The following is a 144,179-nucleotide window of genomic DNA, read 5'->3' on the forward strand; positions in this document are numbered from 1 at the left end:
AAAGTTAGTATATCAACTCATAATTATTATACAACTGTGTCTTACAACCATTCTATTTTGAAAGAGAAACTTTAGAATAATTAATATTGGATTTTAAAACAAAATCCTATCAATAATAATATTAAATTCAAATACTTGGTTTATTTCCGAAAGAATGTCTGATTAATTATTTGAAATGATTATTATTATTATTATGTAGTTATATCGTGACATCATTGAATTAAAAAATCAGTTCTAGATTCTTTTTTCAAAACATAGTATGAAATTCTTTAATTCAATGATTTTAAAAGTATAAATCATAAAACATTTATTAGGAAATGGAAGAAAATAAGAAATAAGTAATTTGTTTTCAAAGAGAAAATAGAAGAATACAAAGTTTTTATTGATGATAATAATATTAACACAAGAGAAAAGATGGTTAGTACATCTTTTTTTTTAAAAAAAGTATGTTTAAGCTCTTCCTTCTTCATGTTCACTGTGCGAATTATTTAAAAAAGAAACCTTTACACATACACACAGTTCTTTAATAGTCTTTAAATGGCAACTTGATAATGACTCCACAGATGACGTATATGACGATGATGGTGATAATGATGATCATGAAACGTAGATAAAAGCCATACTGTACAATGATGCTGTCCATACACACGCTGACGAAATTTTTTAAAGAAAAACATTGAAAAACATAAAATTTATTTTGTCTATAATGATGAGCAAATAAAACAGTAAACGAAGAAATTATACGTATACAAAACAGGATATAATAAAGAAGGAGAAATGACTACGTGCAGTAATAGATAGAATTTAATGTTTGTTTTATCTATAACAAAAAGTATCCAGAAGAAACGAAAAAGAAATCACTATTAATAATAGTGAAGACATTATATGTATAGAGGAGAAATTACTACCTGTAATAATAATCGATCATTTTTTCCGGAGTTGATGACAAGGTATAATGAAAATAATTTAACGACTTTCCTTTAGGTTTGAGGCAAAGGAATAGATATGAATAATGTCCTAATAGGGACAATTTCACACTTTGAATTTGTTTATTATTAATTGTGCAAGAAAGAGAAATCCTATGTAGAAATTGAATATGTTGCATATGGTGGAAATCCAAATGTATCGAAGTAGTGAACACGTCCATCAGTAATATATACGGATACACAATGGGTACTGGATTTATTAGCTGGATCTGTATTTATGATGACAGCTGCAGGTTGTGGAATATGCGTTGGTAATTCGTTCGCTGCATATACGTCAACGGAATAATTGTGAAATAAGTAATTCGTTTGAAGTGCATTCAATAAATCTATTTTAGAAGACATCATGTATAAAAATTCAGACATGTACATATATGTTGCGGTATTTAAATAATAATAACGTACATTTAAAAATTCATAATGATTTTCCTATGATGATTCACTTCTAAGAGAGATCAGAACTCACCATATGTGATGCATGAGACAGGTGCTGGTAGAGGATTCTTAAAATGAACTTTGAGACGAACACATGCATGCTGTGTAACGTTCCAATGCTGCACAGCGCTGGCTTCTCCATCTTGCGTAATGTCGAAAACAAAGACAGTGTATCCTTGAAAAAATTCAAGGCGAGGAAGGTTGTCACCATGATTGGAATAGTGAATACCTGATTGACAGAATAAGGTGTGATATGAAGAAACTTAGAGGTTGTTTTCGAAATTTGGTTGTAAATATTTTGAAGGTACAGATTTTCCGTCAATGTATAATGAGAAGAAATTGATGCCAAAATGTTTGAAATGAAATGGATTTGAAGTTATTGTTCCTGTATAAGCATAATTTTTGTAAACGCCACAATCACTGGAGTTGGTAATACTCCCATAAATAAATTATCGATTGTTTTTGATTGAAGATTTTTTGGAATGGCGAACGACTTCATTTGAACTCTTGTGAGAGGATATTTGGCGGTTGTTGATTGTAGAAGTATGTTATGTGCTAGTTTTATTGTAGGATTATCTTCAATCTTACTAATATCTAAAGCAGCGTCTAAAATATTCACTTTGGCCTCAACAAATGAATCACTAGCGATGAGACAAAAGTTTGACTTTGCAGGAATTAACTAGATGCGTATTTCTACTCCTTGGATTAAATATTTATCCTGATTAAAAATATCACAACGAAGATGTCCAAGCATGTCGAATTTTGCACTGTTTTTGCTAATTCATAACGTTGTTGAAATCCTCTATTACCACTAGACGTTGCATCCATATGTCTAGGAGTATCTTAAAACCAGAATGTACATTAAAGATGAATATTTTTAGCACAATCATGATAATTTAACAGTTTTTCGATATATGATCGATATGGATGATTATGAGATAGAAATGATATCAGTTTTGTTATTTAAATACACTTCCAATTCACTGAACGTAGAATTTAAAAGAATTTAATAGGACCCACAGTTCTGTCACTTTCAAATACTGATCCGTCAGGGTTAACGATTTCAACTTTAATGTAAAGAAGTGTAGTGGTAGATCTATATATTCATCACTTGTCCCTGGGATGACAAATTCTATAGGTGCATTATCAGCTAGTGAACTGATTAGTTTATATTAACAACATGGTTATACAATGTACTGGTTTGCATTGGTTTTGTAGGAAAAATACCTAGTTCACTATTTATACACTCGCAGTATTGATGATGTAAGAAAACCATGCTGCTGATTTAATCAAAGATATCGTGTTACAATTTCTTCTTCTTATAAGACTGATTTTTCTTTGTTTTCTGCGTACGCCTCCACTTGCCCTTCTTCTTGCGCTTGATGATGTGTAATGATGAAGGGTTAAAGATGGAATGATATATAACTCTTCCTTCGCTGATATCCAGATCCTAGCAGTTCAGTTCCTATTCAGTTTATTTTTAGCTTTTTCTTGCAAGATGGACCTCGCTTCACCCATTCGTTGATGAAAGGGATCGTTAATATGTTGTTTATCGATGTTGACACCATTAGTAATGTTTGCTGCAGATTTTAATAATTCCTTTCCTATTGTTTAAGCTCCTTGTTTTACTAATGGCATGAAAGAACGAAATGATCCTCCAAGGAAACTTCCATTACCATGTCCAACTTAATAAGGTGATCCTACATAAAAAAATGAATTTTTTGAGTTTTACGTCCCACAGTTATGCCGGTTAGGCTAAAGGAGACGGTGATGATGAGTAATGAATGAAATGGTGGAATGAAGAAAGTGGGAGGAAACGGGAGAACCCCGAAAAAAACCACGCACACGGTGTTTGTCCACGACAAAGTTCACTTGGCGGGAGCAGGATTTGAACCCGAGACCCCTAGCACCAGAGATGAACGCTCTACCACTGAGCCACCGCAGCCCCGATCCTACATAGACGTTTCGAGTTCCAGAAAGAGCTTGTTGTTGATAATATTGTAAATATGGATTATTGATATTTGTTGATGTTGGCGCTCTGATCGAAAATATAGTTTAACGCAAACAGTTCCAAAGTGAATACCAGTGGAGAGCCTGTACTATCTCTTATATATATTTTGATGTGTTCAAAATATATCTTCTCTGTAGGCACATAATTCAGAAGATTAAAAATTTCTATAACACTATTTCGAAATGTATGATTCACAGGATTTATATTTATGGTACGTAATAATTGTGCTACTATATCTCCAACAAATACTGATTGAATTATATCACAATATACATACATTTTAGATGGAAGTCCTAAACGTAAATTTGGAATTCTTTGGCCTTGTTGCATATCCTTTAAACCAATGTTTGGATCAAATCCCAACATCACACTAACACTTGGTGATAATGCAACGTCTGGATCTATGTCTTTATGAATACGTCGTATAAAACAGGTATTACTTTCACAAGCGTAGGAAATATGAAAATTTGTGAACCTGTTGTGCGTAATAGTTATCTTTATCAATTCTTAAATGTCAGTATAATAACATACAGGAATAGTAACAAACTTTTATTCGCCACTTTTTACAAGTTTGTAAGAAATTATTATTTTCTTCATTAATTTTTAAAATTGAATGAGGATAATGAATCTCGCCTTAGCCACTTCCAACTTTTCACGAAATTCCATTTTTTGATTAAGTTTGGTAGTGTATGATTTTAAGGTGTAGTTAGGAAAATATTCCATAGAACTATTATTGGGAAGCGTAACGTAAAAATCTCCATCAGGATCCATTGTACTTCTCGATCTTTTTTACGAATGATGCAGGATATCCAGGAATCGAAAGTAGAAGGATATCCTTTCCAATGAAAAAGATATTTTTTTCTGCTACCTTTTCTTCTTGTACGTATGATTTTACCTATGTAAAACGTTTTTCATCACGTCACAGATTGAAAGTCCTCTCTATATAATAATCCATCCTTTGGTTCCTTGTCTAAATCTTCTATTTCGTAAACAGGTGGATGTCTTGATATTATCTTTTTCACTTTAAATATTTCTCAAGTCCAGTTTTGCATGTACCTTTTATCAAATGTACGTTTAGTTTTACTAATTCGTACCATGTCACCAATCTTTTATTATCATACTGATTATGCCATCCTTGTAATTGGTTATTAGTAAAACCACTTCCTTTATCTGTTCGGAATGTAATTCGATTTGTGTCTTTGAGAACTATTTTTAATGCTTCTAAGAGATCATTTGTACTTTTAGATTTTAATAACAGATCCCAGGCTCACCGACTGAACACATCTATCACTGTAAGAATATAACGATATCCATCATTAAATTTATGAAGAGACTGAAGATCATAATCACTTTCCCACTCATTATCAATGATATTCACTACATAGGCATCTGTTTTAAAACGACGACGTGCTGGTTTGTGTAACGTATATGTTTGCTTCAGTAACCACTTTCTTATACAGTGTATAGAAATTTTCTTCTTTGTAGCTATCCACAACATTTATGCAGTTGAAAACGAAGAAGGATGTGAAGGGTTATAGTAAATGTTGCTTAACTGTTTATTTATAGTTTCCATCTTGACCATACTGTTTAATTTAAAGATGATTTTTCTAATTTTATGAACTTAATTAAATACTAATTAGTTTTAGACATAAATGCGTATAGTGGTTAGTATCCTATTACTCAAGATAACAGTTAAATGATAAATTGGTAGTATTTGAAAGAAAAGAAATTCAATGTATATGTTTATTACAAAGATCTCTATATCATTATTACATATGTGCAGACATGATATTATCAAATATCTAATATTGAGTGAGCTCAAAAAAGTCTGCAAAGTTACAATATTAATTTATTAATAAATGATAAATTTAGTTTTAAGAGCTGTTATACTTGAGGCCTTAGCAGGAGACTGCCAGAAGAAATTACTTCTTCAAGGAGACTTGATTATTCAAAAGGTATAGAACTTACATTTGACGTTAGGAGGTCTCTCTCTCAGCTCGATGTTGACCATCATCGTCGAAGCTTCAAAGTCCAAGTGCAAGTCGCAAGATGACGGAGTAGCGAAGACAAAAGAATGATAGAGATTCAGATAAATAGTTCCAAATTTTCAAGCTTTTATACTAGTTTGAGAGAGTGAAAACAACTTGTACGTAATCAGTTCTTGTAACTTATTTTCGTTGTGGGTTTTCTCTTTGAAAGTTGTTTGTCTTTTGACGTCTAACGTTATTTTCTTCAGTACAACACTAATGAAATGTTTTTATTGTACACTCATATACAGAAGTTTTGCTTTTATTATTTCTATAAATGAATTAAAGATGACATAGCCTGTTCTGCTATGATTGTTCTCTTGTTTGTATGCAGAGGCATCAAATTTAAAACGAGAGCAATAAATTTTAATATTTCAATAAATAGTACGAAGTAGCGAGTGTTCATTGTATATAGTTAATGTAACTTGAAACAGTGACACTGAAATTGGGTGTATTTAGTATTACTTTCACTTTTGTGAGTCACTACACAAGTGTTTGTAAACATAGTAGCGTGGTGGTTTACTGTGTCATTAAGCCAAGTTCATTGTCATAGAGAAAGTTAAAATTGACAATGTAGATACAGCAAGTAGGTTATAGAAGGAATGTCTCCTTTGTATGATGAACTGCGATGAGCGATGACTTGAGAAGATGGAGCATCTAGTGAGGAGGCAGGACATAGGCAGGAGTGTACTGATTCATATGCGGTGCACCTTCCACAGAATCACACTGATTTGGATCAGGTAGGGGCGACGTAACGTGGTACATCCTTGAAAGCTGGTCCTCTGGGGTGATCAGTCCCAAAAGCTCGGCGAGGGATGACATGACAGAACATTATGTCGGCGTTGACTAAAGATGACTGGAAACCCTGGCTGCAAACTCATGTCAAAGCGATGACAAGATGTTAGCACTGCCGCCGGTCATCTGCAAGGCTGGTGTGGGTGTATGTTGACCCAAACAGAGATGCTGTAGAGCGAAGATGAACACAAGAGGTAACACAAACGATAGTCGAAGACGATAGTTTGTGATATCTTTGTGTGACTGATTAACATGAGTGGTGGGGAGGGAATAAACTGGAGACCATCAAGTGAGACTGGATCACTGGAAGTAACTGGGTAGCGTCCATGCTGGAGTACAAGTCGATGAATCGAACTTTGGAGAAGCCACTGGAATCGCCTGCTGCAACTAGAGCTGCTGCTGGACTGCTGGTAAAGATGTATGTATCTTGGATGCTGTGTTGACTGCTGTCTGCGGTTAGACTTGACTGAATGTCCATGTGGTGAAGACATCTGTGATCTCTGAAGACGAGATCATCCAGGAGGCTGAAGTTAGCTGAATGCCGCTGGTGACGACATGATAGCGTGGTACTGTGTAGGATGAGGAGAGATGAGAGATTAATATCTAATATCGAAGTTATATACATAAACGGGAAGGAAATGGTATATAGGATGGGAAGAAAACGCGACTTTAATGGGATAATGGGAAAATGGGTTTGTTTTGTATTACACATATATTCAGCATATCCCATAGTGGCTGGCTTGAAAATTATAAACTACGTACACTTCTTAGAAATATGTTGATAGAAGTATGCAAATAACGGGAAATGCTTTCTTAAAGTCGAAATATAGAAGTCATAGAATTGAAGTGACGTGTGAAGGAGAGTGTATGACTAGTTGGAAAACTTATTTTGTCGGTTATAAAGAAAAGAGAAGGAAGAAGAAATTTGTGGATAATGGAATTCTGAAATTTTGAAATATGGGCTGTTGAAAATCTTAAGATTTAATGAAAATTCATAGTAGATTTGGATTATGCAAAGAACATAATTGAACACGATTATTAATGTATTTCGAAGTGAGCACTGAAATATTGTAAGAAAAGTAATACCTTTCAAAATTCCTTGTGTTAAGAATATTTTATAAATCCTTGAGCTAAATTCGTTTTCGACTTAACACCCATAAACTTGCCAGTCAAGCTCTGTTGCCTAGTCATAGTACACATTGTTTTAGAATCTAGCGAGTGTGAATCAGACGCAGAGAGGGAGTGAGTACTATATCTATATTCGGGTGGTATTATTGATAGAATGAAGAGGGGAAGGGAAAGAATAGGTGGGTGGGTGACATATATATTAACTTAATCCAAAGTAATATTGAAATTTAGATAATTATAGTTATCTATTTACACACATATATATATATATATATATATATATATATATATATATATATATATATATATATATATATATATACTATCTATATACAAATATAATGCATATTCTAATAAGTATACACTAAATATCAAAGAAATTATGGTTAACTATCATGCTTGAAAGAAAGTATGCTAAATATTGAAGCAAGTACTATATATATTTTTTTCATTCTCTCATCTCTACCTGAAGGAAATGTAAAACATTTCTATGCTAAAGAGATCAATTATTTTGTATATATATAAGAGCTATTCGTAATAAATGAGAAATATCTATATATTGATATGATATTATTTTGGAGCATTGATAGCCATATATTTACGATATTTGGCCTGAAAGGCAGCATCCGGTGATGTGTCTGGGATGTAGATCTTTAAACGATCTATTGCTACGGGCTGTAATGTGCCATTGATGTCTATGATATATTCATTATTGTGATATGATTTGGCTTCAACTGTATGTGGTCCAGTATATAACTCAGACATTGATGGCGATTCACCCTTTTTCGCGTATAGTTTGTTTACCATTACCTAACTACCTAAAGGATAATCTCTGGGCTTAGTTTGCGCTTTTGATTTCGATTGTTGAAATACTCTATTCCTATGAAATTGGACCAAGGATCTAAGTTCATCTATTTGCAACAATCTATTATCTTGATCCATTTTCTCTTAAGGAATTTGTAATATATTGTCTATTGGAAACCTAAACTGTTGCCCATAAAGTAACGTAAATGGAGCTGTATCTGATTGTGTCAGGGGCGTATTATTACAGACGCTTACTGCTTGTGTTACGTATTGGGACCAGGATGAATGATTTAATTTTGAAAGAAAGCGAATACCCGATTGAACTTTTGAAATTGTTGCTTCAACAGAGCCTATTGAGCGATGTGATGCTGGTAATACATATTTTGCTTGAATATTGAGGGATTTGAAAAATTCTTGTACTTTGATAACAGTGTGGTTTGGAGCCTTATCCATATGGCACACCAAATTTTTGGTGTGCCATAGCGCAAAATGATATTCTCATAAATATATTGTAGAAATGTATTTGTGGTCATGACAGGTTGTGCCACCGCAAAGGAGGTTACTGCCTCTGTCGCAACGTAAATATAATTGTAACCATTGGAAGTGGGTAGCTTGCCTATGGCATCTACAAACCAAGTGTCAAAAAGTGCCGATGATGGGTGTATCTGTATATGAATTTCATTCGAGCGGTAATTACGTTTAAACTTATTGCATTTAATGCATCCATTTATCTTTGTCCTTAGCCAATTTTGAAGAATAGGAATATAATATCTATCTTTAATGAGAAATTTGATTTTATGAAAGCCAGGATGGGTGTCTGAGTGAAACTCTTGAAGTACTGTATCCTTCAATGAATCGGGAATGCATAAGCGTAATTTGTTTTCTGCTGGTGTATAAATTATCCTATATAACTTATGATTTTGTACTACATATTGTTTGGACCAAAATGCATACTTGGGATGATTAGTGTCCTGATTTTGTAACACCCTGTATATCTTAGAAAATCTGGGATCTAAATGTTGTAATTCCGCCTTGTCTGTGTTGATATCTAAAACCAAAAAAGCATACGGATGTTCTTCCGGTTCTATCTCTTCATATTCTTCCGGAGATAATTCCAGAGGATATCTCGAGAGATAGTCACAAAGAGAATTTTGTTTTGATTTGATGTGCCTAATAGTAAAATCAAAGATTTGAATATAACTTAGCCATCGGACCATTTGTGCAGTAAGATTAGTGATTTTCTTAACAGCTATTAATGCTAAATTGTCTGTGAAGATGGTAAAATGTCCTCCTATTAAGTACCTGCAAAATTTACGGAGCGGAAAGAAAACAGCAAACAATTCTGCAAAATATATAGGGTATGCTTTTACTCTAGGTGGGAGAATAGCACTAGCAAATTGAACAATAGACCAATATTTTTCATTTGGTAATTTTTGTAGGAGCGCAGCCGCACAGCCGACAGAACTAGCATCTGTGACTAACATGTGTTCAGCTGAGGGATTATAAATTTGTAATATTGGAGCAGATGTTACCATTTGCTTTAATTTCTCAAAAGTTTCAGTTAGTTCAGGAGTCCACTTTAAACTTTTGTATTTCGATGCAGCAAATTTATGTAAAGGAGCAGCAACTATTGATAGTTTGTTATAAAACATTCTGTTCTATTGTAATGCTGCTAAGAATCCTTTTAATTGTTTTGCGTGGTTGTTCGAGGGAAGTTAACGCTTTAACTTTGTCAGGGTCCTGTGTGATGTGGTCCTGATCTACTATATAACCTAAAAATTTACATTTTTTATAATAAAATTTAAATTTTTAAAATAATTTAATAATAAAAATTTAAATTAAAAACACCAAATTGTGCTTTATTATGACTAAATAAAAGACCAAATTTTTCTTCTGTTTGTAATGCTTTCTCTAGAACTCGAAGCATTCTTTCAAATGTGCTATTGAAAAATATTAAGTCATCTACATACGAGAGAAATTCCTTGGGGAAAAAGTCTCGAAACATATCTTTGACAATTCTATGTAGAATTAGTGTGGATGTACGAAAGCCTTGTGGTAACGTATTCATTTTGAAAAGATTATGTGGAAATCCTAATTGATGAACACTGAAGCTAGTTAGTTCTTGAGATCTGCTTCATCTAACTTTATCTGGTGAAAGCTTTGCTCCATGTCCGTTTTTATACTATACTTATCCTGTGCTAATTGGTCTAATTTATCTTGTACACCTGGAGATAATTCAATTACAGGTTTGGAACGAGACGAAAGTTCTTTAAGATCTAGAACCAATCGGACTTGGTTCGAGTCCCATTTGGGAATAGCAATGAGATTGTTTCTATGAAAGCTATCCGATTTTGAGATGATACCATTATCAATCATCTCTTGTATTTTTTCTTTGACTTTGGTACACAGTCTAAACGGTATTTTGTAGGTGGGAACCGTCTATGATTCTCTATCAACCACATTGAGTGTAGCTGAATAATAATCTATTATCTGAAAATCTTTGTTGTACCAAAAAAAAAAAAAACATGATGGGTGGCGTTTCAATACTGCCAGTAATCTGTCTTTCTGTTCCTGTGTTAAATCTGGGTTTATATTAAATTTACTGTAATCAATATATGGTTTAATTTTCTCTAGGCGTTTGGCAACCTTATATCGTGTTTGCTTCTTTGTTGGCTCATAAATTGTACGGATAAGATACATATGAGCAGTTTGTGTATCTTTTGGTAATAAAGCGCCCTGAGCAATGTGAGTACCTTTCTGCAAATAACGTTTAGAATTTCCGGGATTCACTATTGGTAAATACATATTATTCGAGTTTACTGCAGTTTGCATGAAAACACATCCTTGCATATTCTTTATTATAGGATTTTGAATGACAAATTCCGTGTTGGAAACTGGAGTGTCAGGAGTGAGGGGTACATATCTTATTGAATTAGGGGTTATCGCTGTGCCTTTTCTAACATAAAAGTTAAATCTACAATTTCTACTGACTTTAGCTGACAATGAGGTTCTTTATCACTTTCCCGGGGAAATCTGTGTGTGTCCCCATAATGAGTAAGAGTGATTGTGTTAGCTTGATATGAGATGTTAACCTCATGATTAGTTAAGAATTTATTGGAAAGTGGAATGAGAATGTTGGCTATAGGTGAAATACGGAATAAAACCTGAAAAGTTTTACCAGATATAACTATGGGAATACAGGCTGCTTTTGTCAAGTGTAAAGGTGTCGAACTTATGCCATAAACTTTAGTGGCTAATTGAAACATCTTGCAATTTCGCGGTACCAAAGAGTAATGGATTAGTGACGTCATAGCACCTGTGTCGAGTAAGAAGTTATATTGCTGGTTTAAAATGGAACCAGTCACATAAGGAAGTTGATTCTTAAATATCAAAGGCACTGTTACTTTAGTATTTGTTTGAGTAGGCGGAACTATATGGTGAGGAACGGCATGTGACTCATATTGAGTAGCAATTGTACGCTTTACATTTTCACAGGTGGTACTACCATGAGCAAAATAAATGACGCGTCTCTTTATTTTGAAGTTTTTTGAAAATATCTCCGTTTTTTTATATGTTCGAAATTTCGGAAGGTTTCCCCAGCAGGACAGGTTAATAACAAACCCGTTTTTAATATTTGTGTTAGATATTAGCTTAAAATCAAGAAATTAGAAGCAAAAAACATTAAATCGACAGAAATCTCGAGAATTACCAACTCTGCTAAAGTGGGAAATTTTCAAGAACGCGAGGGAATTCTGCAGTTCAACACGAAGCAGCGACATCTATGTCATTGAGAGAAGCGTGGATTAGATCTACAAACGAAAATTTTAACGAAATATTTCTAGTACGGTATGTCTTATTATATGCATTATCAGCGAACTCCAAATATATGAATCTATGCTAAGTATTAACGTATAGATAGAGCAAATAGTGGAAATTATCTATGGAAAAGGACGAATTGGTAGGACGATCGTAATGAAATATGGTCTTTACCGGAACAAGCTCAGTTCACGTAAAAAAACAAATAGCTCAGTTAGTTAAAGCAACGAGTTTGTATGCTGAAGGTAGCGGGTTCGATCCCGTGGAAGTGCCGTTATCATTTTTATCACTACACTACGGTTATTTTTTTATTTTTTTATTTGGGAAAGAATCAAATTGTAACGTATGTGTAAAACTCATGACGATACCAAAAAAAAGAGAGAAAATATCGTCGCATTTGCATTAGTGTCTCTAATTTTTGTTTGCAAACAGATTCGTAATCATTTCCCCTGTGCTCACTGATGCATAACGAATGTTTTCCAGTAAATGTTAATTCTAATTTGGAGAATTTTATAGTTTCACAATGTTTCTCACTACATAATCTTCTATCTACGTGTTTGGATATTTTGATAACAGATTTCCCTATTAAATGTTTAATTTTCTCTATAAATATTTGTCTTAAATTGAAATTGTTTTGAATTTACTACATAAGCAAAGTTGCCCGAAGGAGGGGAGCTCAAGTAATAGATATTCTACGTAAAAGCAACCTATTGTAGAATGATGATGCTTCTTACCTTCAGCACATAATCTTAACGTTAGAAAGTCAGAGAGAGAAAAATCCTGATTTTTCCTCCTCTATGACCACCCATGTTAAACCTCTACATATCATTGTTCGTCTCACATAATTTCGGCTCTCCAAAGACATTCATATTTATTATTATTATTATTATTATTATTATTATTATTATTATTATTATTATTATTATTATTTAACACTCTTTATTCTACATGCCATCTCTCAATTTTTCGATACAGCCCCCTTAGTACTATGAAACTCTCTTCTTCCATAGTGAAATGGAAAAAGATCATATAATTGCCACTACTTTACAAGAATATAAACCAAAAACGTCAGTAGAAAGCACGTTATAAAATTTACTTTTTGAGGCTCGTTTTGGTGCCCCTCTTTCTCTGGCGCCCCGGGCAGTCGTCCGGCCCTTAGTCCGCCCTTGAAAGTACGGACGCATAACTAAGGACTGCGGAGGAGAGGTTAACCTTCATGTTATGCCACTGGTTTGACGTGTTTGAAATGTTCAGTAAGTGATCAGTTGGTGAAATAATTTCGACGGTTACTGATGTTTAAAGTTTAGCTAAGACAAAGCTACCTAATCAAATACATTTGATATCGCGATGTCACAATTTGATTTTTCCTCACATAAAAAAGATAAAAACAATAGTAATAAAAACCCTTACTCGTACTGGGCTCCTAACTAACTAACAACCTAATTCTTACAGACTAGTTGCTCTGACCAACTGAGTTTCGATTTCTTACGCGAAAGAAGTGTGTTATATTAAGAGGCATGCTTTTCATTATCAAAACTGTTCGAAGTAATACGAACATGGCTTAAGAACAGAGACGGAACTGAATTACCACTCGATTGACCTTGAGGGCAAATCACCAAAGCGTAGCTATAAACGTAAGTTCAGCATGCATTTCTCTGGAGTTGTGTTCAGTATTCCTATCTGCCAGTCATGCTTGTTCGTAGGAGTAATATGTTACAAACCTAACCTTTCGATAGAGCACAATGACAGAGAATCAAAATTAATGAATTCTTGCCCTTGTGAACTTGGGATACCAAGATGTGCAATAAAACTGTCGCGTCTTCTGAAGTGATATTTTATCGAAAATAACTCGTTTTCCTTTATATATCCGACGTTTTTGAGGGTCTCAAAATGAGGAAACGTTACTGACAAACAAGGACGCATTTAGGGGTGGGTCCAGGTGGTCCGGACTCCCCTCTGAAATCCCAACTTCTCTGTAAATTTAGCCTAAATTTAAGTATTATCTTTTAAATTTTATTATAATTTATCCTAATATTCAAGTCGGACTTCTCCCGAAATAAATTACTGCATACGTGCCTGCTGACAATTTTCAATATATTCCTTAAATAAGTAAAATAACTAAATTAGGAGCAAAAAGCTTCAACACGGGCTAACTTTTGTCCACTGCCAATATTGTTAGAAGGGATATTAATAGCAAAAACTGCTAGGCAATGCTGAACCTTGGAACTTCACTCCGAACAGCAAGCTTATTATTAAGAACTACATATGAAACATTTTATCAAAACTTATCTAGCTTTTACCTCGCATGAAATTATTATATACACCAAAATTCACTCTCCTAAAATGTGTATCTAAACATTGCTCTATGTATCTACGAAGCAATGAAAATTATTTATCGAAATATGTGAGCAGGGAATTCTAACAACCAGCCATTTTATTTAAATCGTAGTAAACCCTGTAACCGGCGTTAACGTGAAGACAAAGCTTGGTCCATTGGTAAAGTGTTGGAAGAATATAAACTCAATGTTCGTAGGTTCGAATCTATCCACTCACCATAACATTTTGTTCTTATGTGTAACGATGAAATAAGAAAGAAAAAATGTGTAATCGTTAAGACAAAACTTCAACCAAGTCTGAAGAGAACAATACTAAAATAGTAATATAATGACGTCAACCAAAAATTATTTCATGTAGCGTTTGGATGAAATTACAGCTGTTAACAATTGCAGAAATAAAAACAGGCTGTAATGCAGTCTAGACTTCTGAATGCATTTACTTCCTGAAAACTTCCGTCTCGTCATTGGTATGCCGTTAATCATTGTAAAACCTTTCAATTGGAAGTGAAATAACACAAACTAAAACAGTTTTAAATCAATAAATGTCTATGTGTAAAAGTAGGTGTCTTTTATCTGTAGTTCTGAGTTCCTTTTACTTTGAAGTGACAAATGAGAGAAGAAAGTATGGTGTTCGAAAAAAAAATCAAATTTGAGATTTCAACGAATTTACACGTATTATAGCCCCTAACACCGAAAAAGTTATTTTTCGATACATGTCCATCAGTTCGTCCGTCCGTTCGCTACACTTTTCTGTGCACTCGCCTAGAAGCCATACCGTTCAACTTATCTGCACCAAATTTTAGTTTAAGATTTTCATAGTATTTCCTATAGTTTTTTTTATTTCCCTCCTACTCCCAAAACAAGGGTAGTTTCCTGTACGAGGAAAATAAAAAAAAGATATTTTCTCATAACTGGCTCTAACGATCTTGTTTTCTTTCTTTTTTTATAAATCAATATTTAATTAGCAACCCTATTTTGTGGTATAAGGCATTTATCTGAGTAAAATCTACAAGGGATAGTTTATACTAAGGGGGTGACTTTTTTCTCAGTGATTTTCTCAAAATGGACTCAAATGTTTTCGTTCATATTTCATAAATAAAGATTTCATTAATAACTTATCAATATGGCATAACTTGTTTGTCCTAAAAAAATGCGAGGGGTAGTTTATTCTTGGTGGAGTGTTGTCTGGGCGATTTTCTCAAAAACGACTCAAAAGAGTTTATTCATATTTCAAAAATAAATATTTCGTTAATAACCGAACAATATGGCAAAACTCGTTTGTCCTGAAAAAATATGCGAGGGGTAGTTTACTCTTGTGGGTGTTTTTCCTCCACGGTTTTCTCAAAAATGAGTCAAGCAATTTTGTTCGTACTCAGAAATAAATATTTCATTAAAAACCTAGTAATATGGAATAACTCGCTTACCCTGAAAGAATCCTCAAGAGATAGTTTATTCGGGGAGTTATTTTTCCCTCACGATTTTCTCAAAAATTACTCGGACAATTTTATTGATAATTCATAAATAAGTATTTCATTAATAACCCTATATTTTGTCATTTCTATGAAAAACAATTACAATGGATAGTTTATTTTTGGGGTCAAGGTTTTTTCCCCGACAATTTTCTTGAACGACAGGCGATTTTGTTCAAATTTCGCAAATAAATATTTCATTAATAACCAAAAGTATATCTTAACTCATTGTTCGAAACAATTCACAAGAGGTAGGTTACTCCTGACGTGTTCTTTTTGAACGACTTTCCCAAAGTGACTCATTTAATTTTTTTCATATTTCATAAACAATGATTACATTAATTGGTCTATTATATGTCTAATGAAAATGTGCTCAAAGTGTGAGTTAGTTTTGTAGTATGGATTTTCTTCAATCGAAGTTTTTTATTCGATAGTCTGACATTCGATGTATTTGAATAATACGATAATTTTATTCGTATTATCCAAATACACACTTCAGTAACAACTGCGGCCTAACACAGTTAAGAAATTGAATTGAAAAAGTTTAGTGCGGTGGCCCTGTAATTGAATATTTTTTGAGAAACTCCCTAGCTTTTTGTGGTAAACTCAGGCTTTTCTTTTTCGAGCGACAAAATAGAGAAGAAAATATAGTGATTGTGAAAATAATATCAAATTCAGATTTCAACGGATTTACATGTTTCATGGCGTCTACATACCGAAAATGTGACTTTTCGACACCCGTCCTTCCGGTCCGTCCGTTCGGCACACTTTTATATGCACTCGCCTAGAGGCCATACCGTTCAACTTATCTACACCAAATTTTAAACTTAGGGTTTACTTAGTATTCTTACAGGAGCTTTTCCATTTTTTCCTACCACCTAAAATAAGTGTGGTTTACAAACAGCCGAAAATCGAAAAACGCTATTTTCTCAAAAATGGTTTTAACAATTTTGTTTATTTTTCATTAATCAATATTTAATTAACAACCCTATATTGCAGTATCAGATATTTCTCTTAGAAAAATTTACGAGGGGTAGTTTATTCTTGGAGGTGACTTTTTCTCGACGATTTTCTCAGAAAAGACCCTGGCGAATTTTGTACACACTTCATAAATAAATATTTGACCTTACAACATGGTATAAGTCAATTGACCTGAAAAATATATGAGTAGTAGTTTATTCTTGGACTTGAATTTATTCCCAGTGAGTTTCTCAAACACGACCAGTTGGCAACCCTGTATCTCGACAACGAAGCTGAATTCGAAAACTGCAAGAGGACCATTTGTCTCTTTTTGATGTCACGAATCACCTCCCGAAGTTTGTGGACATCTTTCAGGTTCACCCTTAATGAAGCTGTAATATGCCATTACAGTCTAATGATATTATGTCCTTAATAGGAGGGTGCCCGAAATTTTTTACATCGACTGTACTTGACGGTTAACAAAAAATTTCTGGCTGTTCATATAATTCGTAATATTGTTCATTATTCTATTTCAAATTAACATGGAAAAACTGTAAAAAATTCATTACGGATTATAGTTTTGGGAATCAATATCTTTATTTATATTTTAAATTAGTTATAAGTCTTGTATATGGATGTGTAAATGGATTATTACAATTCTTACGGTGTCAGTGCTATCCGAAAATATAGATCCACTATTGGACGGAACTTTTCAGATCAAATAACCAATCTAAAATTCGACAGAATTTGCAGGACCACCCTTCACCTCTCTTTTAGATACCTAGGTCCTTCTAAAATCTAGTTTAATCCAGATTTTACCAAATTTTATTCGTTTCAAAGCCCCACCGCCAAAATGCTTAGTTTTGATTGGCTGATAAACCCACGCTATGATATTAGGGCGCAATTATTCCATTCCATGCCGGAACGTCTCGCTGAAGACACTAGATTTGGATCGTCTAGCTCAAAAAGTTGAAAAAGGAGTAGAACAGCTGCAAACAAGGTAATATTTGGGAGTTTTTTAACCTCTAAATCTCTGGAAGTCTCGAGGAGCCAAAAACTGTTAAATTTCATAGTCAAAACTGGACTAAAAAAGGCTGAAATAGTAAGGGCAATATACTGACGCCATGATTTCATCTGCCGATCGATATGGACAGGATTCAGAAGTGGTGTGATTTCTGTTTTCTTTTCTAAAACCGGTTCTGAAGATCAGTGTTTCCCATCATATTTCCACCTTCCAATTTTCCTGCTAATTGAGGGTTACAAGACCTGTCCATATAGAGATTTCTTTATGTAGGTAGCGAGTGATTTTTTTAGCATACATGGCGGTATTTAATTTTGTTGTAGTTAGAATAGTAATCACAATGTACGTGTAAATTTACAGTAAGGGCTCCTATCTGACTCCCAAATTGGGAGTACGGCTTCCAGCGGGATGAGTTGAACATTTAGTTTGTTTCCGGGTTCCTGCCCCTTCAGGGCAGGGGTCCTATTGTTAGCTAATACTCCGATATGGATACTCCAGTGTTGGATAAATAACTTGAAATTATTCGATTAATAAGTTTGGAAATAGACCGTCTAAGAGGAGAAACTTCCTCTAGTGAAAGTGATTTTCTCGAAATCCCTAGATGGGTATAAACGTAGCAGTGTGCGATTGCAGATACAATCTGTTAAGAGTTATAAACCAAATATAGTCGATGAATGGTTTTTTTTTGTAAACCACTAGATATATATATACATATAGAGATATATATAAACACGAACGAAGTTAAATGGAGCGAAATGTTCTGGACACTACGAGTAGTGCGTGATTTGTGATTTGAACGCTCAAAATCATTAATATTTTATTACCCGATGTGAGGTAGAGACTCATATAAGTTCTGATACACCAAAAAGTTCTTTTTTTTCTCTCTCTTTTCTTTCCTCTTTGTCAATTTTTCTAAAAAGTGAAATAAGTGTCTCCTTTGCGTATGTCGCAAATCATAATTTTGATTTAGCATGCCTAAGATACAATATATGTAATTATTTTTATTTGTCAAGATGATTGAATATATAAAAATTTACTAGAATATAACACTATGTACTCTATTAATATATAACCAATAGCTTGTGCTTTTAATATTTTCTTCATAATTATTTGTTTGTCTTTTCTTTTCACTATGGATGTAATAAACTATTTGTACCTTTGTAGTTAGTTGGTTTCTTTTAAACATATATACACTGTCCTGAGTGAGTGAGCGAGTGAATGCATGATAGATTTAATATAAGCAATTTTAGTGATATCATCTGTTGTGTTAACATCTATAATATATGTGTCATGTTTTAACATATGTGTTAAGGTAAATAACCTAGGTCATGAAGGACCGCTACTAATGGTTTAAATCGGCTCTAGGAGTGAAACAAAAATAGCAGGATGAGCCTAAATCCAACATCTTTCTTCTAGGAAGTCGAACCTTTTATTGATACGATACATAAATTTATATTGAGTTAATAAGTTTTTTTTTCCTCTTGGCTAATTCATATGTGTGGTCGATCCTAGAGAACAGAGTTCAGATGCTGGATGGTTATCAATCACCGGTTAGAGTAACAGTACAAAGAATTAAATTTCACTTTTCTCATTTCCAGGTCTAGGTCTGGGCAACCCCACGATCGTGGTGCCTGGAGCTAGGTCTGGGTGGTATGAGGGAACATGTGTCTATTCCGAAGCATTCCAAAATTGATTAGTTGTTAATAACATTTAGAATGATTCATCTTTCAACGACTTTCCCGACCTTTTACTATATTTCCGGAATTATCCAGTAATCTGTTTCTTATTAAAATACCCGATTTCTTTTCTTTCTTCTTTACCTACCTCCTTCTTTTACCCTTCTACTTTCTTCTCTTTCTTTCCTATTTCTAAATGAAAGAAAACGGAGTCATGATTGAGAGTAGTCGCTATTGGCACGGTCAATAAGTTGTTTCGATGAGTTTTCTTCGGGAGTCCGATATGGAGTAATTAACGATAACAAGAAAGTTTATTGAAATTTACTGTATTGGAAAATAATCATGACTTCAATTAGTAGATGATGTTTCGTAAATCGTTCTCATTCAAAGAAAGTTAATTTTTAGCGACTCCAGTACATTGCACTTTGCATTTATTTATCTCTTTGTTTACATATATATACATGAGCTCTTTTATCTTCGTTTAAGTTTTCTTTCAATATTGGCTAACCGTGACAGGACCTGTTGCCCTGGAAACGGCAGTTTCTATGGCAACGGACTATCGTTTTCTTTCAATTTTGGCGACCGTTGACATCGGATAGTTACCATGGAAACAATTGTTTTCCCTGGTAACGAATCTGAAATTATTTATTAAACACTGTTTAGGATCGAGCACATATTGACTTGGCCACAAAAGGTGCATAATTAAAAAGTTACAGTGAGATTAAATAATTATAGTCATTGGCTGTTCTGCTATCTTTGTCTCTCTCTGTAGAAAGGGGGAAATGAAGGAATTTGCTAAAGTGACTTCTAAAATTTGAAAATGCTGGAAGTTGACCCAAGGAGGGAATTAGATAGGAGTCCCTTAATTTATGAATAGTACCTGATTAATAAGTATTGTTAGTTTATAAGGATATAATTGCACGTGTTTATATTGTGTCTTTTTATATGGAAACTATGGCAACTAATAGGGAAGTAGTATCACACGAGAACGCGGAAGTCTCATGTACACAATGTACTTTAGAAAGTAGTGAGAAAAGAGCTCGCGTCTCTCGTAGGCTAGTGAGGTGTCACGAATGTGGGCTGAAATGGATCCATTTCAGTTGTATTAATTTAGAGGATACTGCTGAAAATGCAGAAAAGGTCCGGGCTGGTGAAATAGTTAAATACTACAAAGAATGTGAGGGGAAGCTCCACCAGTCGCGTGAACCCATGAGTTTATCCTCTGAAAAAGAAAATGAACATCCCGATTCGGACGGTGAGCGAGGGTATAGTACCCCGAAGAACCGAGGCCAAATATCTCCAGTGGAGATATCTGACCTCGATGATGATGAAAAAGATGGGGATCCAATTGGTGATAAACCCAAAGAAAAGCAAAGGAAGACTGTGTCATCTAACAATGACGCTCTCCTCCTTTCATTGCAACAAATGCTACAAAAAATAGATGAGAAAATAGATAATAATAGCCTGGAGATGAGACGTGAAATGAATGAAAATAGCCGCGAAATAAATGAAAAAATAGACAAGAATAGTCGGGAGATGAGACGCGAAATAAATGAGAAATTTGACACCTCGAAACGAGAAACCGAATCTCGATTTGAGGTACTAACCCAGGAAATCGACAACATACGCTCGGACTTTGCTTCCTCAATAACTACATTGAGAGAGCAAATGTCTACTGAAATTGATTTGGTCAGATGCGAGGCTCAACAGTCCCTAAAGCAATTTCAGCAGGAGACTGAGGGTAAATTAGAGCATGTAAATTCTGAAATTGAAGAAATGGATACCAAATTGCATAAAATCAACAATAAATTAGAAACACAGCAGGCCGAAATTGATAGTTTAAAGTCAACCTTGTCAGACTTATCATTGGAAACCAAACTGGAAGTAACTGACCAGAAAATTTCGAAAATTCAGAACGACATAGTAAATATTCGAAAAGAAATGACAAAATCTAGTCGCGAAAAATCAGAGGTAACCTATCCTTTCCCCGGTAGCGATTCCTCAGAAATATTACCCGCTATAACAACTACCCGTGGCGCAGGAAAAGAAAATTTAACGTCAGTTGATGCACGGGATATTGCGACTCACTACCCCATGTATCAGTCAGAACCAAAGTCGTGGTTCAATTCCAATAGTGTGCCGAATCAGTCGAGTGTTGTGACGACTACGGTCACTAGCGTGAGTGCTCCCTCCTTACATGGAGGTATACAATCACATAGCGTGTTGCCGGGAAGAGGAGATGGGTGCCATTCTGAGTCGTTGTTCATGGGTGCGATTGGTCCGGGGATGGAGCCCAACATATTCAATACGACCAACAAAATCCCTTTCACTTACATGGGTAATTACAACACCGCTACGACGTCGTCGGTGGTAAATCCGGTGACGACTCCGATTGTGCAGGATAATATGTTAATTCCCAGTAACTATTCCCCTGCTTAAGTTAGTATGAGCTCTAAAGTGTCCCTCCGGGATATTGAACATTTTCCCACTTTCGATGGGAACATTGCGAACTGGTTACCTCGTGTTTTCCTGCTACCTAAAAGGTGAACTCACAATTTCCAAAATCTTAAGATTTTCAACTGTACCGAGGACAAAAAACGGGAACTTCTATCTCAATACCCAAAGTGAATGTTACACTGTCTCATTTGAGTGCATGAGAGTATGAGTGGGTAGTTAGTTTATTAGTATTAATACATGTTAATTCTATTCAACAAAATTTTGTTATTCAAACAAAATTTTTTTTAACGACGCCGGGGAACTGTAATATGCCATTACAGTCTAATGATATTATGTCCTTAATAGGAGGGTGCCCGAAATTTTTTGCATCGACTGTACTTGACGGTTAACAAAAAATTTCTGGCTGTTCATATAATTCGTAATATTGTTCATTATTCTATTTCAAATTAACATGGAAAAACTGTAAAAAATTCATTACGGATTATAGTTTTGGGAATCAATATCTTTATTTATATTTTAAATTAATTATAAGTCTTGTATATGGATGTGTAAATGGATTATTACAATTCTTACGGTGTCAGTGCTATCCGAAAATATAGATCCACTATTGGACGGAACTTTTCAGATCAAATAACCAATCTAAAATTCGACAGAATTTGCAGGACCACCCTTCACCTCTCTTTTAGATACCTAGGTCCTTCTAAAATCTAGTTTAATCCAGATTTTACCAAATTTTATTAGTTTCAAAGCCCCACCGCCAAAATGCTTAGTTTTGATTGGCTGATAAACCCACGCTATATTAGGGCGCAATTATTCCATTCCATGCCGGAACGTCTCGCTGAAGACACTAGATTTGGATCGTCTAGCTCAAAAAGTTGAAAAAGGAGTAGAACAGCTGCAAACAAGGTAATATTTGGGAGTTTTTTAACCTCTAAATCTCTGGAAGTCTCGAGGAGCCAAAAACTGTTAAATTTCATAGTCAAAACTGGACTAAAAAAGGCTGAAATAGTAAGGGCAATATACTGACGCCAAGATTTCATCTGCCGATCGATATGGACAGGATTCAGAAGTGGTGTGATTTCTGTTTTCTTTTCTAAAACCGGTTCTGAAGATCAGTGTTTCCCATCATATTTCCACCTTCCAATTTTCCTGCTAATTGAGGGTTACAAGACCTGTCCATATAGAGATTTCTTTATGTAGGTAGCGAGTGATTTTTTTTTAGCATACATGGCGGTATTTAATTTTGTTGTAGTTAGAATAGTAATCACAATGTACGTGTAAATTTACAGTAAGGGCTCCTATCTGACTCCCAAATTGGGAGTACGGCTTCCAGCGGGATGAGTTGAACATTTAGTTTGTTTCCGGGTTCCTGCCCCTTCAGGGCAGGGGTCCTATTGTTAGCTAATACTCCGATATGTCCCCTCAGGGCATTAATTAAACACTCAAGAATGTGATTTAGTGAATACAGGGCCAGTTGGCCCTGTTTCCTTTCTTCCCCTTTCCTTTCATAGAGCCGATTTAAAATGGTAAAATATGAATGTTGTCTGTGTATATTTATTAGTATAACATGTATTAATGTAGTGTGTAGTATGAATGTGTCATGTATGTGTTCGTAATGTAGAAACATGTTCTAGTAGTAGTAATTGTGGTAGTTAAGTGATGAAAGAGTGTGTGAGATAATTAAATATGGACAGTGTAGTATTTACTATGCGATAAATTCTTTATTATTCCGTCATTAAGTGAACTCATACACAATATTTAATAGTGAACTTAATATAGTATAATAATTCCGTGTACAAGGTCACATTCAGTTGTTCAAGGGTTGATTATATCGTCGCTAGCCCTAGTGTCAAAAGTCAGTACTAACCGCCATTCTTCTGTCGAGGTGCTTAGTGATTTAGATTTCATGAAATTGACCTTTCTTTCCGAAATAAAACCTAGAAGGTATAATTCACAGCCCATATGAATGTACAGTTAGGTCAAGTGACCCAAAATTAATATATTCTGAAAATTTCAACATTCTGCCTAGTCTAGAAATCGAGATATTTAAATAAATAAACAATACGTAAATTTTTAACAGAAGTCGGGCGATATGATGCTAGTTCTTCGCTTTGAAATTATAATAAATGTCCATTTTTTCTTCGTGGCTGCAGAAGCTCATTGTTGCTGCAGAATTTTATAAACATTAAATATTATCGCGGATAATTCTATTTTCAGTGAACATACGTAGGATTTTTTTTTGTTCTTAATAAAGCTACCAGGTATTACATAGTATTGTGTGTGTGTGAAAGAGTCTTGAGTTCGAGTGAGGTTGTCGTGCGGTGATCGGAATGGGAAATGTTTGTAGTGACTATAGATTTTAAAGTATTATGATGAAATGTGTAAATAGGCTGGGCGTAGATAGAGGAAACAGGGTGTTTGTAGAATATAGCGTCGTGGCAAATGAATATTAATGTGAATATGAATATAAAGTGTATGAATATTGTAGTAAATGAATATAGAAGATAGAACGCCCATATAGTTAAATATATAGTAGCCCAGTGAATATTTCGCCGTGTGTTGATATATAGATATTGAATAGATACGTGTAGCTACAAACATCTCAAGTTCTGACCCCTGCACCATGATATCACGCGGACTGGAGGGCAATATATAGTCGGACTGTGGTAATACTTTGTAGTTTAATGTGTTATAGTAATAATCAACCATAGTAATACCATCTGATAGAATAGGTAGCATCATATAATCGCTGACTAGACATATTGAATAATAAATTATGAAAAGACAGTAGCAGTTATACAACAGGGCTGTAGTGAATTATATTTTCTGGTCGGTTTTTAAAATAGAATATCCTGCTCCGTGAGATTTTTTTTTCCTTCACGTTACCTACTCGGGCTAGCTTACAATGTTCATGGAGGCGACAGCTCTGATAGGGTTACAGAATCAAAACAATTAATTATTGAAATTTATTCGCGTACCCGGATGTCGATTCTAGTCCCTTTAAGTATTTTCATTTCTTTTCTTAGTTTAATTAGACGAGGGAAATTAACGACATCCCAGACTGTGGCGTGTCTGCGCAGGGTAGCTATCGGTGAGGTTTGGCATAGAAATCACCGATCCAAAATTCAGTTTATTTAATTTTTTTTATTTCGGCAAAATCATTAGTTAGGGATATCTTAGATAATACTTTTATTCTAGTTTCATTACTGTCCTCGAACCTTCTTAGTATTTCTAAGGGGTCGAATATTTTTTTTACTTAGAGATTTCAAAATTGGGGACGCAGTTACCTGGTCCCTTTCCCCCTCTCCTTTTATCCTGCTGGTCTGGGCCGGATACGGGGATCGGATTTCAATCTTACAAGCAAACTCTTGTGGGTTTGGGATCTGATGGACACAGAACTTGCATCCTTGGCAGCAGGGCGCCCCTTGAGTCTACGTATTTGAGTAGACCACCCTTTTTGGCATATTAAGAATATTTTGGCTATGGATTTTGTTGAGAGCGAAATTCGACTTCTATCTTTGTAGCGTTAGTTATTTCTCACTTAAGTCTTTGGCGCCCCTATTCTTCGTCTTCCTTCTTCTCTATCTCTCTCTCTCTGTCTTCATTACTTCGAGATTTTTTTTTCAAATTTTCAACCTTCACCCCCCACGATTTTGAACTTGTCGCTTACGATTTATTTAACGTACAACTCTGATCTGAAATTACCAGCTGAGACGTTGCAAGACACGATTCATGGATAGAGTAGATAATGATTGGGTCCTTCATCACATTTTGACCTATCGCCGAAATGAACAAAGACTTAGTATTTGACGACACTTCAATTACGTTCTTTCACCGTCGTCCCTTTAAGTTATTTTTAATCCGTTGGTCACTTTCCTTTCTGTTTTGGTTTTCGATTACTTTGTAGTTAACCTGGGCCCAGAAATTGTATTTTAGGTTATCTAGTTATATCTTTAGCAATGCTCTGTGTTACGTAACCTGCCGCACAAAGTTTTTTTTTCATGATTTAAGCACGAACTGATTATATAAAAGTGAAAATTTATAGATGCGCGGTATCAGGTAGAAAAGCGATTTTCTTTTTTCATATGTAATGTCGGAAGTCATTTGTTTTGGGACAATGTTTGCAACCTTGTAAAAATTTTATTGTTGGGGGTGATTAATTTAAATGTGTGCGCATTTATTATAAATATATATATATAGAGAGAGAGAAATAAATACTTCGAAATGTATGTGTAATTAGTATGTGAATATGATTTTAAAGTAAAAGTATGATATTAAATGTATTATGAATATATGTAAGAGCGCTCGTGTCTGTCCCCCTAGACGTGTATTGGTTGCTACAGTTTACCAGAAGTCTTCCGACGAATTTAAGAATGTAGATTTTGTTAAGAATACCGCCGTACACTTAAGTAATTTTCCTTTTCTTCTGAATCAATGTAAGTGATAACCTCTGTAATTATATAATGGCATGCATTGAAAAAATATCGGCAGGTTTAAACGTAACCCACATCATAACAAATATTATCCCTGAACAATTAACCTAAAACCATTGTGGAAAGTGCACCTTGAATCCTTCTCACCTACATGTGTATCCTATGACTTGACCAGTTTATTTTTCTTCTATCCTCAATTTGAACCATCATACTCCGTACACCTGTGGAAGATTTTTTTTCTTAAATCCGAACCATGCATATAAACAGATACGAAAGTGATCCTAATGAAAGGTCTCGTGAAGTGTCCCAGTGTTGGATAAATAACTTGAAATTATTCGATTAATAAGTTTGGAAATAGACCGTCTAAGAGGAGAAACTTCCTCTAGTGAAAGTGATTTTCTCGAAATCCCTAGATGGGTATAAACGTAGCAGTGTGCGATTGCAGATACAATCTGTTAAGAGTTATAAACCAAATATAGTCGATGAATGGGTTTTTTTTGGAAACCACTAGATATATATATACATATAGAGATATATATAAACACGAACGAAGTTAAATGGAGCGAAATGTTCTGGACACTACGAGTAGTGCGTGATTTGTGATTTGAACGCTCAAAATCATTAATATTTTATTACCCGATGTGAGGTAGAGACTCATATAAGTTCTGATACACCAAAAAGTTCTTTTTTTTCTCTCTCTTTTCTTTCCTCTTTGTCAATTTTTTTTAAAAGTGAAATAAGTGTCTCCTTTGCGTATGTCGCAAATCATAATTTTGATTTAGCATGCCTAAGATACAATATATGTAATTATTTTTATTTGTCAAGATGATTGAATATATAAAAATTTACTAGAATATAACACTATGTACTCTATTAATATATAACCAATAGCTTGTGCTTTTAATATTTTCTTCATAATTATTTGTTTGTCTTTTCTTTTCACTATGGATGTAATAAACTATTTGTACCTTTGTAGTTAGTTGGTTTCCTTTAAACATATATACACTGTCCTGAGTGAGTGAGCGAGTGAATGCATGATAGATTTAATATAAGCAATTTTAGTGATATCATCTGTTGTGTTAACATCTATAATATATGTGTCATGTTTTAACATATGTGTTAAGGTAAATAACCTAGGTCATGAAGGACCGCTACTAATGGTTTAAATCGGCTCTAGGAGTGAAACAAAAATAGCAGGTAGAGCCTAAATCCGACATCTTTCTTCTAGGAAGTCGAACCTTTTATTGATACGATACATAAATTTATATTGAGTTAATAAGTTTTTTTTTCCTCTTGGCTAATTCATATGTGTGGTCGATCCTAGAGAACAGAGTTCAGATGCTGAATGGTTATCAATCACCGGTTAGAGTAACAGTACAAAGAATTAAATTTCACTTTTCTCATTTCCAGGTCTAGGTCTGGGCAACCCCACGATCGTGGTGCCTGGAGCTAGGTCTGGGTGGTATGAGGGAACATGTGTCTATTCCGAAGCATTCCAAAATTGATTAGTTGTTAATAACATTTAGAATGATTCATCTTTCAACGACTTTCCCGACCTTTTACTATATTTCCGGAATTATCCAGTAATCTGTTTCTTATTAAAATACCCGATTTCTTTTCTTTCTTCTTTACCTACCTCCTTCTTTTACCCTTCTACTTTCTTCTCTTTCTTTCCTATTTCTAAATGAAAGAGAACGGAGTCATGATTGAGAGTAGTCGCTATTGGCACGGTCAATAAGTTGTTTCGATGAGTTTTCTTCTGGAGTCCGATATGGAGTAATTATCGATAACAAGAAAGTTTATTGAAATTTACTGTATTGGAAAATAATCATGACTTCAATTAGTAGATGATGTTTCGTAAATCGTTCTCATTCAAAGAAAGTTAATTTTTAGCGACTCCAGTACATTGCACTTTGCATTTATTTATCTCTTTGTTTACATATATATACATGAGCTCTTTTATCTTCGTTTAAGTTTTCTTTCAATATTGGCTAACCGTGACAGGACCTGTTGCCCTGGAAACGGCGGTTTCTATGGCAACGGACTATCGTTTTCTTTCAAAGCTTCTTTTCGAAAAGTTAGCTATTAACTTTAGGCATTGTTTATCTTTTTTTAAATCACAAATGTCGTTATTAATTTTAAGGCAGAGAACTACTTCTGAGAGAATAGATCTTGAAAAATAATTTTAAAACTTAGACTTTTGTTTTCGAGACATTCCAGACAAGACGAGACATTTTACAAGCTATCTCGTGTCCAAAACATTTGCCTCGTATTATCTTGGATGTCACAAAGCGCGTCTTGTCTCTTTCTCGAGACATGTCTTATCTCGTGCGCATTCGTTAACACTTGGGAAGGATTATCTTTCTACTCAAAGCATTGTTTTTATAATGGTTGCATATTTATGATAATTGCTGTCCACATAAATTACAGTCCTTTCAGTTGAATTAATTATTATTATTATTATTATTATTGAAATTGCAATATCTAGTTTAACGTTGGACGATTATGCACCTACGCTAAGGGAGAATGATGATGAATGAAATGGTGAAATGAAGAAAGTGGGAGGAAAATGGAAAATCTCAAGAAAACACATACCCATGCACACGGTATTTGTCCACCTCAAATTTCACTTGGCACGAAGTGGAATCGAGCCACGGACCCACTGCACCAAAGGTCCCTGTAATGCTTTATTATTATTATTATTATTATTAATAATAATAATAATAATAATAATAATAATAATAATAATAATAATAATAATAATAATAATAATAATAATAATAATTGAAGCGAGCTTAACGAGTTTCAACCGTACGACTCAACCAACGTTTGGGTGCCTGTTCGTTCGTCTGCTTCTCTCATAAAAGACATTTCATTTTAATGAAACTAGTAAGTGCCTTCTTTTAGCTCTGCGAAGTAACTATTGCTTGGAATATGAATCTGCAAAACATAAGAGGTAAAATTAACCAAATGGTGCAAGTTTCCACTTATATATACAAAACAATTTTGCAATATCAACTACGTGAATCTTGTCCCATAAAGAAGCCGAAACCCCTACACCGAAGAGCCCTCCGAGATTTGATCATTGTCCACACGGACTGAAATTGTCATTTGAAGCCAAGACTTTAATATGAAGCCAATAATTTCTTTAAAATAGACGGAAAATTCGGAAGTTATAAGCATTTTCATATTTTTGCCTTTTCCCATAAGGGAACCGTAGCCCCCTATACTGAAGACCCCCCGGAGATTTGATCATTGTCCACTCGGACTGAATTTGTCATTTGGAACCAACACTTTAATACGAAGCAAAATATTTCTTTAAAATAGACGAAAAATTCGAAAGTTATAAACATGTTAATAATTTTGCCTTTTCTCATAAGGGGGCCGTATTAGCCTACACTGAAGAGCCCCACGAGATTTGATCATTGACCACTTGGACTGAAATTCTCATTTGAAACCAAAACTTTAATATGAAGCCAAAAATTAAACTTTTACATCAATTTAAACTGACTGGGTTCCGGTTCCCCCCACTATTGTTTAGTTTAGTTAAGTGGTAATTTGTGACAGCTTCACATCATCAAAAGAATGTTTCACTTCCCCTCCCCTCCCCCAGAAGTTCGTGCTGGATCCACCACTGGAATCAATAGACACTCTTCCTATTCTTTTTGTCACCCTTGATTGTGTAGGGGCTCCCTCGTACAAATAAAGAAGCGGTAATATTACAATCAAGGGGCGCTATATATTAGGTATTTTTTTAGTTACCTACCCCTAACCGCACAGGGCCATCTTTCGTAGAATAAAAAATATTACGTGATATTCCAATCATGAAAGGGGAGAGGATGCTGTAAATATATTTCTTATTCATTTTGTCTGTCCTGCTTATCAAAAATTACTTTCTGTTGGAAGGCTACTGAAATGAGAGGGGCAAAATAAAAAGTCGTACCCCCTCCTACATGGTTGCTCAAATAAGTACTAAAGAAAGCATTTTAAACTAAGATATTTAAGATTTAAACTAGGAAACTAAGATATCCTACATTATGTAAGGATGGCATATTCAGGATTATTATTATTATTATTATTATTATTATTATTATTATTATTATTATTATTATTATTATTATTATTATTATTTGAATGTTTTTGGAGCACCGAAATTTTGTGAGACGAACAATGATATGTAGAGGTTTAAGATGGGTGGTCATAGAGGAGGAAAAACCAGGATTTTTCTCTGTCTGACTCTCTAACGTAAAGATTATGTGCTGAAGGTAAGAAGCATCATCATTCTACAATAGGTTGCTTTTACGTAGAATATCAATTACTTGAGTTCTCCTCCTTCGGTCTACTTACCTTATGTAGTAAATTCAAAACAATTTCAATTCAATACAAATACATTGTGAAACTTTTCCGTAATTAAACATCTAGGGAAAATTAAACATTTAATAGGGAAATCTGTTATCAAAATATCCAAACACGTAGATAGAAGACTATCTAGTGAGAAATATTGTGAAACTTTATAAAATTCTCCAAACTAGAATTAACATTTACTGGGAAACATTCGTTATGCGCCAGCGAGCATATGGTGAGCAGTGAGCACAGGGGAAATAATTACGAAACTGTTTGCAAACAAAATTAGGGACGCTAATACAAGTGCGACAACAGCATTTTTTCTTTTTTTGGTATCGTCATGAGTTTTACACATACGTTACAATTTGATTCTTTCCCAAATAAAAAAATAAAAAAAATAACCGTAGTGTAGTGATAAAAATGATAACGGCACTTCCACGGGATCGAACCCGCTACCTTCAGCATACAGACTCGTTACTTTAACTAACTGAGCTATTTGTTTTTTTACGTGAACTGAGCCTGTTCCGGTAAAGGCGATATTTCATTACGATCGTCCTACCAATTCGTCCTTTTCCATAGATAATTTCCACTATTTGCTCTATCTTTATGTTAATACTTAGCATATATTCATATATTTGGAGTTTGCAGATAATGCATATAATAAGACATACTAGAAATATTCGTTAAAAGTTTAGTTTGTAGATTTAATCCACATTTCTCTCAATGACATAGATGTCGCTGCTTCGTGTTGAAATGCAGAATTCCCTCGTGTTCTTGAAAATTTCCCACTTTAGCAGAGTTGGTAATTCTCGAGATTTCTGTCGATTTAATGTTTTTTGCTTATAATTTCTTTATTTTAAGCTAATATCTTACACAAATATTAAAAACGGGTTTGTTATTAACCTGTCCTGCTGGGGAAACCTTCCGAAATTTCGAACATATAAAGAAAACGGAGATATTTTCAAAAAAACTTCAAAATAAAGAGACGCGTCATTTATTTTGCTCATGGTAGTACAACTGGTAAAAGAATGGATCTGTAACGGAGAAATGTCATGAAGCCCTTGACTGGAATTCGACTTGAACGGCAAGTCAAATGAATGCTTAACTTGAGGAGTGTTTGCACTCTGAGAAGAAATTTGCAAGTGTGTATGTGCAGATGGTATAAAGGATGGAGCTTCCGGATTTAATTTTGAAGTTTCATGCAAGAAATTATTCGGCCTAGAATTCTGAGGTGAATATATTGGTATAGTTTGATTTGATTGCGGGGTTGGAAACCAAAAAGATGCACTGTGCCCAGCCCCTCTTGATCCCCGTTTTTGGCATTGGTGCATATTCTAAAGCAGGAAAGGCATTGTGGGGAAAGAAAGAGCCATAAGGCTGCCCAAATCGTGGCATGTGATACGGAAAAGGGGGAACAGCATAATATTGTTGATAAAATCGTTTAGAATTTTGCTTGCCATTTGAAAACTTATTTTTCTTCTTATTATTACCTTGAGAAGTAGCTTGTCTAGTTTCACCGTTTTGTTTATTAATATACCTGTGAGGAGAAGCACGTCTAGATTTCTTCTGATACTGATTTTGCTTACTTTCCTCAAGTTATAGTTTTGAAACAGTTGCAATGACCTGTGTTGCTTCAGCTCGCGTTGCTAAACTTACTTGTAACGCCTCGAGCTGTTTAGAAATCTTGTCTAGCTGTTCTTCTGACGAAAGAGAAGGGGTGGGAGTGGAGGTAGCAGAATCATGGAATTTTACTTGTTTATTTTCTTGCTCAGTTCTATATCTTATTAATGCAGCAGAATTTTCTGATTTGTGCTTTTGCTATTAATTGCGAAAAGTTATCAAATTGATGTTGAGCAAATAGCCGTACAAGACGTGGTTGAAGGGATATGATCGTTTGCAACAAAAACGATTTGAAAAGCATGGGGGGAGAAATGCGCTGAGACAGATCATACTTCTCATATAGAAACGAAAGGAGCTTTTCATCTTTGTTTGATTGTCGTTTCTGAAACAAGAGTGTAGCCTCTAGGGAAGAGGAGGAGGAAGAAAACTGTTCCAAGAACTTTTCCTTCAGTGCGGACCACGACAAACTTAAATACTGTTCATTTCTATTAAGCCAAAGCGCTGGAAACTAGGTCAACGAAATTTTAAGGACCTGTTCCTGGGTGTCTTCATTCAATTTATGTAATAAGGAAAATCTTTCAAAATTCTGTATTAATGTTTTCGCGTCTTGACCATCGGAATTTGAAAAGGTATCTATAAACGTACGGAAAGTAACAGAAGGAGTACTAGACGATGCATTATTGTTGTGCTGTCTACGAGCCATTTTGTAAATAATTCTTGTCCTAAGTTTTAAAACCCAAAATAGAAATGTAAGCCAGAAACCATTAAGACATGCAGAGATACGTACACATGTAGTATTTTAATGCTCATGAAGAAGTATTTTCATAATGTAGGCCTCTTATTATCGGCATAGCAAATGCTAATATGCCTTTTGAATGATTGGTCTCTATTGTTTGCTAGGGAAAGCCATGTTTAATTTAATGATGATTTTACTAATTTTATGAACTTGATTAAATGCTAATTAGTCTTAGACATAAATGCGTATAATGGTTAGTATACTATTACTCAAGATAACAGTTAAATGATAAATTGGTAGTATTTGAAAGAAAAGAAATTCAATGTATATGTTTATTACAAAGATCTCTATATCATTATTACATATGTGCAGACATGATATTATCAAATATCTAATATTAAGTGAGCTCAAAAAAGTCTGCAAAGTGTTACAATATTAATTCATTAATAAATGATAAATTTTGCTTTAAGAGCTGTTATGCTTGAGACCTTTGCAGGAGACTGCCAGAAGAAATTACTTCTTCAAACAGACTTGATTATTCAAAAGGTATAGAACTTACATTTGACGTTAGGAGATCTCTCTCTCTCGATATTGACGATCATTGTCGAAGCTTCAAAGTCCAAGTGCAAGAAGCAAGATGACGGAGTAGCGAAGACAAGAGAGTGATTGAGATTCAGATAAATAGTTCCAAATTTTTCAAGCTTTTAAGGTAGTTTGAGAGAGTGAAAACAACTTGTACGTAATCAGTTCTTGTAACTTATTTTCGTTGTGGGTTTTCTCTTTGAAAGTTGTTTGTCTTGTGACGTCTAACGTTATTTTCTTCAGTACAACACTAATGAAATGTTTTTATTGTACTCTCATATACAGAGTTTTTTTTTAAATATTTCAATAAATTAATTAAATATGACAATACTGGACGTTTACACGCACGTTCATTTTCCCTATGGGAGATACTACTTTTCCTTTTCTACTTCACACTAATATTGATCATTTTAAATTATTTTTACATGTTTTGATAACCCACTTTTATAAGTGAGGTGTTCTTTACATCATGAGGATTAAGATAACTGAAAGTAACGTAAACTCTAGTTTAAAAAGCTCAAAAGGCTTCGTCTTTGTGTAACGCTATGACCAAATTTTGATAACTTTTCAGTTTCCTTGTCTTTCCCTCCAGATGAGAGACAGACAGACACACAGACTGATATAAACTTTTATTTAAAACTATATGATATGATACTATCAATGCCTAAAACACACACATTATTGCTTCGTCTTGGTCTGAGACATGACCAAATTTTGATCACCTTTCGCATTCGAACAGACCAGATACATACAGACAGACAGATATCCACTTTTATTTATATTTCATAGGTATATTGACGAATGTTCATTGCATGTGTGCTGTGGTTTGACCTCTCTTTTGTTCTACATTTTATTCTGTTAACATTCACTTAGGAAACGGTGACGTAATGCTTGGGGTGTTCTGGTTCGATTCCAGCTCGCGTTAATTTTTGCTGGTCCCCGAGCACATACTACAGACAGACTGGTGGACATGATATTATCAAAATTAAAATACATAATATATTTCTTATTTCGTAAAATTTGTTAAAATCATTCAACTACAAGTGATTTGTGTTTATCGTTCATCGTTCAGTATCTGCTGTATGCAAGATTCCAGACATCTATCACGCCAGCTGTGAACGATTTGAAATACGAATAATCAAAACACATACACTGGCATCTTATCTTTTTCTCTTGAAACTGAATACATTTTAACACTGAATTGAATGTCCAAGGAAGAGAAAAAATTTTCTTAACTCATTCACATTCGCTTATATATATATATATATATATATATATATATATATATATATATATATATATATATGTGTGTGTGTGTGTGTGTGTGTGTTTTAACGTTAGGTTTCATTCTCATTATCAAATACGAAACGACTTTGAGTAAATACATATTATTCTTCGTCTCGAGTGCCTTTATAGCTAAATGAACACATAACAAACTGTTTTATTCTTCAGGGATAACCATGGGCCCTAACATTTTTTGTAATATATTATTATTTCTAGCTTATTTTTTACTTACCTATTTTAATTAAAACGTCCGGTGATCACACTTATTGACAGCTATCGAAATCTAGCAGAACACGAAGCACCAAATACAATCACGCTATTACAACATTCAAGCGGAAGACGATGTACTGAACACAGCTTCACTCTGTCAAATCTCAATTTCAAGTATTCTTTTACCGTCCTACACACATACAAACACACACACACGTGATTACCTTCGACAAAAATGTCACAAGTTAAATCAAGTCTTCAATAATCGGTGTCGCATTAACCACTTCTAATTTCTCGTGTGACTTCTAGGCTATACTAATTTCAAAGTCGTTCGCATAATTTTATCTTTGGGTTCTCTGGATAAGTGATTTTGATTACTAGTCAACATTTTCTATGGGAATATGTTTCGAAACTAACCACTCAGCGCCCAGTCTATGAGGGTATCTGCATTTACGGTTTTCCATCCCAGGTTTTCAAAAAAATCATTAAATACGATATTCACCTTAGCAACTAAGACCAATTCGCTCAAAGGACAAATTTCATACAATCTGCTGGGAAGCATCGATCATTGAATATTACAGCTTCAGTTCAAAACCTACAGGCATTTCAGTGGGAATAGGAACAAGGGTAAATCAGTTTCGCTCTTCGCAGGAGGGGCTGGGGCAGGGATTCCAAAATATCAACCGAATGCTATGAGAAGTTTTTGTTCTTAGCTCCGCAGGATGGGCAAGGATTGGGGTCTCCAAAATAGCTACCAATGCTACGACAAGCTTCTGTTCTTAGCTTCGCAGGATGGGTGGGTCGGGGGTCCAAAATAACTAGCCAATATACGACAAGAAGACGAAGAGGAAAACGCGTTTCATCTTGTTTCTATAGCTGGTAGCTGTCCAAGAGCATGAACATACGTATACCAGTGCAGTAACTAATCAACCAGCGCCCAGGGCACGTTCTCATGTGAATTTTCCAACGCTCGTCTTAAGTGAATCTTAACTATGTGTTCCCAGAGAAGAAAAAGAAATGTTCAGTGCCAGCTTCTGATATTGTCTGCAGACTTCCTAATCTCACAACTTCTCGAGTGATGAAGCGTACTGCAAGAATTCTATCATTTTATTTGATTTTCAGAAATGTAGGGTACGATAAATTTCATGCGCAGTACCCGGTTAGTAGTGGAAAAAATATAATTTTAACAGGATAATCATATTTTCACACATAGGCTACGTTGATCATATTTTTTTGAAAACTTTTCTTCAGAGCATACCTACGCTTATAGATATATTTCACATATATCCTATTTAGTTTTTTGTCTAGCATATAAATTACAGCATATATATTTTAGCTCTTATTACTATTATTATTTCTTTGCCATGTACGATTTTGTAATTCGAGGATGCACTTCTCAGTCTATTACATATCTTAAAATATCTTACGCCCCAAAATTACAATAAAATAAGGATTTACAAGTAAAAATATACAACGTACTATTGTATATTATGGCGCTCGACAGACTTTTCTTTTTATTTATTTCAGGGTTGATATGTTTAAAACAAAATGTTTAAAACAAGTGTTTAAAACATGTTTAAAACGAGGGCTGTTCTTTTATTCAGTTTGTTTTAAACGTTTTAAACAAATTGTTTGAAACGTGTTTTTTTTCGATGCTGGTTGGACATGTTTAAAACAACTAAAATATCAGATTGAAGAAGCTAATTTCATTTGCTAGCAAACAACCCATCCTCCGCAGGATTTGTGCATTAAGTAAATTACAAGCAGAGTTATATTCTTATTATAACAGCAAATTACTGAACGAAATTCTGCACATCAATCTGCGTATAGCTAAACCAACAGAAATTCAAGTGAAGTATTTGAATATTTCTTAATTTCCAAGAATAATAAAGGTTAAATACACTATACACTATTCTAAGATCCAAATTCACAAATTCAAAACTTGGGTATTTTTGATCACTATTATTTCCATAATAATGAACAGTTCTCACATCATAAGTTAGAAGAAATATTCTGCCAAATACAATACAACTCATAGAAAAGAGCAGTGACTAGCCTACAACGAGCAAATGACATTTAAACTAAACAGTTTTCAACATGGGTAGCTAATAATGATTAGTGTCTACGGCATAACAACACAATTAACTCTAAACATCCGCCAGGGATTTTAACAAAACGGTAGACTCTCATGTTCGGGGCTCTGCTGATCCCCCTAATTATCACAGAGTCATGAGTTATACACCATTGGAAAGCTTATAGACCACAAATTCCAACGAGGTAACATTCGTGAAATTCCCGCTGTATTCGTAGAAAAAGAACAGACATAAAAATCATTAAAAATATGAAAATATTGACTTTGCGGGGGCCCTGGCAACCCTTGCAGTCTCCCTACGCTGACAAAATGATGCTAATGTGTAGACCACATCCTTGTGACAATAATATAAGAAATGGTAGCCATTGCATAATGAATTCGTTTATGTAGGAAATATTTTTTTTTAAAAAATATGGTATACGCAGAAAAACATTCGTTGAATTAGACATTCTCTCCCCTCCTCCACTATAGTACCACGTCCATATGCAAGTCATTTTTGCTGCACACATCATGTATACAAACAAGAATTATGCTTCTAGACCACTTCAGTGAAATATGTCTTTTGTTATATGGGACCGTCCCGAAAATAAATGTAAATTAACCAAATTTGACCCCCTCTTCCTCTATAAACAACAAATACACATACAGGTTACTATCGTAGGGGATAGATTATTGTAGATTACTGTAGGGGACTACTTCATTGCTTCACATACCAATTTTTAGGGATGTACCACAAAGGGATGAGGAATACCCGCCAAAACCTGATGAAAAAAATTTGATGAAAAATTAAAAAAAAAACTTTATCCTCCCTCTCTCAGCCGTACATACGTACCCCCTGTATACATAAAATGCAACTGACGGAAAGCTTGATCCCTCAAAAATACTTTGGTACCAAATAATCTTTCTAGCTTAATTAAGGACTGAGCTATTGATGTTTGTTGTAAAAATAAATGTAATTTACGTAAAAAAAACTCCAAAAATTGGCTAACTTTGACCCCTTCCTGCTACCCCATATAAGCAAGAAGTACAAATACACGATATTACCATGTAGTGGCCTACTTTATTGCTTCACGTAACAATTTTTATGAATCTATCCCCCAAGAGGGGGAATGGCCCCCAAAAAACTGTTGAAAAAAATACGATATTTACCCTCCTCCCACATACATAAAATGCACATCAGCAAAGCTGCATCTTTCAGGAATAAATTAGTACCAAAACCATCTTCCAGCCTTAATTTGAGGTTTAAAAACTGAGCCATTGAGGTTTAAAGCCCTGATAGAACGTAACACAAAAAAAAACTAAACTACATATTCTGTGAACGGAGATCGGGAAATTTCCGATTTCTTTCTCCGGAATTGAATATTTGGGCGGATCGAGATTAGGGAAGTTCCCGAAATTTGATCTAGCGGTTGAATATAGATGACAAGCAATACCTAAGAGTGTAAAAATGTAATAAATATGCCTATTTAGATTATTGTTTTAAACAAAATAAACATTTTAAACATGTTTTTTTGTTTAAAACAAAGTACTTTGTTTTAAACGTTTAAAACGTTTTATACAAAAAAACATGTTTTAAACATAAAAAACATTGTTTTTTTAAAAAAAAATCATGTTTTTTTTTCAACCCTGATTTATTTACTCAGTAAAAAGAAAAGGAACTCTGGACCGTTTACCTTTACATGTTAATCATTCGAGTTTTTGAATGCACCTCGTATACTTGAAAATTACAATTCATATAAATATACATACATATCATATTTAATTTTATAACAATATTATTATCGTATTTATTTTAAATTTTATCATCGTCTTCATTCATTTATACGTTTCAACGACGATAAGGCACATTCGAAATTTGATTTACAAGTTATTTGATTTTAAGTTCTTTTTTTCTTTTTCGGGTCCGTTAAATGCTTGTTACTATTTAATAATTATTTAGTGGGCATCATGAAGAAAAGTTTGGAAAAGATGTTTGTGATATCCATACAGTTGTCCTTTGAATGTAAAATGATCGGATATAAGATATAGTAGAACAAAATATAGATTAAGATTGAAATATGATAATAATCAGAATATAACATAATAATTAATGTCTTATTAACATCATAAAAATACGAATTGTTCTATTCGTCGATTCATTAAATTATCTTTATAGACCTCAAGTAAGGTACGAATAACAAACGTAATCATAATAATATTTCAAGTGAAATAAAGCAAAAACCAATTGAGTACGGCTTGCTCTGACGCCGTAACTTTAGCTTAAGTTACATGACCAACGAATTCATTTAGATTACATTGAAAGTCATAAACGAAAACACAGTATTTTGCGTTATTTACTTCTACAGTTCTTCGTTTCTTACTTCTATGAATTTTCGCCATCTATGAAATTTCTACGAAGTCCCCATCGAACGAAATTAGATCTAATGCTTACATGCTTCTTAGGTGTACGTAATCCTACTACACTAGGAATAGGTTGAGAAACACAATCACTATTGCCGTTACTACTAAGGTTAGGTTCGGTTATTTTACCGGTAAAATCAGGTTGTTCTCATTCGTTTTACTGGTGGCGAGATGTCGTGTCTGTACCTATTCTTTCTACAATATTCACGGTAATCTGTCCTACCACAGTTTCTATTCCTATTGTAATTAGGTTCGGTTACATTACCGATACTCGTGAATTTAACATCATCTTGCACATTGGGATCACACTTTAATCTCACATGAATGTATGGAATTTGGTTTCGATTAAGGTTATCGTGTTGCACGATCGATAGATTTTCAAAATTTTGCAATATCACACTTGGATTATGGAAACCAACGCACTGCATCACGTTCTGTGAAAGCACCATCGGATTGTCTACTAACATCATTTTGGTCTTTTCGTTGAATGTACAATTCGACAGATTGAACTCAATCGGCCAATCACTACAAACATTGGTGGGAACACACGTTCTCTTTCTGAATTTCACGAATACTGGAATCAACTTTCTTCCTGCTGCATGAACCAAAGTCGTGTACATATCATTATATGATTCTGTTACCATTACTTCATCTTCAGGATTAATATCATGTTGAATATATCGTGAATACAACCAGTCAATAGCCTCCACGAGATGAAAATGATCATAACTTTTCGCACATTGATACATACCAAAATTTTCGTTACACACATCATCAGTAGGACAATTGAAAACATTTGAACGAAGGGAGAAGTCGGGATAATCCGATCCAATCAATACCGCAGTATGTTTTTCGAACATTCAGCTTATTCCAACCGTATATTTAAATCAATAATGTCATATTTCTTTGTCAATGAAAATTTAGGATCTAATTTCTCTTCAGTTTCTATAGAAGGTTCAGGTTCACTTAACTTATTCATGTTTGTGTGAAACTTCGGGAACTGACATATCTTTCTGTAACTCCTTAATCTGATTGGTACCCTAGTAGCACAAACCATGGGGCCGATGTACTTTTATGGTCGGCATCGTCCATTTATCTTCCGGTCTTTTTCAGGACAATGTAGCACGTAGGCCCTATGTTCGAAATTGTCGGGAAAAAAGCATCCTTATTGGGACGATTAACCGATATCGGCCCGATAATCAAAGTCGTCCAGAAAAGGACTGCCAATATTTGTCGGCATTTTTTCCTCCCCTACATCGGGAGTTTGTCGCCAATTCTGAAATTAAGAAATTGAACGGAGAGATCTAAAATTATATATTTCGTTTAAATATTGTCAATTCCATTTGTTGTGCATCCAGATAATGGACTTGTGTGATATTGAATTTGTGTCACTAACAGACGTGTCTCGCGATTCGTTGCGTCGTTGTTAGCTGAAGTTTAGGAATGAGAACAGTGTTGCCAACAAGTTGATACAAAAAGTCGCTAAATAGGAGACGAAATGACTCCACTTTTGGGTGAAAAGTCGCTAAATAAATTTTTCGTCGAATTTAGCCTCTTTTATCCATATATATATATATATATATATATATATATATATATATATATATATATATATATATATATATATATATATATATATGTATATATATATGTATATATATATATATACATACATACATATATATATATATATATATATATATATATATATATATATATATATATATATATATATAAAAGATACGTGATCAATTCAAGCCATAGTACTAGCTACGCTACAAGAACGTATATGAAATTCTCAAAGACCCATTGTATAACTTACAAAAATTTCACTTTTATATATTTTTAACTTTATGATAAATTTTGCTTCAACGAAATCAAAAGTGAGTTTAGAGAAACGAACAAAATTAAAGGTCTAGAAAAAAATCTTACATAGGCCTACTTCACTTCTACTCACGCTTCTACAGATAATCTGTTTGCTATCGGTAATGTATTATTTGTGTCTCTAAACGAAAGCTCTGTAAACTAGAGGACATTAAAAGCTGGAGTTGGTTCCCGTTAAAAGGTAAGAGATAACAGCAATAAAGCGGGAATATATAGATAAATGTTACGTAGCCTACTTTCCCAGCTCGTCAACACCTGCATTGATTCAAATAAGCAAAAGAAATATAAACATATATCTAAACTGATTCGAGTTAATAGTACTTATTTTAGGACAAGTTGTTCGCAGCTCAAAAGTCGCTAGATTTGTAAGTAAGTCGCCAAATCGTCATTCCAAAATCACCAAAAAAGTCGCTAATCGGAAAAATTATTTTTTGTCGCTAGCCTGGAAGGCGAATCCCCTAGATTTAGCGACTTTTCCCCCAAATTGGCAACACTGAATGAGAATTCTGGGAGTAAGGCAAAGAAGTTGAATGTTGAAGTAGAGCGGGGGAAGGTGAGTTGTGTTTCTTTATTACTTATAAATTAAATCTATGTATTTTCAGTAAATAATTATTATGTAGAAGTGCATATATGTGTTCCCTAAAGTTGGTGAAGAAATATCAACTTTCATCCTTAATGTAATTTGTAGGTATCAAGCTGATTGTTTTGTTTACAGAACGAGGCCATCAGCTTATATTATGCATACTCAACAAAAGTACATGAGAACATGCCCCTGTCTTGTCCAAAATTAAATCCCTGGTATTTGTTCATTATATGTATGGTGCATGGTTTGAGCCATAGATACTAAAGGGCTTTAAAATAACACTCAAATGTACGGTTCGCTTGAGAAGTGGTAGAAAAAGAGCAGACACAACAGCAGGCCTGCATATATGTATAAATTAACATTTTCAGGCATAATTCTTTTTGATAATTGTAAACCAAGGGTCACACATAAAAGAATGCCCCTATCAACACAAGTAACTGAAGGTAATGGGTTCACTCGAGCAGACGGTTCTGCCAAATAGAAAATTTATAGCTAAAATATACGGGTTAACTTTACAACGCCCACTCCAGCAGATATACTCACTCAGAAACGAGAAATTACACTCGAATAATTTTATGAAAATGGATCAAAACTTACCTAACCTTAAGCTAACCCGTTCCTAACCCCTACCCTACTTATTTCTATCTTACTTTACTCTACCCTACCCTACTCTACTATACTTTTTAAAAGGGCTCTACTTATCGATGCGCAGCTGGAGCGCAAAGCACATTCATGTAAAGTTTACCCAAATATACTATGTGAACCTTTTTTCGTGAAGGATGAGAGTCTGAATATGAGTAATTACTGTCAATGGACAGTCTTTGAAATGAATTTTGGGCATTACTCGAGCAGAAGGTTCAACCAAATTTTCACACAATTAGTGCATTTTAAGGTTTCTTTTAAATGAGGAGCTAGTGCATAAACCATGAACCAACTTGTGCTAGGTAGCCACTAAAAAGCACGAATGCTATCTAACCGAGCCAGACAGGAGCGCAGCAAGGGGACCCGAGCGAGGGGGTGCGTCTATAGGGAGCAGGCGCGTCAGCGATAGAGGGCATACGCACCAGCGAGAACAGTGGACAAATACATAAAATATCCGCAATAATTTTTAGCTTCAAAAGAACTTAAATAATTGTAATAATTCCTATCTTCAGAATGACATCATTGCTTTCCCGGGTACAAATGGCCCGCTGCGAGAAGAAATTCATCTGTTCTTAGTTTTTACTTTTTTTCCACACTTCGCACAGTAGATTTTACGTTTCAACATACAATGACGCTGCAAAAACTTTCTGACATAACGCGTTTTATCACAATTCTTTGTAATAAAATTGTATGTTTGCATTACTTCCATCGCAAACGTCCAATGCTAACACGAACAGAATGTTCCCGCCGTTTATTTCCACCTTTGCATTTTTGTATTCTTCCGCTCCAGTAAATAGTTACACTTAGAATACGTTGACTGCCATTCAAAATGTATTTCAATATGATATCCAATAACAGTAATTACTCATATTCACAATCTTCTACTTTTATGAAAAGTGTTTTACACCGTATTTTACTTATAAATTTTGTTTTCAGTAGAACCGTTTGCTCGAGTGAACCCGAATTTTGAGTAATGGTGAAAGTATTGTATGCGTGTCTTCTTCCATTATACTCGTTCATGCGTGTACTTCCCATCGCTGACGCGCCTGCTCTCTACGGACGCACCTCCTCGTTACCTCTGGTTCCCACTGTTGCACTCCTGCCCTAATTCGGTTAGATATCATTCGTGCTTTCTAATGGCCACCTAGTACAAGTTGGTTCATATTTTATGCACTGTAGTGTTTATGCCATATGTCACATTATATTTACTGAGCCCTCCTGAATTCAATCTGCAAGTAGTAACGGAGCTTCTTTTTTAGTGCATGTTCTGTTAAAAGAAATACAAAGCTCTAATCTAACCCGAAAATGTAAGAGATGAGTCAGAATTTGATAGAACCTTCTGCTCGAGTAATTCCAAGGTAATTTTCGTCATTCTTTATAACAATTTTAAATAATAATAATGACTTGGTGTTCCTTTACAGGAGTGACTTCGTGGATTCAATAGCGAAACCAACAAAATTGTAAATTGTGATCACTAGGAAATCTTAATTTATGGTCTTTGTATCTCGAACGAGAAAGGAAGCAGGTAGGCCTATGCGTCCAACAGAATGAATACGATTTTGGGTTCGGATCAGTTTATCTACACCAAGTAAAGTCAAATTTATATGAGAAACGTGATGTTAAGGAAAGTGTGTTGGAGTGGGTAAACGCAAAGAGAATAACTTTCGGAGTCTCGAGCCATTGTATTTAGGATGAAATACGTAAATATACGTAGGACTATATGTTCTTCCACCATAGTGGTGGTGAGAAACCTATGGAGGATAGTAAGTGAAGTTAGGCCTAATTGCTATCCATCTGTAACGACATTTATTCTGAAGTTGACCGTCCACCTGATTTGCCTGATTTTCGACCGAAAGTATAATAAAAGCTCCTAGTAATAGCAGTAATAGGCAGTAGTATTGATAGTGATAGTTATATGCCGAATTTTGCATATTTATGTATGAATGATTTTTTTATTATTATTATTTATTAAGAAGGATTGGTGTATAGCGTAGGGTAATATCTATTGCTATATTGGTGAGTAGGGTAATATCTATTGCTTTGCACCTGCCGCCTACTCACGGGTTCAAGTCTCGACGGTGTCCATCGAACGCAATGGTTTATTTCCAGTGCCCGTTAACAAATACTGTAGACTCCGTCCTCCCTTAGTAGTTCATCTGCTTGTTTAGGATGCTAATATCAATTCAAAGAAACAGACATGTTATGTAAAGAGGCACAGGGAAGCCGTAAGATGAAGGATAAAGAAAATGAACACTATAATTTAGTAGTCTGTTGTGCTCTGGCGAACGACGAAGTGCAGAGGGAATGTTGTACTGCAATTACACAGCTATCACATGTTTTGTTAAGAACTCGGTAAAGCCCGATTGAATGTTCTTTTTTTAACCTTGACGAAAATAGCTCTTGTGGTAAGACAGTTGTATATGTTCACTATAAATAGTTTTGTACATGTTCAACACCCGGTTTCCTTTCTCACTCGAGGAATGAGCACTGTAAATGTAAATTTGTAGAGAGAACATTTTCGTTGGCTTCGCTGTTATAATCCACGAAATTGTTCTCGTTAAATATTATCAGAATGTAAATGAATAAAAACCTAACTTACTTAAACCGTACTCTTACTTGCTTATCCCTGTTAGTTTATGGACTACAAACTCCAAGTGTTCGCCACTGAAATTAGTAAAAAATGCTCGCCACGTATTTGCAACACCTTCTGTTTTCATTTGTGGTTTAGGAATTGCGAGTGTATTACAATTACATACCCATTCTGTATGTAAAAGGGCAACTCCATGGAGCTTTGACCTACAGTGTTACTATCGAAATAAAAAAAAAGTTTCGTAATCTGTTCGTGAAATAACCATGGTGCATAATGCTGCACCACAGAAATCATTCTGTACTCATTCTTTCCAAGGGCCTCGCGCATTCTTTCCAAGTTAGTCTGTATTTTTCAATTGCATTCCGACCATTATTTTTTATCCCATTTTAATTTTAGGTGAAGGAAGTTCATTAGCTGTTGATCATAACTCAAATGAAAGGCATTTCGAATTGGACGAAAACTATTTGGCAGTGATTTCCCGCCACCTTGGAGAAATTGAAAGAAAGCTGGAAGAAGTGAGGGAGCAGCAAAAAACTATTATAGAAAATTTTGCTCCCAAACCAGAGGCTACTAGATCTTTCCCTGAATACATAAAACTACCTTGTAAAACTGTGGAGGACATTAATAGAGTGGAAGAGTGGTTACTATCTTCACCGGACAATTAGCAGATTCTGGTAAGTTTACAATTTTTTTCATACAGAAAACATCACATAATTGTAAATACAATTAATTTTACGTAATCCTTATTCTTTCTTTGTAAACTTCTCAGGTGAGCTATTAGTAGTAGTACTAGTAACAACATTACATAACGACCGCAGCAAGCTCAGTCGTAAACTTTACTCCACTTTACTATTATAACAACTACTAATACTATTACTAATAATACTATTGTGCTGCCAAAATGTCTTGAGCCGTGGCAAAAATGCGAACTAAAGCTCACACCCACGCGTTGAGCCAATAAGGGTTCAGCAGCTGCTAAGCGAGAAAGCCTTAGCGAAAGAGAGTGGAATTCCTTCAGCCGATAGCAGCGCCTAAAACGGAAGACTAGGTGTCAAGTCAATGTGGTATATTTATACCATCATTATTATTAGTAGTAATAGCAGCAGTATTAGTAGTAGTAATAGCAATAGTTGTAGTAGTAGTATAGCAAGAAGAAGAAGAACGATACATCTCAGGATAAACACCAGATCCATTTCTTTGTGAACTAAGCGACTGCAAAAAACTACGCAGTGTGGAAGCGACTTTCGCAAGAAAACTACACAGTGTAAAGTAGCATCCGTTATGGAGTATATATACGCCATAAACAGTTAAGGGGTTAACAGTGCTCTTTGTTGCTCTATATTAAGCTGAAATGAAGTTTATTGTACATGAAATCTTGCGAGCTTTCGATGATATGAAACACGCTCATGTTTGAGGAAAAGTTGTCATTTACACCTCGAATACCTCAAAACATGTCTCTAATAATTGGGAAGAAAATATCTGTGGTACTAATTAATGTATGGCCACTCACTTCTGCTGCGTCAAGCCCCGGCTCAATTCTAGCTCGTGTCATGTTGACTTTCATGGACAGACGCCGTGCGCGTGGGTTTTCTCGGGTTCTCTCGTTTCATTCCACCAAACATCCCATCAACATTCATCGGTTTTAACCAATGTTGCTGAGAGACCTTAAATAAATTAAGCTCGTAATAGTACATACTAAAGTATATTGAAAAGTTCAAAATCGCGCTACAATACTATGTATAGCTATGGTCTACAGCTTTTTCATCTACACAATTACTGGAAAGCTCGGACCCACCCATTTAATTTCTTTAAAACAAGTGAGGCCATGAATGCGACCAAAGAACTACATACATGACAGGGTGTCTATCGGTCACGAAATCCGAAAACGTTTATGACAGTCGCGAAAGTTAGCTTTTGGGTCACGATTTTTTTATCTGCACAAATAAGTACAGGTTTAAAAATTTTGTTCTATAAAATGTCCAAATTCACCACCAAAAATGTATATGGTCTGCTTTAGACACTATCAAATCTCAAGAAAAACGCGCTTCTATCGCATGCATGAAAATTCGGCCTAATTTGCACCCAAATACACTCTTGAGAATGTTACGAAATGTTATGGTTTGGTAAAGAAAAGGTCACAAAGAGTCACGATACTTCATTTTGGATTTTTAGTAGACACCCTGCATGAGCTCAAGTAGTACATCTGTATAGCATATTAGACATAACGTCTCTCATATTGGATTTCACTTTATTTCCCCAAAGTGCAATAAGTTATGGAGACATACCAATTTCATGTAAAGTTTTCTCAGAAATTCACTGATGATGTTTTACCGTTGAGAAGTTTTTGCATTGGACATGTAAGTGATAGTTGGTTCTTCGGAGAAGTAGGTATGTCCTTGAGGAAACTTTCGAGCAGCGCATTGGAACACATATTAAGTGCATGCATTAAATGCGTAAGTAGGTTATGCACTCAGTTAAGTGTGTTAAAGTAGGTTATGAAGTTGCATTTTGCAAAGCATTAAACAGAATTTAAGCATCTTGTACCTGCATTACCTGCTGAAGGTCAAGAGAACGAACATATTTATCTTCATGTCATGCGAGGCATCTTTGTTCGAAATTGGGTGTGCCTTCATCTCTTGATTGTGTCCTGTACATAGACAATTAATATGTACGATTTGAATTGTTCCTGGCAGCGAATATTACGCAATTTTACTCGGGTTTTTCATATATTTCAAATGATATGCTTCTGCATGTGATCTACGTCAAATTTCGCTCTAAATGTCTAAGTGTTTTTATTGCAGGAGCTAGAACTGAGTCTTGTAGGAGGAAGAAAGATACAACACATCGTACGAAGAATATTGGAAAAACTATTCTGCAATAATTTGGCACTTCAATTTAACTGGACAGGCAAGCACAACAAGAAACCTCTCAGGCACCTGAAATTGATGGATATTCTACTAGGTGAGTATTCGGGATGCTTTCAGTTGTAGGCTTCTAATACTCTGTAAGGAAGGCCTCACCGGTGGTTTGTCAGTGTGTAGCGAGTTTCAAATCAGGGTTCCCCTATAAGTATCATGAAATTTTAACATTTTTAAAGCTGTAGGATACATACTTCAAATGGCTCACCTCTGGTGCGTGGAGACCCCGGATTGGACCCAGTTCATGCCATGTGGGTTTGTGGACACTATGTGCGTGGGGTTTCTAGGAGTTCTCCGTTTTCTTCCCCCCATCTTCCATTCCATCAATCACCATCCATCCATCCAGTCTGAACCAAAGTTGCAGAAGGACCCTAAAATATATTCAAACTCTCGACTGTTAAATCTTGCTGTTGTTTCAGATTCTTTGGACAGTTCCTGTTCCATTCCTGTCAAGGTGCATTTTTCTCGTGCGATTTAAATGCATTTTTGGTTCCGTATATCCCCCATAGCTAGGTAGAAGGAAATTCATTCAGCTTTAATGTTTGGACTGTAATTTAATAGGTAACATTAATAATACCAATAATGTGTTTTCTGCATACTGTAACGAAAGAAAAGAAAAGAATATTTTGACTGTCAGGTCCCCAGATAGTCCCGCCTTCCAACCGTTGAGGAGCGACCGCTCTCCAACTTCTACTAGTGAACTCCGCATGCATGCATGCAACAAAAGCATCTGTCGCGGGTGTGGATGCTACGATTTCTGTCAGTAAACTATGCATGCGAGTAGTTACTGTTGTGACTGGATCCAGTTGAATTAGTTTGCATAATTTAGGTGGTTTGATTGACTGGCTGCGTTTAATTAGCGTCATCAGATTTTTATGATTTTACTGGAACTGTAAATTGCTGAACATACATTTTTTCGTTTTGCTGTTGTTCAGGTGGAATAGGATAATAAAGTAATTTTCTTACAACATTAACGACTATTTTAGGGTAAGTTAATGTCATGTACTGCATTTTAGAAGTTTTTTCTCTATACGTTATACTTCATGTTGGAATGTTACTTGTCAGGTTGAATGTTATGTATTCATTTTTTATTCCTTTTGCTTGTTCCTAAATATGTTTATGACAAATATGTTACCTTTACCGTCTGTACTCTAGAGGCTGTAGTTGTTTTTATGGTAGCATTCTTACTAGTACATTTACTGGAGCCGCGTTGGCTCATTGGTAGAGCGCTCGCCTCTGGTGCATAGAGTCCTTGGTTTGATCCCGGCCCGTGCCATGTAGGTTTTGTGTTGAAGAACCACCGTGTGCGTGGGTTTCATCGGTGTGAGTCAAAGCTACTTAAAGCCTTTTAAAAAATTAAAAATTCAATATACCTATTACTGCTATTATTCTCTATTCCTCCATACATGTGCATTTTGTATATAAAGGATGCCGCCTTCTATGTGTGGGGGCTAGTGCCATAAATAAGTCATCGTCCGCGAGAACTTGTGGAAAACACCCCCGATAACTAAATGGCCAACCAGAACCCTCATTTCTAGCATTTGACAACCGCTCGTCAAGTCCAAGTGGAGTACTTAGTTGCCACAGTTCCAAACGCTGTCCTTTCAGTCAGGGATTAGAAGATTGTTGTTCAACATATATAGTTTTCTTATACATATATATTATGCTCGATTATAGCGAAATGTGGAGGCCTGTCATCTGTTTCACATTAGTGATAGTATTGGGAGTGAGAGTAAGAGAGACGAGACACAGTGGGTGCTGCGACATTGCAACCCCGTAAATGCGGTCAAAAGAGGGATAGGGGGAGGAAGAGATACTGCTGTAAAATCCAGCAGGGGAAGTTCAAACAATTAGCCGAACTGCACATCTATAGATGGAATACACAATAATGCAACTGACGTCTTTCGGAACATCATTTTCCATAAATTCGACATACCTGCAAGACAGAAATAAGCATCAAAAGGATAAGATTATCTTAGCTGAGATTTTCCAGCATTTTCCTCAGCAGCACCAAGCATATGTCCCAATCTTACCGTATTAATAGGGCGTTCTTGTCACCTTCTTCTATTCCAAATCTCGGTAATTAAAAATTAATTGAATCCTGTGAAATTAATCTTGAGTCAAAACAAAAATAACTACCGGTGATTGATAACATCACGTAAGAACACGTTGCTTTATATTAGTCAACAATTTCCTATAATAAGGTAGTGTTATTTAAAAATAACTAGACCAAAGCCCACCCGTGAATGGACAACTATAGTTACATAAATAACCCTCCCAGAGTAGACGGCGTTAACGTTTCAACGAGGTTAGTCCAGTGAATCAGATGCATTTGTCCCAGTCTCCCGAAAAGTATGTGAGGTAGTAGATAGAAGCTAGGCAAAAAAAAAAATAATAATAATAATAAAAAAATAAAAAATAAAAAAAATAAAAAAATAAAAAAAAAATAAAAAATCCATCAGCATAGAATTTAATTCCTGATTGTAGTATGCCGATCAAATTTAAAAGTCATTGCTCCACAGATTTCCTGAAGAGTGTATCAATTTCTTCACATTGTATTTCACAATGTATTTTACATTTTAGGATATGTTAACAGAATCGCAACACTAATTTCTTTGTAATTGTTTTCAGGTGCAGTTTGTAGAAGCCCATACGCATTGAATGCTTCTGAATGTGAAGTGCATTCCGTAATACAGAACTGGTTTCGCCACGTTAAAGACAGGGATGGTGGACGTGAAGCACGTAGACAGAAAACTGGTCGTGGTCGAGATGCGCCACAACACCCTGAAACGGAACGCGTTGTTATTGTGTAAGAGAAATAACATGGTTGTCTATCTTCAGAGTGGAAAAGAGAAAGAGGACAGGTACTACTTTGTCTTCAGATTGTTTACATAAAAAGTGCCTTCTTATTCCAGACTTTTCGGCATATGTTTGCATTCCTTTCTGTAACATGGAACATTTTTACTAATGCGTATATGTCATGTATGAAGACTTCTCATCATAGATTTTTCCAGGACACACATGATTTTCCAGTATGTTACAAAAAATGAAAAATCAACGTTCCAAATGAAAAATTTGAAATGTACGAGTTACAGTACAGACAAAAATCTGTAAAATATGGTATTACGGGTGCTAGGAAAATTTGTTGATAGAATGGACATTTCGAGTATCCCTGATGACAAGGATATCCAAAATGTATGTTCTGTTACATATTTTTCCAGTGTAGTTATAGAGGGTTTTGCCAGGACTAACTCTTACTTTTCACATTTTTCATATTGAACGTTGATTTTTCATTATTCACAAGAAATGAAAAATCAAAGATTCCTTGGTAGAATCTGCACAACAAGTTCGTTAAATTCTACTTGCTTTCCCAGGATGTTTTTAGTTTTTACGTAACAATAGTCTAGTAATGATTAAAATAGTCTTCTTGTAACTTAATTACAAACTGGTTTACTTGAAGTTTCAGTTTTGTTAAGAGCTTTTATTAACTCTCACATTTAAATGCGGAAGGAGGACTTGAAAGCAGGGATACTTAGTGCTTGCATTTCAACTGAAGTTGAGTTTTGTGCGATTTTTTTTTCATAGAAGGCTAGGTAGTGAGATATTTTCGGTAAAGGAGCTTTTATTTTTAAGAACATCTAATGTTTAGTTTTATGCGTTGTCAATTCTTCAGTTAATCTATGCTATGTAAACTTCTATAAATAGATGTAACAGGTATGCTTCTGATTTTTACTTGTACACACATTACTGAACATGATCAGTCTGTTCAGTAGAATATCTTACACGTACAACTCGAGCTTCAACTGAAACTGGAATTCTACTAATATGTTTAATAATTGTTTCGAAAAAGGAAATATGCATACTAAACAGACACGTTTCGTTGTTTCTATTTACAATTTGTATGTTTTGTATTTTTATATGACTTCTTGAGCCGTTTTGTTTTGTAAAAAATCTGCTGAAATATATAGTATGTACATCACGATAATATAATGCGGCTTCTGCACATAAATGTGTTTCATTTCTTTTAACCAATTTTATTATTATTATTATTATTTCTGTGAAAATGAAGAATAAAAGTTCATGTATATTTCTTTCCAAATGTATTTTCTCATTGCTTTGTAAGACCTTATAAAAATCAACGTATATCCTATAATTACGACATTAGAAAATTATAATTACTCCGTATCCGCACATGAACGCAGCCGGAACATAGGCGTCGGAATTTAGAGAAAGATTAATGTTAAATGTAATGTAAACGTACACTCATATCCAAAATAATTATCACATATCTATAACTGTCTTCTTGTAAGAATATAACTTGATAGTGATCTTGCAGGGTACTTTTATTACTGATACTATGTGTATAATCGAGAAATGTATATTTGTGGTAAATTTAATAGGAAAAGAATTATAATTACGAAAATTAGAATGAGTAAAACAAAATGTTGCTAAATGGACAAGAAAGTTTTATTTTCGTTTTATTGTTCTTATTTATTGCTCTTTTGACATGAAATTTGACACATACACGTCTTTGCCGAATACACACCTACTAACATTATAAGAAATACCGGGCGCATTCGTTATCAAATTATATTCTTATATTTGTACACATGGGACAATAACTTGGAATGAGTGACATATTAATTCAAGTAAATTGTTAAAGATTTTTTTGGCAAACTTTCTTTTGAATGGCGGTGTAGCTAAACTGCATGTAAGTATCAAATATGTATTGTGTGATAACAACTAGTCCTCTATACAGCATTTACTATTATCAGATGTAGATGTTTAGGAACGCAACTCCCGCGGATATAGGGAATCTACACCCCTGGATATCTGCGGGAGGTACGTTTCAGCATCCACAGCTGATATTAGTAAGCACTCACGCATACCGTCGGCAGGTTATTCCTATCTGATCGGGATATGGTCCAAAAATTGTCGTCTATCGCCGGTGAACTCTCCATTTTTGGTCGGCAAGCCGTCAGTAATTGGTCGGTATTATCGGGATTTGCTCGGGAGATTGTCCAAAAATAGTCACGTTTATAGTCGGTGAGCTGTTCATATTTGGTCGGCAAGTCGTCGGTAGTCAGTCGCGATAATGTCCTTATTGTCCTAATATGATCGGGAAATCGTCGGGAATTGGTTCGTCGGGAAGTTGTCGAAAAAGCGGACATAACGACCTTTTCCCGATTGTCGGGGCCAACTTCAACTGACCATTTATGGATGTCAGGCCGATCATTTTGTCAGGCTACTAGGGTATGTTCATTTACCGTTCTCTCTATAGTATTTACAGAGTCTTGAACCTCGGTGCAACTCTGTACAATCTTTTCCATATCTTCATCATAGCGTTCAAATTTGGCTACAATTTGCTGATTCATCTGATGTAATTGCTGTTGTATGCCATCATTACGTTGCTGCAATTGCTCTAATCTTTCGTCAAAATGTTGAGCTTGTAGATTCATCTTTTGGTCTAACTGTTCAAACTGTTGAGCTTGTAGACTCATTTTTTTTGGTCTAACTGTTCAAACTGTTGAGCTTGATCCTTAATTTGATGTGATATCTCATCACTTCTTCGAGCTTGTTCCTTAATTTGTTCCCATATTCCCTTTAAAACATCCATCATTTTTTCTGGAAAATTCATATCAGTGTGAATATTTTGTTTATCCGTAGCACTCATATTATTTCGAGATATTATCTTGCCACTTCTTAAGATAGTACAATTAATATCAGGCTCAATGTTGCTCGTTTTTGCTTTACTTCTAAACGATACAACCTATTCCCGTCGTTTCGGCACTAATTTAAAACGGTTCCCTTTTTTTAATAATAATAATAAATTACTGAGCCATTAAAATGCAAACTTCGTTGAATAAAAATCCATTTTATTTTATTTCTGATGTCCTGACAACGACATTCCAAAATCCTATTATTTTAAAACATATGAATATCTTTTTATATCGATCTTATAATTAACAAATTTCTTTTTCTTTTCTTCTTCGAATTACATAATCAGCCTAGTACATATTTTAAAATATCTTATGTCCCTAAATTACAATAAAATAAGGCTTTACAAGTAAAAATATGCAACGTACTGATGTACATCATTATGTATCTTACAAGTTTTTGAGTATGGATAGAATTCCTCGTTCGATTCTTCTTCTTTCGCGCGCTTTCTCTATTTCTTCCAGAACACAACCGAATTCAACTGCACTTATTAACTAGAATATTTGAATTAATTAAACTAACTATTAATATACTTTTAATCAAATGATTACAATATAATTTTAATAGCGGTTAATATAGTTAATTGTTATTGACACAGAATTTTTAAACAAGAAAAGAACATGAACGACTAAAATTATCAACTTGTAGAATGTTCTAGAAGTTTATTTGACGAAAATATATTGTTTCTTGTATTCGTTTCACGTTTACATCTACACAGACTGTTGCAAAAGTAGAATATACAACCTTTACATTAGAAAAAATAAATTTATTTTGCGATAACGAAACGCAAAAAGGGCGATTATATAAAATCTCATAAACTAATAAACTTGCGGATAAAATAGCAAAATATACAAAAGAACTATGAGAAGGGGAAACAATTAAAATTAAACTTTTATTGAGAAGAGCTAAATAATATTGAGGAGCAATCAGACTCGTGTCAGGAGTGGTGGAAGAAATAGATTATTTAGAATTCGGTGGTTAACAAGGACCTTTTGGTTTTCGGTGGTTAACAAGAATCAATCGAAACGGCTAGCAGTGGCGTTCTCTGAGGTGAATAAAAATGCAAATGTTACTAGTTTCTCCAGTCCTCATGTTGAAACGACCATTGCAAATTAGGATACTATCTTTTCATCCCTGAACACCAGAAAAGGTTTTTTCCAAATGAATATCTTGAGGAATACAAAAAATATAAAACTATATGCACTACAACTAGGTTATTAGTTCATCGAAAATTACCAATGAGGTCTAGGTGTTTAACCTTTGAACTCACCAGCTTTATGCATTGGCGATATGATTGGTAAAAACGAAATATTCTGCGATAACTTTTTGATGTATTGGAGACATAAGAGGAAGTTTTGAATAGGCTCCGGCATCATGGGAGTTTGCCATGAGAAAGCCCTTTTGTTTCAAACTAAAATTAAGTTCTTAGGTTATGAATTTGAAGGGGAATATTCCACGATAGGTCCTGACCGAGTAAGTGCCGTGTTATCCCTTCGGAAGCCAAAAAACGCCGAGGGGTTAAGTGTATCTGTGGATATTTCAAATACTACAAAAATTTTCTATAATTATTCCGAAGTAATGGCTTAACTCCAGAAACGTTGTATTAAACCTAGTATATTTAAATGGGGCAATGTAGAGGAAGAATCCTTCCAGAAAATCAAACAGGCCTTCGTGGATCATGTGATATTGCGTGTTCACGACATGGATCGGCTGTTGATCATACAGTGAGATAGTTCTTTCAAAAATTTTTCTGCCATCTTGCCTCAATGCGATAGTGGCCAAAACCGTCGTACTGTGTCACCATTTTCTCAATATGTTCCGGAGTTTGATTGATCGAAGAACATTTTCAAACTGGAATTGAAGTCACTTTGTGTTGCACTTCAGAACTTCGAAATCTACTTGATTGAGCCTGTATAATTTTTTTCAATAATTTTTCTCTGACTTGGTTGCTTGGCAACCATAAGGAGGAGCGTAAATATGGAGCGTTGATCAAAAAGATATCTTGTTTCCAGTTTGAAATTATTCATTTGCGCAGTGCCCATAATTTCCTGTCCGAATTCTTGTGAAGAGTGATCAATGGGGTTGAGTTCCACAATAAAAATGAAGAATATCCAAAAAGGCAAGAAGCAGATAGTAAGACTGTCAATCTCACATTAGCAGATTTCAGGAGGGCCCTTTTTAATCGTCTTTAAATTAGATTCAGGCTGAAGATAACGGAGTAAAAAGAATAAAGGAACAAATGAGTGCTGGCCAACTTCTACAGATACAACATAATTGAAGGAATTCTTTTTACGGAAATCAGATTTCATGGGAATCAGGGTTGGAGAATCGTGGTACTTGAAATTATGAAGTTAGCCATTATCAAGTTCTTCCACCAAGATGAAACTGCGGGTGGACATTCTGGCTACCATAGGACCTCAGCCAAAATAGCCATGAGATGATCATGGTGTAATATGTTTAAAGATGTGAGAAAGTTTGTCCAGGAACGCAGTAAGTGCCAAACCTGGAACAGTAATAGAAAGAAACATGGTGTATTTTATTCAAGCAAAAAGGTAAGACCAAACCATTGCTGGTACTTGGACGCAGTTGTACCTTTCCAAACTCTGGTCCGTTTCGTCATTTACTTATTATTTGATATGCGGCATCTAAGTTCTAATCATTGAACCATTAACAAATTTGAACTCGAAGACCATCTGTACCAAGCTCGTAAACCTTAATTTTTACTGGGGATTCCGAACAAAATTATTCACGACCGTGCACAGGCCTTGATCAGCAATTATAAGAAGCAACATCTGTTCAGCCTTGAAATTCAAGATGTTACAAGTGCTCAATTGTCACCTAGAAGCAACCAAGCGGAGAGACAAATGAGGTCTATTAAAAGCGTTCTGAGGACATATTTGAATGAGCATCAGAACGATTGGGCCCAATATATCACGTAAATGCAATGTAATCTTAACCTGTGTGTCTCGAATGCTACTAGTGATAAGCCGGCGGACTTATATCTTGGCTCTAAACTAGAGTCATCCTTGGGTATTCTGTACGAACTTGATATGAAAGTGTTGCAGAATATTGCTGCGAATGAAGACAAACTTGTTAAATTGGACGGGAACATCGTGCTTCGAGGAGGAAGGAGAAGTATTACTCCAAGAACATGAAATCCATTAATTACGAGAAGGATCAAATGGTATCAGTAAACATTATTCAGATGGCATCAATTCTTAAGCACTATAACCCCACATTAACTCCACTTTTTTACGGGCCGTTTAAGGTTTTAAGTAAGGGTAATTTGAACACACACAGATTGGACGATGTTTCAAATTTCTAAATAATAATTATAAGAAATATAAATCACGTAATTTAGAAATACGTAATAATTAAGAAATTTTATTTTCGTAATTATCTCGAAAATTGATAATAATTCAACATTTTAGCAAGGCACACAAAAAGGCAGAATTTAATAAGCTTTAAAACGGTATACAACATGTTACATTTAGTTTAAATGTAGGCTATATATTAAACGAAAACTAAGAGTAAGTATGATTTTACTTGTTACGAAAATAGCTTTATCCGCTGTTTTTACATTATCGCAATGTTTCTGTATTGTAGGCGCTAGCCCATCTCACGTGGGAATTTTTATGTCCCCTTAAGTGTTGTTGTGGTGTTTGTTAAACAGCTATACTAGTACTAAAACGGTCACATGATCCAGATCATAGTTTTTTCGTTGTCATATTTAAAACAGCGCGCCGAATTACTAGATTTCTTGCCTCTCTCCGTACCCACTGATCCGAATTTACAGCCTTGTTGCTCATTTTACTCCTTTGTATAGTAAATCACATAGTTCTAAATTATAGTGTAATTTGAGAAAATGGAATAATTGCGTATTTTCGGTACAACTTTAAAAAAAGTGGATTAAAAAAACGAAATTACAAATAGAAGTAATACATAATTTTGAACAAGTACGTCGTAGCGGATAATGTTGCTACAAATTATTAACATAGTGCCAATAATTAAAATGAATATTGCAAATCATTCAGAGTCCAGATAAAGACTTAAAACTTATATATAAGGGTTTCTGCGTCGGCCCAGACTAGTACAATAACATTAACAATGCTCATAGCACAATATTTCAATTTTCTATAGGGACATACAATTTCTTTGAAGCACATCACGCCATTACATTGCTTAGGAAAATCAGGCTCCGATGAGTCATCTGTCACCTGTTCAGTTAAAATACAATCTTACTTCCATCCATCGGATTGAGCTTCTCAGATGGGTCCAAAGCATGAATCCATTTATAGCATTGCAATAGCTTCCTTTTATGTGAAGACTGATAGACCTTAAAGTAGGGGCCAAATCTTGAAAGTTTCGATTCTTTTTGATGGAACTGATGGAAATGTAATTGATCCATTGTATCTAAGCTTGAAACGAGTGCACGAAGCAAAACTTCTTATGCTTTTTGTCGTGTCGTCATTTAGTGGTGCTTAGCCAAATTTTAACAAGAGGTATTCCGCACATGAATATGCTGCTTTGAAAGCTGCTGCTTGTAGTTTACAAGCCGGTTAAAGAATAAATAGCTGATAGAGCTGTTAAAACAGCAAGCGGTACTCTGCTTTTAAAAGAGTAAAGTGGAATATACCACGATGATTTCCTTGCTCCAAAGGAAATCCAAAGTACTTGCAGTCCTGAACTTTTCCATTTCTGTAGGTAGTGATAGACGGCATCATGAAAAGCATCGTGTAAGTAGAACAAACAACCACGTTGCTTAACTCCGAAGGCAATGTCATGTGCGAAATATGAGCTAGGATCCTCTCATCTGCTTCTTCATAATCATATTCCAAACTAAGTTCGCTCTCATCAATCCTATTGTTTAGAGAAACACATCTTGGCTGATGATGTTTTACTATACCACCAAGAGAAATTGGAACATATTAAGTAACAGAATCTTTTTCGAGGTACCGGTATATCAAATCAGAAAAGTATGACTGCATCTATTCTTTGTTTCTAGATGAGGCCCAGTAAACGTCAGTATCTATAGCAAGTGATGCTGTCGTTTGGAGTTCCGTTTTTTACAGGTTGTTTCCGTGACCGCTTGGACCTTTCAAACGCTTTTGAAGCTTGGTGGCATTATAATGAGACCTTTACACATATGGCCTGAGAGAGTCAGATGTATAACGCTTGAAGCCAAAAGCTGACTGTGAATAAATCCTAATGAACATACTCAGAGGCCCAAGGCTAAGCTTAATCACTTTACTCTCTCAAAGAAAGTGTAAATTACAGTGATCAAATTGCCGTCGACATTGGATTCAATATTCAATCGCGACTACACAGAATCTTATTGTCGACTGCACATTTATAAGCTGGATCAGCCGTAAAGAGAAAAATGTAATATGCACTATTGAAACGCCCATATGGAAGGTTTTAGCACTCAGTGTTAATATATTGTGTAATATCTAAATATGCAAATCAAATATGTGACCTTGGCTACAGAACATTAGGACCATTGCAGGTTTTGCCAGAGGCAGCAAGATTGTCCACTGACGTATATTCCATATATTTTTAGTAATATTCAAAAAATTTGATACTACTCTCCACGCGGTCTTGTTCCTGCCTACTCGGTACGGAGAAATTATAAAATTTGGTAATAGATACAGGGAAGTACTATAGGCTCTTTCTCAGTTCATGCACTTCTATGGTGTGTAAAATGCTGCTTGTTCAACTTGGAGATTCGTAGTCAGTTTATTGCCTCAGGCGCCAATATGTCTGGCTTTCTGGACAGTAATGCGTGAAAACGAAAGAAGCGGCCTGGAGTCATTATGTTAAGAGCTACCCCAGCAATTGCCTGGTGTGTACGAGAGAAACTCAGGAAAACCCTTACGCAGGATGAGTGCCCTAAAAATCAGTTCGACCAAGTGTCGTCACCGGGTCCAAACGCACCAAAGGCAATATATGCCAAGTTGTATGCATTAATAATTCAGCTAATTAAGAACTAGTATTATGTTTGAATATCCTTTTTCTTTCTTAGTAATCTTTATTTGCAAATACAACTAGTAAATTTAGACAGTTACAGAAAGAAATCGAAAATAAATAATACTGCATATAGTTAAATGCAGACTTTGTGAAAAGTATTTCTAGCATGACTATACATCGTTTCTTGCGCATGACATTGATACATTCCACTTCGAATACATTCCACTCTATATCTTGGTAATAATATGATTTACTTCATCTGCACATGTTATGATCGTTGCAAAGGTTGCACATTGAGTAAAATGAGCTTTTATGATGTTACTGACATATATATATTGAAAGTTGTAAATCTTGCTTTTCAACTAAATTTTATGCCGACATTTTTGGCACCTGTGATGGTACCCTCTTGCTTGCGTGTTTTTCTTTTATGAACTTTTTAGACATCAATTTGTAGTTTTAGCGCATCTGATATTTTTCACCTGTATGTGTTTACCCCTTCTTGATCAACTTCCACTAAATTTCCCCCCGCATTATTGGCAAGGGCGAAGTTTCTGCGTGTGTGATAAATGTATTGCAAAACATGAACTTTGCATTTGGATACTTCGTTTGATATTTGAATAAACACTCTTCCAGATTTTGGCAGTTATGATCATTGTCACCTCTGTGCACTAATGTGTGTTTCAGAAATTAAATTTGAATTTTTAGTAATTCCTTTATCTATATACATTCTCAGCCCACATGAGTCTCTTTTAGCTGTGTCTGTTGAGATGTGCCATCCTAAAGCTGAATGTTTGTTAAATCTCTGTTCGCTCACGCGTGTAGGGTATATACAGCATGTATTATCATTTGCCTTGCTAAAGTGTAACTTAAACAAGGTGATTTCCCAATTTTCGCATGTATGAAGTTAGTAACATGTGTACGTTAGCATCTGCCTTGCCGTAGTTGAACATTGGTTAAATGTTTTTCCAGACGTTTGGCAAGCTTGACTTTTTTTTTCTCCAGTATGTATTTGAGGAGACACATGTCTTTTCAAATTTGAATTTTGAATGAATGCTTTTCTACTATCTTGGCACGCGTGAAATTTTCCACAGTGTGTATTAACATATGTTTTGCCGAGCTTGAATTTTAAGTAAATCTATTCGCACACACGTCAGGTATGGGGTTTTTCACCTTTGTGTTTTAACATGTGCGTTGCCAAAGTAGAACGTACGATAAATCGACTTCCACACTCAGAACATATACGAAGTTTTTCACTAGTATATATTAGCATTTCATTTGTTGAAGTTCAACATATTCCAAATTCCTTTGCACACTTTTGTCACATATGAAGTTTCCCCCCGGTATGTATTAACATGTGGAGTGTCAATTTTGAACGTCTGATAAATCCTTTTCCACACTGTTCGCACGTATGTTTCTCTCACCGGTGTGTATTAGCACGTGTTTTAACAAACTTGAACGACCATTAAATCCTTTTCCACACGCTTGGCATGCGTGAGGTTTTACGCCAGTATGAGTTAACAAGTGTCTTTTCATACTCGTATTTTGAGAAAATGCCTTTCGACACACCTTGCATGTATGAGGCTTTTCACCAGTATGAATTAACTTGTGTATTGCTAAAGTAGAATTGCAAGTAAATCTCTTCTCACAAATCTGGCACGTATGAGGTTTCTCACCTGTATGTGTTAACATGTGCTTAGCCAACTTACCACGTTCGCTAAATCGCTTTCCACACTGATGACACATATAATGTTTTTCACCAGTATGTATTAATATGTGTGTTATCAAATATGAACGTTTATTAAATCCCTTTCCACACTGTTCGCACGTATACCCTCTCTCATCATTGTGTATTAACATGTGCTGTGCCAAAGCTGAACGTCGGTTAAATTTTTTAGCGCATTCCAGGCAAGCATAAGGTTTTTCACCAGTATGTATTAACATGTGGTTTGTCAAATGTGATTTTTGAGTAAATCCCTTTCCACACACTTGGCACGTATACCCTCTCTCATCATTGTGTATTAACATGTGCTGTGCCAAATTTGAACGGCGGTTAAATTTTTTTGCGCATTGCAGGCAAGCATAAGGTTTCTCACCAGTATGTATTAACATGTGCTCTGTCAGATGTGATTTGTGAGTAAATCCCTTTCCACACACTTGGCACGTATGAGGCTTAATCCTAGTATGAATTAACGTGTGTGTTGCCAAAGTTGACTCTTGAGTAAATGCTTCTCCACACTGCTGACGCGTATCAGCCTCTGCACCGCTATGTGTTAACATGTGACTTCTCAAATATGAACTTTGCTTAAATCCCTTAGCGCACTCTTGGGATGAGAGATATTTTTCACCTTTATGTTTTAACATGTGTGTTGACATATGTGATCGAGTATATCCTCTGACTAACCCCTCAGAAGTAGGTGTTTTCACTTCTGAATAAGAAACTATTTCCTTTGGTTTAGTAAAAGGATTCTCTTTTCTGGAAAACGTACTTTCATGGGGCCTGTAAAAAATTCAATACAGAGAGGTGAGTTGATTTTGAGTTTTACGTCCCATTCAGTAGAGAGGCTATACGAGATGTGGCCCTACTGATTAGCGTTGAATCCAAACCACATGAGCTCCCGCCGGGAATCGAACACGGGTCTCCAACGCCATAGGCGCGTACTGAACAAACAGAGCAGCGGATATTGAGATAATGTGAAAAGCGAATCAAATTCCAAGGCTTGCATGCAAAATAATGAAACAAGAGGAAGGTAATTGTTTTCTATTATATTCCTTACTGGATATTGAGACATTCTTATAAAATCATGATAAACTGAAGACTGGCATAATTGTTCTATTACAATATATCTCCCAGAAAAGTGCAACCGAGAATTATCGAAATGTTTTCATATTTCTAATCTTCAAAAGAGTGTCCTTTCTTTTAGTGTCAAATTATATTTACATTTATATATTCGAAATGAGGCTTAACTCTAGTTAGTTATATACAAGGAAACATCTAACACCACGCAGCGAATACTGAGTAATACAAGTGGTAACACTTCACATTGTTTTTCCGGTACATCGATCATCCATTTCGTCGACCGAAGGCGATGTTATGACAACTGAACCGTTTGGCCTTTGCATGTAGACTGAGTCGCCACCACGAATGAAAACCGTGGAATGATTTTGTATTTTAGATCCAAGTTCAGTGATTAGGATGTAAATGCAGTCATGAAGATTTCTCAATCACACCAGACGCGACTAGATAACTACCGTGACTGACGATACGAATGAATACAGTAATTGGAAGAACATTCAAATTCTCTGAAATTAAATATAGGTAAAAACACAAAATCTTGTTTTAGCTTGTTTATAAAGATGAGTGATTAGACATCATACATTGAATTAACTGTAGACAGGAGAATATAGTTGAGTAACGAGTACCAATATTACATATACATGAATTTCCTTATACATATTTTACAGAAAGATTAATTGGTAAGTATTTATTTATTTCATGTTTCCATATGAAATCGCAGACCAGATGAATTAACCTACATGTAGTTTAAACTGCGTAGTATGTATTTTAAATATTGTGTTTATGAATAGTGTTTATTTAATGATGCAGTACATATATTGGTCTTGTTCCGACATTTTATGATATCTACATATAGATGGATTACCAAGCGGTAGAAACAAGTACCATGTTTTTTATAATGATATTGAAATTCTTCTTTCAGCTTCCGTACATGTCCTGTTTCAGTAAGCATCTCGGGTTACAACAGTTATGCAAAAGACAATATTTCCACACGGGACATATTTATTCACTACATAATAATAGCATCATTTTATTTACTCTTTAATACATATATATTTAAATTATTATCAGAATCTCGTATATTAAATCAAGCCTTCCGCCTATGCTGTAAATATCCTTACCTCGTTTCCAAATAGACAGGACATGACTTCAAAACTGCACAGAGAAGAAACGTTCGGGTGGTCTGGATTTAGAACTTAAATACAAATAAGCAGCGCTGTGTTGCTATGCGCTATGAATATCATCTCACTAATCCGAAATACTATGCCGATAAATTGTCATAGATCTTTCTGACAGTAAATATTACACCACTAAATATATGGTAGAGGTTGAATATCATCCGGACTATCTTCCATATTAACCAAATTATTATTATATAATACTAGAATTTGGATAATGATTATTTCTTAATTCATGAAGTTAAATATGGTGTCTAGCAAATTTCTCTCAGCAATTTCCCAACTTTTTCCAGATTTTTCCCGACCATTTTGTAAATTTTTTCCGACTCATTCTAAAAATAAAAAAAAATATTTTCGTAAAATTAGGAAAGGTTGAATGTAATGAAAAAGTGTACAAGTTCTTACCTGATCATAGAATGTCTTCTTCTTATATGCAATGAAACAATCTAATGCAATTTATTGATCTCCTCCTCTATGGTAGCAACCTGTTCTGACAACTGATTTACGATTTTCTGTTTCTTTACTTCAAGTTCCTTTCGTCTCTGTTCTGCTCTTCTTTTTTCAGCGGCCCTGTGATCTTTTTCTGACATCACTTTCCTGCGGTATTCTTCGGCTTCCATGAATCTCGCGTATGCGTTTCTCATTGATAGAATCATCTGCTTTGGGATAGGAAGGGCTTGTATGCCCCCAGCCTCATTGACAGCATCATACACTACACGCTGTGCCACTAAAGAATCCTCTGACAAATTTTCAACTACTATTTCCCTGTTTACCGAAAAAAAAACTATCTAATGTTGCATTAACATGGGAAAGAATTAGGCATATCTTTACTATTTTGCATAGATATACATCATTTGGTGGTAACACACTCATCCAGAAGTCATCAAGTCTGTGTTCATTTCTTTTGTACGACTCCTTTTTCTCCCGCACATATGTCTGATCTACTAGAGCATTGTATTCTCTGTCTGTCTTTTCTGCATCAGACCATGAGACAATATTACTCTGCACTAAAATTTCGAACGTTGCTCTCATTTGTTTAACAGCTTCTTCCTGTGAGTGACCAACGGTTAAGGTGTTGAGAAACGTCAGCGCTTTTGTAAGGGAATATTTTAGCGGGGACCTCTCCTGCAGCTTGGACACGAAATGTTGATAACATTCAGGTACTTGCTTTCGGAAACACAACATTTCGTTTTACTAACTTCTGTACATCTCCTCAGTGCTGACCTAGTTGCATACCCAAGGTCAATTTCCTTGATACGAATTAAATTAATATAATTTTTTAATTAATTAATTTTCACTTTTCTCCATAACATCAAGACCATTGATACTCTTCCTGTCCATTATTATTATTATTATTATTATTATTATTATTATTATTATTATTATTTAACGAAGCGAGGCATCAATACTTTCAATAACTGAGTAAGGATACCATGCAAAAATGGCGTCATAGGAGTGTCTGACTGATATTCAGTCAGGAAAGGCTCACAGTCATCAGGAAGAGATTGAAAAAACGCTAATTTTTTATAGAGCAACTTCTCGTTCAAATTTCTAGCTACTATTCTCAAACTGCTACAATTGGGTTCTTTGTCTGATCTTAGGTTAGGAAAACTGTCTTTAGGTTAGGAAAACTTTGCTTAGGTCTTTTGTTGTTGTTGTTGTTGTTGTTGTTGTTGTAACAGTTGGTAAAATAAACTTATTTATGACGGCAGGAATGTTGAATACTCAAAACTGACACGCCTGTAATTCATGGCAAAGTAAGAAATGGCATGTGGTTTGCCGTGACACTGAAACAACTAGCCTTTAAAGTGTTGAATTATTTACGAAATCGTTGCCCAGGTAAACTTACCTGTACATGAAAAACAATCCAACATTTAATTTATACTAAATATTATATACGCATAGTAAGAAGCAACGCCCAATTAACCACCCGTTACTCTTGAAATGCAAAAATTTTCTGCTGTCAGCAAACACTGTTGCCAACCACTCACTCACTACTCTTCTTCCCCCAGCACCACAGCAGGAGACAAACCGCGCGCCTCACATAAATCGCAGAAAATCCACGGTGTACGAGATGCAACGCGTACCACGTAACCGCTTGTACGTAGAAGATAGAAAAACGGTTGAGGTGGATCGCGATGTATTTAGGAACACTTTTAAAAAATACGATGTAGCTAAACGTACTACATCGCGATACATTTAGAAACGCGAGGTTTATCGGAGTCGCTCCGACAAGCGACTTGCTTGGTGCAGGTCTAGAACAGATTAACATTTTAATAAAACATAAATTCCAACTTTGTAGAAAATTTAACTTGTACGAAATGTCATCACAAACAACAAATAACGAACAAGTAAACAAAATATCAACAGACCTGTTATGGCCAAATAACGAACAAGTAAACAAATATCAACAGAGCTGTTATGGCCAGTTGCGGGGTATAACAAGGTAGAAACAAAAGTACGAAGATGTTTATATATTTTGTCATTGACTTTATAAAAGAAAATTAGGAATTGCGAGAATATGCTGCAATTATTGCTATCAGACACTGTTACTGTAATGACAAAGGAAGGCTATACCAATTGTTACAATTTTGCACAAAGTATGTCATTTCTGTCAGTATACCATCTCTACTAGTGTTTCGCAATGCTATGAGATAATAAATTTTAATCTACGTTACGACCTTTACGTCTATTCAAATATACCTGTGTCGTTAAACGTGATGCATATTTAAAACACTTTAAAGAAACGCTGAGTTTTCTGAAGCCTATTAGAAACGCTGAGTTTTCAATTCCATGTAGTTTTTAGCCGATATGTAAGAAATAACTAATATTATGATTGTAAAATTCAAGGCTAAAGTCATTGCCCTATTCGTCTCGTGGATTGTAACAGTTAGAGGCATCCAGGAGTTCCAAGGCTCTCATTTTCTAATGTCATTCTGGAATATTCAGAAATAAGCGTTGTGTTGAGTGTTTTAGCATTATATGTGGGATTAAATTTGTAATAACTTGATACAATGCCACTCGAAGAAAAAACTTTTTTTACTGGGTTTGCAACATTACTATTGCAGGCTATCTCTGTCAGACTGTCTCCTAGGTGTTATTTGCATATTGAAAATCTTCAGTGTGTATTCATTACTTCAAAACGTAAAAGGGATTGTTAAGAAAATGATACTCTGTATATTAAAAATGAAGGAAATATATATTAAATCATAAAATTAGGACAGTGAACAGTTCAAAAAAGATGCTCCTAAAGGCCTAGTGCAAAAACTTCAACTGAGTTTTTATCATGTTACCTTCACTGAAATGGGTATCATAAAAAGAAGAGGATGAGTAAAAATGTATGTCTAAAGTTATCTCCTCACAAGTCCCTCTTGTTACAGACAGAAAACTTAGCACATAAGCTTATCCTTTAAAACAAACTCTTGCCTGCACCAACGTTTTAGTAAATGAAGTAGTAAAGAGGGAGAAGAAGAAAAATCTGCATATTATTTCTCTGTATGTAAACTTGCCATCCAGTTTGTCTGTTACTAGCTCAGGAAAGGGTTACTTGCTACTAAATTTTATACTGCAGTTATGATTGTCTCTCAACCGGCCTTGTTTTTAATTTATTATTATCAGTAGAATGAGGACAGTATAAGTAACAGAACGGATTGAAATTTTACGCCAGGTAAAGGTATCTGACTAGTGGAGATGAAAATTGCTACATAAAATATTTACTATGAACAGTGGGGAAGTATCTACGCTTTAAAGGATGGGGGTAATTTCCATAGTTTTCTTAATATATAGAAATATCATATGCATAATACTAATATATAATATACAGGCATCCACCACACATCAAATGATGTAGTACGGTCATTACAGTTTTCCTATCAGACCAGAAATATTACGAAATCTAGATTTTCTTACGGACGTGATGAAACGTTATTCAGTGTGAACGCATAGACATGTTCACAACATATAGACATGTTTAAATATTTTAAAATACGAACGCCTAAAAGAGCTGGTCTTGTGGCATAGGACTTTTGAAATCTTTTCAGGCAAACAAACGCCATTTTCCGGTTCCTTAAGTGTCCCTTTATTAAATCTTTTGATTTACGTTCCACGGTTATGCCGGTTAGGCTAAAGGAGACGGTGATGATAAAATGAAGAAAATGGTGGAATGATGAAAGGAGAACCCCGAGAAAACCCACGAGCACGGTGTTTGTCCACCACAAAGTTCACTTGGTGGGGGCTGGGATCGAACCCGGGACCCCAAACACCAGAGTTGAACGCTCTACCACTGAGCCACCGCGCCCCCAGTGTCCCTTTACTAATGTAGAGTATTCTACTTAGAAAAATAAGTCAAAGAATCAAACTTTCTTCCTGCGTTATTCATCTTCTTATTACGTATTTCATTTCCGAGTTATAACACAATAATTTTCACGGGACAGGACTTTCTTGACACCCCTTACTAAGTATACCTAAGTAGTTTTAAGGGCTAGATACACATTATTTAAAAAAAAACATCCTTTAAGGGGTGAAAATTATATGATATTATATGCCTAATATTGTGATGAACACTAAACACTTACAAACCGGTATAACGTTGAAACTAGAAAAGGACTTCACATTTAAAATAAAACCTTTGGGAATTCATTCTTTCTCTGCCTTTACCAACCCGTTCTGAAAAGACGAGACATTTCATTAATATTATATGAAGTAAAGTTCTTTTTGTTTGTAAAAAAACAATTCATAATGAAATTGATGAATATTTCATTTCATTAATTAGTCACATCGAAAACCTGAACAGATAATGAACTGAAAACAATACGCACTAAATTACTCCCGTTGTATTTACTCTACCAATTGAGAAAATTCAAAAGTTGAAGTTATGCATTGATTTTCTTGATATTCTCTTTCAGTGATCACAGCCTGATGAGAGTTGTGGGTTTGCTGGCTACCAGTAGATGAAGAACTTATTGTGCATACGTTTCCGAAAGTATGAAAAAAGGTCAAATAGAGCTAAATGTTTGGGACAGCCCTGACTTTGATTTGAAGCTTTGATAGTAATTTACAGCGTGTAATATTAACACAAATGTTAAGCACTGAAAAAATATAATATAAACTTAATACTTAAATATTAGTAAACATTGGGAAATATACGAAACTAATTGACCCTGTAATTAACCTGACCCGAAGGCTCATAGAATCGGAAATAAAACTTTTCCATTTTATGTTACTTAGAGTGAACCAAGTCACCCTGAATTCCTATCAACCACTTTTAAAGAATCCCGTTCCATATTTTCTTATTATTTTCACCTACCAAACCGCAATTTACCTTTGGTAGGATCCACTCTAAGTACTATGATGGTTACGCGTGAAGTGAGAAAACTTGGATTTCATGATCGAGCGGCTGCTTATAAGCCACACATCACGCAAGTAAATGCCAAACGACGCTTCGTTTGGTGAAAGGAGCGTAAATATTGGACGATTGAATAGTGGAAAAACGATGTGTGGAGTGACAAATCACGGTACAGTGTGAGGTTCGGATGGCAGGTTGTAGGTATTGGCGAATGCTCGGTGAACGTCATCTGTCAGTGTGTGTTGTGCCAACAGTAAAATTGGGAGTTGGTGGAGATATGGTATGGTCGTGTTTTTCTTGGAGGGGGTTTGTACTCCTTGTTGTTTTGCGTGTCACTCTCACAGAGCAGGCCTATATCGATGATGTAAGCATCTTCTTGCTTTCCACTGTTGAAGAGCAATTCGGGGATTGTGATTGCATCTTTCAAAACGATCGATCACCTGTTCATACTGCACGGCCTGTGGCGGAGTGGATACACGACCATAACATCCCTGTAATGGAGTGGCTTGCACAGAGTCCTGACTTGAATCCTATAGAACACTTTTGGAATGTTTTGGAACGTCAATTCCATGCCAGACCTCACAGACCTACATCGATACCTCTCCTCAGTTCAGCATTCCGTGAAGAATGGGCTGACATTCCCCAAGAAACCTACCAGCACCTTATTAAATGTATGCCTGCGAGAGTGGAAGCTGTCATCAAACCTAAGGGTGAGAAAACACCATACTGAATTCCAGCAGAACCGAAGGAGGGCGCCATGAACTCGTAGGTACTTTTCAGCGAAGTGTCCGGATACTTTTGATCACATAGTATATATACATAAGTTTAATGTACGGGACGCAAGGATCACTGACGATTGTGGAATTCCTTTCTGGTTTCCAGATACCTTCCTCTGAAGGAGGAATAATGCCCAGCAACACCATAAACAACTATCAGGGATAGAGTTTTACTACAGAAAGATTCTACAGAATCATTTTAGTTATTCATTGACTTATTTTGTATTAGTGTTTTTTTCTTAAATCCAGCGAAGCCTCAACGTTCAATAGACTATTAGCAAAAAACTAGGGGAACCAATTTGTTCCTTACCAATGATGACGGTCAAGCGAAGGCGTGCAACTTCGGAAGAGCATACAGAACCACATGCCTGCCATGCAAGGTGTAAATTGTATAGTAATCGGAAAATAGAAATTAACGTTTGCCTAAGCTTACCATACCAAAATTATCGAATGCCAAGGCAATATTTATAGGAAAACAAATTTTCAATTAAAAAAGAAAAGCAGAGTACATTAATTTTTGAAAGGAGCGTTTTGTCTATCATATAATTTGTGTTGACGTTGAAGCTGTCTCGTTTTAAAAGGGCGGATGGAGCTGACTCTTCAGCCTTTGTTCAAACCGTCTTCCGTTCTAAAACAGGGTGCCGCCATATATCAGGAAAGATTTAATACATTAAAGTATTATATGAGATCGCCACTTGGACACGCTATTCATGTCACAGTGGTTTTGCTGTTCAATTGTCTCGTTTTTGCAAATTTAAATAAAAGATACATTTTTATTAAGAGTAAGATGTCCATGAGCATAGGAGAGAGACAGAGCCTACATGCACTATACAGTCTTAAAATTGAAACCAAAAAAGACAACTTGATATAAATATTGCACAGTATAGAGAAGAGTGTGGAAGCTGAGACAAGATAATTTAGTTTTGTCTGGGAAGCTCAAACATAGACAGTCAAAGTACTAACAAAAATTTAAATAGAATGTAGCTTTCCAAATTTTACAGCTGTTTATAACTTGTTGATATGTTAACGTTAAAACATATATCTATAATGTATAGACACCTACAAAATTTGGAAAACTACTTTCTCTTTCAAATTTTTTGCACTGCATTAACCCTCCATCTATACACTATCCAAAAGAGAAAAAAAATCATTTTGCCTCACCATACACACTTTTGTTTATACTGTGCAATTTACGTATAACAAACTGACTCTTTTGGTTTCAATTTTAAGAATTTTAAATTGACATACCGTCTACAGTACCTCTCAAATTTCATCAACTGTTGTGGAATTCTATTCTTTACGCAGTACTACATCTGATGTAAAGCGGTAAAGTTATCGTGCCAAACTAATAGGATCACAGAAAACGCTGGGTGCCCTCCATTTCAACTCAGGCAAAAAAAAAAAAAAAATAAATAAATAAAATTGTACCATCACCATCTCAGATATTGTTGGAAATTTTTTATAGCAACTAGGCGTGTTTTTAAGAGACTCATATCTTTTTGTTTTGTTGAAAAAAAATTTCCCACCAAGTAATGGGCCATCAAACACGGGGAGTACAATTTATGAATTGTAGAAGACATGGAAAATGGTCAACTTCGGACAATTACCATACGGCTATGGAGACAGGTAGAGTTATAATTCTTGTTGTAGTATGTATATAGGGAGATCTAAATAAACTATATTTTATTATAGTTTGGTTTGCGCATGCGTATCTTTTTGTACATAAATTAAGAAATGGACGTCAATTTATCTGAAAAGTCGAAGTTTGCTCATTTTTTTCGAGCACTTCCGGTTCGAATTTTAAAATTCCGTTTTCACGGTTAGTAAGACCTGGTTATCCGCTTTCCGGAAACTTTTTTGTATCGCTTCTGTGTGAAACCGTTTTGTCGCAAAAAATTCGAGAATTTGTAAAATTTTCAAAAATCGCCAATTTTGGGCGCCATTTTCTCGAAAACACCATCTTTTAAAATTCTGAAATTTTCTCAGATGGTTCAACTTTACATGAATAATAAACACACCAAATAACGTTCTCGATCAATGCTTCATGAATTAACTGCAGCCTTTTAAAGTTAAGGAAGTTTCGTTAACTTTGATGTCACAGTTATCAACATTGGGAACAATAAAAGTGCAATGATTTGATGTTGTTTGTGGTTCACATTCATTAAATGAAGAATAAAAGATTTTCTTGACTGTTTTTTTTATTATTTTGATCAAGAAGGCTCTCTGACATAGTAAAATGAGCCTCACCCTACTCCTCCGTTTTCTTAAACCCAAATAATCTGAGGTGGAAATTACGAAACGCACAAATTTCAAGTTCACTTACTTAAAATGGTCTTCGGAAACAAAATTTCACTGATTTTTTTTTATTTTTTTTATTTTTTACATGGACCAATCATTTACTTGATTGGTGTCTAATAGCATGTAGCCGTGCTGGTGCTCCAATAGGTGTTGGCTCACTCACAACTTGTCCAGGAGTGGATCTAGGGGGAATAATTTTTTTCTATTTTATATATAAATAAAACCGATCTCAGAGTTTGGAGCTCGTAGCTCTAAGTAGCAGTATACCCCCCTTTCAGAAGTCCTTCCTGGATCAGCCACTGCGTAGCACATTGTCTATAGTCACAAAAGCTGAACGTCCATGTGGAAGCATAAACACCACTTCAACTTCACGTAATTCATGATTTATTCATAATATTTCCGCTACGCACCACTGGTTATCATACATATATGTATGTAACAAAAGTTCCATTTTGCAGATTTCTTAAATCTACACTTTGAATTGCAGAAGTTCGATTTTGGGGGAAGCATGAAATTAGTTCATGGTGACCCGTTACTGCAATAAAAACTTTGCCATTTTCCGAAAGCCAAAGATGACTTCGTTGAATACCAGTTACCGATCGCATTCTTTCCCTTTTTCTCTTCCGGAAGTCGTCGAATTCAGTTCCAAGCAACAAAAGGAGAGTAATACCCGGAGTTTGTACTTGCACTATACTCACGAATTCTTCTGCGGTTTTAGTGGGGGCGCGGTGGCTCACTGGTAGAGCATTCACCTCCGGTGCTTGGGGTCCCTGGTTCGATACCAGATCGCCCCGTGTTGGTTTTGTGGTGGACAAACACCGTGCTCGTTGGTTTTTCGGGGTTATCCCGTTTCCTCCCACTTTCCGCATTTTATTCATTTCTCATAATAACAGTCTCCTTTAGCCTAACCGGCATAATCGTGGGACGTAAAACGTAAAGATTTCATTTTATTTTTTTCTTCCGCGGTTTTAATACTGTGTATCTGTATTTGCCTAAGGTTATGTCGCGTTGCCACATTCTTTACACCGCCTTCCCCCCTCAATACCGTCGCAGAGACCATGCATGGCCGGTTTCACTGCAATACCACTGCTTTATTGGACCTGTCTGCATCTCGAACATCTGAAATCGATTTTTAAAGTGGGATGCAGCACCATCAGAAATCATTTACACGGTTTGGGAAATTGTAAACATTTATTTTCTCGTATTCAAACCTTTTTCTATAAAGTATATTTTCGCTTTTCTTGGAGTATTTTTAGAATCTTGTCTATGGCTATGAGTACATGAGCCGAATCGTGTGTTTTATCGTCGTTTATTACAACACAACTCAGTTGTTTCATATTCCGGTGATAACTCTGAATTTCACTTTGCAGAATAACGGTCCAGTTTTCAGCGAAATCCACGTGAATTAAAAAAGAATTTGTATCTTGAAATTTTATACGTTGCTTTTCGATAGCAATTAATTCTTGATGTAGTCATGAATTACAATTCTTAACAAGGAATGTACAATACGAAAACAGAAAGTGTCAGTTTTTTTTTGACGAGATTATTGTTTTCCCATATGGCATACATAACACTTTCATTTTCATCAGGATCAATATTTAAAGACTCCATACTTATTCCTTCCACTCCAGGACATTCACCACATTCTTCAAGAAGACAGTTGTCATTTTCTACGGATCACACTACTAAAGGAAATAGGTCACTCTGTAAGGGCCTGGTTCGTATCTAAGTTAATCTTCAAAATAATTTAAAGCGTTTAACACTTTCTTAACTGGTTTTTAATATTTGACCATGAGAAGTGTACATAATTAACTTTTCTGCATATCCCACAAAATTTCTAGACCTTTATACACACACATATTTTACTCGTCAAGATGTCTACGTACATGTAAATTTATTTACGACGTTGCTATAGTAACAACAACTCTTATTTTAGTTACCGATTACACAAATAATATCTCAGAATCTCTATGTCTTTCTTTTCTTTATACATAATATTGCTCACATAATTCGCCTCTCATCCCTTTCTGTAAGCTGGCGCAGATTGCTAATGTTACATACAACGTTATCGTTGTAGATGTCGCCTCGAACGGGACTTCCATAATAGTTTTACTATGAAGGAAAGAACCCTGGGTTAGATATCATGAAACATTTACCTTTTGAATAGCCCTCACATATAAAGTATCACCTTTAATACAAATATTCTAATTGTCCATTAATATATAATATATTATAACATTACACATTTTTATATTTGTCAATGTACCTCAATATTAATAACGACGAATTACAATTATCATGAATAATGCTATTCAAGAATTAAACCTAATTGATAGTTTCCTTCTAGGGTACAAATCAACTATTCCTTCATATACAAACAACACTATTTACAAACAAAGATCTTCATAATATTAAATATTGATAGGATCAGAAGTCAACAAGGTTGGAACATATAAACGCATTGATGGTCATCATTTAATACATTAATAAACTTTTGAAAAATTAAGAGATTCGATATTCATTATTCTTATTCTTTCCATATAATAAGTACATCTATTTTATATAAGTCTGCCATTACCTTCATAAGATTACATTAAAATTACGATCTTTTATTTTTAAATATTTATAATATTCGTATAAGTAATTATGAGAGAACTTTGCAAAAGACATGAAACACAAATATCAAACATCAGATAAAATATACAATTCTGGAAATCAGGGTGGATTGATTTAAATCAGTCTGATTTAAATCACGATTTTAATCAAGATTTAAATCACTTGATTTTTTAAATAAAAATCGTTGATTTAAATCAAATTCCGAAATGAATTAATTTAAAGTGAAAGTAAGTAAAATCCCGTTTCTCTTCTGTTATTTCCATTATGGAAGATGATAATCATGATACAATGAGACTCAAATGTATGTAAGCGCAGTATGAAAACGAGTATCATGTAGGGAACGATCAGGGAAAATCCCGTTTAAACGGGTTACGGATGAGCCCTGCTTTCTTCTCTTTGTAACACAGGGTTTTAAAATTTCTATTCCAACGAGGAAATCACCATGGACATTTAAGATGAAAACTCTTTTGTGTCCACATCTATTTGTTTGTTTCCAGATAATAGGGGCGTATTTAGAGGGGTTCGATCCCCTCTCCGAAACAAAAAGAAAAAAATAGATTTTAAAAATTTGGGTGAAATTTATGTACTAAATACATAAAGTTCCTCGGGATCGTAATACGACAAATTTTGGATGCATTAAAATATCGAATAATACTTTCGATAAAGTGGATACTTGACCCCATTGCAGAACATGCCGCGATCTGCGATGTGATCGCAGAAAATTTGCCGCGCCTGTGCAGGGGAAATTGTCAGAGGAAATAAAATAGCCAACAGAAAAGTATAAAAACCTGCCTGCTATGTATAGATGTCTTAAATGCACGGACAACTCGTATTTGAACTGTTTTTCATGTCGCCTAAAGCATATTTTTAACAATCACAAGTGTTTTTTCTTCTGGAACTGATCATCTTGATTTTTTTTTTTTAATTTTGGAATTCCTGCAGGGAATTCGTGTTATTATTCAGTTCAAAATCTCTTATCGTCGCGAATTGTGTCGAGGAATTTGAAACTTTAAAATATATAAAACGATAATTATGCCTGTTGTGCTGTATGGTTGTGAAACATGGTCGCTTACACTGAGGGAAGAAAGGAGACTGAAAGTATTTGAGAATAAAATACTGAAACGAATATTCGGAACCAAAAGGAACGGAAATGAGAAATGGCGAAAACTTCATGATGAGGAACTGCATAATTTATACCATTCACCAAACATTGTTAGGGTCATCAAATCTTGGAGGCTCAGGTGGGCAGGACATGTAACGAGAATGGAAGAAAGTAGGAACGCTTTCAAAGTTTTAACTGGAAGTCCAATCGGAAAACGACCATTAGGAAGACCTAGGCGCAGATGGGAGGACAATATTAAGATGGATCTCGCGGAAATAAGAATATAAAATAGAAACTGGATTCAGTTAACTAAGTATAGAAGTCAGGAGAGCTTTTGTGAACATGGCATTGAACCTCCGGGTTCCATAGGTCATAGAGTGTTAGTTAATTTTAGGCGAAATTTATGTACTTTATATGTATTTCGTGCCGCTAGCTAGTTCCAATTGTTTAAAACTATGCCCCTGCCAAATATCAGTAACTTTCGTGAAAAGAAAAGTGTCATGTTGATATACATTGCAGTACTTTTTCCTTAATGCTTAAGAAACATTATTTGGGATTGAAATAGGTTAACGATTGGGAATTAATTCAAAATTAAAACCCAATACTTTCACTTAAATGACATAATTAACATTTAATACTAATTCCTAACGTTTTTTCTTCAGTTCGCGACTTGTATTATATGAAGAAAAAGATTTGATTTAAATCAAAAAAATCGATTTAAATCAAAAAAATCAACAAAAATGATTTTTTGAAAAAAAAATCATGATTTTTTTCCACCCTGCTGGAAATTCAACGATAAAATAACAAAGTTTAATACAATGAACCCTTTTTTTAAATTATTATTTATATTTGCTTGCGTCATGACCTCAGAAGGAACTAAGGTTTTGACTACATCTAACCACCGTTTTCTAGTACTTTCCGTAGGCCGTCATAGCTTGATTTCATCAAGATTCCGTAGTCCTAAAGTTTTTCCCGTGTTATATCTACAAGTTCAAATACCTTAGGACTAAGTTGTTTAGAACATAGATAAGGTCCAACGTACAAATCACAAAATTTGTATATCCTTTTTAATTCAGCGTCACTCTGAGGGTGTAATCGTACAAATACCAAATCCTTAGGTTCAATTTTAACTTTTCCCAATTGTTGTTCTTCAATTTTCGAATTTCGAGATTTAAATTTCTGTACTCGTCGTAAATGAATCATACTAACCAGGTGGGAATAATCTACTTCATTGTTATTGTCGAGTCGAATCCCAAAATGTTGTTCAATTGGCGCCACGTAATCGGTACCATTGTGAATATTAGCAGGCGCCACTCCAAGTGTATCAGACACTGAATAGTTCAGAAAATACGTAATTTCAGTCACATATTTAATCCAGTCCTTATGATTATTACGACAACAATGTCGAAACAACATTCCTAGATGTCGATGAACATTCCCTACAACAGAACTGCTGGGATGATACGGTGTCACGAAATGCACTTTGATACCTGCATTATTCACACCACGTAAGAACACATGACTCCTAAATTGTCCTCCATTATCACATAATACATGCTCAACAGGACCGCCATGCGGAATGTATACATTTAAAATACGGTTAACTATCGTTGATGCGGTTGCTCTTCGCAAAGGATATGCTACTATGTATCTGGTGAAAATATCCATTACAGTGAGCAAAAGGGTTTCACCAGTGGAAGTTCTTGGAAGTAGTCCATACAAATCTATGGAGATGAATGAATGTGGTCGTTCAGGTATTATGGACATCATAGGTTTATACATAGAACGATAGTTGTGCTTGATTCTCATACATTCTTCAGAATCATTAATATAATTTTTAATCTGAGATCTAAATGATTTCCAATAGAATGATTTATTTATAAGAGAATACACCTTTAGATAACCGAAATGTCCAAAGTCATCGTGATAAGCTTTCGATATGTGGGGCACCAATTTAGGTGGAACACAAATTTTGTTTCGATGTTCAAATTTAAAATCTTTAATTACCAACACATTGTTCGACATACGATACAGGGTGTTCAAAGAACGAAGGCAATCACATTTATCTGGACATGAAGTCAGATGTTGAATGATCTTTGCATAAGGGTCATATTCTCTTTGAGATTTTTGCAATTCATCAACAGTAATATTTGAAATTTCTTCTTGTAAAATTTTGAAGACATTTATTGCCAATACATGATAGTTTTCAGTAGGAAACAATCGGGATAGTGTATCTACAGGTACGTTATCTACTCCCTTTATATGCTTAACTTCGAAATCGAAGGATTGCATTTCTAAGGACCATCTTAACAAACGGCTATTGTATCCCTGTATTTTCTTCAAATGGCATAGTGAGCTATGGTGAGTAATAACTGTAAAGTGGCATCCGCTTAAGTATGGGGCAAATTTTTGCAAAGAAAATTGCACCGCCAATAATTCAATTTCTGTTATCGTATATGCCTTCTCCGCATTTTTCATAGTCCGACTTACACAATGTATTACTGATGGTTCATTAGTGTTAATCCCAGGTTGCCAGAGTATACCAGAAATGTCTGTAAGTGCTCCATCGTACTGAACAAAAAAAGGACGACTATAATCTGGATGATTTAAACGGATGTTTCTCATTATGCAGGTTTTTAAACACTGGAAGCTTCGTTCTTGTGCCTCTCTTCATTGCCATGGTACTCCTTCGTAATAGAAAACAATGGTTCAGCCATCTCAGTAAACTTAGGAATGGATCTCCTAAACCAATTAAAAAGTCCTAATACCTGCCGAGTTTCTTTTAAATTCGTGGGAATTGGTAGATATTTAATTGCTTGAACTTTTGAATCGCTATAGCACACTCCATTGGCGTCTATTAAGTAACCCAAAATTTCTATAGATCGCTGAAAGAATTTTGACTTTTCAATGTTTACTGTTAAACCAAAATTTCCCAATCGTTCCAGTACTAAATCCAGATTTTTCAAATAATCTTTCGGAGTTTTGCCCATAATCAAAATATCATCAGCGTAATAAACTACATTATCACGTAGGTCTTGCTTTAATACTTTATTCAGACAAGAAGCTAATGCTGCACTGCCATTAATCAATCCGAATACTACGCGATTGTACTCATAAAGCTGACCTTCAAACAAAAAGGCGGTATATGGTTTAGAACCTTCATCCAATAACACCTGATTGTATGCCATGACTAAGTCCAAATTCCCAAACACAGTGTTACCTTGTAATGTACCAAGGATCTCATCTACGGGAGGATATCTCACCTGTTCTAACTTAATGTGCGAGTTCAGTTTTCTGAGGTCCATCACAATTCTCAGATTTTTTCCATCCTTCTTGGGCACTACATGCAATGGATTGAGATGGATACTCTGGGAAGGTCGTATTATTCCTTGAGCTAACATTTCAGCTATTTGTTTACGCACATTATCTCTATAACGATAAGGAATAATATATGGTTTTGTTACGATGGGGTCCTTGGTATCCACTTCAATAGTGTATACAAAATCTTTACAAGATCCTGGTTTACGTGAAAATACCCTGTTATGTTTGTAGAGTATATCTTTAAATCACGAAGGGATTTCCTCATCAACTGGCCTTGCCGAATTTAAAATTTCGTCTACGCGCTTGTAAAAGAAATCATCATCTTTCATAATTGACGACTCATTTATCACATTAGCATTATTTTCTTTCAGTCTGTCAAATTTAATATTAAAAACATCATTTCCAAAAGTTTGACTCTGCGATGCAATACTGTCTTATACAGGAATTAATTTTTGAACAATAACATAATCTTTTATGGTGTGACGTTTTTATGGTGAAAGTTTTGTTCTCGAAATCTAATATGGTACGCAGCTGTGTTAAGAAATCCAAGCCAATTAATATTTTTTCATTTAGCTCATTAATGTCTAATATAGGTATCATAAGTTTAAAGTTCTGTATGCCTACTTCAATTTGAGTTTTACCTAACAACCTTTTTTTGTGTTTACCGGTATAATCAAGCAATAACAAATTGTTTACCTTTTGTAGTCTCGGGTTCGAAAAATCCTTAGTTATTTCTCGCCAAAAAGCATACGATAAAAGCGAAACTGTAGCCCCGGTATCAATTAATGCATGAATAGGGATTTCTTTTACCGTTATAACAGTTCTCGCCGTACAGAGTTTTTAAAAATACAAAATCTTTGTCAACGTTACCTAAATTACATCCATATCATCATCAAATCTCCAAAAACAGTTAGCAATTGGCACATATTGATAAGCGATATTAGTATCTAAAAGATTTAGATTAGTTTCAGAATCAGAAAATTGATCTTAAGTATTTGATGCTGACGTGGGTTCAACCCCTCCCACATCAGCACATTCTAGTTTAAATTACGTTGTCTTGTAACCTAATTTAAGTTACATTGTATCCCACAATCGATAGTACTTCTTGAGCAATTAGGAATTGTTACCATATTTTGATTCCTATTTACGAAATTCCTGCCATCTGCAAATTAATCTTGTGAGAATCGGCGATAATTATTACTCCTACTGAAATTCCTGTTGTTATTTCTGAAATTCCTAGCACCATTTCTATAATTAGGTTGCGTTTGATTTCCGGTACCATTATAACTACTCATTCTATTATTGAAACTACGAACAATAGAATCATTTTCAGGTTGTATATCTACATTACGAACAGATGCATATTGTGTCTGATTGCGTGCATAATTACGCTGACCTCTATCCTGCATCTTATTGTTATTCTGAATTGCAGACTGACTCTCATAACTCTGAATGAGCATAATTAAATGGTTGAAGTTTATGCACTGTGCCGACATTAACAACTGTTGTAGTCTAAATGGCAATAAGATCCTAATTGAAGCTATAATTCAGGATTCCGGATGGTTGGGATTTAATGATCTTAGCTCATGATATGCCGATACTACAAATTCAGTAATACTCCGGTGTAACTTTGGATTGTAGTGGTTAGTTCGCAAAACAGCATCTCTATTTGCTACCATAAAATCGTTTTCATAATTTAACAAAAGAGCATTCTTAAAATCTGAATACGTATGAAGACTACCTCTAATAGTTTTAAACCTTGTTAAGCAAGGTGGCAACAAGATATGCGGTAATAGTTTTAAGAATTGAGACTCATTTACACCCATGAGCTCGCATTCATCCTGAAATTTTTCGAGAAATGCCCTAGCGGGTATATTTCCTGGCACGCTACTAAACTTTGTGAGCGACTTTACTTCGCTAAACCGCAATTGATTACCTGTGGATGTCTTCATACCTCTACTGGAGATGTGTTTGCGCTTGGATGTTTGCCTCACTCGTTCTTCTCTGTCACTACTCTATGCGCCACTCGAAGATCCATCAAATTCCAATGTTGTTCTGGGAGGATGATCAGGTACCCAACCTGTGGCTATAGGATGATTCGTGCCTTCGGTATCCTGGAATGAAGTACCGGGAATACACCTTTCCTTTATGAAATTTACTTCATCTCGCAGTACTTTAATATGGTTTTCATAGGCATTAATTGTTGATTCTAAAACATCCATGGATTCTTGCATTTCTGTGCTTCTTTGTACTACTTTTTCTATCTTCTCTTCGTACTTCTCGAATTTTTCCACCACATGTTGGTTTATCTGGTTGAACTGATGTTGAACACGCTCCCATCTGTCTTCATTGCATTGGTTCAATTTCACTATTTTTTCGTCAAAGTCATTGGCTAACTGAGTTAATTTCTGGTCCAATTTTTCTTGAACTTGCTCAGACTGGTTCTTCATTTGTTCTGTCTGATTTCTTATCTGTTGCGCCAACTCATCACCTTTTCGTACTTGGTCCTTGATTTGCTCGGATTGGTTCTTAATTTGTTGTGACTGATTTCTTATTTGTTGGGCCAAGTCTTTTAGAAGATCAGCCAAATTGTCACTCGTAGTTAATTCGGGATATACACTCTGTTCACCAATCATATTATTACTTTCCGTACTCATGGCCATATTTCGCTTAATTACTTTTCCACTTCGCAATATAGTAATATTAAGGTCGCGTTGAAAGCTTGCCGTTTTTACTAACCTTCGAAACGACACTTATATAACTCCCGTGGTGAGGCACCAATTTTTGTAAGGGCCTGGTTCGTATCTAAGTTAATCTTCAAAATAATTCAAAGCGTTTAACACTTTCTTAACTGGTTTTTAATATTTGACCATGAGAAGTGTACAAAATTAATTTTTCTGCATATCCCACAAAATATCTAGACCTTTATATACACACTTATTTTACTCGTCAAGATGTCTACGTACATATACATTTATTTACGACGTTGCTATAGTAACAACAACTCTTATTTTAGTTACCGATTACACAAATAATATCTCAGAATCTCCATATGTCTTTCTTTTCTTTATACATAATATTGCTCACATAATTCGCCTCTGATCCCTTTCTGTAAGCTGGCACAGATTGCTAATGTTACATACAACGTTATCGTTGTAACTCATGACAGATTCAATACAGGCTGCACTTTTGATTTGTAGCAACGCAGTAGCAGCTAACTTAAAATTTGCACAATACACACACACACACATACACACTTGCCTCGCAGGTTGCGGACTGACCCACTTTAGTCGAATACTGTAAAATTCCGAGTGACCCAAAAATCGAAACGTTTCATTGGGATTGTTCTGTTTAAAAAGTCAGTAAATTTCTTTGGAACGCGTAAGAAAACGTTTCGATTTTTTTGTCCTTTTTCGATCACTGTAATGACATCGCACTTAATTGAGACTGTCTGGAGCATTCCAAATCATCATTGAGGTAATAGTTCAGGCTTTTTGTAGATCATGAGAATTTATTGGATGGCCATTTCAAGTAAACGTAAAATGTGTGTGTTTCGTAATTGTAATTTCTACCTCAGATTATTTCGGTTTAAGAAACGGAAGGAGTAGGGGGAGGCTCATTTTACTATTTCAGAGAGCCTTCTTGATTAAAATAATGAAAAAAAGTCAAATAACCTTTTATTCTTTATTTAATGAATGTGAACCACAAACAACATCAAATCATTGTACTTTTATTGTTCCCAGTGTTGCTAACTGTGACATCAAAATTTACGAAACTTCCTTAACTTTAAAAGGTTGCAGTTAATTCATGAAGCATTGGTCGAGAATGGTATTTAGCATGTTTATTAGTCATGTAATGTTGAACCATCTGACGAAATTTCAGAATTTTAAAAGATGGTGTTTTCGAGAAAATGGCGCCCAAAAATGGCGATTTTTGAAAATTTTTCGAATTTTTTGCGACAAAACGGTTGCACACAGAAGCGATACAAAAAAGTTTCCGGAAAGCGGGTAACCAAGTCTTACCAACCGTGAAAACAGAATTTTAAAATTCGTACCGGAAGTGCTCGAGAAAAATTCGCAAACTTTGACTTTTCAGATAAATTGACGTTCATTTCTTAATTTATGTACAAAAAGATACGCATGAACAAACCAAACTATAATAAAATATAGTTTATTTATATCCCTATGTACACACTACAGCAAGAATTATAACTCTACCTGTCTCCATAGCCGAATGGTGAGGCTCCGAAGTTGACCATTTTCCATGTCTTCTGCAATTCATAAATTGTACTTCCCGTCTTTGATGGCCCATTACTTGGCGGAAAATTTTTTTTCGACAAAACATGTCTAGTTACTATAAACAAAAGTTTCAACAATATCTGAGTTGGTGATGGTACATGCTCTGCCTGAATTGAAATGGAAGGCACCGCTGACAAAAAAAAGTAGGTGTTCGAGAACTTTTCAGCGGTACTATATATATATATATATATATATATATATATATATATATATATATATATATATATATATATATATATATATAGTAACAATATTATACGTTGAAATACGTTAGTTGTTTCTCTCGTTTCATAAGACAGACAAACCCACTATACAACCCAAGAAAGCCTTGTTGCAAGAAGCAAGTTCCCTTTTTAAAGGAGCTAGTTTAACACCTACTTCCAATTCTTGATTCAATCCCTGTTGAAGCACACAGCCTTGGAAAGAAGTTAGCAATACTCGAGGCCACACTGTGGTATTGCTTTCGCAGATGTGTGTACTAGTAATAATTTCATGGATTGTTCTGGGCCACGAAATTCTGTCCCTCTCCAAAAGCTACGAAATTTTCCTCGATGCATATCTCTGACCTTGCGCAACATGTGTTATTACTATTTTCTCGGTATTATTTCACCACTTCTCCACATAAATTAGTGGTGTAGTCTTTGAGTTCGTACTACTGTTGACAAAGGGTGCGTCTGTACAGTTACACAAGCGAGGTACGCGCCGTGTGTTCTTAAAGCTAGTAAGCAGTTTGTCATGAAAACTTTAGAATTCTATTCACCAATTGCGTAAGTTGCAATGTGGTTCCGAGACTGCGAGAACAGTAGAGCGTATCGTTCAATAGCTCGGTGTTACATAAGCAAAAAATAGTCACACAAGTGACCCGGCGCTTTGATAGACAATATATTAGGCGGAAGTTAGCACAAAAGTTTACATGTCACAAGTACTGTATGAAAAGAACAAGTATCCAGCAGTAAGGGGGCAAACTAAACTAAGACGAATCTGTCTTAATAGACAGGAATCACAACGTGGTGAATTTTGATTTCCCACTCTGCTAAGATATAAGACTAATTTTATCAAATTAGATGTGAATTTCTGGTTGATCACTACATAAACGAGTTACGGAATTCCCGGACACATATCTAAATCAGATGCGTCCCCTATACCATACTTCCACAAAATTTACGACTCAGATTGTACGGACCAACCCAAAGATGATGTGTTGCATTGTCTGTAGTGATAAAACACCACAAACAGAACACAGAAATAGGAAGGGCCCTGAAATTGGAAAAGTAGTAAGAGGTTATCTAGGGCAATCCGTCTGTTCATACCATATATGATTTATATTCCTATAAAGTTTATCGAACTCTGCTAATTAAAACTATAGAAAAAGTAATGAAAAAGTGTTATATGACCATTAACGAAAGTGATCTACTCTGATTTATTGGCATTAGCATAGAACAATATATGGGGGATCTACTCCATTAAAACTATGAATATATATCGTTTGAAATTCGGTGTATAATTAACACAAAATAAACAACATAATAATTTTTATATGTGTATGTTTCAAACACACCTTTTAGTGTATGCGCAAAATGCTGAACTAACACGATAATTTTAAATACATTGAAATAGTAAATTCATTCATAAACAATTACAGCACAGAAAATGGTTATTATTCATGTATGGAAATTATTAGATAAATATTGGCATAGGATAATAAACTAACGTTACTTATTTATTAACATTGTTGTTACAACATTGAAAAGAAAATGCTACACAGAGGCTTTCTCAAGATATATACACTACCTATTGTATACACCAAGGAAGATCGTAACTTTCTACAACATCTAAAGGGAAATAGTTTGCTTCAGTTAACCACATTTTTGATACAATGTCCCATTACGCTTTGACCCACTGCTCCTAAACAGAAAGGGGGTGCACCGGATCTGGAATCATCGCGCTTTTCCACATATGTGTTACATAATTAAACAGAAAATAACTAGTACAGAACCTGATCTACATGAGAAAATAATAAGTGCTTCAGCTGCTTTTCAACAACAAACCATGAACTTATCACAGACTTTATAGCAAATTCGTTAGATGTAGGATGTCAGGTTGATGTAATGTATATAGATTTTGAAAAGGTATTTCACGGCATCAAACACAAAATATTAATGGATAAGCAAGGTGAATAAAATTTCTCTTCTCCCTTGATCAAATTCTTTTTTATATTTAAATAATCGTAAACAAAGAGTATAAATCAACTGATCATATTGCATATTATGGAATGCCCCAGGTGTCTAATTTAGGTCCGTTATGGTCGTTTTATTCATTAACAATTTGCCTGAGAATGAATTGTTAACAATTTCAACTGATATATATAAATCAACTGTTATAAATCAACTGATTATATTGCATATTATGGAATGCCCCAGGTGTCTAAGTCCGTTATTGTTCGTTTTATTCATTAACAATTTGCTGAGAATGACTTGTTAACAATTTGGCTTATTAATTAACATTTCAGTAACAATATTAACGTCGAAATTGTTTTTGGGCATGGCCTCAAAATATACGCTATACGCTATCCATGACTGTCTCAATTTACAACGTGACATGGAAAATATTCTTAATCGGTGCTCCCTTTAAAAACCTTAATGTAAGCATACACAAATGTAACATTTTATCGTTTACCAGAAAAATATCAAATAAAGTTTAATTATTCAATGAATCAAATCTTACTAAATCGATTAAATTCAAAGATCTTGGGGTTACATTTGATACGAAACTGACATTTAATAACTATGTAGAGAACATAATTAATGCATCTCTCAAGATGGTACGGTTTATAATAATAACTGGAAAGGAATTTAGCAATATCGCCACACTAACAAAAATGTATTTTCCTATGACCGATCAAATTTGGAATACGCTGTTGTGATATGGAATCCATTTGAGAAACAATACCGAAGCAAACAAGAAAAAGTCCAGTCTAAATTTATCAATACTTGGCATAAAAGAGAACTAGAATCTATCCATATTATGAAAACTATCTAACATTAATAGGCCACTTCCGTATCCCTACACTTCAACAAAGGCGAAACGTGATAGATCTGAGTTCTCTCCTAAAGTAGTACAAACGAAGTTTACTTATAGGGATCTCATATCAGCAGTAAATTTTCATGTCCGGACCATTAAATCTCGTGCTGATAACTCTGCCATGTTCTGTTGCAAAAAGCGAGGACCAACGTACTATTGAAACCACCAATGCTCTTTTTATAACAAAATATGTTTCAAGCATAAAGAAACTGATATATGTAATATGAACCCTATGTTTAACACGTTCGCTGCTGAGGACGCCCATCGGCGTCCAGTACTAAATTTGGCATATACGCCGGACCCCTCTCGGCGCTTGTCCCTGCAGCTGATTCACTTTCCCGCCAGCGCTAGTGCAGGTATTGGTGCAAGGTGCAGGTGCAAGTGAATCAGCTGCAGGGACAAGCGCCGAGAGGCGTCCGGCGAATATGCCAAATTCAGTACTGGACGCCGATGGGCGTTCTCAGCAGCGAACGTGTTAAGAAAACTGTAGTCTATTTATAACGTAATACACCAACACTATAATTGAGTTTTTGCCTGTTGTGTTGATGACAAATAAGTAAATAAATTTTATGTTTTCCAATGGTTTACATTTATTTCCCGGCACATATATGTAACATATGTTCAAACGTGTTTTACTAATATTATTACATTTATTTTGTGCATATATTCAGCATAGAAAAAGTGGCAAACTATTTTTCACTTCTTCCGAAACAAACGAAAGTGCAAATGCTTGTGAAATATTACTGTTCTTTAGTAGTAATTTAAAATAGTGTACTTTTTTCCTTTCGTGTGAATGATGCTGTGTAGTCTCTCAGTGAAAGTGTGAAATCAAGATGGAGAGTACAAATGAAACAGCAATGGATGATACATTTAACAGACGTCTATTAGATTGAATTCCAACACACACTCATGCTTTATTGATGATAAAATATGCAAATTACTAATCAACCATTATGCAACAACTATTATGCACTTCATCGTTGGTTTGGTTCGTGTATGAATGAATTAATGCTCAAAATACGGTGGAAACTTATTTAAATTATTGCTGAGTTATCATTTTACTTAGAAAGATTTGTATCTCTCGTAAGGTAAAGGTTTGTAACAAGAATCGCTCATAACATTACTCATAAGCATGTGAGTATTCAACCCTATCACTTAAGGCCATAAGGAGGAGATTTCAAAAAAATCACCGTTACGTTTGAACACATTTTTCAAGGCTAAGGATTCGGCTCTATTTTTTGTGTTGAAATGTTTGCGTTTCAAATAACTAAGTTTAAGGTACACAAAAAAAGTATATTTAACGTAGTATTGCAATTGTTGAAAAGAAATATTAATACAGAACATTTCTGAAGGAACAAACGTACTTAAACGTACCTGAGAGCCTGAGAGTTGCCACCTCCATCAAGGTTATCATTTTCTTGAACGTCCTCTACGAGATCGTTCTTACGTCCGATAGTGGCAGACTCTTCCGTGTTGTGTGTAAAATCGATGGATTTTAGCTTGATCTTACTGTGAAAACGCTTGGAATTTACAAGTACATCAGCCGTTGATAAACGCTTGAACAAACATATTGGTTTCGAAGTTACTGTTTCATCCTCATTACTTTCTGAACAAATATTCTCTGGTTTCCTTGCACTTTCTTCTTCCTTACATTCCAAATGTATTGTAAGAGGATCTTTATGATCAACAGTGTTATTAGTATATAGTTTATAATTACATTCTTCAAACGACTCACTTTCTGTTTCTATTTCAGCTTTAATAGGAACGTTCTCTCTTTTCGTTTCAACTTCGTTAGAAGGAAAGTTGAAACAATGAAAAGCCATTTTGCTAACACAAAAAGTGTTCACGTTAATGATTTGAAACCTTCAACACTCAAGCAATCAAATCTGAAAGCAACAAGAAATGTATCGTTAGTTTTAAAATTTATAAAAGGGCCAGTGAAAGACAATGGTTTTTGCTACTTTCCGTGAAATTAGGTTAGTGGGTGAAATGATTTTTAATTATACTAGGAATGTAATTATACTAGGAAATTATGTAATGTAATTATACTAGGAAACCAGTGTTTTAAATATCTAAATTTTGCTACTACTGATATCGAAATATCGATATACCTAAAGAACGAAAATCCAGAAATAGAATAAATATGGAAAATCTGATACTGTAAACACAACAATGCATGGTACTAGAATATTATGTTTTTGGTATACACAAGTACATGTTATCGAAGTACGAATGTTACTTGTTTTTCTTTGTAAATAGTTACGAATTCACAACGTAGATTAGTGTTGCAGGAGGCCAGAAAACGCCAAAACTAAAATTTCCTTTGCTAACTTACTAGTTTATATTTTTAAAATAAAATATGAAAAGCAATGTTATACAAATTTTCCGCTTAAAATGGGAAACTTTTAAGGCGCACTGTAGTAATTTAAAGAAAGATTTACTCGTCCTCTGCAGCCTTTCGTCTTTACCTAAATACATGTAGCGCTTGCAGTTTCCTGTTAAATTTATTTTTTGGTCGCTGTTGGGTATTTTAATTTGCTGGTCTGTAAATTTCTCGGTATTTTAAGTTTTGCCGTATTTCATTATTACTGTATGTTTTTCTACTCTTTTTTTTAGTTGACGGGTTGTATTGATGTTAAGTATCCTTTTTAAGTAGTATCAATATCATATGAAACAAGAAGCTATTGGTTAGTGTCGAAAATGAATCGGTGTTTTGCGCAGAAGGCGCAAAGACTAACAACAGAGCATCTAGAGAGCTCATATATAGGTAGATGTAATCTACTCTATCGTAAATGTACGAAAGAACAAAAATAGTACAACGAATGTACACTAAATTTGACTAAACAAACACTTCACAAAAAACATATTATGGTATTTTTGTTTTTAGATATAATATTTTCGATATTTAAAACATCAAAATCATTATCACCAAATCTTAACATCAAACATGTCTTTCGGCATATATGCTAATGACAAATTCCGTATCTTTTGAACATTAAAATAAAATAAGTGAGTGAGAGAACTCATTCATTTTCCTACTTAATCTATTTTCAATTTAATGCCTGTTCATATTAGTAGTCTTTTTCTTATGGTTTACTGTTATATTTCTTACTTGAAAGTAGAAAAAGGTCATTTTTTCTTTACATACAGTAGTGTATTTTTCCCTCCTCTTTTATAAATATTTGTTTGATTCAGATTTGACGTACTTTATAACATAGTTGCCAAACAATCTCCTCCTAAATTGTCAACTGAGTTTCATCTTCGACAGTGAATGCCTCCTCCCTGTGTTGTGAAATCCTCTTCGGAAGAGAAACCACTGCTTTCGGAGTATTAGTTTCACTCTCTGAACTGAAATCTTCTGAACTCATCGTAACACGATACGTTGTATATTTTTTTTTATTACCTGTAAACTTGTAAAGTTGGGCGTAAGGTATTTTATATATGTAATAAACTAGATTATTTGTGAACAAGAAGCAAACAGTAGTTAGAAATAATATTGGTTTTAGGAAGATATTCATATGTTATATAATTTTTAAATAATAATATTTTGGTGTCTGGTTGTCAGGCCAACTAAGTATAAATAAATGGAAGAATTTCAACAGAGCTTTGCATTATTAATGGCTCATCAATAAATTATTTAAAAGAACCGTTATAATCGCTGCTACAGTTAATTGCTCAAACAACATATTAACACACTGAGTGGTAATCACGTATATATACTTCGTGGCCAACTTCCAAAACAATATATAGACGTGTTTCAAATCAACATTTATTTTATGCTTTATTTCATTCTCGTATGTAGTTAGCTATCTTGGATTATATTCTGGGTTTCATATGACATTTCATTTTCTAGACTAGTTTGTCAAGAAGCGGAAGTGACGTTAGAGTATGACATCATAGCCATGAGGAGGAAAAGCAAGAGGCGATATAAGATCATATATTGTGGGACAAGTGAACTTTCGATATCAGCGCAATACAAGTGAATTGGTCTATTTAATAACTTGGGGATTTTGAAACTTACGTTTGCAATAAACAGAGATATACGTAGAGCGTTATTGATCTTATCAAGCTGTGTACGAATAAAAAAAATGAGATGGATAAATTAACTTTAACTATTACTTTGAAGAAAATTGTAGGTATGTGAGCGTGTGTCCTCCCTCCCTCCGGTTCCATTTGTTTAAATTCCCCAGTCAGTGGAAGTGGACTAAGGCTCTATGCAAAATACGTTGACGCAAACCTTGTATAATGGTGCTGTTCTTTAACGTTTGACAATACTTTGTCGTGATGACTTGCGATACGTTCTCAGGAAACAAAAAAGATGTGAAGTGGCTATGATGTTTTTAAAAAGTAGTTTCGTAAAACTCGTTGTCATCGACATTTATTTCTATTGTTTTTGGTATGTTGATTGCTTTATTTAAATGGCAAATATGTATAAAACTTAATGGTACACATATTATTTATAAAAGAGTGCTTTCTAATAATATTTTAATATTACTCACTACCATTAATAGGCGTAGGAAAACAGACACTTTGTGTCGAAGGCGCCAAAGATTGGCATTGCGACGCCATCACAAGAACAAGAACAAAACATGTAAACATGTAATTGCAGTGAAAGAAAAAATCAGTGATTAATTAAGCTATCCTCCACGGTGTTGTAAAATTAACAATATAAATATCCTCTATTGTTAACGCAGTTTCACGACGTAAATATTATAGTAAAAGTTAGTGAATATATGTAAAAATGATACAAATTAGTTTAAAAACCAAGTGAACTCACATCTTGAAAACCTATTGCGTACATATCTGGTCAATGAACAAAATGAATCTTCGCATTTAATTACGTCAACATTAATGAAAAGATAGTAAAAGTTATGTGAAAAGACAAATTCATTCGTCGTACTATCAATTTATTGTATATCAAGTAACTTCACCGTAAATTCTACAATGAGGAGGTGCAACTTGAAGTGAGTCTTAAATTCATCGTTGGAATAGGAAGACAAAACTAAAAGGAATTTCTCTTCTACGGAATTAGACTAAATCCATCACAAAATCCCCCATAATCAATGTCAAAAGTGGTGAAGTGTTCAGTGAACCAACGTCTGCTAAGTGGTCGTGCATCACCAATCTTAATATAAGCCGGCAATAAGATATAATGCCATTTTAAATCAATTCTTCGTCCTTTTTAAAAATTTTTATTATATATTAAATGAGATGGTAGGTTTTGAATATATATTGAAATAGATGTATGTATAAAAGTATACTAGTAAAGGATACACGTAAGTAAGTGTGAAATGTAAATTACCTATTGATCAAGTAAAACTTATTCTATGCATTTATTTTGTTTTCAGTTATTCCACGTTTCTTACATAAATTATTACAGGAATTTTTAGTATTTTGTGTTGGTGTTCATACGTACTCTGTGTGCTTCACCGATTGACGCGTCAGGGGTGGTGGGTAAGTACGAAAGCGATTTCTGTATAAGTACATCTTGGTTTATGATTTGATTAAGAGCTATATTTAACTATTGTTCTAACCACTGCCACATGCAGAGTTATGTACTTGTTCTTACTAACCACTGAATCCGTTTTGGATATAAAAATTAACAGCCCGAACATGGGAAATCGAACCTGGTCGGTCATAGGTACAAGGGCTCTTAAGTAAATTTGGATTCGCATTTAGTACTGAAGGTTTGTAAACTATTTAAATGTGAAGACATCTCTACAAGTAACCACTTAAAATCAAAAATTAGTTGACTAATAATTTTTATCCTTTTATGCAGGATTTAAACTGGACGACAACACAGTATCCATTCATGTCTATAGTATCCATGATTTTCATATAAGAAACAGTTCTAAGTATTATAAGTTTACTCAACTTTGTTACTATATGTTCGTATTTTTAAGTTTGGTTATATCACTTGAAATAATTGTAACTTCCTTAGCAGGCCAAAGCTAGTGGGAGTGCATCCGAAGCAACCAAATGTGTCAGCGATGGTGGGTACACGCGTAGACACGGGAGTGAAAATAAGTTGGTTTTGGCTATGATACGAGTTAAAATAGCACTTGTCATGGTTTTATATTAGTAACCCTCAGCATGTATACATAAAATACAACTTCTGTACACTGTGTAGAAATACCTCTTCGGTGGATATTAGTATATATAACACTTATCTTCCATGCATTCACTTATTTTGTCCGTTGTAAAGCACTTGTAATGATTTTGCACTAGTAACACTTAAATAGCATGTATTCGACTAAAACTAGGTGGGAGAGTGAACAATAAAACACAGGCTGTTAACGAATGGAATTGCCACACTGACATCCATTCTGTAAACTCTTTAAATTTAATTAAGGGATAACTGCTGTATCGCCAGACGAAAGGAAATTTACCGCGTTAATTGGATAATTTATTTTGATTTCTGATGAGGAATGAGTGAAGTCAGATGAAAGATGATGTTTGTTTTCCCTATTTTTGATGATGTAAGCGGCACTGCATGTGGTGGTGGAAGGGACCATTGGACGGAGAGATACACTCGTTATGATTTTGTTGTGGGACAGGGAGTGAGAAGGTTGTAACATATCATGTTTGAGATTTATAGAATTAAAACCTAACTAACCTCCCCTGCTAGGTGGACACTACGGCGATGTATTTCCGCACAGTGCACTGAAGCTGTATTTTATCTTTAAAACTGGAGCATTACTAGTATGAAAACATGACAAAGCTATACTAAAACTCGTGTCATGGCCTAAACCAATCTGTTTTTATAATGGTTGAAAAAAAGTTTAATACACATACGAAAACAAATATGTTGAAAACAGTATGAACAGTTTGAGACACGATCTTGCAAACATATATTTGAAAATCGTGTAATAACTTATATGTTAATAGTTTTTACTCTCTACTTGCAACAAGTATTACAGTTTCATCGAGTACACTGGCGGAAATCCCGGGTTGAGGGAGATATGTATCCAAATCTTGGAATCGGGGGAGTGTGCAGCCCAATAATCCGATTTAAAAAGTGCTTTTTGGGGAGAAATGTGACAACTTGTGTCCAACTGCCACAAAGGAAAGTGAGGTGAAATTGACGTCTCTTAGCTTGTTTCATTTTTAAAAAGAAATCGTATTCTTTAATATTTCAATCTAAACATCGCGTCTGGCGTATTTAGATCACATCAGTCAGTATTAACTTTGCTCCTGCTACTTAGACAAAGATCGCAATAAATAAAAGAGAACGATATGTCCCTGTCCACATACTGGAAAATTGTCTCAGCTATACATACGGGCAGAAATTCTGAGGAAATGGGTGTACTTCATCTACATCGCCTAATATATAACACGCAACACGTTCACCTCAGAAATCAGATTCATCTATCGTAATGTTTCTTATCCTCCCCGCAGAATGAACCTCAAATCTGCCCGCCTCCCAATGTTGAAGACAACTGCTTCCCTCATATTCCACAGCATTGCTTTTAAATGTCCCCCTGTCAATGCTGAGGATAGAATTGCGCCGATGAAATTGAATATACCAATTAGTCGAACATTGATACCAGAAATCAAATCGTTTTACTATAATGGCTTTTATATAGTTCTTTTTTGAATTTTTGTTGGCCATATTGGATTTCAGATAATTTTCTAAAAAAGAATATTAAATATTTTCGTAGTCCACTAATGATAATGCACCTGAATATATCAAATATCGTTTTCGTGACAAAAACGATTTTGGAAATGACTTTTCAGTGTCCGTATTGATTCAAAATGCCGACATTCTATTATTGTTAGCTATTACTGATAAGGCACCGTTTTTCTTATTTTACCTAATTTAATTTGTGTAACACCAGTAGTTTGTAGATTCTTTCGAATGGCTATTGGATTTAGTATGGCATTTCCTGCGGCATTTTTTTTCAAACAATTATATTGGGTTATCGGAATTGTACGCATGTGTACATAATTTTTACTCGATTGGTCACCTGGAGGTGGGGGAAATTTTAGTTGGAAAATTTGATTGGTATTTCAGGACACTAATGCTAATACAGAGAGTCTTCTGAGTTTCATTTTCAAAATTCCAGCTTATTTCCAGTATATTCAGATAACTATCAGCAAAATTGCAGTACTAATACGATGATTCTTTAAAGTTCTTTATTAATAATCACACTCTTGATGATTTCAGGTTTGCAATTGTTTGATCATCAAAAGAATATTTTATTTTTAATAAATCAGTTAACCTTGATTTTTTTAACATTTTTAAAAGGGTCTCCCAACTTTCCTCATAGCTCTTCACCCACTGCTTTAAACGTTTAATTACAAAATGTGTACAACTCTTCCTTTGGAAAAATTTACAACCTCAATGGATACAAAATTTGTTTTTAAGACTATTAACAATTACAAAAATGTATTGTTGACAAATTACCAATTCAACGATTTTCCAGTATGTGGATCAAAATTCCAATAATTTCCAGTATTAAAATTAAATTCTAGTATAATTCAAGTATTTCCAGACAGCCTGTAATATAATCATTTTAAAATAACTAATTTCCGAAAAGTAATGTTTGAGGCACACTTCAAGTTGTCAGGTCCGTAATTTGCGGAGGGCAGGGGGCAACTGCTTAACAGGGAAGCTCCCCGCCGTTCGAGGGGGCACACTTAAAGGGATTTAGTGGCGGCAGAAAGGAAGCTTTCCCCACCCAACCCTGAATTTCAGATTTTGGGCGAAGTAAGGCAGATTTAGAGATCTTTTCATAAGCAAAGTCCAACAGAATAAATATAAGGTCCTCTCACTGAAAATACATATGATCGAAACTGAAAAGCTGCTTAGGCCCAATTTCGAGAAGGGAAATGAATTTTAACTGCTCAAACTCTGTATTTAATCGGTATAATGTCTTCAAATTTGCTCTGTACGACTTTTCTCAGCAAAAGCTTTCTTAGGCTCTAAATCTGAATTTCAGGGTAGGAGGGCAGATGACCTTTAAACGACGCACTTCTCTAGCGGCAGTCGTATAAAGCTCTAGATTGTAGCTTGTCACGTAGTTTGTCTTTCTCTCGTTTCGGATTGTAGTTGTGAAGGTATGACGTTTTCCTTCAGTGCATTCTCTTTTACACCCCCTGAGTTTACGTAACGTAATTATGCATCGCTGACTATTACATTTGGATCTTGACTTGTTAATTTTTCCCACGCTGCAAAGTACACAATATAATGTTAATATCTTAAATTTAAGCGCAGGAAGATGGACGTTAGCCCTTCTGATCTCCCGTTCCATAAACACCCTTGCCTAGCGGTTGTTTTATGGAACTCTAGCTCACATTTAAGCTTGCACGTGGTTTTTGTTTAATTTATTTCAGACTCTTTGTTACGAAAATACAAAGTTGCTGAGCAAAAATTAACCTTTTTGAAAATGGACTTGGATCTTTGTGCTCTGGATGCCACGTATCTTTTTTTTCTTTTTTAATTCCTAAGTTGGAGCCACATTTATTGTGCAACCCAAGTTTTTTCGAAACGCATAAAATTAGTTTCTTTGATTTTCTCGATATGATGTCCTTTTTTTCGTAGTAAAACTCATGTTAAACGATTCCAAATTGTACGAAGACTGAATACCAACATGCACTGTATCAACAAATGCGTGATATATTTAATTTCAGAACTGAAATTTAGCATTGAACTGTTTTGTTTACTGAATAGAACTCAAAAACTTGTTTCGAAGATAATTTTTTACTCATTGTTTAATATCATTTCCACTGGCGCAAATACAGGGGCGATGAAAAGGACATGTCCTTTCCAATCTTGGAACAGAGGGGAAATGTCTCCCAATAATCCGATTTGAGATGTGTTTTTTGGGGACAAATGTAATCATTTGTGTCAGATTGCTACAAAGGAAAGTCAGATGAAATTGATGCCTCTCAGAATAAGCCCACCTCTATCATCTTCTAGCAGTGACAACATTGATGGATGACTGCATCCCAAAGTTGAAAACAGCTCTAAACCCCTGGTCCTTTACAGCACTGTTTTTCAACTTAATAAACATTTTAAACATCGCTAAAAAAAAAGCGTTTTTATCCGCCTCCCCCCAATATTGAATACAGATTTGCGCCGCTGATCATTTCTACAAGTAGTTGAATCTTCGGCAACAACGCCTTCTCGGTATTTATTTGATAAGCTTTTAAACAATACAATAAACGATAAAAACAAAGGAAGAAAGAGACAAAATAAATTGTAGGTCACATCCAACTGCTGCTGCAACGAGAAATCAAAACATTCACGTGGAAAGTAAAATACATAGCCTTCTAAACAAGGAGCACATTATATTAAATTTCATTTTTGGCATTTTTTTTTTTTTACAAAAACAAAATAAACATATGCTAAAAACAAGCCTTAAATATACACGTCTTTAAAACATATATAAAATTTGCTTCAAACAAAATCAATTGTTTAAACTAAGTTTTAATAATTTGTTTTAAACATTTTGTTTTAAACAAAACAACCCTGGATTTTATTACCCTCGTTTACGCGTGTACGCTCGCTTACCTGCTCACTTCGGATGCGCTATCACCAAAACTCATCAACTTTACGTACCCTCTCTGAGTTTGATAGCATTTGTTTTTTTAAGTAGCCATTTAATACATGTTAGTTTGTTCCTTTTCAACTGCACATTTTATGCCATACACCCGAACGCCTTATTTATAGGAAATAGTGATTTTATACTACAAATTATAAAATGTTACATGTTTCTATGTTAAAGGTAACTGACTTGTAACTCAACCTAACATAATGCAAAAAAAAAAAAAAAAAAAAAAAAAAAATGAAATCTTTAAGTTTTGCGTCCCACGGTTATGCCGGTTAGGCTAAAGGAGACGGTGATGATGAGATGAGCGAAATGGTGGAATGAATAAAGTGGGAGGAAACGAGAGAACCCCGAGAAAACCCAAGAGCGCGGTGTTTGTCCACCACAAAGTTCACTTGGCGGGGGCTGGGATCGAACCCGGGACACCAAGCACCAGAGGTGATCGCTCTACCACTGAGCCACCGCGCCCCCCTAACATAATGCAATCTAACCAAATGTAACATTTTAGCTTATTTCGAATTTCGTGTGCCCCGAGGATACAGCACAAATGCCTTAGTTAAAATATTACTGTAAGGATAACTTTGATATGACAATATTTTCAGACCTTCCTGACATTATTCTCGAGGAGGTGCGGTAGCTTACAGTAGCTACTTAATACTTCCCAAGTACTGGAAATACGAATTATTGATCAGATGTGGTCTCTTGCGTATAGTAAAAATACGTGATAAAGTAATGCATGTGTGTAAATGATGAAAACGATTACAGCCTTTCGAAATGTGGGTATGGAGAAGAATTGTGGGAACTAGCTGGGTCGAGCAGAAAACGAATGACGGGATCTTAGAAATGGTTGGGGAAAATAACTTTTAAATATTATTAAGAAGAGGAAGAGAAACCGTTTGGGACGTTGGCTAAAAGGGAACTGTATCATGAGGGACGTGCCAGAGGGTACGATGACAGGAAAGAGAGGGAGGGGGCGAAGGAGAAAATAATTGACATCAAAACAGAAAAGTCGTATGTGAAGACGGACAGGCTAGCAGAAGACCGTGGAGAATGGAAGCTTCTCAGTTGCAGTATGTGACCTGTTTTTAATGGCAGAATATTTATGATAATGAAGATGATCAAAGAACCACGCTAGAACTCCCTGATATTAATAAAACTTCTTTCCTCAATGGTCAAGATGTAGTATACCGGTTGTAACAATGTGACAAATGATCAGTGCTATTTGCTTGGACACTTCCATACTAGGAAGGTGGATACCTAGTTCGCAATGGCCATATGATAAAGCGCTCACATTTAGTGCGTGGGGTACCTGGTTCTATCTCGCCTATAGCCAAGTGGACCTTGTGATGAACAAACATTGTGTGCGTGGATCTTAGCATAGGAACATGATTGTGAGATTTAAAAAAGCCATGCAATGTGATGAGTTTTCTGTGGATGGCGTAAGAAATTCACAGAGAAAACGTTCTGTTTGCAAATTTCGTAAATCACTAAATAATAGATATATGCCAAGATTGTTTTTGTCTTATAAACGGAGACAGATATATTGTAACAAATTTTACCTCGTGAGCTTTTATATTCCAGTGAAGTTGGAAACTTTTCGTTTCAGCTGGAAACAAATGACCCGATCATGTGTAAATTGATAGGTTCTTGTTTTCGTGCGGATTACTTCGGTTCAATTTTTGGTGAAATACATAAAAAGAAGTGAACATTCAGTTTGATGATGTATAAGTATACTATTTCCGCTAAGAGAGAGAAGAGTGAAAAAAACACAAGTTAAAATATGAGCATTGCTTCAATTATACGTTTCTAATTTCTGAATATGATTTTCCATTAAACTGATACGTATCTATACTGACTGAAATACTCATCTCAAGCATCAGAAGCGATGTAATAAATTATGCACTTAAGATATGATCACCATACATCTATATGGCCGTGAGTTGAAAAAGCACTTCAATCTTAAATACATGTAGTTTAACGTAACAATTTTAAGTAAAAATTTGGATTGTTTAGTCGTTTCCTCCGAAAATAGACCGGTCTGTGAAGTGAAAACACACATTTTTGCCTTAACGTTCAACAATTATTGACCTTGGCTAAAGGAGAAGAATAAAAATGGACGATTTTGATACTATTTTTTGTTCTCCCAGCGAGAATAGAGTACGGGACCATGTGTGTCATGGACACATGCGTTAGTCACTAAACCAAGGAAGGCGAAAGTCATTTTGTGGTTCATATATATTTATTGAAGGTGAAATATCAGAATTGGCCGTGAAAATCAAACCATACTTAATTACAAGAGAAAAAAACGAATATTTTCAAGCATGAAATCCCTGTTTAGCTTAACTTCCTGAAGATTGTAAGGACTTCGAATTTCGTTTTATTATTATTATTATTATTATTATTATTATTATTATTATTATTACAAGAACCTAATACCACTATAGAAACTGAGAAAGGATTATTATAATTTGGATTTCCAAGGATGAAACTTTATTCTTCAATTCTGCAGCATTACGATTTCAGATTTTCCCGACGGCAATTTCAATATATTGGTGGTGAAAAGTAGTACTGCAAAAATATTGGGAATACACATTAAGCACGACAGATTTTGTTGTTCCCTAAAACCATACCTGCTCTGCAGTAGCAGCGAAAATACAAGATAGTTATATAGCAAAATTACTGGTCAGTTAAGTGTGATTTCGAGCACCGGGGTTACATAGGATGAACATATAGAGTTTATGTTGGAATTCGAACCACCGCAATGCACGAATCCGGCTTTGGTGCACATTTACTATACGGATCTACGGATATGCAAAATTTACCGAACAAATTTGTAGTATTTTAATTGGTTAGTTATAAATAATCAAAACACGTGTCCTTACCTTTGAGATGTATCTATATTAAAATACATTAACAAAACTCGAAACTGTTATGCACGATGTTGTTCATACCGTGCCTAGTAACCATAATATAAAACGCGAAGAATCTGATGTCGAAGTGTTAACTCCTCAGTAATCAACTATAGAACTGTTAGTAAGGAATCCACATGATTACTTTGGAGCACAAATTTACAGCAATGGAAACATAAGGGGATATTACCTACACCATCTTTATTAACGTACATTACGTAACACGTAAGGTAAATAAGTTAAGTCATATTCAGTGTTTTGTGCTATGACTGTATATATTTATATCTATCTTTTCCGACGCTCCTGCTCCTTAGTGACGCACACCCTCGCTACCTGGCAGGCCCTCTTGTGCGCTTCTGCCTTGACTCAGTTAGATAGAATAAGTGCTTTTTAGTGGGGTCCTAGCACAAATTTGTTAGTTTTTTGGCACAATTCCGTACGTACACTTGAGTCCCACAAAGTACGTCTGTACATGCAAATGCAAGTCCACACCCAAGAAATTATTGTCAAATATACACAAAGTCGATTTACTGAATAAGTAGTATATATGCAATGTATTTATGCATGGATCCGCACAATAAATCTGCACAAGTATTCCTCCAGGAATCGAAACAGCGACTTTATACTGAGCACTCACCCTTAGCCACCCGTAATGATATGTGAGAGTTAAGTTCTGATAAGCCCCGCAGCAAATATTTATAACATGGTAAACCAAACAAAATAATATACATCAAGCTAATTTAGCTAAACGTCACCGAACGAGTATTTTGTAAGCTGGAGGGAGTTAACAGGACATATGGCGGGATGTGATGTAAAGTTTACATTAGAAATTCCAGAAACTTTGTTACGAAAACCTTTGTTTGTCAAAGTTAAGTAATACCATATTAAAAAAACTGGTTCTTTTGATTATACATGTGACTTATTTTTTCGCGAGCACAACCATATAATCATGATGTGTACAGATGAAGAAAACAGAAGGAGGATGGTAATGAATTGCTGGTATCCTCTTCGTTTTATTCAGTAGGGAAACTGAATATTTAGTATTGCGCTACATGAGAAGATCTTGGTTCAATCATAAACCACAATATGTAGTTTTTTCTGCGTACAACAAAAATAAAAGGTAACATAGTATTGTTCGGTCATTTATTAGAATGAATTGTATAAGACATCTCTCTATCATACACATGCTTTTAAAAGAGTGTGTTTTGCTGTTGGTTGCTGTTTGTTTTGCAACTGTTACGTTTCTTACTTCATGGCCATGATTCACATTTTGTGACTTTTACTTCTCGACGAACTGGGTTACAAGATGTAATGTCACTTGTTTTTGTAGACCGTAATTTAGATACTAGGTGATTTCAAGTGTATTTTATTTGTGTTCGTTCTTTTTTTTTTACATACTCAGTACTGTATTACAATGCATCTGAAGTGTGCATATCATATATATATATATACGAGGGTCGGCTGATACGTTCTCGTCTCGACCTCCTTCCGAATGTACTACTCTGATGTAATTGATATCATGTGAAATTCTGATCTTTTAAATGTTTAAGTAAAAAATTGAGCTCTTTTTTTTTAATTTACTGACTTGAGTCCTGAGTCAGTATATTTTGGGGAGTTTCTATTCTAATGCGTGATCCCCGCGTATTTACACCTTTTTCATATAATGCAGTTCTATGTTCCACAATAGAAAACTTTCGTTTGTATTTTGTATCATCAATGTTGTTGTTCTAATTGCGTAAGGTCACTCTCTACATGTCCCTTTACAAATATGAATAAATTTAAGATAGAGAAACAGTGAAGTGGAAGTATACGAAGTTTTCTAAATATTGGTTTACAGTGATCTTTTGGTTATATTGCAACCATTCTTTTTATTTCCTTCTGTATTGTAGAAAATGCTTAGCTCTTTATGAATTTCCTAAACTATATAATGATAAATTCGAACGGATTAATCAAAAGTAAACTGTTTTTAAAGTAGAATCTTTTAAAACGTTTTTAAATACGGTACTTTAGTTGCGAAGTAAATCTGATTTAATTTTTTGTTACTAAGTTTAATTATGTTCACATTTTAGGAGAGATTTTTATCTATTCATATTGCTGATAACCTGGTTGATTTCACACAGTCTAATTAGTTACTTTCAATTAAAATATTTACACGCTATACATGACTTTTACACAGATGACGATAAATATGGCCCTGAAAAGGACCAGAACGAACGACGCTGACAACAAGGACAAAAGTGCAGAAGAAACTGTTAATGAAGAACGGAAGGATACAATCTGTCTCCCATACACCGGGAACATTTCTGGAAAGCTCAGCAGACTATTTGCCAGATACAACATCAGGACAATACACAAGCCTCCAGCAAAAGCAAAAAAACTTAATACGATCAACAAAAGACGACCTGGGTCTCCGAACTCCTGGAGTTTACCGCATTCTATGTGAATGTTGTACATTCTTTTTTGGACAAAGAGAACGAACCATTGAAGCTAGATGCAAAGAACACAACAGTTACATCAGATTAAACCAACCAGAAAAATCTGGACTGGGTGAACATAGCATCAAACAGCAACATGGCATTTTGTTCACAGATGCCGAAATAATAGCAAAATGCTCAAGAGTTTGGAACAGGAGGATAAAAGAAGCCGTTGCAATCATACAAGAAAAAACGAACCTTAACTGAGACACAGGATTCCAACTGAGTAAAACATGGACACCGATCATATCCCGCCATTTCAAGCACCAATCAGAAGCCGCCACTACAACCACCAATCAGAAGAGTCGAATCATACATATATGAGTATATTTATTTATTTATTTCCCTGTTTTGCATACAAATAAGAGTATTCTCGAGCACGCATACAGTTGTCAAAATCACAAAATAATTACATATACGGTATAGAAAAAAAACTTAGATAAAATAATACATACATAACTATGACTTTATTCCATACACTCCATTGCACCATCATATTCGCCTGAAGATGTGGCCGATGTCAGCTTTCGAAACGTCGCAAGATAAAAAAGTATTCACCTGGCTGCTATCCCGCGAAGACCAGTTCACAATTAGTGCCAGGAAAGCTTCAATAGATATTGTATCATTGTACATATTTTTGCTGCTTTCAGATCTTCTTTATATGTATCCTGTGTTATCCAGGGTTTAGATTGGCTTGGTAGTCTTACACACCTCAGAACAAGGAATGCTAGATTCAAATAGAATGCTACGATATAAATAAAGCAACTGAAAGGTTAATTAACCTGGTTATACACGTAGATCTCGTAACAAATTTCTTCCTCAAAAAGTGATTAAAATATTGCAAATTTTTATCATTATTATTATTATTTTTTTTTATAAATTGCCGTACTTCCTCTTGTATTACAATGTGCTCCTTAATGTTCTGTTGGTATTCTTATCCGATAGCGATGTGCATGTTGTCTTACGACAAAAATGGCGAGAAAATATATCTGAAGATGTCAAACCCCTAAATTTGGAAAAATTTAGCGAGAGTGCCAGTGAAGTTTTTGATGCAGAGGCATTTCACAAGATTGAGTGGGTTTGGTGAGTTTTTGCAGACTGTACAACAAAACTACCAGCAGCAAACTTTCTTTTGAATTTAAAATATATATATATATATATATATATATATATATATTGGCGAGCGACGGACTGTGCAGAAAAAAGGACCCATGCGCCAAAATGTCGAAGATATGCAATTATTAGGCTGACCCCAAGGAAACACCATTATACACAAAATCCCATCACAAAAGTAGCACATTGTAAAGAAAGATTCTTCGATTTATTTTTATATTTACAGAAAGACTTTACAACAACATCTCATTGAACTCATAAATTCATACAACGTAGTGGATTAAAAAGGCTGAATATGGCTTTTAAAAATACTATAAATGAATATAGTAAGTAAAGTACAGTGCGCCTGCTTTTTTCTCCATATATGTCTCTTTAACATTTTACTTATTAATTTTATCCAATACGGAATGCACTTCCAATATTGGCGTCCGTAGTTTGGAGCAGATTAATTATACGGATCCATATAAATGAAAAATTTACAGAAGAACTTAGTAATAATACTTTAGTATGGCAATCTGCAAGTATTGAATATTCTTTTGTGCTCTCACCTGTGAGATGCAGAATTACGTGAAAATGTATTAATAAAATTAAAAAAAATGAAATGAAATCTTTTAGTTTTACGTCCCACGTTTATGCCGGTTACGCTAAAGGAGACGGTGATTATGAGAGATGAGTTAAATGGTGGGATGAAGAGAGTGGGCGGAAACAGGAGAACCCCGAGAAAACCCACGAGCACGGTGTTTGTCCACAAGTTCACTTGGTGGGGGCTGGGATCGAACCCGTGACCTTAATAAAAGTCGAATCTGGTATGAACGTACTGTACTATAAGGTAAATAGTGGTACAATTATAAAGAATTATATGACGTGTGATGAAAATAACGAGCAAATTATTTTAACAAAATGATATCTTTGTATCGTGAAAGCAGTGGTTTTCCACAATCCTAGTTTACGCTTATACCAAGCATCGCTGACACACCCGCTCCCTACGGATAAACCCCGCGCTTCCTCGTGGAACGCCCCGATTGGTACTGCGCTGACTCACTTACATAGCTTTTGTGCTTTTTAGTGTCCACCTAGCGCAGGATGATTTGTGTTCTGCATAAGACCTCTTAAAACGAATCTGCAATGGAGATAGCAAGTGCACAGCTCAGTATAAGGAATTAAAAAAAAAAAGATATATAATTTGTTTGTAAAATGACGGGTTTTTTACAATCCACGATTACGCGTATACTTAACAACGCTGTCTCTGCTAGCTACAGACGTACCCCGTGTTACCGTGCGTAAACTTCATGCGTTCCTGCCTAGACTCAGTTAGATAGTATTCATCGTTTCTACTGTCCTCCTAGGACGTGATGGTCGGTACTTTTGTACAAGAAAATTTAAAGTGAAAGAGCACACCTCAGAGTTGATTACTGAAGATACAGAAAATGAATACTCAGAGATATATCATGAATTTCTGCATGGACACGTATACTCAATCTGCACACATTCTTCCAAAATTAAATAAATAAACCAAAATAAAGAGAAAAGATGAAATATTCCATCGCTGTATGATCTATAATTTTTGCATTTCTAGATTCTCAGATCTAATGCGTTAACGTAAGAAAGATTTTGTTTAGATGAATGTTTCAATATTCATGACATTTCTACATTTTTGCAATTTTCCAAAAAAAACTGAGCTCCATCAACTTAAACATCAGGCTAGGCCAAAAGCCAGTATTCTCGGATGGCTGTCTCGTTTTTTATAGCTTATGAGGAACTGTAGAGTAACTGCTGCCATTCTCTTATGGACAGACACTCAAGCTGCACCTCCGTGACTCCATAACATAGCATTTGCGCTACTTCGTACGTACCTAGCTCAACTAAATCTGTGTGTTCTGCATTATAGCTTTTTCTTATATTGATTGGACTCAATATTTACACGCAAAACGGACAAAAATATATTTTAAGCAAATATTGCTGGAGGACACCATGATCTTTATCTGTGCTAAGTAGATTATTGTCATGTGGCGCACTGAAAAGTAATCTGGAGAACAAGGATCTTTAGGTTAAAAGAAAAGAAGAACCGTCAATCACTAAGTGATTTATGAATATATAAAAATAGATGTCTCCACATTGTGAATAAATTCTCTATACTAACTCACCGTGAACGTCAACATGCCATTCCTATTACTTCTCCAAAACCACTAACTGTTAAAGAAAAGTGTATGAGACAAACATCCTATAGGTGATAAACAGGGCCCGGATCTTGTTCACCTAAAAATTTTTAAAAAGTGACCTATAAATTGACAATAAAATTCCTGTAAAATGACGATAAAATCACAAAAAACTGACCTTAAAACTTACGTATTCTCAAACTTTTATTTCATTAAACATTGACATTTTTTAATATCCATTGGATATTTAATTAACATTTCTGACTCATATTCAAAAAGTTTTGTTTCAGTTAGTTGCAGTCCATTTATCACTTACGTCCATTGATCAGTCAATTGTACGGCATTGTAAGTATTGAAAGCGTCAGTTCACTCCCGAGTTGAAACACCGGAGAGAAGTTACAAACATTTTTTTTTTTGAAAACAAAAGCAGGGTGGCAGTGATCAAAAACTAAATACTCAAATCTGAAACATCCCATTCGTAATAATGTTTAATACTTATTTTAAAAAGTTTATTATCAATCCTGATGATAGCAAACACACCATACAATAAAAACTACATACTCTAACAATTTCTAGAACAATACCAATTCTAAATTACTAATTTATATTTTAAACATTTTCTATATTATCCAAAAATATGTCTAATATATAAAAAATATTAATCTTTCTATTATTCCATTTCTTGTTGACTTCACATATAGTCAATATCAGACATTATTAACCTCGCATGTCAAGTATCCAGCTTTTCACATTGCTTTTATCAGAAGCCAACAAAACAGGAAACCACACTCAGCAGTCCGCATACGTTAAAATGGAAAACGACCGGAAAACCATACCTCACATAATTAGCTCTGGCTCTCAAATTTTGCTCTTTAGTCAAAATATAATATCATTTTCGGTATAAAGAAGAATCAGTCAAGTGGAAAAGCAATGAAAAACACATTTATTTTTACACACATTTATTCAATTTAATTTAAAATTTAAATATTCCAATTTTTAATCATGTTCTAATGAAAACATAACTACAGGCTTTCTATTAATCCATTTCTTGTTGACTTCACATATAGTCAATATCAGACATTATTAACCTCGCATGCTAAGTATCCAGCTTTTCACATTGCTTTTGTTATCAGAAGCCAATAAAACAGGAAACCACAGTCAGCAGTCCGCATACGTTAAAATGGAAAATGACCGGAAAATCATACCTCACATAATTAGCTCTGGCTCTCAAATTTTGCTCTTTAGTCAAAATATAATATCATTTTCGGTGTAAAGTAGAATCAGTCAAGTGGAAAAGTAATGAAAAACACATTTATCTTTACACATATTTATTGAATTTAATTTAAAATTTAAATATTCCAATTTTTAATCATGCTCTAATGAAAACATAACTACAGGCTTTCCATTAATCCATTTCTTATTGACTTCACATATAGTCAATATCAGACACTATTAACCTCGCATGCTAAGTATCCCGCTTTTCACGTTGCTTTTGTTATCAGAAGCCAACAAAACAGGAAACCACACTCAGCAGTCCGCATACGTTAAAATGGAAAACGACCGGAAAACCATACCTCACATAAATAGCTCTGGCTTTCAAATTTTGCTCTTCAGTCAAAATATAATATCATTTTCGGTATCAAGGGGAATCAATCAAGCGGAAAAGCAATGAAAAACACATTTATTTTTACACACATTTATTCAATTTAATTTAAAATTTAAATATTCCAATTTTTAATCATGCTCTAATGAAAACATAACTACAGGCTTTCTATTATTCCGTTTCTTGTTGACTTCACATATAGTCAATATCAGACATTATTAACCTCACATGTTAAGTATCCAGCTTTTCACATTGCTTTTGTTATCAGAAACCAACAAAACAAGAAACCACACTCAGCAGTCCGCATACGTTAAAATGGAAAACGACAGGAAAATCATACCTCACATAATTAGCTCTGGCTCTCAAATTTTGCTCTTCCGTCAAAATATAAAATCAGTTTCGGTATCAAGGAGAATCAATCAAGCGGAAAAGCAATGAAAAACACATTTATTTTTACACATATTTATTCAATTTAATTTAAAATTTAAATATTCAAATTTTTAATCATGCTCTAATGGAAACATAACTACAGGCTCTCTATTAATCCAATTCTTGTTGACTTAACATATAGTCAATATCAGACATTATTAACCTCGCATGTCAAGTATCCAGCTTTTCACATTGCTTTTGTTATCAGAAGCCAACAAAACAGGAAACCACACTCAGCAGTCCGCATACGTTAAAATGGAAAACGACCGGAAAATCATACCTCACATAATTAGCTCTGGCTCTCAAACTTTGCTCTTCAGTCAAAATATAATATCATTTTCTATATCAAGGAGAATCAATCAAGCGGAAAAGCAATGAAAAACACATTTATTATTACACATATTTATTGAATTTAATTTAAAATTTAAATATTCCAATTTTTAATCATGCTGTAATAGAAACATAAACAACAGGCTTTCTATTATTCCATTTCTTTTTGAATTCACCTATAGTCAATATCAGTCATCTTTTTATTTGTACGCCATGGAAGGTCTAAAATATTTCGGTGTGTTTTGAATCCCTCCTCCCCTTATACCATACGCGCATCTGTACTGTGCTAATTTTGGGTTGCTCACATGTAATAAGTGCCGCTGTTTTTGTCCTCACTTATATTGAATTAGATCTTAGGTATTTTCTTTAATTATCTAAGTTAACTTTTATTGGCGCTAGTTTAGCTCTGGTTCGTAATAATTTGGTTTCAGTTAGTTGGTGGTTTTACATCATACATGCGCACGTAGTTCACGTATTTCTAGTTAGGTGTCTTCTTTAGCAGCTGGCTTTTCACATGTGCGCATTGTATCCATCTCCAGAGCTTAGTCTCTATTTCGTCTTGTTTTTAACGTTTAATAATAGATGTATCTACGGTGCCTGGCTATTGAGAAAAGTCCCTTTGCTAATCAATCATTTATTTATACTATAACTTAAGTGAATACCAATTATTCTTTGCAGTTTAACGCTCACAATTACACCCTTTGGCATAACTGAGGGAATGACTGAAGCCAGTGAATCATGATGAGACAATTAGTGAAATGAAAATGTTTGATGAAACTGGAGTATCCCGAAGAATAGTAATTCTTGTATACACATGTCTAAAAATTTTATCGTACCTTGTTGTGCTAAATATTAAAGTTTATCTGTTACCAATTTGAATCCCCTCAAGAGCCGACATTGTATTGCAGTATCCCTATGACACATGGGTAGTGATTGTTATACTGCTTAAAATGACGTTCACTTGTGTTAAAGTTTTATAATGATTTTTGCTTTTATTTGCTTCTAGAACATTACAACAATAGTTTTGGTGGTTTTAATTACCTAGGTACAACAAGCCGCAGTTACAGTGGACAGTGCGATTTTAGACGCATTATTATTCTATTGTTAATGTTATTCGATCTCTATTACACAATAGACTTTGTGTTTATCCAAATTGAAGAGTGTGTTTATTACAGTACATTTTGCTACAGTCAATAGTTACTATTTATATAGTGTTTATTATTCTATTGCTATAGTATTCAATCCGTGTTCAGGATAGACGCTTATGCCAGGTGTTTTATATTGCTCCAGTTTCGCAGCAAATATGTTCACTATTTCTCAGTTATGAGAAAGTAAAAGAAAAAGGTTTTAAAAGAAAACGACTAAAGAAAAGAAAAATAATCGCTAAACATCACAGCCACTTCTTGACGATTTTGAAAGACATAACTAAACGTGGTACAAGCATTCACGGACGGATTTTTCCCAGCGGGAGATGTGTTCGTTGACGTTGTTTGAGTGCTGTTTTGTGGTTCACTGAGGAAAGGAACCGAACCTTTGTGTTTCTTAAATTGTACTTGAGAAAAGCGAAGGAACCCTACACAAGGTCCGTAATTGGACTACGGTTACTTATAACTCATATTATTTCGTGTATAGCGAAGGGTTCTTCTTCTTCTTCTTCTTCTTCTTCTTCTTCTTATTATTATTATTATTATTATTATTATTATTATTATTATTATTATTATTATTATTATTATTATTTAATATTATTCACAAAGGAAGCAAAGAAACAAGTTCTGACGCATTGAAACTCTTTAAAAGCCTTACTGATAACATAAAATAACAATATGAAGAAAAAGCTCCCTAATTTCCAAAATCAAAAACCTCAATTATAAAACTCTAAGTCATCTTCAACCTTGTGTTTATATATATGACATCATCATCATCATAGGTATTGTGCCTTTATTGGCAGGTCACTTGCCGCAGCTGAGAACCTTCCATGCTACACGATCTTCCACTAACTTCTTCTTCTTCACGTATGAACTTTCTATTTATATGGTTCCGTGCATGTAACGCCCGTAGACTTAGCGCCCAGTGTTTCTGGCTCACAGAAGGAATTTTATATTGATTTTATCTCACAATCAGGGATGTCCAGTTCATTTTACCACTCTTTCCACAGGTCGTTGATTCCTGTAATTTTCTTACATCCATGTTCCGTGTACTTAGCGTCCACTAAGTAAAACTGTTATGCAGAGGGAGAGAGAGAGAGCGAGAGAGAGACAGAGAGACTAGCCAATAGCACTGATTATGACGCTTCAATGAATCATAACCTCCGGGGGAAAGGGTGAAACGCAGAAACGTAGTTATATATATATATATATATATATATATATATATATATATATATATATATATATATATACTAGCCTTTGGCCAGCTGGGGGCTTCGCCCCCAGACCCCCGTATTTGCTCAGCCTACGGCCTCGCATGTCATATGTTCGTGCAGTGCACTTTATATGTTTGTGCTAAAACCTTTCGAAAATGAGATCTCGCAAACAACAGGCTCAAGATAGATGGCATTTTCACTGATCGATTGTAAATTTTCTGTAGATTGTCCAGTTCCAATTGAATTTTTAAAAAGCATAGTTGTTATTTCTTTATTACATTTTTACGGGTACACTGGAAGTGTTGAAATTAAAAAAAAACATCATATCCTAAGCATTATGCATTGCAACACCACATCGTTGTGTATTGGGGTTGTATATGTCTCAGACGTTTGTTTTATGGCCAAATAATTGAAAAAGAACGATAACCATTTCTGCAGTCTAAGACAAACTTTTATTTTTGCAGTGTTTTGCCCATTGAACACCATCTATAACTGGCATTGTAATTAATTGTGTATGTAATCTGTTTGCTTATAACATACTGAATGCAAGAAGAAATAATACACTTATCATACATGAATTAGAAACTTCAAACGGAAGTAGGCTCAAATCTTGCAAACGGTCCGAGATATTGAAAAAATAATCGAAAAAATCTCCCTTTTATAGTATCATTTGCCAATTTTTATCACGGCGTCTATAACTTTTGTCTGTAATGAACACGTACAGATGTTTCCAGGAATGTCAAGGAGATTCATGCTCATATGCGAATGATGCGTTGTGTAGAGAGCGCAGGTTCTTGTCCTCGGAACGATTACAATTATCGGAGGTACTGATTTGATATGTAGTGCACAACTGCTTAAAACAAATAACATTAAATGAAATTAAACAATTAACAGCAACCGCTATAATGATAACTTAAGGTAACAATAACCGTGCATTTTAACAAGAGATCAACAAGAATACAACATATAAAGCAACTGTAACAAACACGTTCCGTAATATCCGTTTCAAAAATCCCCTAAAAACTAAAAATATTCACTTTTGGCAATTTTTCTTTGACATGCCAAACTTAATCATTGTAATCCTAAAGAAATTGCCCAATAATTTTGAGATATAAAAGGAGATGCTATAAATAAACCCCACCAAAGTTGGAATTTTTTATTTCTGTTAATATATAAAGGTAAGCAAAAAAGTTCTGTCGCTTTTGTGGAGGTCTGTGTTCAATTGGACCTCCCACCGTGAGTTGAATGCGAATGAGGATAAGACGAAGGTCAGCTGTTGTTCTGCGTATGTGCAGCATACTACCTGGTTATGGTAGTTCAGTTACATTGTGAACTTGCGTAAGAACAGAGTGAATGAGACCTCCACAGAGCGTCATAAGGGCGTGTATGCAATACGAGTTCAAAGTGGGGACAAAGGCAGCTGCAGCGGAGCGGAATTCTACCGACTTTCTTTTTTTTCCTATCTCAACTATCTGAAAGATAAGATTTTGTATCCCAAGAAAACGCCCATTTAAATAGCATAGGATTTTTTCATCCCCTTTCGACCCCTGAAAAATTTAAAAAAAAACACTTTTGGCAATTTTTTCACGGTTAGTTCTCAAAGGCTACAATCATGCCAAATTTCATCATTCTAATCATACCGGAAGTGCCTAAACATTTTAGGGTGTAGAAGACGTCCCACATAAATAACATGCGAAAGATTATTTTCAGTTCACCATAAAACCAATCTACGGTTGCAAATTTTCATTTCTGATGATTCACTTAGGTAAAGCTAACGAAAACGTAGAAGCATACCGAATTTCAATCTTTTATTCAAATTCAAATTACCAAAAAAATAAGAATATACGTCAAAAAAAGGTTCATCTAAATAACATGGGGAAATTCTTCATTCCCTCTTTAGAACCCCTAAATATTAAAAATATTCACTTTTGGCATTATTCTGTGGGTTTGTCCCGAAAAGCCACAATCATATCAAATTTAATCATTGTAGCCCTACAGGAAGTGCTCAATAATTTGAGGGTGTAAAAGATGTCCCATATAAATAACATGGAAAAGATTTTTCAGTTCCCTATAAAACCACTCTAAAGTTGGAATTTTTTACTTTTGGCAATTTTTCTGTCGGTTAGTCCTGCAAGGCTACAATCAAGCCAAATTTCATAATTCTAATCTTGCCGGAAGTGCCTAAACATTTTGGGGTATAGAAGACGTCTCATATAAATAACATTGGAAAGATTTTTCAGTTCCCCATGAAACCACTTTACGTTTAGAAATTTTCATTTCTGATGATTCACTTAGGTAAAGCTAACAAAAACGTACAAGCATACCGAATTTGAAGTTTTTATTCCAATTCTAAGTACCTAAAACATGAGATTATAGGTGCAGAAAAAGTCTCATTAAATAACATGGGGAAATTCTTCATCCCCTCTTTAGACCCCCTAAAAATTAAAAATATTCACTTTTGGCAATTTTCCTGTGGGTTTGTCACGAAAAGCTATAATCATGTCAAATTTAATCATTGTAGCCCTGCAGGAAGTGCTCAATAATTTGAGGGAGTAAAAGGTGTCCCATATAAATAACATGGGAAAGATTTTTCAGTTCCCTATAAAACCACTCTAAAGTTGGAATTTTTTACTTTTGCCAATTTTTCTGTCGGTTAGTTGTGGAAGGCTACAATCATGCCAAATTTCATAATTCTAATCTTGCCGGAAGTGCCTAAACATTTTGGGGTATAGAAGACGTCCCATATAAATAACATTGGAAAGATTTTTCAGTTCCCCATGAAACCACTTTACGGTTAGAAATTTTCATTTCAGATGATTCACTTAGGTAAAGCTAACAAAAACGTACAAGCATACCGAATTTGAAGTTTTTATTCCAATTCTAAGTACCTAAAACATGAGATTATAGGTGCAGAAAAAGTCTCTTTTAAATAACATAGGGAAATTCTTCATCCCCTCTTTAGACCCCCTAAAAATTAAAAATATTCACTTTTGGCAATTTTCCTGTGGGTTTGTCCCAAAAAGCTATAATCATGTCAAATTTAATCATTGTAGCCCTGCAGGAAGTGCTCAATAATTTGAGGGTGTAAAAGGTGTCCCATATAAATAGCATGGGAAAGATTTTTCAGTTCCCTATAAAACCACTCTAAGGTCGGAATTTTTTACTTGTACTGATTTACTTATTTAGTGCTAACGAAAATGTGTAAGCATACCGAATTTCAAGTTTCTATTCCAATTCTAAGTACGTAAAACATGAGATTATATGTCCAAAAAAAGGTCCATTTAAATAACATGGGGAAATTTTTCATCCCCTCTTTAGACCCCCTAAAAATTAAAAATATTCACTTTTGACAATTTTCGTGTGGGTTAGTTCCGGAAAGCTACAATCATGACAAATTTAATCATTGTAGCCCTACAGGAAGTGCTCAATAATTTATGTCAGCTCATGTAGTTTTATATAGTTAGGATATATATATATATATATATATATATATATATATATATATATATATATATATATATATATATATATATATATATATATATATATATATATATATATGTGTGTGTGTGTGTGTATGTATGCATGTATGTAACTGTACTCCGTGGTATGCAATGCTCTACAATATTTAAATGTACTATAAACTAAGGTTACATAGGTAGCTTTTAATGTGAAAACTATGTAAAACAGACGTAATCTAGAATACCGCAATGAGGATAAGGCATACAAAAAACGGTGAACATATTCTCACGACTGAGAACCGGGACAAAATGTAGACTGGCGAAACACCGGGATAAGAGTCTTCATGGAGGTCACGGTGGCTCAGTGGTAGAAACACTCACATTTGGTTCATAGGATCCCTGGTTTTATCCCATCTTGCGTCAAATGGGCTTTGTGGTAGTCAGACGCAAGATGGGATCTGCGTGCCTGGATAAACTCGGAGTTCTCTCGTTTTCCCTCACTTTCTTCATTACACCATTTCATTCATTCTCACAATCACCGTCTCCTCTATCCTACTCCTATCTCCTTAATCGTGGGATGTAAACTCCAAAGATTTCATTTCATTTCAAGAGCTTCCAAACCCGGACTGTCCCGGTAAAAATCTGTCATATGGTAACTCTGACTATATAACATCGGGTTTGATACTAAAAAAGAAAAAAGTCATATTATCATATGGTATTACACAGTTTCAGAAAAAAAAATCTAACAAGCTATCCGCATTAAGTCTGATACATATTTCACAGCTTTATGCGTAATATAAATCTATATAGTTAAGCAATTGATATCATACACTACAAGCACTGAAAAACAACGTAACGTTCTATAATAAAAAAAACGTTGCTTTACGAACCAATAAGTTAATCGATCTACGAACCTTATTGCACACATTATACCCTAAAGTTACAGCTTTATGCAGTAATCAATTCCAATCAGATATTGAACGAGTATGGTGTTTCTTTGAGAATAATCCATCACTAAGTTGAACAAGCGCCTTTGAAGGCTAGTCGTCTTCCAATTTACCCTCTTCTTCGGTAATTCATATCGCTGCTCTTGTTCGATGCAGTTGAAACCATGGTCTCATCCTTTTGTAATGTCCATCCACAATGAAAGAAGGACAGGTTCGACCTTTTGGAATTTCAAATTCGAAGCTTCTATCAATTTACTCGTTCGTGTCTCTTTCTGTAATTTTGCTATATGAACGGGTATGTTGCGAGGAAACAAAAGAGGCTAGCAAAGAAATTGAATTGTAAGATCACCGTAAGATGAAAGTCGCATACTACAGATACTACCTGATGCGTAATGTTGATCAACATAAATTAGGAATACTTCAGTTTCTTCTGGTACGATTTGCTGTAAGTAATCCATCACTTCTGACCCTTGTAAGAGAGAAGGAAAACAAATCCATCCACCATTCCATAGAAATCGGATTTTCTCATTCTCCCTGTAAAAATTCGCTAATCCCAAGTGCTGCAGTATGTACTTCGTGTTCGTGTGACTTGTCTGGAACGCTTTGGCTTACGACTTCCCTCACTAGCCACGTCTGGTTGTGAGTTTAATTTACATATTCCTATATATGTTTCTTTTATCCCTCCTCGCTGGTCTAGTGGCAAGAACGCAAGCCTTTGGCGTATGAGGTTCAAGATTCGATTCCTGGTGGGAGAGCATTGAATGACCAAAGTGGTTCGGATTCCACTATAATCAGTAAATTCAAGTCTTCTTTAGCCTACCTGGAAAAACCATGGGACATAAAACTAAATACAAACCTATTTATTTATTTATTTATTTATTTATTATGTTTATTTATTATTATTATTATTATTATTATTTTACTTTTTTATTTTTTATTTTTGCAAAAGGGAGGTTTTATTATGAAGTAAAACACTATTCAGAAGTATAATATTGAAATTTGCAAGAAAACTCATTTCTGCGTAACAAAATTTAAAAATTAATTAGTCACAAGTAATTGTTTTACAATTCTCCATGTCTTTTTAGGCACTTTTCACTACATTAATTAGCACTTTGATAAGTCGTGATGAAATGTAAACATAGTTTCGTTGCAATTCTCCATGTCCAGTAGGCATTTTTGACGTACTGTTATTTCGAGATATTTCGAGACGTACTGCTTTTGATATTTCGAGATCAAAGGTTTGAAGGGGTCTGTGCCCCACCCAACCATTTTTCCCAGGAAAATACGAAACACATATTCCATTATTTAACGTTTATAATATCTGTGCACAATTTCATTCACTCCGGCTAACTTCTTCTTGTTTTTCGGACCTCAAATTTCTCCAGATTTTGGGTGGAGGCTTTTACCCTTAAAACAGTTTTCCCCAGAAAAGAAAAAACACGTATTCGTTTATTTTATGTGTAATATCTACCTGCCAAATTTTATCAAAGTCGGAGTGTTACACTTCGAAAATGTTACATGTCAGTACATTCATGTAGCTTGCATTTGCGGCAGAAAGTTCTTGTTTTGTGCTCCCTCTTTGCTGGAGAGAATTTCTTAGACTGTTCCTCTTCAGTATGCAGGGATACTTCCATTCTCCGTGATTTTTTCTCAACGTTGGCGAACTGCTAACCACACGAAATGAAGAATTTACGGCATTTCAAACTTTTTTAATGTCTGTTTCTCTTTTGAAATTACGCTTTGATGACACAATACCATAAGTGTTGAGTCCATCAGTTATGTAAAATACTGTCATAGGCCATTTTGTTCATTGTTTTGTAATCTAACAGCGAGCCATATGATTGTTAGTGTGAACGTGTGATTTTGTTGTGTTGTAATATATGATAACTTTGAGTTTTTCCTCCGCTCTAGAAGTGACCACTTCAGGATAGTTGTGCATTGTGTTTTGCAATGGGTGATCTTACTGGGTATATATTGTCAAAAGAGACAGCGCACCCATAAAATGAGAAATCTTTCGTCTACAGTCATATTATATGTAAGAATAAAATTATATTGCAGAGTGTGTAAAGAATCTGCAACTTCACAAATTAGGAACAGTTCATCATCAGGTATTCTAATAGCGCCGATGTTGTCATCAAAACATAAGGCAGCCCATGTAGGATCGCTTTTCTCCGGAGTTTTGCTTTTTGCATTAGCACGTGCTTTTGCATTAGCTATAGGTGCTACGCTCCAAACTTCTAACCAATCCTCTGGATAAGAAAACTACTCAACGTCTCATTTCAATATCGGTACCTGAACAAGAAACTTAAGTTGCATTTGTATATAAGTCTGCTAATATCTTATCGTCTGTCGGGAATCAATTTCCTCATTGTTTATTGATTTACCAAAAATATTCCTCCTCTACCATCAATAGTGACGTGTATTGTTAGTAATCTGTTTGTCTACCACGTGCAATGATCAAAACACACTAACAATAAAAAAAACTTTACATACAATCAGTGGCAAAGCGAGGATTTCTATTCGAGGGGGGTCAGTGTCAGTAGTAGGGGTCCCCGTATGGCGAACCGAGTCAGCAAAAATTTCTCGATTCTGATTGGCTGAGAGAGGTCACGTGATGTTAGGCCCCGCCCACGCGGGAAATTCAAATTTTCCAGGTCACGTGGTATGACGTCATGAGTCACCCTGCGGGAAAATCCCTCATTCTCTTTTATGACTAGGATTTTTAAAATTTGTTCCCTTTTACGGGTAAGATGAGTGCTTTGATACCTCATTCTGATTGGTTGACAGCTATCACATGATCTTAGACCCTGCGATATTTGAAATTCGTTCCCTTTTATGGGTAAGATGAATGCTTTGGTACCACGATGCTGATTGGCTGATAGAGGTCACGTGATTTTAGGCTCTGGGATTTTTTTTAAAAAAATCGTTCCCTTTTACGGTAAGATGAGTGCTTTGATACCTGATTCTGATTGGCTGACAGATGTCACGTGATCTTAGGTCCAGAGATATTTGAAATTTGTTCCCTTTTATGGGTAAGATGAATGCTTTCGTACCATGATGGTGCTTGGTTGATAGATGTTAAGTGATCTTAGGGTCTGGGATTTTTAAAAATTCGTTTCCTTTTACGGGGAAGATACGTGCTTTGGTATCACAATTTTTGCTTGGTGTATAGAACTCACATGATCCTAGCCCCCCCTAGCCCCATGCGACAAATTCAAATTTTTAGGTTACGTGGTATAGCATCATAAGTTAACATTGTGGAGAAATTTATCACTCTGAATTTTAGAATTAAGTTCCCTTTTATGGTTACTGTACTGAAGTTCACCTTAAATATTATCGTTTCCTTTTATGAGTAAGATGATTCTTACCTTATATGTTTACATGTGGAGATCTTGTCCTTGAATTAGTAGCCTATGTCTCTGAAAGTAACAATGGTGAAAGAGGGGTCCATCCTTGTCGTTTGTAGATTTCTTATAACATATTGTTGTGAGTTTAAGCGATTTTTTTTAAACGCTCAGTAAGCGCTTCATTAATGGAAACAGTGTTGCCAAATTTTTCTTACCTAAACTGCTCCGATTCTTTTCGAAACGGTTCCGCAGAGTGCAAGAAATTTTAAACTAAAATTTTTTCGAAAAAAATTTCAAAACTAAAAATTTTTAAACAAAAATTTTCAAACAAAAAATTTTTCGAACTAAAAAATTTGAAACAAAAATTTCGAAAAAATTTCGAACTAAAAATTTAAACAAATTTTTCGAACAAAAAATTTTAAACTAAAAACTTTCGAACTAAATTTTCAAATCAAAATAATTTCGAACCCCAAAAAAATTTCGAACTAAAAAATTTTTAACAAAATTTTTTCGAACGAAAAAAATATTTTAAACTAAAAACTTTCGAACTAAATTTTCAAATCAAATTTTTTTCGAACTAAAAATTTTAAAAATTTTCGAACCAATTTTAGAAACAAGTTTCGAACTAAAGATGTAAACCACATTTGAAAATTTTCAAATCATTTTTTTTCAACTAAATTAAAAACCAAATTTTGGACACTAAAAATTCTTTAATTAATTTTCCGAACAAAATCATTTAAACCAAATCTTGGATATATTTTCCACCTTAAATTTTCAAGATTACCATGATTTGAAAACAAGTGTTCAGGGTTTCAAGAAATAATAAAACATATTTTTTTCAGCTTGTTGTTGTATTTTAACGAAAGGTATGTGCTCTTCTCATACAATTTTATTAACATAATAAATACAGGATCTAGTTTAATGAATATTTTGGACGTGTCATCATCTTCGAATGTTGTAGACGTATCCTGTAAAGAAAAAAGGAGAAACAACTGATTAATTTATGAATTTCTTTTTTTCCTGAAACAATAAAAACGAGTCAATATTGATAAGAGAGAATTAAAACTTACTCGTAAAGGATGGATGTGTTTAGGCTCATCTTCCTTTTCGGGTACGAGATGACAGCATTTCTTCCACTGATGGATGTTTATGAACTCTTCTGGGTACTGCATTTTTCTAGGTGTTGCTCCTTTATGGTCAAGGTTCCTTCTTCGGTACGAGATGACTACATTTCTTCCACTGATAGTGTTGGTGGTTTATGATCTCTTATTGGTACTGCCTTTTTTTTCTTGGTGTTTTTGCTTTGTGGTTAAGGAGGGGAAAAAGGAAAAGGAAAAAAGAAATGGTGGCCTCATTGGGTGTTTACAGTTTTTTTTCTTTTTCATCTTTTTCCAGTTCCAACTTCTGTTTTTTAACGTACCCGTACAGAACCGTATCATAAGAATTGAGTTCTTTAAATCGACGTTTTGTGTACTGGATGCTGTACATTTTTTCTTCTTTGCGTGTGACGATGGCATGGTCTTTGGTCCTGCATATTTTATGGGGGATGGTAATAGTGACTTGTCCACGGCATTGATTTGTAATCATTTCTTTTAGCGTGATGAAATTTAATTGCTGTCCTGCATTGTAGTTTAATGTAAATCCTCTAATTTTACATATGTAGCTGGTGACGTTGGTATCTGGATTGTATATTTCTAAGCTGTAATTTTTTGGCCCTCCACTGACAAATGTCTTGATGTACGCTCGTTCTCCATAAGACTCCATCTCATCCGATAAGCATCCCAAGTACGTTGAAGGTTCAATGGTTGGCTCTCCGGGCTTTTCTGTAAAAATCACAGAATCCGTGTCGAAATATAAAACACGTTCCTGCAACATTTCCAGGTACTTGTACAGTTCCAGACGTGCCTGACATGTTGTAAATGCACCTAACACGACATTGGTGTTTCGGTTTTGAACAGGCACATGTTCATTGTACTCCCAGAACGCATACAACATCGTATCATTGATGGGTACAATTTGATGGAGTTTAATGTCGGGGGAAGTGAGTTTTTTATAAAATTCTTCCGGCCGATCAATAATTGTGGTCTGGCTAAAGTTTGTACGCTGGCAAAGTTTTCCCCATAGAGAGTTACCACAAAGCTTAGATAATCTTCTTCGTGCAGGATTATTTTCAATTTTGGTCGGATTCAATGCAATACCTTCACGCTCCAGGACGGTTTGTATAAATTTTGATTTGTCTTCTTCGGTCACACAGGAACTGGGCCAGCCAGAAGCTTCCATTTTCGATTTCAAAAACGTATTGATGTATTCCGTGAACAAGCCACCTGTTTTCGTGATGGGATCATATTGTTCAATGTCATAATCCCAAATTTCAAAGATTTCCACCGGTTGATATCCTAATTCTATTGCCTTCTGTATTTCATATGATACCCATGTTCCAGTGAGGCACCGCTCCTGATCGTTGTGCGTACACGTTGCTGTAGGGTCTGGGTTCATTTCTTCGGCACACGCAGCACACAGTGGAAACAGTAGTTTCTTGTTGCATCGGTAAGGCAGGAGACCATGATAAAGATGTTGACTTGGCAATATCGTCATTTTGATCAGACCATTGACTTTATTTATTGGTGGTATATTTTCATCACCCTGTAGATAAATTCTAGGATGCCCTACAGGGTATTTAGCACACTTATTTATGTAAGGATAAAGTGAAACAATATCGAAATATTTTATTACTTCTCCTGCTTTTTCGTCGACTTGGTGGTACAATTTCACGCAATTGGTCCTTCCTCCAAAAAAGCTATCTCTTGGATTTAATGGTCTGCGGTTCATGTACGGGTGATTCTTGAGATACGTCGCCATTGCTGGATTTTGTTTCAAGAACTGATTAAATTCGCACTCCCACATTTCATGTACAATGTACCCCAATTCACGCAGTCTTGCATTTTTGCGTTGCGTTCGTTCATAACGGAATTCCGTGGTGTCTTCTGGATTGCCATAGATGGGTTGATTACGGCCTGTAGTAATACACACTTTACAACCGTGATAAAAGCAGCCAGCATGCTCGTAGATGTGCTCCTCTAACGTCTCAGGATCTTGGTAGTAGCCATCAACATGGAATCCCGCAATAAACACTTCTTTTTGTCGGGCCGCATGTAAGATTTGTTTTCCTTCGGTTTTTTCAATGTAGGCCAGCCATTGCATTGCAGCGATCGATTGGGTACTTCTCCATCGATAGCCATGTGCCGGTAGAATTCCAATGGTGTTGGGTTTGAGGAAATTCCGGCGGAATACTAAATTGGAAGCACTTGCAATCGTGATCGTCTCCAAGAAGGGATTCACTTTGGTTTCTGCTTCAAATGATGTCATAAACGAAACACATGCTTGTCGCAGTACATTGACATCTTGAATACAATAATTGATAATTTCCTTCTGGAAATCAAACGTGTCATTGCGATGATCGTTATACCACTGCATGAACTTATTCCTGTCTTCGACGGCCATTTCATTTGCACCATAATACTTCGTTTCTGGAAGTGGTCCAATATACGATTGATTCTCCTTGGTGTTGAAGAAATGTGGGAAGTAGCCTTTGGTTGCGGGTAAATTGAACGCTTTTGACAATTTACTTAATGCCATAGGTAGGAAGTTCAAAGAGTCAATGAATGTCAGATTATTCAACGTTAAACTCAATATCTTGGTCCCATTTAATATGACGTCAGGTCTCCATTGGCATTGTTCTACCATGGTCTTTAGAATAAAATGCCCATCGTAGCCCTTCGAGTTGTGTGCGAGACAGAAAATCCTATTTATATTGGGACGACGTTCCCGCAAGTACTGGAGAAAATCATAAACTGGATCGTCCCCCTGGAAAATATGTTGGCGCTGACCACACGTACTGCAAGACTGCTCGATATTAGCGTTTTCAAAACATGCATAACATACTTGTTGTGCAACCAATAAATTTGGAACGTGTTTATACATATTATCGTCAATATTTTTGTCCTGCATAGATTCTATATCGTAAAAATCAACAAGGCTTTCTTTGCGTGCATGAGTGATGGAACACCAGGTTTCAAGCATTGTCGATCGGGAAGCATGAAACATTGATGCGATCCTGGAACAATCTTCTTACAAACATTGCAAAAGATCTCATTGCAATCATGAATGCGTTGTCCACTTCGTACAAAAGAATATACTCTGTAGCATTTAGTGCATTGCTTCACCATTTTGCATACAGGTTCCCCTTGATGATATACAATATTACGATGATTATTAAAACATTCTTCGCCGTAAAATTGACGATTGCAGTCGTTGCACAGCACTAGCGTTTGGTTCTTGTCGCATAGTGGTCTCTGTAAACATTTGGAGCACGTTACAGGACAATTTTTCACATGTCTGTTACGTTCACTGTATTTTTTATGGCACGCTTCACATTAGAACTTGGTTGCAAAACAAGCCGTTAAAGATTGGATGATGTCAAAATGTCCAGCCAAACAAATCAAATTTATGGGAGTGCGATTTTCGTCGTTGGGCCCCTCGTACATGATATCACGGCCTGTGAAACTGGTGTACACTGTAATTTTATATTCTTTGAGGTATGACTGGAATTGTCGAATTTCATTTACACTGGCACCATGATCCAAATTGACTCCTGCATTTGAACGCAATGCATCGACCTCATCGTCCACAACACATTTCGATTGATCTTTATACTGCTTATGTCGTTTCACATTTACATTCTTGTATTTTCTCAGACCAATAGCAATGACAAGGGCGTACGCCAGGCACCTTGAATCTTGATTTTTTACACGTACAATCCCTCGCTTGCTACGTAACAATTCTTCATTTTGTAGTATTCCTTGTTGCAAACCGCCATAGCCACGTGGAATATCCACACGATGAAAATGAATGGTGAATGGTTCGTGCAGGAGAAATGAATTGTTACTTTGTAAAACTCTTTCGAACGAGGCCCACATCGTTTCCAGTGTCAGGTTTCGTGCTTGGCGAAAACTAACCCAAAATGGTTTATTGGTATTGCGTGGCGATATTATCGATAAACCAACCATAGCCTCATCATCGACATTGGCTAATAAATGGTCCAGCATTGCTTGGAAACTATTATGCACGTATTGGATAATATCGGTTCCTACGGGTGGTGCGTTAAATTGTACTTACAACATTCTGCCCTCAATGTTAAATCGTCGATAATGACGAGTGATCTCATTACAAACAGTAAAACCCGATTCGGCCATGGTCAATAAAAGGAGAAAACAAACAAACAGGTACGAAAAAATATGTAATGAAAAAAAAGGAATTGACCAGCGTGAATTTGCTACAAAAGAAAAGAAGAAAGAAAAATCTTAATCACCTGATAAACAGGAAATCATAACGTTTATAATAAATTCTTAACTAAGTAATTCATGTAAAGGCCCTGAGTTTGATTCCCTGGCGGTGGCGTTTAGAATCTCATTATTAAAGCACACGTACTAGAAATCAAAGTTTTTTTAATAATTATGTTACTGAAATGTGTGTTTTATTGCTGTCAAACTCGAGACCATTGCATCAGCATATAACTGACCTACCATTCTATAGTGATAAAAAGAATGCATGAAATGAATGAATGTTTCAACAGTGCTGAGATGTGATAAAATACGCGTAAGCATTTTTTTCCACTCACAACGACCTTTAAATGATGCGTTTGCAAGTTGAAGAGATTCATCAAACATCAACGTTACGCATACGTAATTATCAAAACAAAATCTGTATAGCGTAAAACTTTTTAAACCAAATATTCATGCACTCGTGGCTAAGCAGTTAGCGTACATGCTTCTAGCGTGGAAGGCCCTGGTTCAATCCTCGGTAGATTTGCTTTCCACGTCGAGTTGCTGTAAAGCCTTTTCTGAAATGTATTATTCTCATGCGTTATCATACATTCTTTTCAAAACTAAGCTAAATGGTTGACGTACACAACTCTGGCCCAGTACGGAATCCCGGGTGGTTGTTCGCATATCACGTTAAGCTGAAGGGGACGCTAAACTAAAACAATGGTTTCCAAGGGGATCGAACCATATTATTCTCAGGCATAGTTTTTAAAATTTTGTAATGCATTCTTTTCAAAACTAAGCGCACACATCTTTGACCTTGGTTCAATTCCCGACGGGAGTTCACATTCAACATTAAGCTGAAGGGACGCTAAACCATATCATTTCTCGTGCTTAGTTTTAATGTGTGGGGGTTCCTGATTCGATCCCGTGAGTTTATTCGGATACTCCCACTTTCCCATTCCACTAATTCCTTCATAGTCTAAATATTTCGTACTAAAAGTAAAACAGTGTATTAGTGATCCGCCCACAAATATGAAATAAAAAATGATTTTCGAAACTTGTGTGAAAATAAAATCTCACTGAACTTACCTCAAATTCAATGAATAAAAAGTCGGTGCCGTAAAGCTTAAATGAAGACACTTTTAAAAGCAGATCTTCTTCACTTCACAGTTGAGAGCGGTGCAGGATTTGAAAAATGAAATTTAGATTTTTATTAGCTCGCTGCGAAAATGTCATCATCAACCAATCAGAAACGAGGAAATTTATAAAATGACATCACAACGAACCAATCAAAACGCTGCTTTTGTCATGAATCACGAACCAAAACGATGTGTAACAATCGATCGTGACGTCATTCATGTTTCTCAATAGTTACAACATCTAGTATCGCAATTCCGATCATGACATCATCCCAAAATGCTTTCTGCCAGGATCATGTCACTACCTGTCTTAAATTGTGACAACATTTCATTTTCCTCATATTCCGTAAGAAAATATCAATGTTTCTTTTTTCATGAATCATGCTGACACGTTCGTAGTAAAACTGAAGTAATACGATCCGCTGACGTTTGCATTTTCAATCATATGTGCTTCTATGTCAACACACAAAGAAGTCTATCAGCATTTTATTTTAATCCACGAACGGAAGCGTTACACTGTCAGATTTATTTTCTTAAAGTATAAGTGTATCATTTTCAAGGACCATGGTTCGAAACTCACCAAGCACGATTAAAACCGAATTCATTCATAGCTAAGCTGTTAGGATACACGTCTTTGGTTTGAAAGACCTGAGTTTGATTCCCGGAGAAACATTTCTTAGGATTTTTCTTTTTAGTTTTCTAAAACTTGGTTTAAATTTCTAGTTCAAAAATTTTAAAAGTTTAGTTCGAAAAATTTTGATTTGAAAATTTAGTTCGAAAATTTTTAGCTTAAAATATTTTTTCGAAAAATTTTTAATTTTTTAGTTCGAATTTTTTTGGGGTTCGAAATTATTTTGATTTGAAAATTTAGTTCGAAAGTTTTTAGCTTAAAATTTTTTGTTCGAAAAATTTGTTTAAATTTTTAGTTCGAAAATTTTTTTTGAAATTTTTTAGTTTCAAATTTTTAGTTCGAAAATTTTTTGAAATTTTAGTTTCAAAATTTTAGTTCGAAAATTTTTTGTTTGAAAATTTTTGTTTAAAATTTTTTAGTTTTGAAATTTTTTTAGTTCGAAAAATTTTTAGTTTAAAATTTCTTGCACTCTGCGGAACCGTTTCGAAAAGAATCGGAGCAGTTTAGGTAAGAAAAATCTGGCAACACTGTTTCCATTAATGAAGCGCTTACTGAGCGTTTAAAAATCGCTTAAACTCCCAACAATGTGTTATAAGAAATCTACAAGCGACAAGGATGGACCCCTCTTTCACCATTGTTACTTTCAGAGACATAGGCTACTAATTCAAGGACAAGATCTCCACATGTAAACATATAAGGTAAGAATCATCTTACTCATAAAAGGAAACGATAATATTTAAGGTGAACTTCAGTACAGTAACCATTAAAGGGGAACTTAATTCTAAAATTCAGAGTGATAAATTTCTCCACAATGTTAACTTATGATGCTATACCACGTAACCTAAAAATTTGAATTTGTCGCATGGGGCTAGGGGGGGCTAGGATCATGTGAGTTCTATACACCAAGCAAAAATTGTGATACCAAAGCACGTATCTTCCCCGTAAAAGGAAACGAATTTTTAAAAATCCCAGACCCTAAGATCACTTGACATCTATCAACCAAGCACCATCATGGTACGAAAGCATTCATCTTACCCGTAAAAGGGAACAAATTTCAAATATCTCTGGACCTTAGATCACGTGACATCTGTCAGCCACTCAGAATCAGGTATCAAAGCACTCATCTTACCGTAAAAGGGAACGATTTTTTAAAAAAAATCCCAGAGCCTAAAATCACGTGACCTATCAGCCAATCAGCATCGTGGTACCAAAGCATTCATCTTACCCATAAAAGGGAACGAATTTCAAATATCGCAGGGTCTAAGATCATGTGATAGCTGTCAACCAATCAGAATGAGGTATCAAAGCACTCATCTTACCCGTAAAAGGGAACAAATTTTAAAAATCCTAGTCATAAAAGAGAATGAGGGATTTTCCCGCAGGGTGACTCATGACGTCATACCACGTGACCTGGAAAATTTGAATTTCCCGCGTGGGCGGGGCCTAACATCACGTGACCTCTCTCAGCCAATCAGAATCGAGAAATTTTTGCTGACTCGGTTCGCCATACGGGGACCCCTACTACTGTGTCCTACTCCGGAAAACTTTTTTGTTAATGTGGAGACTGAAAGCACAAACTTAGATTTTATTCTAGCAACTTTTTAAAATTTTGGTTCTTGGGAGTTCATATCCCGGGAAACTCCCCCTGGATACGCAACTGCATACCACGGAAAAATTAATACAGTTGTATAGACAAAAGCAAGTATTATGCTTCTGACAATTGACTTATATAAGTGAATAAATAAAAAACTGCTACTAAAATAATAAAAATTGCAAATAATTAAATCAATCAAACTAAATAATAACACAAAGTTGCAATATGTTATATCTGACTTCGTTGGGACAGTTAGAAGATTATCAGAACGTTCACTCCGCTACGAGCCACAATCTCAATCTATTCTGAAACTATCCTCATATTTCTTCATTAAGGCTCGAGTTTAATGGACCCACTCGGCACCCAATGCTATAAATTTTAAAAACTATCACTTAACTCACGGAAACGAAAAAAAATACTTAAATAACAGAATACAAGAACACAAGCAGGGAAATGTCATAGAATTTCAATACTTACTAAGCCTTAGTAATTATTAAAGAAAGTACGCGTACGAGTGCAATGGACCCACCTGGTAGTCCTAGGCAGTGGCGGTGGTTGGACGTTAAAAGTGGGGAGGCAACACATGATCTGAATACAGTATTTGTATGTCAATGTTACTTTTCCTGGTTGCTTGTAACACTTTGTTAGACTAAGGCCTGTATAACTATTAGGAGGCTGTTATATAGACTAAAGGCTGTATAACTGTATAACTATTTTTTTCAGTTAAAATACCGTATATCTTGTTTCATATTTTGTTACGTAAATTGACAAGAGCAACACAAGATACTAACGCTTTGTACTCTTATACAACGAAGAGATCTGATTCCTTGCTCATGAAATCAAAAAATCCTAAAATCATGCATCTTAAAATTCTGTCTGGAAAATTGTGTGATCAGATTAGGGACATTTTTAATAACAAATTTGCAAAACAAATAAATAGAAAGGATAATATTAATCAAATAATCACAGTAATGGATAATAAGGCTTGTTCTGCAAAAGTTATATTGAAACTGGAAATTAATGAACAGCTTATATTTTAATTCCACGCATGTTATTATATGTGTTATTACTCTTAGAAAGACAGTGAATACTACAAGCATATGCTACGACATTCAAAGAAATATTTTTGCATCTTCCCGAAACATGTTCGTTGCCATTAGATACAGTTTTCATTTTCTTGGAATACATCAAAATTCAACAATACTTAGTCACTCCACATTCCAGTTATGAAGATTTAGCTTTCTTAGATGAAGTAAATGGGATTGGCACTCAAAATTCCGTTGAAATACCAGCTGAAGAAATGAGGAGTTTGGTTCAAAATGAGGACAATGCTGTGGATATACCCACGCAACAAGTCCAGGGAGAAAATCCTGTCTACAATCCACCTCAATATTGTGTACAGGATAATCATGACTATGGGGACTAAATGATTTTTACTCCTCTGCCTGACCCGTCATATGCCAATGTTCCACCAATGGTTGGACATGGCAACATGAACAACAACAATAGTACAAGTGGTACTACTGGTAGTCCTAATAGTGGTAGTACAGGTGGTAGTGGTAGTGATAGTAATAATGGCGGGGATAATCAAAGAAATAGTAATTTCGAAGTTGTAAGAGAAAGCAGACAAAGGTTTCGTAAGTTCCATCTTACGGGACATGAAATTGCCGTCAGAACTGTGGGTGATGAAAGGAATATTATTAACCCAGAGGCTTATATCGAAAGTTTAATTGATTTTGCGTTGGAATATGTGATCTCCAATGTACGCCCCTCGGACTACATTGGTTTATACATAGAGAGTAGTAATAGTACCAACAACAAACCAGTGTACGTTCCGTTTAGAAGAAAGGGCAATTTCTCTGCTAGGACAGTCCTCACTTCGATCGACCGGGTATTAAATTCGAATGAAGAGTTCCTTTTGGGGCAAGAACTATTGTTTCGATTCCATATAGCTGAGAGTATGCACGGTCAGGGAAGAAATAATACGAGTGCCGTTGACCAATATGCAAAATACCAAAATTACTTAGAAAAGCGATTAATTCGCATTGAAAATAGAAATATTTACTGTCTTCCTATGGCTAATGTATGGGGCCAAGTAAAGCTCCACGGTACAAAACATGATTTGTATAATTTAAAAAGAGAAAACTCCGATACATGGCTTCTTAAAGCAGAAGTTCTCTGCGAGATGGCAGGGGTTAACGTTGAAAGTAAGCAAGTTTGTGAATTTTCTGATTTGGACCTCTTTCAAGCATATTTGAAAGGGAGGGGAGTATCAAATCGTAGTTTATGAGGAGCATGAAAAGAATAACCGGGAATATATAGTACGTTACCCGGGAGAACCGGCAGAAAATAAGATTTTTATCCTTTATCGAAGAGGTAACACTATTGGTCATTTCGAACCTATTCGTAACATTAAAACTTTCCTCAAGGCACGGAAGTATTGTTATTATTGTTTGGAAGCATATGATGAAAGGTCACGTGCACACAAGTGTAAAACTCGTTGTATTTTTTGCGAACATACTCACGAACGTGATTATACTGCAAACAGAATTAAATGCAATGCATGCAATAGAGAGTTTGCTGAGGGTGTTTGTTTTGAAAACCATGAAACAGGTAATAAAACGGCTAAATCCGTATGTGATAATGTAATGCTCTGCATCAATTGCGGCGTCATCTTTGATAAGAGAGGGCGAAAATCTGATCACATGTGTGGTGAACATTTTCGTTCAGCGTACCGTGCGTATGTTGATACAAACCATACATGTTTTGTTCAGAGACAGCGACCTGTTCATACGAAAAGGTTTATGTACATCACCTATGATGTAGAGACGATGTTGAAGGCACCGAATGAGCGCGGTGAAAGGAAACACGAAGTTGTACTGGTGTATTGTCATCATGTTTGTCACGCCTGTATAAGAAAAGGTATCGATGAGCCTTGTAAAACGTGCGGTGACAATATTGGAAATCGTTCGTTTTCTTTTAAGACAATGACGGATTTTATTAACCATGTGTTAGTAGAGCGTCCTGTCTTTCAGAAGATCGTGGCAATCGCCCATAATGGTTGCCGCTACGATGGCCTCTTCTGCCTTAGAACTCTAATAGAAGACCAGCATATTGTACCTAGTGTTCTTATCCCAGGTCAAAAGATTTTTAATATCAGCATAGGTAACCGTATCTTTTTTCGCGACTCTTTCCTTTATATTGGTGTGAAATTATCTAAATTACGGAAAACGTTAGGCCGTAGTCAAAATTTAAAGAAGGGAGATTTCCCATATTTGTTCAATACTGAAGAGAATCAAAATTATGTCGGTCCCTACCCTCCATTTGAGTACTATGACCCTGAGGGGCGAAGCACAGAAGAAAGAAAACAACTGGAAGCCTGGCACCAAGAACGTGCGGAAAGTGGCGAGGAGTTTAACCTGCAGAGGGATATGCTGGCTTATTGTGAGAATAATGTTAGAATTCTAACAGAAGCGGTCATTAAGTTTAGCGATATCATTGAAGAGAAAACGGAGGGTTTACAATGTTTCATAACATCATCCACCATTGCAAGTCTTGCAATGCGGACATATCGTACCTTGCACTTACCGGAGAATACTATTCCTATCATTCCCGCGTTGGGATTTTATCATAAGACCAAGTATAGTACGAAAGCTATGCAATGGCTTATGTATATGGAAGACCAATTAGGGATAAAAATCCAGCATGCTAGGAGAGGTGGGGAAAAGTATATTGGTAGGTACAAGGTCGATGGATGGCACGAAGGACTCAACGCTGCCTTCGACTTTTACGGCTGTTATTTCCATGCGTGCCGCCTTTGTTTTTCCTTTAACCGTGACGCGGTTTTGCACGATGCTCAAGACTCGTACAATACGATGGAGAAACGATATGAGCAAACCATGCGGCGCCGTAGGTACCTGAAAAGTATAGGTGTAAACCTATACGAAATATGGGAATGTTCTTGGGAGAATAAGGTAAAGACGGATAAGGAAGTGCAAAAGTTTGTTCAAGAACGTTGTACTAATCTACCTGATTTTCTTATTCCTAAGAACTGTTACAACGGTGGTCGCACGGAGGTCTTTCGTTCCTACGTCAATTGTGCGAGTGATGAGCGAATTTCCTATGCCGATGTTACTAGTCTTTATCCATGGGTGATGGCACGTAAACCTATGCCGGTTAAATCACCTAAGATTCACACGGGACCAGACTTTCCAGATGTGGAAAGTATTCACGGTGTAGTCAAATGCACAATCGTCCCTGCAAAGGACCTCTACTTTCCGATCTTACCATACGTTGCGGGAGGTTGATTACTTTTCGGCCTTTGCCGCACATGCATGGAAGAAGAAAACACTAACGAATGTACCCATAGTGACGCTGAGTGTGCTCTCACAGGAACATTTTGCCAACCAGAGTTACACCTTGCTCTTAAAAAAGGTTACAAAATAATCGATATACATGAGATATGGGAATTTGAACTCTTAGATCCTGAAGACGGGAATTCAGGAGGGCTCTTCGGGACCTATGTGAATTCCTTCCTTCAGATGAAGCAGGAAGCCTCTGGTTTTCCTGCTTACTGTACCACTGAAGAAGACAAACGAAAATTTGTCGATGAATATTATGCCCATGAAGGCATACGATTAAATTATGACAATATTAGGATGAACCCGGGATTGAGGCAATGTGCTAACTATACCTCAATTCATTGTATGGAAAGTGGGGGCAACGCACAGACATGTCGCAGAGTATAATCGTTAGTGATGAGGTCACCTTTCTTAGGTATTTAACTACGGCAAGGTATGAGATTCAAAGTGTGGTACCAATTGATGATGACCATCTCATTCTCACGTACAGAGACATTGAAAATGAAAACGCAGTTTTCCAATGTGATACTAGCCGCATTTATTACTTCTTGGGCTAGACTTAGACTTTACAAACTACTAACGACTGTAGGACCTGACAGAGTAATCTACTGTGACACTGACAGTATCATGTACTTACGGAAAAAAGATGAGGAACCCTTGTTACCGCTCGGAAACTATTTGGATGATCTGACAAATGAAATTCCTGAAGGTTGGGTGTTTATAACCTTTATAGGTCTAGGCTGTAAAAATTATGCAATGATGCTAACAAATGCCCAAGGGGATGTTCGGCATATATTCAAAATTAGGGGAATAACACTAAATGATAGGACCTCTCAGAAAATTAACTTTGAGTGTTTCTATAAATTAGTGTCTGGACGATTAGAATCCACAGTAATAGAAAACCCAAATAGCATCGTTCGTAGACCGGGGTTCCGTATCTTTAGCTGTAGAGAGACAAAGACGCACCATAAGGTCAACAAAAAACGAAAACGTATTGACGAACCTGACATAACTGACGATGAACCAATACGAAAACGTGCAAGTGTACCTTAGGGTTATAGGCCCACGAATGAGTGAATGTGACCTGTATGAATGTCTCTTTCGTGCAATGAAACCCGCGAACAACCATGAATGTAAAAATATTTAGTTTTAATTTATTTCTAATTTATTTTAATTTATTCTTCATTTATTCCTAATTTATTTAATTTATTCTTAATTTATTTTATTCTTTTTATATTTTCGTTTGCTGTGCAAACAATATATAAACTAGTCACTTCAAGCTTTAATCTTATATGCCAGTGACGTTTTATCCATTTCGTTTACTATGTATACTCCGAACAATCAACGATTGTGAAAATATTACAATTCCCATTGAAGCTCGATATTCAATGTATGAGTGTGAGTGTGTATATAAAGCAGAGTCTCTATTGTATACATTTATTTGATTACAAGATGTTAAAGTTTCAGCATCCCTCTACTATTTTAATCGCTGGTCTTTCAAGGGCTGGTAAAACTTGTTTTGTAAATCGTTTACTTAATGAAGGTGATCAAATGTTTAGTATAAAGTTTAATGATATTGTTTGGTGTTATGGTGCAGTAGTACCAAAATTAGATGCAAATGCAAAAATACGTTTTGTAGAGGGAATACCTGACATGAATAATTTTGAAATTAAAGAAAATTCATTATTAATACTGATGATTTAATGTCAGAAACTAATGGCGATGTTGCTAATTTATTTACAAAGTATGCACATCACAAAAAGTTAACTGTAATATTATTTTTCAAAATTTATTTCCAAAAGGAAAACATGCACGTGATATTAGTTTAAATGCACATTATATTATAGTATTTAAAAATCCACGTGATAAATTACAAATACAATATTTAGCAAGGCAGATTATGCCTCGGTATAGTAAGGAAGTCTTGAGTGTGTTCGAAGAAGTAACACGGGAGCCTCACACTTATTTATTATTTGGCTTGACACAAAAAACAAACGATGCGTTGCGAATACGTACAAATATTTTTCCGAATGAAATCATGTATGTGTACGCTAACGTAAAAGACATGCATACAGAAATGTTTGTTTAGTCTGCATCAAGATGTTGAAGGTGAAACAACACTACAGCACGCTCCGTGCTCTGTGCAAATGCAAGAATACCAAACGAAAACAAATTTTACAAAATGCTTCAGGGGATTTAATAAGAACAATATCTCAAGTAGCTAAGAACACAATAAAAGGAAACATCCTTTTAAATTCTCGTCAGAAGCAATGTTTACGTAGACATAAAAAGATCTTACGTGCTCTATCTCACCAACGTACTGCATTGAATAAAAAGAAGAAGTTGTTACTACAGAAAGGTGGTGCTCTTCTACCGTTAATCTTGGGACCACTTCTTGCGGCAGTGGGAAGTAGTATTTTTAGTCGCTAAGTATGTCAGAATTACTTAAAACGATTTTAGTTCCTGAAAATGCTGTACATGAAATTCAATCGAATCTTAAATCCATAGATTCACATCAGCCACGTTTAGATGAAGAAATGAATAACATCTTAAAACGTCGTGATCTTAGTATACAACAAAAATGGAAATTATATCAACAAGCTTTGCATCGTTATTTACAGTATACATCTTCTTCACATAAACCTATTACTTTACTTATCATTCAAGTAGAAGAAGAAGAAAAATTATCATCATCATCAACTTCCAAACAAGATAGCAATACTTCTATTTTACCATTTGTATCACATTTTACAATCAGTACCGAAAACACTTCGTAGGAAAATAGATCTATTATTGAAACAATTGACAAGTTGTGATAAAATTCAGTGGGATAAGTCTGGTACAGTACGTATTCATGGAAAAACAATACCAGGTTCAAATATTATAGATTCAGTAAATGATGTTCGTACAAGAAAATATTCAAGAAATCCTATAGGTATTCATGAATTTAAAAATTTATTAGAAGATCTTAATGTTCCTAAAGAATTTATTGGTACACCTATTAGCACGCCAGCATCAAAAGTGAAAAGTAGTAGAAGTAGTAGACAACGTATTCGTAAAGTAAGAAAATCTCCTAGTCCTGCAATAGTAGCTAATTTATTTAAAGACTGGAAAGAATATAGTATGTAAAATGACAAAATTATCAAAAATATATTATGATTATTCATATCCTGATTCTTTATCAAGTATACAAATATTACAACACAAAACAAAGTTATCTAAAAACAAAATTAAAAAATGGTTAGCTTCTCAAGATGCTTATACATTACATGCACCAGCACGTAAAGTTTTTGAACGTAAAATGTATTATGTTAGTGCACCAAATGAAACATTACAAATGGATTTAGCAGATATGCAAAATATTGCAAAGTATAATAATAATTATAAATATATATTATGTTGTATTGACATTTTTTCACGTTATGCATATTTTGTCCCGTTAAAAACAAAGAAAAATCCTGAAATGGTAAAAGCAATAACAAAAATTTTTAAAAATTTCAAGTTACCTGTGTTTAACGTAAAAACAGATTTAGGTGGTGCATTTTATAATCGTCATGTAAAACAATTGTTTAAAGAATATGAAATTAATCATTATAGTGCTCATTCCGAAATTAAGTGTGCGTTAGCAGAACGTTTTATACGTACATTAAAAGAAAGACTGTATCGCTATTTTACTGCAAAGAATACTTATCGTTATATTAATGTATTAGATCAAATTGTAAAAAATTACAATCATTCATAACATTCAAGTATTAAAATGGCACCTGCACAAGTAAATGATTCCAATGTGAATCAAGTGTGGGAAACTTTATACGGAAAAAAAAGAATAAGAAAAATATAACTTGTAAATTTAGTTCGGGTGATTATGTTCGTGTTAGTAAGTATAAACATAAATTAGAAAAAGGATATTTACCTAAATGGTCACAAGAAATATTTATTGTTGAAAAATCAGATCCTGTCACTTACAAATTAAAAGATTGGAACAGTGAAGAAATTAAAGGAATATTTTATGCAGAAGAATTACAAAAAGTAATTATAAATTCAAAGAAACCATATCTTATTGAAAAAATATTGAAACGTAAAAATGGGTGGATGTATGTAAAATGGTTAGGATATCCATCAAGTATGAATTCGTGGATTAGATCAGATTCTATTCAGTCTGCAAAATGAATTCAAACTTTACACACGACTTTTACGTTAATCTTTCTTCAAATGCAAGTAGCAATTTTTTAATAATAATACATCATCATCATTTCGAGTTAAATTGGCACAACCTATTGATTTAAGTGATGGGGAATGGTGTGTTGCATTAACACAAATTAATATTCCGTGGAGTTTTTACAATGTTGGTGAAAATAAAGAAATTATAATTACCAGTGTTATCGATGGTAAAGTTGAACGCCACCATGTTCCAATAACACCTGGATATTATTCATCAATTGAATCTATTCTACAATTAATTCCTGAAAATGCTCGTATGTTACATTATTTAAAAAATAAAAATCAAATTGTTATTAAACATTCTTTGAAATTAGAAGATCAATGTATGATTGGTGTTACACCAGGATTACAACAGCTTTTTGGATTTATTAATGAAAATACGTTTGATGTTAAAAGAGTTATATACACAAAAGTTAGAAATGTTGATGTAATATTAGCACGTGGAAAATTTCCATGTGATTTAGATTATAATATTCTCAATACAATTAATGTTTGCATTGATATTGTAAAACAGCAACAAAATATAGGACCATTAGTTCGAAAACTTAGTGTATATAATGTACAACACGGTCATGTAAAATCTTTTGTGTTTTACTCACCGCATTATGTTAAAGTTGAAAAGAAATATTTTGATACGATAGAAGTAAACTTAAAAAATGAACACGGGTTAAAATTACCATTTCGTTTTGGAACTTCAAACCTAACACTTCACTTTAAACGAAAATGATTTCTGAAAGTATTGATGATAGTTTTTACATTACACTAGTTTCAAATGCTAGTGCAGATGTATATCCTACAAATAGTCCAACACATTTTATTAATCAATTAAAAAATAATATTCGTTTATCAGAATCCGATTGGTATGTAGGATTAAGTGAAGTACATATTCCATTAACATGTTATAATGTTACCGAAGGTGAAAATGTTATATGGTACAAATTTAAAAATGCAGAACCTATGAAAAGTAAAATTCTTGTTGGATATTATCCATCCATTCATCATTTACTAGACGAATTAAACGCGATATCAAGTTTTATAAGTTTTAGTTTTTCAAATGTTGTGCATGTTTAATGTGATGAACTTGTAGAATCAGTTACATTGTCGCCTACATTAGCTTTAAAATTAGGTTTTTCTGAAAAATCAGATCTTGTTAAAGAATCTCGTGGATTCAAACAACCATATGTAGATATCGGATATCCACATCAAATTTTTATTTATACAGATATTATACAATATCAATTTTTGGGTGATACAAAAGCACCATTATTACGTATAGCAACAATCTCTAATATTAAATACTGAAAAGTTCAAACAATTACCTTTGAAGATATTCATTATATGCCAGTTGCAAAATTTTGTTTAACACAATTGAAATGCTATTAAAAGATCATGCAGGGCGAAATTTGCCATTTCGTTCTGGGACACTGACCGTAACACTACATTTTAAACGCTCTCCTTCATCTGCCAAATTATAATTATAGAAAAAGATGAGAGCAAGACGTGTTACTTATCACCTTGGACGCGGAATACCATATTTTTCAGGACCTGTATATCAAAGGGGACATGGTATAGGTAGTTTCTTTAAAGGATTATTTCGTTTTGCTTTCCCATTTCTTAAAAAAGGTGCAAAAACTGTAGGACGTCAAGCGTTACAAACCGGTATGCAAGTTGCGGGTGATGTATTAGAAAATCGACCATTTAAAGAATCTGTTCGTGCGCGTGTAAAAGAAGCTGGTGATAGTTTAAAGACAAAAGCAATTAATAAAGTTGGGCAGTTGCTAACTGGTAACGGCAAGAGACGGTCACGCAAGAGGAAAGCTCCTACAATTCTAAAGTTTGGACCACCAACAAAACGTAAACATATACACGACATCTTTTCATAATGGCGCTCCTAAATTCAAGTAGTTTTGAATGTTGTACCAATGAATTTGATTTCTTTTCTATACCAATGACACAAACAGCTATTGAAGCAACTACAAATGCTGAATATCGTCCTATTTCCACATTAACCTCAGAAAGACCTATTGAATTTGTTATTCCACGAGGAACAGGGGAATTTATTCATCCTGCATATCTATATCTTTATGTACGTTGTAAAATTACTAAAGCTGATTTTACAACTTTAGCTAATGATGATACTGTTGCACCAGTAAATAATTTCTTAATTCTTTATTTAATCAAATTGATATTTCGTTAAATGATAAATTAATTAGTTCCTCATCAGGATCTTATCCTTATCGTGCATACATTGAAACATCATTAAATTATTCTTATGATGCTTCTCAAACACATTTAGCATGTGCATTGTGGCATAAAGATACTGCAAAAAATTTTAATAAATTAGATAATACAAATGCTGGTTTTCAAAAACGTGCTAATAATGTGAAAAATAGTCAATCTTTTGAAATGTATGGATGTCTTCACACTGATCTTGTAAGTTTAGATCGTATGCTCCCTAACAAAGTAAGTTTACGTGTAAAACTACATCGTAGTAAAGATAATTTTTGCTTAATGTCTTCTAAAAATACAAGTTATAAAGTTGCACTTGAGGAAGTTATTTTTCATATACGACGTATTGATGTAGCTGCAGATTTAGCTATGCAATTAAATACACGAATGGGTTCGGAAACAGCCAAGTTACCTCTGACGAGAGTGGAGACAAGATCTTATACTATACCTGCACAAGTAAAGTCTTACAACATTGATAATCTTTTCCTGGGTAATGTTCCTAAAGGCCTGGTTATTGGTTTCATCTCCAACACAGCCTTCAATGGGAAATCACACCTTAATCCCCTTGAATTGCAAAACTTTAACGTTAACAAACTGCAATTACAAGTCGGCTCAAAATCATTTCCTCCCAACCCCCTCACTCCTGATTTTAATAACAATTTATACCTTCTAAATTACTATACTTTGATTTCAGGTACTGGTATATATTATCAAAATTATTCACATACTGTTACTCTTGATGAGTATCCAAACGGATATGCTCTGTATGCTTTTATTCTATCTCCAACAGGAACTTTAGATGATAACACGTGGGATGTGGTACGCGATTCCCCTGTAAATTTAAAAGTATCATTTTCAGAAACATTAACTGAACCTGTTACATGCATTGTGTACGCGCAATTCGATTCTTTAGCACAAGTATACAAAGATAGAAATATTTATACTGATAACACCTTCTAATTTATTCAGTTGAGTACGATGAGGGTTGGTGTACAATTTTCGGCGTATCATGATAACGAAGATGACTTTATTGTAAAAGAATTAGCCATTGTAAATCCTGACGTTCCCTTTCTCCAAAATTGGATTTTTAAACCACCATTTCCTTTAAATATGTTAGCTGAGCCGATCGTAAGTACAAACAAATATCTAGGTGAGAATGTGTATGGCATTACCTGGCACGAAGTCGATGTAGAATATTCCCATCTTAAGGAAATACTTCAATCATATTGTTCAAATAATTCGACAATATACACCTACGGAATAAGTAGAAAATGTTTTTTCAAGAAATTCTTGAAAGAGAAGTTACAAATTTAGAAGAAATAAACTGTCCAAAGTATACTGCATTAATTTTTCACGTTCATCGGTGTGCACATAATAAGCATCGTTTCGGACAATATAGGTGCACAGTTCATGAAGCATTACTGTATAGTGAATATTTAAAAGTGTATGACTAAGTCTTACATGTGAATAACAGTGATACTTACATACCTACTACAATTAAAAATAATAATAATAATATGCATCATGTATAGTGACGAATTGTTAAAAGTGTTACTAAGTGATAAAGTGACTGGTGCAAGTGTTACTGGAATTTACCCAATTGACAGACTTCCTGTAACGGTAGAACCTCCTGCTGCACTTGTGATTAATCTTGATACATCTGATTCTGCTGGTTCCCACTGGGTTGCAGTGTACATCAATAAGAAAAAACATGGGTACTACTTTGACAGTCTTGGTATGGACATTCCCAAAGAAATAAAAAACTTTTTTGTCGAAAAATAATAAAATGTACTTTACGAATAATCATCAATATCAACATGATAATTCTGTGTTGTGCGCGTATTTTGTGTTGTTCTCTTTGCATCATATTATCCGCACTCAATCATTTCAAAAGTGTTTAAAAATGTTTAACAAGAAAAATTTGAAAAAGAATGATGATATCGTTTATAAAAATGTGAACAATTTTTTTAAAAAAGAAAACAGATATTATTTTTTTATTTTTTTATATTTTTCTTATTATATGTTTACATTTTTTAAATTTTTTTATCATATATAAATTTTTTTATCAACTTTTTTTAATTTTCAATATTTTTTTAAAACTTACATCCCTGCATTTTATTTACAATTCCTAAGAAAAAACATTACAATGTTGATAATGCATTAGTTAATGCTGTTGATCTTTCATATTTCCACCAATAATTCAACTGTTGTGCATTACGATATGCACATCCTGATTTCTTTACAATATTTGTATGAAAATTACAATAATCATTAAATGTGTTTCCACATAATTCACTTAATGGTGGACAATGTTTTGTTTCTAAATCAATGACATTATCTAATGCAAATATTCTTTTAGTCCATAGATATTTCTTTAAACCTTTACAATAAAAGGATGAATTATTTGAACATAATTGATATACAAGGTTTCGTATGCATGATACAGTATATCCAGTTTTGCTATTCCATTTCAAACCGTGTAAATTTAAAGTTAACCAATCAATTTGTTTTTGACATCCTAATGATAATAAATTATAATCTATTGGTGATTATACCAAGCAAAGGAAATTTACTGTATCATCGCATGCAGTTAAACAAAACTCACGAATGATAAATTCATTATCAGACATTTTAAAACCTTGAATATCGATAATATATTGATTTACACATGGTGAAATTTCATTTGTGTGATGAATGAAAAACGGAATAATCTGTCCAACAAATTCTGTATTTTTTAAAAGATCACAAATTTTACGCATAAACCATATACATGAGATTTCACTATGTTCTTATTCAAAAACTTCAAAAAGTTCACTAAGAGTTTTATCAAGAGATAAGTACTTCGTTGCAAATGTTCCAGTATTATGAAGATGAGTACAATCATGAGGAAGATTTAACTTGCATTCCATGCATTCAATTGGATTGGTGTTACGTAAATATACTTTTATAGTTTTTAATACACAATTCACATTAATGTTTTCATCACTGTATAACACAATGAAACACTAACTCTATTCGAATACATTTTTCAATCTGGAATGTTGGATTTCCGTCTGTCTTTTCGTATGAAAATGTCCAGTACTTCCGGAAGATAATCTGTATCACTTAATAATTCCACATACGTTTCATAGAATTTTTCTCTTTTTAATATTCCAATAATATGCGTGTTTGCATACAAGTAAAACACACTTCTTCAACACTAGGACTTGCAATAATACTCCATGCACAGGTTTCCAATGACTTTGGGTGTACATTCATACAATCATGCGCAAAATCATGAGGGGATCCTTCTTTACATCCGTCACATATTAATGTATCGTTGAAATCCCATTTTTCAATACCCTTCTTTATACATTCACGGTCCACCTTTTGACTATTACAACAACAATCTAAACCCAAAAATCGTGATGTTCTTGATAATACTGCTGGAGATGACGGCGGTGTTGGTGAAACTGTTGTTAGCACTTCTGATTCTATTGCATCAAAATCATATTCTTCATCTGACGATGATTCGTATATTTCTGTTTCAGCATCGGATATTGCTTCAGTGTTAACCTCGTATTGTTCTTCTTTCTCAAAAGATGCATGGTGTCTGTATATATATTTTCCGCTATGGCCCGGATTTAAAGTATTTTCATAGCCACAAGGTAATCACGTGTTCATCATTCGCCGCGCAAAACTTCTTTTCTATTACCAATTAGCATAGGAGCATGATTCAACATGTTTACCTGCCACGACCTCAATCCTCTTTGTATTCTTCGCCGACAATGTCTTGTGTTCACCTACCCTGACGTCAAACTTGTTTTTATTACTCTGTCGGCACTCTGTAATGTATACTAAACACGGCGTGGGTTTCTTTTGCATTCGTCTTCATGTTTTAACATGCACCTGTTACCCGACTTCGCCATCTTTCCCTCTTGCCCAACCAGTTTTCAACAAGCGCGCGAAAAGTTCAGTTCATGTCTTGAGTTCACCAGCGAAAGACGTACAAGAACCACGCTCTGTATATGTACCGTATGGCGTATCGTACCGAAGTATACATATTCCGTACACGAGCTTTTACCACGCTCACCGAGTATTCTATATACGATCCACAAATTAAAAAGTCCCGCATGAATAAAGTTTATTTCCTCCGCCATTTTAATATTATCACAATCAAAGATTGTTCTGAATTTGCTATGCAAATGATCGAATTAATTAATATGATCACAATCACATTTAACAACGAGCTTTTCTTTAGTACGTTCACATTCTTCATAGGATCGCAAATGCAATTTGCTCCGACTAATTTATTAGGAGAATACAAATAAGAATGAGCTTCTAATTTAGCGAAAGAATAAAAAAAACTATTCATCAAATACAAATTGCTATGCAAATGATCGAATTAATTAGTATGAACACAATCAAAGATTGTTCTATGGAGTATGCTTTAGCATACGATCCGATAAGGAAGGAGCTTGCTTAGCAAGCGATCCGTAAAATAAGTTGCTCCGACTAATTTATTAGAAGAATACAAATAAGAATAAGTTTCCTATAAAAATAAAATAATTAAAATAATTAATTTGATCATACCATAGCTGTTAGAAACAACCCTATCAAAATCAGGTAATACAGGTCATTCAACCTTTTTTCTAGAAAGTACTCCATCCTTCCTAACACTCAATCTTTTCCAGGAACCCATCTAACCACCTAACAAACAGGGTAATAAAACTACTTCCGCCAGGAACCTCCCCCAAGGCCGGGGCAGCCTCCCCAAGGACGGCACGGCCATACTGACATCAAAAGTCGTTAGGTAATAAAACAATTAAGCAAACAATAAAGCTATTGTCTACAACTTTCAGCTCCAGGTCTAGTTATATATATATATATATATATATATATATATATATATATATATATATAACGTGTGTGTGTATTTTGTATGTATGCAGATAGATAAAAATATCACACAACTAGATACCGTACGTAAGTACAAAAAAAATCCTGGCGATACAAGTAGTTGATGGAGAAATGATCCCAATCGTGTCTTCACTGTTCGCCTTTTCCCGTTTTGCTTTATTACTCTTATCACAGGAAACGTCAACCAAAAATTGGTACTTAATGACTTGTTATCGTAAGGCAAAACGGGAATTCCCCTTTCGCCTTACAATAATTTTCATATATTGGTAGCCCTGCTTTAGCAAATATAAATGTAATTAAAATGTTCCACAGAAGGTAATAAAAAACTGGAAAGAAATAAGTTTCATTGAAAAAGAAGGTAATGTAATGGATTCGAAATCAGAACTTAGAATTAATGATCACAGAGCAGGGGGGAACTGGCGAACTTTGGCCTACCATCAAAATATTGACACATGAATCTGACTATTATGGCTCATGAATTCGGATTTTCGACACCCTACTTCAATTCACGGGAACAAAGTTATACCTAATCACAAAACAAAAGAAAAGAAAAGAAAAAAAGAATAAAAGAAAAACGGCATAAACATAGTCCCACAAGTTCTGGAGTGCGTAAGTGTTTGTTTTTGTACATATAACAATAGAACCAATTTTAACATTATCCACCTTACATGTATTTTTATTTCTTTTACTTCAGTATCAATCGGGATAAAATAATTCCTAACAGGAGATAGTTGGTTGCTTTGTGAGGAATCAATGTTGCAGTTTGTTGCTTTTGGAAGGGATTAAAACAACATAGAACGAAATTACGCCCTGGGATTCGTACCCTGCCGTAAAACAACCTTGCCCTCACAGAAAACAACAAACCAAAACCGAAAGCAAAAATAAACCCGATTTAAAAATTCCTTGAAGTAAAATACATGCTTCAAGCGTAAGGTAACCAGAAAATCCCTATATTTCAGAGAGCTCCTTCGTGGCTAAGCGGTTAGCGTACGCGCCTTTGACATGGGGGACAAGGGTTCGATTTCCGGCGGAGATCATGTAGTTCGGATTCCAAGTTAATCAGTAGGTCCACGTCCCATATAGCCTCGCTGCTGAACGGTACGTTAAACTCCAAATAAACTAAACTCAACCTATATTTCAGACGCTTTACCAGAATCTTCCCATAATCACCGACCACGTCAAAAATCCTTACACCGCGATATTCCTCAACATGGCAACACTAAATATTGTCCATCGTGTTATGCACACATCGTGTTGTGCACACATATGATACCGCACATCTTGTTATATGAAACGATTTTTTTAGTTACATAGTGTCATTATTATCTGAGATACATAATAATAATAATAATAATAATAATAATAATA

The 144,179-nt window shown here is 34.9% G+C and overlaps 1 protein-coding gene and 1 long non-coding RNA gene across 10 annotated transcripts; one reads left to right on the forward strand and one right to left on the reverse strand.

The window, feature by feature from the left end:
* Positions 1–5,191: 5,191 nt before the first annotated feature.
* Positions 5,192–106,637, reverse strand: LOC145666357 (uncharacterized). 8 transcript variants are annotated; one of them, XM_081733510.1, is made up of 3 exons: positions 106,113–106,637; positions 88,104–88,615; positions 5,192–6,820 (listed from the first exon to the last, which is right to left on the reverse strand). In XM_081733510.1, the coding sequence occupies exons 2-3, from the start codon at positions 88,550–88,552 to the stop codon at positions 6,499–6,501; spliced, it is 771 nt and encodes a 256-aa protein (XP_081589636.1). In that variant the 5' UTR covers positions 88,553–88,615; positions 106,113–106,637; the 3' UTR covers positions 5,192–6,498. The 8 variants fall into 8 exon arrangements, with proteins under 8 accessions (XP_081589636.1, XP_081589633.1, XP_081589631.1 ...); XM_081733507.1 differs by lacking the exon at positions 5,192–6,820 and adding an exon at positions 59,957–62,418 and having other exon boundaries at positions 106,251–106,612; XM_081733505.1 differs by lacking the exon at positions 5,192–6,820 and adding an exon at positions 59,957–62,418 and having other exon boundaries at positions 106,125–106,612.
* On the forward strand, positions 42,029–52,236 carry LOC145665686 (uncharacterized). 2 transcript variants are annotated; one of them, XR_014127594.1, is made up of 4 exons: positions 42,029–42,056; positions 45,715–45,992; positions 48,120–48,279; positions 50,868–52,236. It is a non-coding gene; the product is annotated as an uncharacterized LOC145665686 (long non-coding RNA). The 2 variants fall into 2 exon arrangements; XR_014127595.1 differs by lacking the exons at positions 42,029–42,056; positions 45,715–45,992 and having other exon boundaries at positions 47,934–48,279.
* Positions 106,638–144,179: the final 37,542 nt, after the last annotated feature.

This window comes from Thermobia domestica, chromosome 12, assembly GCF_964235325.1.
Source record: "Thermobia domestica chromosome 12, izTheDome1.hap1.1, whole genome shotgun sequence".
Taxonomy (NCBI): Eukaryota; Metazoa; Arthropoda; class Insecta; order Zygentoma; family Lepismatidae; genus Thermobia; species Thermobia domestica.

What these genes read in the sequence shown, in the direction of transcription:
- LOC145666357 (XM_081733507.1), bottom strand. Translation starts at nt 88,552, where the DNA reads ATGGCTTTTCATTGTTTCAACTTTCCTTCTAACGAAGTTGAAACGAAA. An exon ending in GGCAACTCTCAGGCTCTCAG is followed by an intron (nt 62,419 to 88,103) that starts GTACGTTTAAGT and finishes AATTTTTTACAG; the next exon opens with GCCCCATGAAAGTACGTTTT.